The 140,534-nt window shown below is 54.8% G+C and overlaps 2 protein-coding genes across 2 annotated transcripts in view; one reads left to right on the forward strand and one right to left on the reverse strand.

The window, feature by feature from the left end:
* The first annotated feature begins 7,656 nt into the window (after positions 1–7,656).
* On the forward strand, positions 7,657–82,198 carry ANKRD33B (ankyrin repeat domain 33B). The gene is made up of 4 exons (XM_062212296.1): positions 7,657–8,022; positions 52,607–52,736; positions 72,258–72,398; positions 81,396–82,198. The coding sequence occupies exons 1-4, from the start codon at positions 7,657–7,659 to the stop codon at positions 82,196–82,198; spliced, it is 1,440 nt and encodes a 479-aa protein (XP_062068280.1).
* Positions 82,199–101,012: 18,814 nt separating this feature from the next.
* DAP (death associated protein) overlaps positions 101,013–140,534 on the reverse strand; it is a 55,809-nt gene continuing 16,287 nt past the window's right edge. The window contains exons 3-4 of the mRNA XM_062211823.1: positions 103,819–103,861; positions 101,013–102,616 (exon numbers count right to left, since the gene is read on the reverse strand). Coding sequence (XP_062067807.1) covers positions 102,503–102,616; positions 103,819–103,861 — 157 coding nt within the window. The 3' untranslated portion in view covers positions 101,013–102,502. The remainder of the gene's footprint in view (positions 102,617–103,818; positions 103,862–140,534) is intronic.

Here is a 140,534-nt window from a genome sequence, read left to right on the forward strand (position 1 = left end):
AAGCAGAGAGAATGGCTGGGCCCAAACTCGGCTTTTACAACAGCCATCAGGGGAGCTAGCTTCCAAAGCCATGACTGCTGTGACCTCTCTCTGAGCCCACCCGGCGTTTCCACTCTCTCCACCATTTCCTCCTGAGCTGGAGGCTTAACCCCCTGTACGAGCTCACATCCTAGCCACGGCAAAGAGCGCGTGCTTCCCCATCTGAATTCAGGGAGCTTATGGAGGCCCTGCTCTTCCTATCCCCCCTCTGCAGCCATGTCTGCCGACCCTTCCGATCAGCGTGCTGTGCAGGCACTGGCACACCCTGGGAGCCGGCTGCAACCACAGCACTCCTAGCACCGGGAGGCGTTGCAAGCGGCACCAGGGTAGGAGACTTTTGTGTCCTCTCCTGCCTCGGAGGGGGTATCTAGTGTAAGAATTTGACAAATCAATGCCAACTCAGGGAAGTGGGGATGGAGGCTGTGATAGTGAAGAAGCCAGAAGCCAGGTCTCAAAGTGGGAGCTGTCCCTGAGGCACCTGTACAGGCTGCTGAGGCCCGGGAACCAGTGCGCCACCCCCCACCCAGGTCAGAATCCCAACCCCCAGGACCATATTTGGAAATAGGGTCATTGAGATGGAATTAAAGATGAGGCCACTGGGGCAGGGGATCCCCAAACCCATCGGATTGGGGTCCTCATATAAGGGGAGGCGTGGGTGCCCACAGGGAGACGCCGTGTACAGACGAGGGAGCTGCTTCTGTATGCTAAGGAGCAGCAGGGGCCGCCAGCAAGCCGGGGTGGTGGGGGGGAGGGAAGCGGCCCCAGCCACGTCTTGATCTCGGATCGCAGCCCCCTAAGTGTGAGAGGGTGAGTTTGCTGTTTAAGGCCCTGGTCTGGTACCTTGCCATGGCAGCCTGGGCAAAGGAGCATGGCAGAGGCATGGGCAGGCCAGGGAGGCAGCCTGAATCCTGCATGCTCTGCCCGTGTCCTTTATCCGTGAGCTTTGTCCCGTGGGTTCACTGGGACCTGAAGCCGACTGAGAGAAGAAGTGGAGTGATAGGCAAAGCCCAACCGTGCCATTCACCAATGGCCATTTAAAAATTCTGAGTGAGTCTTTGCTTGATTACTGAATTGACGCTCGGTTATGGAAGGTCCTGGGCGCCAGCGTGCAGGCCCTGTGTTAAGCACATGCAGGTCCCAGCTCAGAGCCCAGCACGATGTCTCTGTCCCTCCTGGCTGCACACTGGCAACTCAAGGGGTGTGAGCTCCCCATGTCTCCCACAACTGTGAGGGCTGGGCCAGGCTGAAGCCAGGAGCTTCACTGGGGACTCCCATGTGGGTACAGAGGCCCAACTCTTGGACCATCTCCTGCTGCTTTCCCAGGCCATTAGCAGGGAGCTGGATGGGAAGTGGAGCAGCTGGGACATGAATTGGCCCCCATATGGGATGCCAGCATTGCAGGCGGTGGCTTTACCTGCTATACTACAACGCCGGCCCCTGCCTTTTCTTTCATTTAACAGGGGTTTGTTGACGCCGGCCCCTGCCTTTTCTTTCATTTAACAGGGGTTTGTTGAACATCAACCAAGATGCTTGGACACCCTTGAAGGTGTTTGTGATTAAAAAAAAAATGAGTGAGATCTGGTCCTGCCTTAGGGGAGCTCTTAGGTAGAGAGGAAGAGAGTCTTGCAAAGTGCTATTGAACAATGATAAGTTATTCTAGGGGTGCATACAAAGGGGCAGTGATGGGAAAAGCATGGCATTTCTCCTGTCCTTGGGGGAGGTCATGGAATAGCTTCTGCTGAGTGGGTCTTTAATAGCCTCTTACAGCACACGGGACTCCCTAAATTGGCCTTAAAAATCCAATCACCGGGGGCCAGCGCTGTGAAGCAGCGGGTTCAAGCCCTGGCCTGAAGCGCTGGCATCCCAAATGGGCACCAGTTTGAGTCCCAGCTGCTCCACTTCTGATCCAGCTCTCTGCTATGCCCTGGGAAAGCAGTGGAAGATGGCTCAAGTCCTTGGGCCCCTGCACCCATGTGGGAGACCAGGAAGAGGCTCCTGTCTTCGGATCAGCGCAGCTCTGGCCGCTGTGGCCATGTGGGGAGTAAACCAGTGGACGGAAGACCTCTCGTTCTGTATCTACCTCTCTCTGGAACTCTTTCAAATAAAAAATAAAATAAATCTTTTTTTTTTTTTTAAATAAAACAACAATCCCTTTTATTCACTTGAGGATCCAAGACCTTTTGTCGCTAGGGTAAACAGCGCTTATGCCCACTAGCGCTAACTGCCAGAAAGGGAGGAAGAGGTGGCAGAGGTGGCAGTTACGCCCATGCAGTCATCCCCTTCTCCAAAATATTTAACCACCAGGGCAGGAAGCTTTCCTCAAAGAAACGCAGGAGTTCAGATTACAACAGCAGGGATCTAGCAGCTGTCCACTGCACACTGACCTCTTCAACGGGGAGGTCCAGAAATACCCCAGCAGAGCCGGCCTCGTATTTCTAAGCGGGTGAGGGGGTCATCTGGCCCCCGCGATCCCGTAGGTTGACTCCAGCATGCTCTGGGGTGCACCCACTTAGTGCCATTCACTCAAGGGAACTTGCAAAACCTCCAGAACAACTCGTTCTGGTGGACTCGTCCGGTTTTAGAGAAGTGGACAGAAGGTGCCCTGTGCCCGGCTCCCACCGACTTTCTGTGGACAGAAAGCTGGAGTGGCTGGCGGCAGCCCTCACAAGGTCATGGGCATCTCTAGCTCCACCCTTTGAAGTCCTTATTCAGAGGATGGCAGCACCCAGAAAACAGCACCCAGCCCTGTGCCTTCGGCTTCTTCTCTGATGACTCCGAGAGCGAGCGGTCTCCCCTTCTTTGGACCAGGGCCAGCACTGTCCCCTCCCCTAAGGGCACAGTCCCCCACCATTGGCAAGACAATAGGGCTGTTTCATTTAAAGAGCTTTATTACTGCTCACCATGGGACAACAGGGGTTAATCAAACAACACGCTCAGATTTTCCTTCCTGAATTATAAGAAGCCATCATTGCATTATGGTTAAGAACCAATCACTTGGCTGGCGCTGTGGTTTGGCGAGTAAAGCCGTCGCCTGTAGTGCCAGCATCCCATACGGACACTGGACACTGGTTTGAGTCCTGGCTGCTCCACTTCTGATCCAGCTCTCTGCTGTGGTCTGGGAAAGCAGTAGAAGATGGCTCAAGGTCGTGGGTCCCTGCACTTGCATGGGAGACCTGGAAGAAGCTCCTGGCCCCTGGCTTCAGATCAGCACAGCTCCAGCTATTGCAGCCAATTGGAGAGTGAACCAGCAGATGGAGGACCTTTCTCTCTCTTTGCCTCTGCTTCTCTGTAACTCTGCCTTTCAAATAAATAAATACATTTTTTTTTTTGACAGGCAGAGTGGATAGTGAGAGAGAGAGAGACAGAGAGAAAGGTCTTCCTTTTTGCCGTTGGTTCATCCTCCAGTGGCCGCTGCGGCTGGCGCGTCTCACTGATCCGAAGCCAGGAGCCAGGTGCTTTTCCTAGTCTCCCATGCGGGTGCAGGGCCCAAGGACGTGGGCCATCCTCCACTGCCTTCCCGGGGCCACAGCAGAGAGCTGGCCTGGAAGAGGGGCAACCGGGATAGAATCCAGCGCCCCAACTGGGACTAGAACCCGGTGTACCGGCGCCGCAAAGCGGAGGATTAGCCTGTTAAGCCACGGCGCCGGCCAAATAAATACATCTTAAAAACAAAACAAAACAAAACAAAAACCCAATAGCTCGGAAGCCAGCACAATGAATGGTTTTCCTACAAGTGTTTTTCTCACATTTGGCTTTTTTTTTAAAATGTGCTTTTTGTTTATTTCTTTCAATTGCTATTAACAGAAACCAACTCTGGAGAGCTTGTCAACCGAAACAAAGCACTACCTTAGAAGAGTACTCTCTCACGAGATGGCTTTGAACTCGTGTTGCCTTGTTCTTCCCACAATCTCCACTGGCATTTTTCTAGAACAGTAGGACTGCCTAGCCCCGAGTCTTTCCATCCAAGATCCAGGTATGACCACCAGGTCTCTTCCTGAGAACTGTCTGCTTGATTTTAATCTCATTTGAAAGGCAGAGAGACAGAGATCTTCCATCTGTTGGTTCACTTCCCAAATGCCTGCAACAGCTAGGGCTGGGCTGGGCGGGAGCCAGGAGCCAGGAGCTCAGGCTAGGTCTATCACAGGGGTGGCAGGGGCCCAGCTACTTGAGCCATCATTTGCTGCTCCCCAGGGTGTGCATTAGCAGGCAGCTGGATGAGCCACTGAGTAGCTGGGACTGGGACCAGGCACTCATAGGCTGCAGGTGTCTCAAACAGTGACTGAAGAGCTGCACCAAATGCCAGCCACAGAGAATCGTTTTTACGGTCTCAAATGCTTCTTCCTTGATATTCTAGACTCTGGGTCATAATAGGTTTCAAGAAGGTGGGATGGGCTCCTAAGGACGTATCCTAAGATGCATTTGTGTGCACTAAGGAACACGATGCAAACACCCGACACACGAGGAGCGGGAGACGGGTCAAGCGCCGGCAAACACGCAGCTGCAGCCCTTAGGCCAGTCTGCCGTCACAGCCCGCTCCGCACCCCGAGCTACACGGCCTCCCCCACGGAAGCATCAGCGGCATTTCTCATTCACTCCACGTGGGCCTGTCCTCTTGGCAAACAAGGCGACACATTTGGAGAAGCAGCTCCAGCAGTTGACATTATCCAGGGGCATCGATCCTTTCGTTTCCACAATGAAAGTGAACTCTTGTGTGCTCAGCGTCCTACAGTGGCAGAGGGCTCGGGGCCGGGGGTAGTAGCTGGTTATTTTTTTATTTTTTATTTTTAACAGGCAGAGTGGACAGTGAGAGAGAGAGAGAGACAGAGAGAAAGGTCTTCCTTTGTCGTTGGTTCATCCTCCAATGGCTGCTGCGGCCGGCGCACCACACTGATCCGAAGCCAGGAGCCATGTGCTTCTCCTGGTCTCCCATGCGGGTGCAGGGCCCAAGCACTTGGGCCATCCTCCACTGCCTTCCCGGACCACAGCAGAGAGCTGGCCTGGAAGAGGGGCAACCGGGACAGAATCCGGCGCCCCGACCGGGACTAGAACCCAGTGTGCTGGTGCCGCAGGCGGAGGGTTAGCCTAGTGAGCCACAGTGCTGGCCAGTAGCTGGTTATTTTAGCAACCCTGCATGTGCTCTGTGCCCAGTTCACTCCCACCCTCCCCCCTGCCCACCTTGCTTTCCAAACAAAGGCGTGGAGGGCACTCAGTGCAGTCAGCTGTCATTAAACACCAATACACTGCTTGTAACTTTTAAAGGCCTGCGACCGCAATAGAATTGAGCTAGTGCTCAATTTTCTTCACAATCCAAATTACTCAATAGAATGAACAATTTGTGTAACAGACGTATGTCGCAATTTAAATAATTCACTGAACTCACTTCATTGAAACTCAAGTGTCTCAGATGTGACAGCTTCTCAAAGTGCAGCTTCAAAAGTTGGTTATCCAGAGTTGGCAGCTTCGGGAAACCTCTCTCACACAGCACAGAAATGTTGACTTTACTAAAGATGTCTGTGCCTGGTCTGAGGCTTGAGCCATCTTCCGGAAGGGTTGAGAATCTATTGTCTTGGTGGTGCAAGGGGGGAATGGTTAGCTGGGTGGGGAGTCTGATCACCCAGAAATGGCTCCCTCTCCTGCTTGCCTCTAGAGGGAAAGCCACCAGTTTTATTGGCACTCACATTTCTAAGAAAGGGAAGGAAGAAGTGGGGAGCCCTGAAGTACAGCCTCCCTTCCCATCCTTGGTGACTTGAGCAGGTGCAGGAGCTGGTGGCGGTCCCTGGGGAAAACCCAGACCCTTGCCCAAGAAGCAGCCACACCTGCTGGGTTTCTAACTTTACAGGGAGCTGGAGCTCTGAGGGGCTGGGCAGGGAGGGAGCAAAGCAACTCTGCCCTTGCCCTGGGGGGGGGGGGGCATTTCAATCGGGAACCCCTCCCCCACCCACGGCCTTAACAGGCTTCTGGAAACGCTAACCACCGTGCACAGCCTCGAAGCCGGGAATTCCCGGTGGGAATTTCTGCAACCCCGGCCAGTTAAAGAAAAAGTAAAAATGCCCCGTGCTCCGGGCCATTCTGGGCTTCAGAAAGCAAGCGCGGAGAGCAGAGGAAGCCAGCGAGCCGAAGCTCACCGCCAGCTCGGGTGCACTGGGGTGTGTACCATCTTCACCAGAAACCGGTGCGCAAGGGTCCCCCAGCCTTTCCGCCCGGGGCTGGGCCGGCCGGGTGACCACACGACCGTGGCTCCGGCTTGGCGCTGTGAGACCCCAGCGGCTCAAGAGGCCTCAAGTTCAAACCTCGCTGTGGCCCACATTGCCCCTTCGGTTGAGCTCGGTTCCCCCTCGATGCTCTCGGCTCGCCTGGCCGGCAAGTCTGGCCCACGGTGGCTATTGTCTGTCCAGTTTTGTTCACATGGACCTCCTGCGGTTTGGCTCCTGGTGGGCACACCGTCGAGACTGGTGGAAACAAGGACGGAAAGGAGGCGGCGGCTGGTGCGGGGGACAGAGGGAGGCGGTGGTCTCTGCATTGGCCCGCCTCGCTCGTCCCTGGAACAGCATCACCCACCGATGCGGGGGCGCGCCCTCGCACCTCACCTGCCCGCACCGTCTTCTCCCCCGGGATGGGACCCACTGCGCAGCCTCCTCATCAAGTCAGGTGGCCCCGCGGCGAACCCTCCCCTCTCCCTCCCCCAACCTCGCTCTGGGACCGACGCCGAGGGGCCAAGGCCCGGCCCGGGGGCGCTCCGAGCGCGCCGCGGTGGGGGCGGTGGCCCTGCCCCGCACTCTCTTCCGTCGCTAGGCTCGGGTGCCAGCTCCCGGTGCTGGGGGTGGGGACCTTGCCGCCGCGGCTAGGTGCCCCCCATCCCGGGACAGATGCCCCATACCCACCCCTCCCAGGATCTCCTTCCGGACCAAGCTGCGAGCCACAGCTGGCCCGGGTTCTGCGGACCCCTTCCCTCCGGGATTGGATCCCTCGGTGGCAGCCGCGAGCCCCCAGTTTGGAGGACACGGCCCTGGGGGGCACCGTGCGCGCCCAGGGGTGTCTCCGGTCTCAACTCGGCCGCAGTCCGGGTGGAGCCGGCTCCCGGGCAGTGAGGACCCGGGCCCCGTGGGTCTCGGAACCTGACGCCCGCGGCGGGGGCGCGCCTGCGGCGTCCCGCGACCCCCGCCCCCGCCCCCCGCCCCCAGCCCCGGCGGGCGGAGGGAGGGGCGCGCACTCGCCGCCGCCCGCGCCCCGGCTCGTTTTCGCGTCTTGGCTGCTCGTTTCGCTTCCCTTGCGCGTGCTTTCCCTGCTCCGGGCGCACCGTGCGCTCAGCGCTCGGGCCGGAGAGGCCTCCGCCGGCGGGGCCCGGGCCGGCGTCTCCCCCGCGCGGCCGCCCCGCCCGCCCGCGCACGCACGCCTGGAAAGCCCCCGCGGCTCCTCCCCGCCCCGGGGCTTTTCTCCCGCCGCCCGGGACTTCTCAGCGAGCGCAGCCGCCAGGCGCTCGTGTCCGCCGGGCTGCAGCGCGCGGGCCGCGGCTGCTCCCGGGACTCAGGGGGCGGAGAGCGGTGACCCCGGTGCGCGCCCCGCGCCCGCGCCTACCCACCCGCGCCCCGGCCCCCGGCCCGCGCCCCGGCCGCCAGCATGGTGCTGCTGGCCGGGCCCGGGCCGGAGGGCGGCGGGGCGCGCTGCGTGTCCCCGCAGCCGCTGACCCCACCTCGGGGCACGGAGGCCGACGAGGACCTAGGGGAGTATGAGGAGTACGAGGACTTCTCCAGCCTGCCGGACACCCGCAGCATCGCCTCGGACGACTCCTTCTACCCTCCGGGGGGCGAGGAGGAGTTCGGCGCCCCAAGCGCGGACAGCGTCCCGGAGGGCGTCCCGGAGGGCGTCCCGGAGACGGCGACCATCCTGCGCGCCGCCTGCGCCAACGACGTGGGGCTGCTGCGGGCGCTGGTGCGGCGGGGGCCGTGCGTGGACGAGGTGCAGGAGACGGACCGCAACGGCCGGGTGAGCTGGCGTTCCCAGGGCGTGGGGCCCGTCGGCTCCCTCTCTCCCTCCCCGCATCCCGAGCCGGCCGGCCGGTCGGAGGTTGCGCTGTCTCCGCTCGGAGCGCCTTTCCCTCGCGGTCTGGGCGCGCGGCTTGTAGGGAGCCGTTCCCCGGCCGGCGTGCGGGGCGCAGTTTACTCTGGGCGTGCGCTCGTCCCGCGTCCTCAGAGCATCCCCTTCTCGTTGACAGCCAGGGGGCTCCTCCTCTCTCCAATTTCCCCTGGGAGGGGGGCGTGTTGTGGCGCTGGCATGCAGGGTTGGTCCCTATGGTGGGGTCTCTCCAACGTGGCCCCTCTAACCGGTACCTCTCCCCGCGCCCCTGGCGGGCGACCCTTCCTCCTTCCGGCCCAGCGCACCTCGCACACCCTCTCGCTGCCCTCGCTGCCCTGTGCCCAGAGCGCGGGTGCGCTGACCCGCCGCGCGCGGATTCGGACCCCTGGGTCCCTGCGCCGGCACCGCGGTGAACCCGGGTGGGGTGCGGGAGACACGGGGGGTGCCCGTTAAAGACTCGGAGAAAGCGAGAAGGAAGGGAAAAAGTTGGCTCGAGGAGACTCCAGGAACGGCTTGTGGAACACAAACTACCCACCACGGTGCGGGGTAAATCGGCAGTGACCCCCGTGGCCAAGTCCCACCTAGGTTGTGCGGCGCCCTCTGCGCCCTCCTCTGAGCTTCGTGCTCCGCGGGGCGCGCGGCAGGTGCAGAGTCAGGGCTGAGCTGTTCGTGCTCAGAAGCCCACGGCTGACACAAAGTCATGGGCTTTGCCTTGGGGGCCCCGCTGACCCTATGCCTTCGGTTGGCCTTGGGGGCAGTGGTTTGTCCCCGAGTGTGGGCTGGGCTGGGCTGGTGAGGGTCGCTTTCTGCTAGCGGGAGCTTGGAGGCAGAGGCGGTGCTGGCTGGGAAGTGTCAGTCAAGGAGAGGGAAGGAGGTGAAGTGGGGCGAGCAGGTGGGCTGCAGCCGCGGTCTTTGCAGCCTGGCGGGGCCGGCAGTGAGGGCTGCAGCCTCTCCTGGGACTGCTCCTGCCGCCCTGCTTTCGGTTCCACTGAGTGTGCGAGTTTGCAGGCTCTGGGGTTTCTATGGGAACCTTGGCTACGTTCAGCAGGTGCTGGGAATCCCCCAAAGCTCAGGCACCCGTTTGGGGGGGGGGGGGTGTCTCTGCCCTGGGCAGCCCAGCCCCGCCCCCACCGTGAGGCACCCTTGGGCTTCCTCAGCTGCATTACCTCTCCGTGAGGAGCAGAAAACACAATCAAATCCAAGCTGAGGGCTTGGACCTGGCACCCCAGGGTTCCTGCCGGGGGCTGTGGGCGGGAATGGCGCAGGTGCCCCGTGTTCTGCTCTGTGAAGATGGTGCAGCAGCTCCTGGTTGGTTGCTTTCTCACCTGACAGCCCCTTGCTCAGAACAGAGCCGGCAGGTGTGGCTTGGTGTTCTCAGCCTGGCAAAGCTTTCCTTTCCCCTTTGTTTCGCTGCTTTGCGTCTCCGCCTCTCTGCTCCCCATCTAATAACGGTGGGGATGATGGGAGGAGGCCATGAGACCCCGACTCTGGTCTTCGGGCCAGAAGGAGCATAGTCTTGTGGAGGGGAAGGCCTCCTTCCCAGCGGCCCCTGCGTGGTATTGAGTGCACCTGCTGAAAGGATTCAGTGTGGCCATGGCCCAGTGCAGGAGCCCATGGGACGTGGGGTCTGAGCTCAAGTGTCTTCTGCATGCCTATTGTGTGCTGTTAGGTGCTTTAGGGGACTCGGTGCCTCCACCAGTGCCTGCCTTTGTGAGTCATCACCTTTGATGACAGGAGGACCGCTGATGCTTCCGCACAGAGACTGGGAGAGGGGACGGGAGAGAGATGGAGGCTTGGGATGCCAAGTGTGAAAACCCTCCGAGGGGAGACCCAAGGAGGAGGCTGTGGCCAAAAGCCCCGGCGACAGGGCGACATTCTAGCCAGGCAGCTGGAGTTGAGAGGAGGGTGGAGTGTGCAGTGGGGCCAAGGTGTGGCCTAGAGAGGAGGGACTGTGGGAACCAAGGCCAGAGGCACACCTGGGCCAGGTGAGGAGTGGCCAGCCTGGGCTAGCTGGGTGAGAAGTTGGAAATGGAACAGCAGACTGGTTTCAGCTTGGCAGGTGGTCACACAGGTTCCGTTTTAAGGGCACCTTGGCTGGAAGGCCTTTCTGCCTTCCCTTGGCGAAGCCAGCAGCAGCCACAGCTGGGGAGGGGCAGTCCAGGGGTCTTTCCAAGCCCTGTGGTCCTGGGCAGTCCAGGGGTCTCTCCCTGAGGGCTGAAATTGTGCCTGGGATGGCCAGCTGAGAGAGCAGAGGTACAGAGAAGGTGTCTGGGGGAAGAGCATTTAGGCAGCGGAATCAGCCAGTGCCAAGGCCCTGAGGCAGGGACCTCCCTCCAGGTCAGTCATCATACGGGAGCAGTGAAGAAGGCCCTAGAGCTTCGGTGGAGTAGGGGGTGGTTGCATTAATGACAGAATGGCAGCTCACAGGTGCCACCCACAGCCAGCTTTGCCTCTGTGTGCTGGTTGGGCTGCTCGTGTCTGGTCATTAAGGAGGGCAGCCAGGGGACGAGGCTCTCGTGTGTTTTGTTTAGGACAACAGGTTCCTCCTGAGACTGGTGGATATCGGATGTGGCTCGGCTTCTGTTTTCCTACTGGAATACCAGTCTTTACGGCTCTGGAAGGATTGCCTGGTTTAATTTGCAACATGTAAATGTTTGGCAAATCACTCGCCGGGACATTGAGAGCATGCCTGTTGGATTTGCGGTGTTGTGCCCCCTCTGGCGTGGGGACAGTGAAAGCTGCTGTCCTTAATCTTTCAATCCCACCCCTGGCTTCACCTTTTCCGCCATGGTGACCCTGGAGACAGAGGGAACAAAGGAGCTGGCTCTCCCAACTGCTGCCCGTGGGCAGTTTAACTCCGAGCCACACTGTACCCCACTCTCCGTGGACTTCTGCTCTTGCAGGTTGAAATCCCAGGGCCTCCCAGTGTACTTTTCCAGCCCTCCCCCCGGCCCGCCCCCCCGGGCTTACACCACACACCTGGTCTTGGGATGTCTCTATCTACTCTTGGCTGGGGGGGAGGGCTGTAAATTTCCTGGATTCGTGGCTGTGATCCGGACTTCATGTGGAACTCTACTTGAGAAATGTGTTGTTTGCTTGTTTCTCTGAATGCCACTGAGATTTATAAACTTGGGAATCACCTTTCCCCACAATGGAAATACATGATTGGAATTCAGCTCCAGCCTTCTGCCTTTACCAGGCCTCGTCTCATGGCCCGGGTGTGCATAGAAACAGGCTAATTAGTATAGACAGCGAACACTCCGGTCCCTGCCAGATCTGGCCTCTCGCCTGTCTGCACCGGGAGAGGTTTGCTTTGCTGTTTGGGAGTATCTCTTAGGGTTCGGGTTGTGCCCACAAATTCTGAAGTGTGGGAAGGGGGGAGGAGTGGGAGTGTGGAGCAGCAGGCAGACTGGGAGCCCACGGGGCAGGGACAGAAGGGAGTCCACTGAAGTGGACCAGGGCAGAGCTGGCCGGGCTCGGGGCAGGCAGGTTGATGGATGTCTCTGCCTCTTCCGCTGACCGTGGTAGGTCCCTGTGGGCCATCAGCAGTCAGAAGGCCCAGGTAGTATTGTTGTTAAAGATTTAGTTATGTATTCGAAAGGCAGAGTTAGATGGACAGACAGATCTTCCGTCCACTGGTTCGCTCCTCCAGTGGCTGCAACAGCCAAGGCTGGGCCAGGCCGAAGCCAGGAACCTGGAATTCCATCCAGGTCTCCCATGAGGTTGCAGGGCCCTGGGCACTCAGGTCATCTTCTGCTGCTTTCCCAGGCACATTAGCAGGGAGCTGGATCGGTGGTGGGGCAGCCAGGACTTGAACTGGCACTCATATGAAATGCTGGTGACACAGGCGGTGGCTTAACCCTCCGAGCCACAGTGCCGTCTGCATGTCTACGTGTAGATGTATCAGTCAGCTATGGCCATGGTGACGCTGTACAACACCCACCTGTGAAACCTCCCCGGTGCCTACAGCTGTGGCCACTTTCCTGAGGCTAGAGCTGCTCATTTATCGCATTCAGCTGGTGCGTTGGACTCACTGGGGATGTTCTTTAGAAATCCTAGTGCCCAGGCCACATCCCAGCCCACTTGAGTGAGAAGAAGGCCCGGGGATTGTGTGAAGCCGTCCTCTGTGGGGTGACTCAGCTCTGCTCCACGTGCGCGCTCGGCCTCCAGCAGGCTGGCCTGCGCTGGCTCTCCGCGGCGGGGCAGGGTTCCAGGAGAGCCAGCAGGACCTCGTGAGCTTCATCTTGGCCCGGGTTCAATGTCCTTCTGCTGACGCAACTGTCAAGGCCAAGCCTGGACTCCAGGGGGAGGAAATAGACACCCCAGCCCTCCAGGGGCAGAGCGAGGGGGAGGGTGGGGTTGTATGTGCAGTGGGTTACCACAGTAAGGGTGAAGCTGTGGGAGGGACACCCACCGAGCTGTCCCCGTGGGGGTCCCTCAGACGGAACCCCTGGCCCAAACAGCTGCTATACTGGCTGTGTGTGTGTGTGTGTGTGTAACTGGAGCCCCATGGTGTAGAACCCCCCCACACACACACACCCGAGTCTGCTCACCCAGCAGACCAGGCCCACACAGGGGTGGCAGAAGAAGGTAGGCGTGTATTGCACAGTGCTGAGTGTGGGGCCAACAGCTAGTGCTGAATTCCTGGCTCCTTGAGGGGCTTGGGTGAGCTTCCTGTGCAAGTCCCTGGGGGTGTGGGGGGGTGATGAGTGCTTGTGGCCTCCTCTGGTCGCACATGCCATGATCCCTGGGGAGCTGGCAGAGTGGGCTTCAGTCTGTCGGGCTGTTGCTTCCGGCTCAGGGACTGGGATTCCTGGAGAGAGGAGACGCAATGCAAGGATGTTATCTGTAGACACTAGAAAGCTCTCCTGAGTCTGGTGATCCAGGACCCCTGGGGCTGGCGGCCACGCCCTGCATTCAGTGAGTGAGTTGTAGAGCTGAGGGGAAGGGGGGAGGGAGGCCTGGGAGACCCAGTGGGTAGTGTCTGCGGTCAGCCTGGAGAGGCCAGCTGAGTGGTGAGGTCTCCTGGCTGCCTCCTGGCTCTTGGTCCTTTTAATGAGCCGCTTGGATGACTCGAATTCAGGCTGTCTGCCACTTCGCATTATTATTAAGAGAAAACAGCTCTTGAATTTTAAAAAAATCCCTTGGTGTAAACATATTTATGTTTATATTACTGTTGTTATTTTTAAGGATCAGCTGCTAGTTCTGCTCTGATCTCCGGAAACCAAGACGGGGCTGTGCTCACGGGGTGTGTGTGTGTGTGTGTGTGTGGGTGGTGGGGGTGGGGGTCTTGTGCGTTTGTCTGAGCCAACAGGTGCCCGTGCCTGGGGCTTCCGCACAAATCCCAGGGTGCACTTGGGCATCCCAATCCTGATCTCCTGATTGAGGGATTATCCCTTGTCTCAAGGGGAGTGAAGAATTTTCTGAAATGAATTAAGAAGCACAATTTGGATGCATTTAGCTGCAAGTGTTTGGGAAACGTTCCATCAGGATTTCCCCGGTGTCTTGTGTCACGGTGACTCCCGGAGAGCATGGTTGTCAGCTTTGGCTGGACATTGGCAACATCTAGAATGTTCCAAAAAATCCTAGTGCCCAGATCACATCCCACACACCACCTAAGTTAGAATGGGGGGGAGGGGAGAATGGTGAACGATATTTTTTTTAGAGCTCCTGGGTAATTGCACTGTGTGGCCAGCATTGAGCATTCCTGGTAGGGAGCCTTGAAATGCAAAGTGTGGTGCTCAGACCAGGAGCTTCTGAGGGATGCAGGCTCCCAGGCCCCTGCCCACACCTGTGAATCCAGCCTGCCTCCCAACCTGATCCCCCCATGTTTCTGAGGCACCGTGGCCTTGGAGAGGCCCTCGTACGTGGCACCTCATTGGTCCCCAGGAGCCCTGTGATGTGGGTGTGGTTGTCTAGGTTCCTGGGGCTGAGCCAGGAGGCAAATCCAAGGCTGTCTGGGTTTGGCACTCAGCATGCCTGCAGCAGCCTGGTTGGCCCCCACAGAGGATGCTGGGATACGGCAGGAGGAAGGGTGGGTTTGGGGGCTTGCATGGGAACGTGAGTGGGCTGGAGGTGGGAGTGGCCCGTGGAGACGGTGCTGTGTGTGCCCTGGGGACTCTGGGAAGATCCCCGGTGAAGTGTGGAGTTGCTGCCTGGTAGCCTTTTCCACTTGCTGTTGGATGGCCAGGCCCTCCTTACTCAGTCACCAAGGGAAGGCCCAGCGCCTTAGCAATTGAGCTATGGGAGGGTGAGCAGGCTGCAGAGCCAGAGAGCCTGTCACAGTGAGCAGGGCAGGCGGCGGGCTGGCCCCAGGCACCGACTGGTTTATTTTCGACTTGTTGCTACTGTGGAGAACCTTGGCTGGAGACCAAAGTGGAGGGGATGATTCTGCATGCCCTTGGTATCACCAACACCAGCCTCCCAAGGCCTGCTGTCACTTTGATAGGCAGAGTTCCATCTAATGGCACTGTGTGTGTGTCTGCGTGTGGGCACGTGTGTATGTGCTGGCATATATGTGTGTATTGTGCATGTATGTATAGATGCGTGTGCCTGCATGTACATGTGTGTATGCATGTGTGTGTGTGTGTGCGCGTGGAGGTTTCCGAAGCGCAGAAGGACTGTTGTCCCAGATTAGAGCCGGAAGGGATTTCAGGAGTCACGGAATCCCATCGTTTCCTAGATGAAGTAGCAGGGCACAGAGCGGACAGGACTAGGTGCGGCAGGAGAGCTGGGCTCGAACCCTGACTCCCAGGCTGCCCTGGTGGGGCCTCTCCGGAGGGCCTGAGTAATCCCTGTTTACCTCCGTGCTGTGCCCAGAGCAGTGGGAGCTTCAGAGGGTGGTGGGTGGAGTGATGTGGTCCGTGTGAGTTCTTTCCCACCCTGTCCTTGGTCAGGAAGACCAGGGAGGCGGTACTGGAGAAGTGCAGGGCAGTGGGGGGCACAGGTGCACCTTTGGGTGCAGTTGGCAGCGCAGCGCCCACGTCGGCACCCCGGGCAGCCGTAGTTCTCACCTGTGCGGGGTGACAACTCCAGCAGCCATGGCCCGGTTCCAGGAAGAGCTCTGGGTGTTGTGTAATCATGGTTACCGCAGTTCAGGGCCTCCCATCAGACCTCCAGCCGTGGCCTCACCTCTGGTGTGGCTGTTGCCAATTTTCTCTTTCTCAGGTTGTCATGACCACTTGTGTCTTTCTAGGAAACTGCCCCACTTGCTCTAAGCTTTACATTGTTTAAAAAAAGATTTTAAAAAGATTTTTATTTATTTGAAAGGCAGAGTTACAGAGAGGCAAAGGTAGACACAGAAAGATCTCAGTCGGTCTTCCACCTGCTGACTCGCTCCCCACGTGGCTGCAATGGCCAGAGCTGGGTCTATCAGGAGCCAGGAGCTTCTTCCAGGTCTCCCACGTGGGTGCTGGGGCCCAAGGACTGGCCATCTTCTACTGCTTTCCCAGGCCATAGCCGAGAGCTGGATTGGAAGTGGAGCAGCCGGGACTCAAACCCATTTGGGATGTCGGCACTGCAGGTGGCGGCTTTACCTGCTACGCCACAGCTCTGGCTCCTGTTTGCAGTTCTTACGTGGTCAGATTTTGAGATGAAGTTGGATGTTAAGGATCCCAATGCCACTGAGCGTGTGTGTGTACAGAAGAGAACGTGGAAGAGACTCTGCAGGTAGTGGTCCTGGATTTCAAGGCCAGCTGGGGGCAGGTTTGCTCGTTTCTCAGGAAGTCAGAGATGTAGAAGTGAAGGCGAGAGTGCGTGTCTGACAGGTGGCTCAATGGCAACACTGGCTTGGAATGGGGGATTCTGAGAGGGATTTTCAATAACGAGGAGGAAATGTTTGCTTCCGGAGGCATCTTCCTGTTGGGTCTGGACAAGCTCAGATCAAAATCGGGCATCGGGTGGGATACAGGAGCGAGAGTTTTTCTGGTTTCTTTCGCGGTTGCTTAACTGGCCCCTGGAGAGAGGGGTGTGGACCTGGATGTGGGAGGGAGACCTAGGAAGGCTGCAGGGATAATCAAGTGGGCTGTTTTCACAGGAGGGGCCCCGTGCAGGCTGCTAAGTGGATGTACAGCAGTACTTTTTATTTTCTTATCTGAGACAAGGATTTGAAAGTAAAGGGAGACCAGGGAATTATGCTAAGTGAGAAGAGTAATCTCAAAAGACTGTAGGCTGTGCCATTCCATTTTTGTCACATTCATGGACTAATGCAGTTATTAGTAGTAGAGAGGGAGACCTGATTAGAGATTCTGGGATTAGGTTTGGGGAGGGAAGGCACATTGCAGGTGACAGAAGATATACATGTCTTAAAATTGCCTAAATCCGGGGCCGGCGTTGTGGCATGGCAGGTAAAGTCGCTGAGTGTGACACCGGCAGCCCATATGGGTGCCAGTTCGTGACTGGCTGTTCCACTTCCCATCCTGCTCCCTGTTGTTGGCCTGGGAGAGCAGTGGAAGACCACCCAAGTGTTTGGGCCCCTGCTGTCCACATGGGAGACCCAGAGGAAGCTCCTGGCTTCAGCTTGGCCCAGCCCTGGCTGTCATGGCCACTGGGGAGTGACTCAGCAGATGGGAGACCTGTCTGTCCCTCTCTCCTTCTTTCTGTAACTCTGGCTTTCAGAATAAATAAATTTTCAAAAATTGCATAAAACCAAACACGGGCACCTAGCTGCACTTACTGCAGGTACAGTCTGAGCTGAGCTCTGTGGATTGTGGCCGTGTCACGTGCAGGGCCTTGCTACTGCACTCCAGTTGTGCAAGATGTGACCTCCTGTGGGGAAGTGCAAAAGGTGCAAATTCATGCGGGTCTGTAACTTTCCCCCAGTGAAGTCAGCGTACGTGCTTTTCCGCTCACCAGCAGCCTGACCAGTAGTTGGAATTCACCTTGGAAATGCAAACAAGGTTGGACCCGCAGGAACCCTTGGAGCCGCAGCAGCAGTGTCCCTGGGAGTGGTACCTGGGTGCAGGTACCTGAGCTGCAGTTTGCATTCTGAAACTGTCGAGCTGGGTTGCTTGGACATTGTCGCAGGAGGAGCTCTGGGACTTTGCTCAGAGCAGACGTAGGGCTTGGTGCACAAAGATAGGGGCTTGGCTACGTCACCGGATCCTGGACAGGCACCATGGTCCTTGGATCCTCCCTTCCCTCTGCACCCCGGTCTAGGAGGGAACCAGGGAGCAGCACCACCTCCGATGGGTTCTAGGCCGACCATGTCGGTCACAGAGAAACTGCCTGCCTCACAGCAGACGCGCAAGGAACGGAGCTGTCTCTCTGGGTGCATCTCTGTGGGTGCCGCGGTGGAGACGAAGGCACAGGGGAGAGGAGGAGGTGGCTGGACCTGGTGCATCTTGGGGCATCCCGGGGCATGTCGGGGCCCCTGTGGTCTACGGGTGCATGGAGACCAAGACGCTGCCCCAGGAAGCCGAACAGAAGCAGACGGGGCTTAGGGACAATCAGAGGGTCCCAGTCCCACGGAAGCCGAGAGGAGAGAATTTCAAGGAGGTGAAGGGTGGCCCCTTGGGCACACACTCCTGGAGCACAAGTCCTTCCAGGAGCCTAGGAGTCAGAGCCCTGGCCGCCCTGGGCCCGGGAGGGCCGGTCCCGTCTGGTGCCGGCACCCTGAGGTTTCCTTTGATGTTGTCCCGCCTGGCAGTATCATTTCCTCCTAGACCTTCTCTCTGTTGTATTTGAAAACTCAAGGGCCAACAGTCACCTGCTAAAAATAGTGACAGTGACACGGCTCCCGTCAGTTTTGCTGGCACTGGGGTTCGGCCTTCGCTCCGTCAGATAACGGGCAGGTTTCTAGGAAATGCGCTCTGTGTGCTGAGCCGGGCTCTGTCGGCCTCAGTGGGGACCTTGAACCCAGCCTGCAGCCCCAGGGGCTCCATCTGTTGCTGGAGCCGCGTCCCTGCTGTCACTTGTCAGGGGCATCTGTCCCGAAGCTCACAGCCTGTGATGGAGCCGCCCTGGTGTGTCCCCTGCGTGTCCTGGATTAGATCGTCTCTGAGGTCTGTGCACCCTCACCGTCTTAAGCTGTTTTTTATTGTAATGAAATGCCTGCGATTGGGAAATTCATAGTCGAGGTTGTTTTTGTGTGTGTGTGTTTTTTTAAAGATTTATTTGATTTACTTGAAAGGCAGAATTACAGAGACAGGGAGACAGGTCTTCCATCTGCTGGTTTGCTCACCAAAGGGCCTTAAGGGCTGGACCTGAACCTGCGTCACAAGCCGCGGCTTTACCCGCTGTGCCGCGTCTCCAGTCCCCACAGCGGAGGTTTTCTTAGCTCCCCACTCTGGAGCTGGGAAGTCCCCGAGCTGGGGCTTGGCCGCAGCTGAGGGCCGCCTTGTCCCCTCGGCCCTTCCTCTTCTTCCAAAGGAGCCCATGCTGTCGCACCGCCCCTCTTCCTGATCCTAATGACCTCACAAAGGCCCCACCTCCGAGTAACACAGGACTTTGGGAATTCAGTTTCCAACAGAGGAGCTTTGGGGGGCTGGTCCTCCGCGTGCTACACGGGATCCACGCAGGGGCTGCTCTCTGCCGCCGAGCGTTGGCCTTGTTGCGTGACCGGTGCATTCTGGTTTGCCTGGAAGTTTCCCTGGGCTGGCGCTGAAAGTCCCACATTCTGGGAAACCCCTGGACCGGCAAACCCACACGGTCGGTCGCCCGGTGAAGCCGCCCCGTGGGGGCTGCACACGCAGGGAAGCCCAGGGCCCTGCTGGCTGTAGTGGTCACATGATCCCACTTGGGAGGGAGGCCTGGGTTACCTGATGCTACCTGGCCCTGGGGAGGGAAGCGGGGCCTGGCCTTTGTCCCTGAGACTGGCTGCGTTTGTGAGATAGGACGGCTGTCACCCACCTTCGTGAGGGGCTTTTGGGAAACAGGAGAACCTTTGATCAGGGAGGGCCCCATGGGAGCACTGGAATTGGGGGTTCAGCAAAGAAGAAACATATCTCTGTAAAAATCAGTCACTTAGGCCACACAAGGGCAGCCGCGGTGAGTTTGATGTTCATTAGTTGATTGATCAGAGAGGCAGGGAGACAGCTCCCGTGGGCTGGTTCATTCCCCACGGGTCTGTAGTGGCTGAGGCTACACCAGGCCAGAGTCGGAACCAGGGACTTGATGCAGGCCTCCCATGTGGGTGGCCTGTGGTCGGGGGAGGTGGGAGGGGGCTTCAGCTGAGCCATTACTGCTCGCTCCCAGGGTCTGCCCTGGGGGGAAGCTGGAGCCCAGTTACTCCAGCGTGGGCTGCGGGCGTCAATGAATTTGCTTTTAATAGAAATGATCAGCTTTGAATTTCTTGGTGCAAACAAATCTGTATGCCTTGGGTTGGTTTGTAGTGAGGCACACGTGTACCCAGTTAATTAAAAACAAAACAAAAACAGCACGTGTCTTAGTTTTTAGACAGTGACTCCAGGAATATTCCCAGAAATTTAGGGTTCTCTTAACCGATTTTTAAAAATTTCCTGATTTTAGTTCATATTAAAATAATAAAAAGCTCCTTTCAACCTTCTGTGTGCATTGGATCCCAGCTTCCTGTTTGCAAATGGACTGTGGCGCTGTACCCTGGCTGTGTTTCCTGTTGAGTAATAACTTTTCCAAGGGAATGAATCCTCCCAAATTTTTGTTATCCAAACATGGTACTGAATGCTGAAGGAATAACATAGTCACTTATTTCTAATATCTTGTGGAAAAAAGTGTGTCATTTTACTGGAATAGAATCACGTGTGTAAAACTTTCAAAAAGTTACTTTCCCTCAAAAAAATCCTAGGTCTCTACCTTGAAAATCTCAAGTAGATGATATTCAGGCCTAACAATATGGAATCCTATTTTGTGTTTTTTTAAATGTTTCAATGAATAAAATTGATTTAATTAAGCAATCATAGACTGCCTCCAAACAGGAAAAAAAAAATAGCTCATTAAAGTTGTAAGTAATGGGAAATCCCCCAAGTGCAAAATAAGAAGTAATTTGAAAGGGAAAGTGAAGAGTCTTCTACACACCCAGCTATGGTGACGTAGCAGCGTTCACGCCACGTGGAGCCTGCAGATCCCTGGGTCTTGGCGTGTTTGCAAGCGTGTGCGGGCAGCAAGAATCTAGGGCCCTTCAGTGGGTGCCCCGTGCCCTCCGCCGGCCACGGGCAGCCGCTGCTCTATTTCATGTACCAGTCTCCGCCAGTCGTAGAGGGATTTTTAAACAAGGAGATGCAGAGCCTCGTGTCTTTGTGTCAGCACCTTTGACATTTCCATCAATAAGCGACTGTGGCATTCACCCCACCACGGGAAGTGCCTGCCTGGTGCCTCATGCGACATCTGTCCGTTCTACCTGCTCGCATCACACCCTCGATTCCTGTAAATCCCCGTGCGACGGCTGGAGTTCTCCCCAGACACGCTGTGCTGTTGGTGTGTGCGTGTGTGCGCGCGTGTGTGTAGGTTCTGTGCTTTCCCCAGGGTTCCTGCTCATGAGTCCCTCTGCAGGGCGGCTGTAGAAGTCAGATGAGAGGGCCTAAGACCCTCCTTGCTCCTGAGGGTCAGACTGAGGTCATGAGAACCTGCTCCCCGCCCTCTTCCCCACCCAGCCCACAGCCATGGTGCAGGTGCAGCAAAGCCTCCAGACAAACCCAGGACAGGGTGCAGGGAGCCTGGGGTGGCCAAACAAGTGGAGGTCCCTGGAGGGTGTGGGAGCCGTGTGCCCCTCCCCCCATGTCCCTTCATCTGTGTCCTTTTCGGCATCTTTAAAATCCATCCTGTGCCTCCCCGGGTTCTGAGAGCTGCTCAAGCGTATTAACTGGACCTGAGGTGGGCTGCTGGTGGGGACCCCATTTATAACTGGCCAGAAGCACGGGTATAACAACTTGGGGCTTCTGATGGGTGTCTGAAGTGGGGGCAGCCTTGGGGGCCGAGCCTTCAGCCTGTGGGTAGAAAGGGGCAGAGGGGAAGTGGAGCTGAGCCTGACCCCCCCGGGAGCTCTCGGCAAGGCCTGCGGCTGGGGTCCTGGCTGCCACAGCTTCCTCCTCCGACCCCAGCGCCCACTGGGGCTCCCCACGTGCCGACCCCTCCTGGCCGCCTCTGGACCGTCGGGTGTCCATGGCTGCCTCTTCCCCGAGGCTCTTGCCTTGGACTGAAACCCTCGTCCCCTGGGGTTTTCTGTGTCAGCGGGGCCAGGCCCTGGCACCCAGGGAGCTGCGCCTGTGGCTGCCATCTGCCGTCGGAGGACTTGGAAGTCAGAGAGGTCCCCTCCCTAGCGCAGGTGGGCCTCATCCCGTCGGCCGGGGTTGCCTGAGCTTCAGCTCCTGCCCTACAGGTTGCAGACTTGCTAACCTCTGTCATCGCACAAGCTGGTTCCTTAACGTAAATCTCTTCTTGGTTCCCTCTTCCATTGGCTGTGTCCCTAAGAGCCCCGGGTGGTGCACTCTCCTTAGCGGGGGTTCTGTGCCGGCAGCGCTTGCCCTGTCTCCGCAGCTGACGCCAGCTCTGCCCGGGACTGCTGACCCTTGGGGTGACCGGCAGGGTTCCTTCTCCCAGCCCCTCCTCCTCTCCCTGCCGCGTGGCCTCCAGGGCGGAACCTGTGCAGTCCACGGGCCCGTGCTTGTAAGGGGCCCGTGTTTGGTGTGCCACGCTGCTGCTGCTCTGAAGTTGAGTAGTTTGGAACCAGGACCTGCATTTTCCCTGTGCACTGGGGCTGCATATTGCATGGCCAGTCCTGGCTGCTCGTATTTGCAACCCTGGAGTCAAACCACCCTTCTCCCACTTTTCGTTGTTGTAAGGGGAGGGTCCCATTTCCATGCCATCTCTTCCTCCTGGAGTCTCCTTGCTCTGTGTCATGTGTGCTGCTCCCGCTTCTGGCTTTATCTTCGGCTGTGTGGCTTTTTATGATGGCAGCAGCGTCTCTGGAAACTCTGCTGTGGGGCCCGTCAGGATAGTGCTCCGAATGCTTCCCTGTTGTCACAGAAGCTGAGCGACTTGTGTGCCCTAGCACGCCTCCCCCCCCTTCCCCTGCGAGGCCACTCTCGCAGACTCTCCCCTTCTGTGAATTTCCCCCTGCACGGCTTCTCTCTGGCCCTGGACCATCTCATCTCAGTTTGCAGCGCGTCCAAGAGCCTTGTTCGTTCGGCTTTGCTTTGTAAGCGTTGCCCGAGGTTCTCTCTCGAAGCCTGCTCAGCTCCCGAGGGAGGTCCCTCCCCTTGCTCAGGTCTTGCAGAGTTTGCTGCGCGTGGTTGGTGTCTGTACCTGCGTGTCACACGGAGCTGGGGTACCGTGTTCTGCTTCCGCTTATGTGTCATTGGCTTCGAAAGCACCTAAAAACAGAACAGGACTGCTTGACGTGGGCACGGCTGACATTTGGGTCTGATGCCTTCCCTGGGGGTCGCAGGATGCCTGTTGCTCGTGGCCTCTCCCTAGCTGGACACCAGAGCAAAGAAGCGGCTCCAGTGTCAGAAGCCCCCAGGGCACAGTCCCCTGACCGCGCTGAAAATCCCTGGGTCAGGGAGTAAGAGGGCAGAACGGTGCGAGTTAGGAACGCGGGTGCTTTTGGACGCGGAAGAAATTCACGCGCCCTCAGCAAGGTCTGCAGTGTCGGCCGCACCTGCTTCTTCCTCCCCAGGAGCTTTGTGGATGTATGTACTTGTTGACGTGGCTGACGGTGCTGTTTATGGTCCTTTTTGCAGTTGGAGCATTGCCACAGTTTCCTAGGAAAGTTGTGTTAGCCAGCTGCTCCGCGATGCTCCTGTCGATGAGATGAGAAGCACCTGTCATTAGAGTTGCCCGCGCTGTCACCACTTCTGTGTCTCACTGGGGGTTTGCTGTTGCTCCAGTCTTGCCATTGGCCTGTATTTTCCTCTCTGAGTCGTCACAGGGCAGGTGAGCTGCTCAGTGCAGGAGGAGCAGCAGCTCGGCTGCCGTTGGCCTTTCCTGGCCACCCGCCTCGTTTGTCCAGTGCCCCAGTGAGTGGCACTGAGGACGGGCAGAGGCAGCTCCCTGTGCTCCGTGGGGATTTAGTGGACAGGAAGCTGATGAGTAGCAGGATGACAGTTTCGTATGTGGGGACTTGTGTGTCCCCAAGTGTATTTTTTTTAAAGATTTATTTATTTGAAAGAGTTACATAGAGAGAGGTCTTCAATCTGATGGTTCACTCCCCAATTGGCTGCAACGGTAGGAGCTGCACTGATCCAAAACCAGGAGCCAGGAGCTTCTTCCAGGGCCTCCCACGTGGGTGCAGGGGCCCAAGGACTTGGGCCATCTTCTACTGCTTTCCCCAGGCCATAACAGAGAGCTGGATCAGAAGTGGAGCAGTTGGGTCTCAAACTGCCGCCCATATGGGATACTGGCGCTTCAGGCTGGGGCCTTAACCCGCTGTGCCACAGCACGGGCCCCATCCATTTGGTTTTGACTCAAAGGGATTTCTGTTAACTGGTAAGTAAGCACTTCACACAGACACTGTGTTGTAGCTCTCCCTTTGGGAAGAACCCTCACAAGAAATGCCCTGCAGTCAATTGCTCCTCTTCTTCTTCCTCTTCCTCTTCTTCCTCCTCCTCCTCTTCTTCCTCCTCCTCCTCCTCTTCTTCCTCCTCCTCTTCTTCCTCCTCCTCTTCTTCCTCCTCCTCTTCTTCCTCCTCCTCTTCTTCCTCTTCCTCCTCCTCTTCTTCCTCCTCCTCTTCTTCCTCCTCCTCCTCTTCCTCCTCCTCTTCCTCCTCCTCTTCCTCCTCCTCTTCCTCCTCCTCTTCCTCCTCCTCTTCCTCCTCCTCTTCCTCCTCCTCTTCCTCCTCCTCCTCCTCTTCCCCCTCCTCTTCCCCCTCCTCTTCCTCCTCCTCTTCCTCCTCCTCCTCCTCTTCCTCCTCCTCTTCTTCCTCTTCCTCCTCCTCCTCTTCCTCCTCCTCTTCTTCCTCCTCCTCCTCTTCCTCCTCCTCCTCTTCCTCCTCCTCTTCCTCCTCCTCTTCCTCCTCTTCCTCCTCCTCTTCCTCCTCCTCTTCCTCCTCCTCTTCCTCCTCCTCCTCCTCCTCTTCCTCCTCCTCTTCTTCTTCTTCCTCTTCTTCTTCTTCTTCCTCTTTTTTTTTTTTTTGACAGAGTGGACAGAGAGAGACAGAGAGAAAGGTCTTCCTTTTTCCATTGGTTCACCCTCCAATGGCCGCTGCGGCCGGCGCACCGCGCTGATCCGAAGACAGGAGCCAGGTGCTTTTCCTGGTCTCCCATGGGGTGCAGGGCCCAAGCACTTGGGCCATCCTCCACTGCCTTCCCGGGGCCACAGCAGAGAGCTGGACTGGAAGAGGAGCAACTGGGACAGAACTGGTGCCCTGACCAGGACTAGAAAAATTAGTGGAGGGGCTGGCGCTGTGGCACAGTTGGTTAATCTTCTGCCTGCGGGGCTCACATCCTATATGTACGCCAGTTCTAGTCCAGGCTGCTCCTCTTCTGATCCAACTCTCTGCTATGGCCTGGGAAAGCAGTAGAAGATGGCCCAAGTCCTTGGGCCCCTGCACCCACGTGGGAGACCTGGAAGAAGTGCCTGGTTTCTGATCAGCTCAGCTCTGCCTGTTGTGGCCATTTAGGGAGTGAACCAGAGGGTGGAAGACCTTTCTATCTCTCCCTCTCACTGTCTGTAACTCTACCTCTCAAATAAAATCTTTAAGAAAAGATGAGTGGAGGGGTAAGTGTTCAGGAGGTGACATCGGGCAGGCAGAGGCCAGGTTCTGGAGTGTTGGGTTGATGCTGGAATCTTCCTCTGTCACTGAGAAGGAAGCTTTGAAGACCCAGAGGAGAGGTGGACATTTGGCTCAGCAGATGGGAGATTCCCCCTCTCTCTGTGCCTCTCAACTAAATAGATAAATAATAACTTAATCACAGACAGTTCCCAAAGAAATGGAGGTCTGATTGTCTGGAAGTCGGGGGAAAGGGCCTCCAAGTCAGATGGAGCTGGTGAGAGAGCCTGGAATGTTCCAGAAGGGCCAGGAGGCCAGAATGGGGAGGGGGACTAGAGACTCACTTCAGAGAGAGACGGGGGTAGAGGGAGGCCAGGAGGCCAGTGCCACTCATGGATGAGCAGTTGTGAAGTGTTCTCTCCCCAGTGGCCACAGCACTCCAGGCACGGTGAGCTTCTGTTCCGCTTGGATCAGCGCGTCCCCTCACGCTCACCCACCGCCCCCACAGGTGCTTCCTGGAGGCTGACGCTGACCCAGGTGGAAACCAGGGCCCCACGCGTGGGCTGGATGTCTCCCTCTGTGCTGGGGCCTCTCAGGTTGGACTTGAAGTCCCAGCGCTCGCTTCCACGAACGTGGGAGGTTTGTGAACGTGATTACTGGAGTGTGTGAAGAGTGTGTGTGCGTCCGCCCTGGGGAGAGCAAAGCCACTGAGAGTGCTGGGTGCTGCAGTTTCCTGCGGGCCCTGCCGCGCGTCCCTGCCGACCGGGAGACCCTGGTTGTGTGTCTGACAGGTGCCGCGTGGGGTGAAGGCCAGTGGGACCTGTGTGGATGTCCTGCTGCGGCCCCTGCCAACGGGGAGACCCTGGGCTGTGTGTCTGACAGGTGCCTCGTGGGGTGAGGGCCGGCGGGACCTGTGTGGACGCCCTGCCACATGTCCCTGCCGACTGGGAGACCCTGGGCTGTGTGTCTGACAGGTGCCGCATGGGGTGAGGGCCAGTGGGACCTGTGTGGACGCCCTGCCACGTGTCCCTGCCGACTGGGAGACCCTGGGCTGTGTGTCTGACAGGTGCCGCGTGGGGTGAGGGCCAGCGGGACCTGTGCGGACGCCCTGCCACGTGTCCCTGCCGACCGGGAGACCCTGGGCTGTGTGTCTGACAGGTGCCGCGTGGGGTGAAGGCCAGTGGGACCTGTGTGGATGTCCTGCTGCGGCCCCTGCTGATGGGGAGACCCTGGGCTGTGTGTCTGACTGGTGCCGCATGGGGTGAGGGCCAGTGGGACCTGTGTGGACACCCTGCTGTGGCCCCTGCCGACCGGGAGACCCTGGGCTGTGTGTATGACAGGTGCCTCGTGGGGTGAGGGTCAGCAGGACCTGTGTGGATGCCCTGCCATGCACCCCTACCCTCGCTCCTGGCTGGAGGCAGGTGCACCCGTCAGGCCTCCTCCCATCACACAGCTTTGCTGCTGGCTTCCCTGTGCCAGGCTCTCTGTGGGTGACCGGGGGCTGAGAGGAGCATAAGCCACGGGGCTGTGTCCTCGAGGACCTGACAGACGGCAACAGTCAGGTGGAGACTGAATCCTGCTAATGTAGGTCTCCCTTGTTAAATAAAATTTTCTTTTTTTTTTTTTTAAGATTTTTTATTTATTTATTTGACAGGTAGAGTTACAGAGAGAGAGAGAGAGAGAGAGAAAGGTCTTCCCTCTGTTGGTTCATCCCCCAAATGGCCGCTATGGCTGGTGTCATGCTGATCTGGAGCCAGGTGCTTCCTCCTGGTCTCCCATTTGGGTGCAGGGGCCCAAGCACCTGGGCCATTCTCCACTGCCTTCCTGGGCCACAGCAGAGAGCTGGACTAGAAGAGGAGCAACTGGGACTAGAACCCGGTGCCCATATGGGATGCCGGTGCCGCAGATGGAGTATTAGCCAAGTGAGCCACGGCGCTGGGCCCTGTTAAATAAAATTTTCATTTATTTGTTTGAAAGGCAGAGTGACAGATCTTCCAGCCCATGGCTAGCTCCCTTAATGTCTGCAGGGGCTGGGGCTGGGGCAGGCCGAGGCCAGGAGCTGGGAACTGAATCCAGGTCTCCCGCATGCGTAGCAGGGACCCGAGTACCTGAGCCGGCACCAGCTGCCTCCCGCGATGTACACTAGCAGGAATCTGGAGTCAGGAGCCGGGCAGGGACTTGGACCCCAGCACTCTGATGTGAGTGTCCCAAGTGGTTTCTATCCACTGCCTCAAATGCCCTGCCCTCTCGTGGGAATTGGGGGTTGCTCGCTCACCTATACACGTTGCCAGTTGTGAAATCTCTCTTTCTCTCTCTCTGTCTCTCTGTCTCTCTCTGTCTCTCTCTCGGACAGCAAGGCAGGCTAGGACTGGGCCAGCCCAAAACTGGGAGCCAGAAACTCAATCTGGCTCTCCCATGTGAGTGGCAGGACCTGCATAGCTGAGCCATTCCCTGCTGCCTCCCTGGCCTGCACTCACAGGATGCTGGGACCTGGAGCTGAGGGTGGCCATCAAACCCAGGCACTTCAGCGTAGGACGCAGGCGTCCTTAGTGGCGTCTTCCTGTGATGCCAGACGCCCACTCCTTTATGTCAGGTGGCGCGGACAGACAGGGCTGGGGCTGGGGCCTGGTCGCACGTGGCTGATCGTGTCTGCTGTGCTGTGGGCCTGCATTGTGCCTGGGGCTCCTGTACCCTGTCTGTGCGCATCTGTCTATGGCTTTATTTTCTGTTTCCCTCCTGTTCATAACAGAAGCCTAAACAACAGGTCTCATCGCCAGTCTCTGATTATAGAACAAGTTTTTCTGTGCCGTCTCTTTATGCATAATCATGCGAGTTGCTGTTGGTTTCCTGCGTTCAGAGCCAGACTCCCATGTGGCTCTCTGAGTGCCAATGTGGGCTTTTTCCGGTACATTTCCATGTCCCAGGATGTTCTTCCCTCGCTTCCTGGCCTTTTCCAGGGCACTTCCATGTCCCAGAACAGGAATCGTGTGCTTCCAAGCCTTTCAGTCAAGTGTGTGCCTGGCTGAGCAGCTGGGGAGTGTTTTGTTTGAATGTCACAATGTGTGTGCACAATGGTAGTGGTCAGAATGTGGTCATTGGCACATCCGTGACCTCCGACCTTTGCCGTTTGTTGGTGTTGGCCACCTTCACCGGAGGTGTTTTTTATTGTCTGGTTTTCTCTTAGTCCTGGCTCCTGATGGGTCTGGTAATTTTTTTTTGAGGGGTAGATGTCGTGTATGAAAATCAAAGGAGTTCTAGATGAAGTTTGCCCCTTGCAGGGAGTTTTAGCTTAGCTTCTGGTGGGCCAGCTTGTAGCCTTTGTCGGGTCTCTTCCTGGCGTACGCCCCTGGAGGGGCAGCCCTCTGGGTCTCCTGCAGGAGCGGGACGTGTGGCGTAGCCTGGCAGCCCGGAAAGGCCACGAACTCCGGTTTGCCTCCTTAACCCTTGAGACAGTGATGCTTGGCTAATGCTTCCCCCGTGGCTGCCCTGCCGCCCAGCCTCGTGAACCAGCACTTGCCAGGAGGTGGAACGCCACCAGCCCGGAGCTCCTGTGAGGGCTTTGCCCTTCTTCCTGGGTAGTGAGTGGTTGTAGAAGTCTGATACCTCCCCGTGAAATTTTATAGATATGTTCACGCCGACTGGACTGGCGGTTCTCTGTGAAAGACTAGGTCATTGAAATGAAACGTCCCTGGGGCCAGCACTCTGGTGCAGTGGGTTAAAGCCCCAGCCTGCAGTGCCGGCATCCCATATGGTTACCAGTTCAAGTCTCGGCTGCTCCACTTCCCATCCAGCTCTCTGTTATGGCCTGGGAAAGCAATAGAAGATGGCCAAGTGCTTAGGTCCCTGCACCCATGTGGGAGACCTGGAAGAATCTCCTGGCTTCAGATAGGATCAGCTTTGGCCATTGTGGTCATTTGAGGAGTGAACCAGCAGATGGAAGAACTCTCTCTCTCTCTCTGTCTCTACCTCTCTCTGTAACTCTGTCTTTCAAATAAATAAATCTTTAACAACAACAAAAAAGGGAACGTGCCTGTTGTTTGCCTTTTGTGCTTTGTTGTTTTGCTGAGAAGATGCAAATTTTTGAGTAGTCAGATTTATCTGTTTGTCTTTATGGCTTTTGGCACTGCCAGCCTGCTTCCAAGTGTGTTTTCCAAGCCAAGTTGTGCCAGGAGTCATCTAAATTTCCTCCCAGCGTGGTGATGGCTGCATCTTTAGTGAGTTGCTTTGGCGTAAGATGCAAGGTAAACCTCCAACCTTATTTCTTCCTGGAGGGTGAGGATGTTCATCCAGTGTTGTTAATTGAGCAATCTAGGTTTTGGTGAAATTATGAAATAAAAAATCTTTGTTAAATATCGTTAATATTTATCTCATATATTTCACATATTTGTTGGCTCTTTGCTGTTATTTATCTTAAGATTTGTTTATTTGAGAGGCAGAGTTACAGAGAAAGGCAGAGAAAGAAACATCTGTTTGTTCACTCCCGGAATAGCCACAATGGCTGGAGCTGAGCCAGTCTGAAACCAGGAGCCAGAAACTTCTTCTGGGTCTCTCATGTGGGTGCAGGGGCCCAAGCACCTGGGCCATCTTCCACTCTTTCCCAGGCCATCAGCAGGAAGCCGGGTTAGAAGTGGAACAGCCCAGACATGAACTGGTGCCATATGGGATGCTGGCACTGCAGGCGGAGGATTAACCTACCACACCACAGCGCCAGCCCCTGTTTTTTTTTTTTTTAACCTATTTAAAAAAATTCTCTTGGTATGTTTATGCCAATATTTAATGTAATATTTTGGTTTGTATTTAAATAATCATGTGTAGTTCATGAATTTTAATTGTTCTTTTTCAATTTTCTTTTAATTTTCCTTAAGATTTTTGATGACAATAAATATTTTTGTGTAAAGTACATTTATATATTCATATGTTACTTAAAAATTAAAAATTTATTAGATTGAAGGGGTATGGGGAGAGAGAAAAACTCCCAGTCACTGGTTGGTTCACGCCCCAAATGCCCACAGTGGTCCCAACTGAAGCCCAGAGCTGGGAATTCAGTCCAGGCCTGGTGGCAGGGTCCCCGGTACTCGAGCCCTCACCACTGCCGCCCAGGAGTCAGCAGTGGGAGCCGGGAGCTGAACCTGGGCACTCTGGTGTAGGGTGTGACGTCCTAAACTACATCTTAACCTTCAGGCCACGTGCCTGCCCCTATATAACTTTATACATATTTGTCATTTCATTTTTTTTTTAAGATTGATTTATTTATTTGAGAGGTAGAGTTTCAGAGAGGCAGAGAGAAAGAGAGAGAGGTCTTCCATCTGCTGGTTCACTCCCGAAGTGGCTGCGACGGCTGGAGCTGCGCCGATCCAAAGTCAAGAGCCAGGAGCTTCTTCCAAGTCTCCCACACGAGTGCAGGGGCCAAGCACTTGGGCCATCTTCTACTGCTTTCCCAGGCTGTAACAGAGAATTGGATTGGAAGTGGAGCAGCTGGGGCTTGAACCGGCGCCCATATGGGATGCTGGCACCGCAGGCAGTGGCTTTACCCGCTAGCCACAGCGCTGGCCTCATATTCTTGTTTTTATCCTTTCGAAACCCTTCCTGGTCTTGTGATCAGTAAGATATGTTAGGATATAAATGTACACGCACACGTTTATTTTGACCCTAACTTTTTGGCTCTTTTGCACATTGCATTTGATTTTTTTTTGACAGGCAGAGTGGACAGTGAGAGAGAGACAGAGAGAAAGGTCTTCCTTTGCCGTTGGTTCACCCTCCAATGGCTGCTGCGACCGGCACATGGCGCAGATCTGAAGGCAGCAGCCAGGTGCTTCTCCTGATCTCCCATGCGGGTGCAGGGCCCAAGCACCTGGGCCATCCTCCACTGCATTCCCGGGCCACAGCAGAGAGCTGAACAGGAAGAAGGGCAACCGGGACAGAATCCGGAGCCCCAACCGGGACTAGAACCCGGTGTGCCAGCGCCGCAGACGGAGGATTAGCCTGTTGAGCCGCGACGCCGGCCTGCATTTGATTGACGATGTGCTGTGTGTGGCTCTGCTGCTCAGTAGTAACAGTTTTCAGTGATAGAGGTTTAGTACTCTGCCTGCTGTCCTGGTTGGGCCGTTTGCTTTCTCTTCATCAATTTGTGCTGTAAAATTCTTGTTAGTATTCTGTTTTTTCTCTTCCTCATTTTTGTCCGAGTGGTACCTGTCTGTGCGGTGGAAACTTGAGTCCTGCAGGTGGCCTGCGGTGAACAGTGGCAGCTCCTCACCCAGAACTCTGCTTCTCAGAGCAGTCATTTTTTTTTTTTAAAGATATATTTATTTATTTGAAAGTTACACACAGAGAAAGAAGGAGAGGCAGAGAGAGAGGGAGGGAGGGAGGGAGGGAGGGAGGGTGGGAGGAAGAGGGAGAAAGAGAGGGAAAGAGGTCTTCCATTCACTGGTTCATTCCCTAACTGGGTGCAACAGCTGTAGCTGCACGGATCCGAAGCCAGGAGTCGGGAGCTTCTTCCGGGTCTCCCATGTGGGTGCCAGGGCCCAAGCACTTGGGCCATCTTCTACTGCTTTCCCAGGCCATAGCAGAGAGCTGGATTGGAAGTGGAGCAGCCAGGACTCGAACCGGTGTCCATATGGGATGCTGGTGCCACAGGCTGAGGCTTCGCCCACTGCACCGCAGCGCTGGGCTCTGCCTCTGATTCTGGAACCGCTTAGGAAATGGTGCTGAAGCGGAGTGCTTCGCAGGAGCCATGGTAGCTCTTTGTCAACGCTCTGGGGGCATAGCAGGACCGGGGCCATCTTCTTGTGAGTGCAGTCTTCTCTTCACTGGGGAGTGTGGAGCAGCAGAGTGGATGGGCAGTTGGAGAGCGTGAATCCCAGAGACCCGTGAGCCCAGGCGACAGTGGCCCGTCCGGGACACGCACGAGGGGGCTCTTGGGCGATGGGAGTTGCCCGGATGGTTCTTCCTTGTGTTGGGGTTCCATCACTCTGAAGGCACAGTGTTTACATCATAGGGATTCATTCGCAAGCTTTTTGCTCTGTCCATTTCCCTGGCCAGCCACAGTTCCCTGCAGATGCACAGTTGAGCTCACAGGTGCCTGGGGGAGTGACCGCAGGTAAATTGCGAGGTGCGTTGAGCACAGCACGGTTGCATCTCAGTTTCTGCAAATGCAGGGAACAAGTTCAAAGCAGTGGCATTGACTGGAGCCCCCTGAGGCGGGGAGCAGAGTTAGCCACCACTGGGAGAGGATTGGCTAGATTAAGTGGGGGAGTGGCCGGCCGTCATCTCTTCTCTATATGTGGGGAGTAAATTGCTACTTCCTCCCACCCCCTCCTTTAGCTGCTTTTTGGTTTTTCTTTAAATGTACTTGTATCTTTCTATATTTTTAATTTGATTTTTTTAAAGTAAAATCAGAATAGTGGATTTACGGGGTGGGGGTAAGGTAGAAGTTAGACTGTGATTTTGAATGGACCTCAGTGGGAAATGAGGCCCTTTTTTTTTTTTTTTTTTTTTAAGGTTTGTGTATTTATTTAATAAAAGAGGGGGAGAGATCTCTTTGTGCTGGTGCACTCCCCAGATAGCCACAATGTCTGGGACTGGGCCGGGCCAAAGGCAGGAGCCCGGAGCTCCGTCTGGGCCTCTCCCGTGGGTAGCAGGGGCCTGAGTGCATTGGCCATCACCTGCTTTCCCAGGCTCACTAGCAGGGAGCTGGTTAGGGAGCAGCGCAGCCCGGACTGAAGTGGTTCCTGTGACATAGGGGCCAGCATCTCGTGCGGCGGCTCCGTCGCTGCCGCACCACAGTGGCCCTCGTCTGCCATCTTGTATGAAGCACTTGGGCATCCGTGGGTTCCGCTGTCTGGGGTGGGTTCTGGGAACCCTAAGATATTGAGGGGTGACTTTAACGAACCTGTCTGCCGCCGTGCCTGGAGATGGGGAAAGTCTGAATCCCTCACTCCTGACCGTGTGGAAAGCTGCTCTTCAGTCTAGTCTGGGAGACAGCCAGGCCACTTACGTGGGAAGGGCAAAGAGTCAGGGAGGGAGGGAGAGAGGGAGGGCAGGAGACTGAGATCTCCCATCTGCGGGCTCACTCACCAAGTGAGCCAAGGCAGGGCCAGGCTGGAAGCAGGAGCTGGGAGCACAGTCCTCGTCCCCCATGTGGGCGGCAGGGACCCAACTACTTGAGCCATCACCTGCTGCCTCTCAGGACGCACATTAGCAGGACGGAGTGGAGCTGGGACTTGAACCCGTGCCGACAGAATTCTGCTTGCAGACACTACATCTGTATACTGCCTTGGAGACTATAGAAGCGTAAGAGCTTATAGTCTGAGCTCTGTGAGTGGACTGTGAGTGAAGATCTGTGTGGACTGTGAGTGATGATCTGTGTACACAGTTCACTCCACAGTGACGTTGACCTTTGCACTTGGTGCCTGTGTGCTGCCTGGGCTGGGCACCCAGAAGCAGCTGCAGAGGTCTTGGGGCTCAGAAAGAGCAGCTGGTCAGGCCTGCGGCTGGACGGCTTGCACTGGGTTAAGGGTGCTGAGCGAGAACTGCTGCAGTGCCCTGGCTGTGAGGGGGTCACCTGCAGGGTGGGAGGGAGGGAGGGAGGGAGGGTAGTGGCTGAGGCCAGGCCGAATTCCCAGCCAGCGGGCAGCGTGGGCCAGGGGCCAGCCCTAGGCTTTTCCTGTCCAGGGTGGCCCAGGAGTTGCAGGGAGGAAGCACTGAAGGTCATTCCCTGTAAGGAGGGGGGGAGCAGGGGTCTGATGGGGCCAGTGCGGGCAGGAGCCGAGGGCAGGGGAGCGGGCCAGCCTGGGCAGCGTTGGCGGGGATTCGGTCCCCAGGGCTGCTGCGGTGAATTCTCTTCTCGCCCAGAAGTGAGTCTGAAGTCCAGGAGGGCTCTTGGGGGCCCTCTCCTCCCCTCTGCTCGCTCCTGGCAGGGCCCTGTGTTCTTTGGCCTGTGGCAGCCTCGGCCATCCTGTGGTCTGTCCATCCGAGTGTCTGCTGTCTCTGGTCCTGGTCAGCCAGGACCCTGTTGCCAACGGAAGGCTACTCGGGACAGATTGTGGGGAGCAGTGGGCACAGTTCAGCCTGCTCTAGATAGCCAGTGGGTGATGGAGTGGGTGGGGCAAAGCCCATCTCCGGGAGGCCTGGCCACTGGCTGGGATGTGGCCTCTCTGGCCTCTGTTCCCCTCCGTGCCCTGGGTGTTTGGTGCTGCCTCTTCTCGTAGCCGCCATGCATACAAGCAGGACCCTGGAAGCCGCTGTCCGTTCCTCCAGTTCTTGCGTTCTGGGAGCAGGTGGGATGGCCTGCACTTGCAGAGCGGGGTCCAGCGCAAACCTGAAGCTGCGTTCGCCGGCGTGGAAGTTGGAAGAGGTCCTGTCTTCGTGTGCGCCTGGGGGATCTGTTGTTCTTGGCATAAGCTGGACAGGATGTTCTGGGCCAGGAAAAACAAAACAAACGGAAACAACAGAATGGCTTCACTATGTCCCAGCATAACATTATCGAGAAGTTAATTCTGCCCTCTAGTATGGACCTGGAATCTGAACGGGATGGGTCTTGTGTGGGGTTTTCCTTCCCTTCGGTTTGGGTGTCTGGACCTTGGTGTGTTTGCCAGGAGGGCCAGGTTTGCTGTTCTGTCCTGGGCAGAGGCCTCCCGGGCGCCCAGTGGCTACTGACTACCCCCGTTCTCCGTCTCAGTCGCTTCTAATTTGCGTCCTGTGAGCCCCGTGATGCCAGTGCCTCATCCAGGGGTCCTCTCCGCTCCAGTGCCTGCTGGGAGCCTTCCCTTCCAGCTGGATTGCTCCTCCTCACTCTGCCCTTCCCAGCACTCAGGGCCTTGTTTGTTTTTTTCAGCATTATTTAATGTTAACGACAGCTGGTGCTTTACAGAGGTAGACCCTGAAGTGCCCAGATCCTGAATGAGCAGCTGGGTGATTCTGATGGACGTGTGCACCTGTGCAGGCTCCGGCCTCAGCTGAGGGACACCTCCACACCCACGCGAGCCCCCTCTTGCCCCTCCCTAGCCGGTGCCCACCCTGCAGTGCCGCTGCCGTGCAGACACCTGTCGCCGTGTTCTGGTGTAGCCGGCTCGGAACCTGGTGGCATCCCAGCAGGTGCTCTGGTGCTGGCTTCTTCCCCTCAGGGCTGTGTCGGGAGATTTCCCCCTTGTTGATTGCTGCTTCCATCTTGGGCAGCTTTATTGAGGTATAATTCATATACCATACAATTCATCCATTTAAAGCATACACCTCAATGGTTTTTGAATAATTATTTTAAGTTTTTATATATATATATATATATATATATATATATATGTCTCCCACAAAATTAGTCCTTGTAAGCAGTGTAGAATTCAGTGGCATTAATTACGTCACCATATTGTGTTGCCATCGCCACTCTTTCATCACCCCGGACAGAAACTCTGCAACCATTAAGCAACAGCTAATTGCCCGTCTCCTCGTCCGAGCCCCTGGTGACTTGTGACCTAGATTCTGTCTTTGTGACTATTCTAGGCATTGCACATAAATCCTGCAGTGTGTCCTCTTACGTCAGGCTTGTGTCACTCAGCATGGCGCTTTCAAGGCTCATCCGGCTGTGGCAGGTGTCAGAATGTCCTTCCTTTTCAAGGCTGGACAGTGGTCTGTGGCGTGCGTGTACACATCATGCTAACTCTGCCGCCTGTTGATGGATATTGGGTGTGTTTGCAGCAGCTCTTGGGACCGATACTGCTGTGAGCGTGGTGTCCTCACACCTGTTTGAGTCCCTGCTTCCAATCCTTGAATACCTAGGAGCAGAGCTGCTTGATTGTGTGGTAGTTCTCTGTTAAGTTTCCACAGCGACACCCACACTGGTTTCCACCGTGGCTGCACCAGTTTAGATTCTGAGCAGCACTGTGCACGTGTTCCAGTTTCTCCATGCTGTGGCTGTCACTGGTCAGTTTGTGTGTGTGTGTGTGTGTGGGGGGGGGTTAAGTGGTAGCCATCCTAATGGGTGTGAAGTGTGTCTCACTGTGGCTTAGGTTTGTATCCCCTCATGACTAATGATGCTGACGCCCTTGGCTAAGTCCTTGGAGGCTCTCATTGCGTCTTTGAGATGTAACTGACAAGCAATGAAGTGTCTAACTGGTCAGTGGATTTTTTAAGATTTATTTATTTGAAAGTCAGAGTTATACAGAGAGAGAAGGAGAGGCAGAGAGAGAGAGAGAGAGATCTTCCATCCGCTGGTTCACTCCCCGATTGGCCACAACAGCTGGAGCTGTGCAGATCTGGAGCCAGGAGCTTCTTCCAGGTCTCCCACGCGGGTACAGGGGCCCAAGGACTTGGGCCATCCTCTGTTGCTTTCCCAGGCCACAGCAGAGAGCTGGATTGGAAGTGGAGCAGCCGGGACTCAAACTGGCGCCCCTATGGGATGCTGGCACTGCAGGTGTCGGCTTTTCCCACTAACGCCACAGTGCCGGCCCCATGGTCAGTGGATTTGGACAAGAGATTATGCACATCTCAACAGCACTAGGATCGATGCACGATGAATCTGTGACCCCAGAAAGTTCTCTGCCAACACTTCCCGATCGTCCCCTCACCGCGTTTCTCATCATGTCCTTGGATTTCACAAAATGGGATCAAGCAGCGTGCTGTCGGACCTGGGGCTGCTTCGCTCAGTGTGACGTGTTTGAGGTCTGTTGGTGCTCTGCACGTACCAGAACTCCGTTCTTCGGTTGCTAAGCGATATTCCTCAGTTTGAGCGGAGTTTGCTTACTCAGTCTCTTGATGCTGAGTGTTTGGGCTGATTGCAGTTTTTCACTGTTATAAATAAAGCTGCCGTGAGCATCCTGTGCGCTGCGTTCTGTGGACAGTGGCTTTCTGTTTTCCTTCCGTGAATGTGTCTGGGAGTGGCATTGCCGGTTGTAAGGTAGGCACGTGTTGACTAGAGACTGCCCATTTTCCAGGCTGGTTCTTCTCATTCCACTCCTCCCTCACCTTGCTGGGAACATGAGCCTTCCCCTCGCTCGCCAACATTTGGTATTGTCAGTCTTTTTAATTTTAGCCATGCTGGTGGGTGTATGGTGCTATTGCATTGTGGGTTTAATTTTGCATATCCCCGATGACTAATGATATCAAGCACCTTCGCATTTGGAAAAGGTTATAATTTAAATTTTTTTACATTGAAAAAAAAAGGCGAAGTGAGAAGACATTCATGAACACCTGCGGAACAGCCGTCCGCGAGCCCGGGATGTCACGGCGCAGCCATCGCCCTGACAGCCGTGAGTCAGCCAGGCAGATGTCAGTTTCAGTTGCATCCTTAATCACTAGCGAGTTGCCAGCTCAGATTAAAAACGGGAAGGGGCATGTATTTAAAGAATGTTTTGAAAATAGAAGACTGTGGCGAGGCTCCGCCCTCCCACCCGAGAGCCAGGCTGTGAGGAAGAAAACCTGACCACGCTGCATCCTGCCGAGACCCCGCAGCGTTCTCTGCTTGCTTTGGATACGGTTCCTGCTCCCAAAGGCCGTCCTGGTCTGATTTCCGTTCGTTGTCAGCTCCGAGCCTGTGCTCTGTACTGCAGCCTGGTCCCCTCCTGCTCGCACCCTGTGAGGCCTCCGGCCGGGGCGTGGCTAGAGGCCCTGCCTGGCTCCGTGCCAGCCCCTCCCCAATGTGGTCCCCTCAGTCCCCTGGGCCCAGCCCAGCGACATCACTGTTTACTTGCTGGTCTCTTTCCCCAGACGGCGGGCCTCAGGGGAAGCACTCTGGCCAGCCGGCGGTGGAGTTCGGATTCTCAGCACCTGCGTGTGGGGTGGCGAAGTGGTGCCCGTGGGGGGCTGACGGGATGTCCTCTTCCTGGAGGGGCTCGGATCCTGCGTTTCCTTCTTTTATAAATTTAATTAATTTGGGAGGCAGAGAAACGGGCCGAGAGTTCCCATCGTCTGGGTCACTCCGCAGATTCCCCACAATTGCTTGTGGGGGAGGCCAGAACAAGAGCCAGAACTCAGTCAAGATCCCCCAGGGAGGCAGACTCAGCTACTTGAACCATCGCTTGCTGCCTTCAGGGGTCTGCGCCGTGGAGTTACTGAACCCAGGCTGTCCGATAGGGGATGTATTTGTTGGAGACCTGAATTCCTAATGAGCTTCCAGGAGATGTTGATGCTGCTGGTCCAGGGCCCACACTTTGTTTCTATTGGCAAAGCACAGAGACAGATCTCTCTACTGGCTCACTCCCCAAATGCTCACAGAAGACTCCAAGTCAAAGCCAGGAGCCTGGGACTCAACCTGGGTCTCCCACATTGGTGGCAGGGAACCAAGTACTCGAGCCGTCACTTTCTGCCTCCCAGGGCGCACATTAGCGGGGAGCTGGAATCAGGAGTGGAGCTGGGGCTTGAACCCAGGCTCTCGGATGGGATCTGGATGCCCCAAGCAGCCTCTTCACCTGCTGCACCGATTGCGGCACTTGGAGTGGCAGGAGTTGACCCAGAACCCAAGAGAAAGCAGCGGCTAGGTTGTTGTTTCTGCTTCTGTTGGGCTGGATTGTACGAAATGATGGCTCCCTTTATGTGCTATAAACCGTGTTTGTGCCTTTTGGGACCCTGTTTGTGAAAATGTTCCTTGAAAAGAGCGGAGGGTTGCATTTCTCCTGAGTGAAATATTTGGACATCTGAGTGTCTAGCAGACCGTGTAGGGGAGAGCTTTGGAAGTGAGATGTGTTTGGCAGAGCAGCCGGTATATCGAAAATGCAGAGTAATTCTCTGACTCTCACAGAGGGGAAATTACAGATTCCCTTGCTTGGAATTTCATGGAGCATTTCTGCAAAGAAATTGACAAAGCTGCTCATAATCTGTAGATCCTGGAAGGTCTGATTGGCTTTTGTTTACTGATTAACCGCCTGGTTGTAGCTCTAGCTGTGCCCTCCCCAGTCTTCCCAGAAGTGACGATGGGGAGGCTTCGTCTTTTCTGTACTATTGCCCACAGCCTGTGAACTTGGTTCGCAATTTGCAGGCAAGTAGTGTCCAAATTGTTTATTCCATAAAAGTTTTATATTTTCTGATTATTAAAAGTAAATGATCCTTGTAGGAAAAAATGAGATGTTTTACTACAGAAAAGAATAAAGAAAATGAAGTTACTATAACTGCAGCATTCATATCACTCACTACTGAAATTTTGATGGATTGCTCATTTTTTCATGTAGTCTTTATAAGCCGTTTTGTGGCACAGCAGGTTAAGCCGCCTCCTGCAGCGCCTACATCCCATGTGGGTTCCAATTCTGACCAAGTTCCCTGCTAATGTCCTGAGAAAGCAGTAGAAGATGACCCAAATTCTTGGGCCCCTGCACCTGTGTAGGAGACCCAGCAGAAGCTCGTGGCTTCGGCCTGGCCCACTCTGGCTGTTGAGGCTATTTGGGAAGTGAACCAGTGGATTTAAGATCTCTCTCTCTCTCTCTCCTCTCTCTGTAACTCTGACTTTCAAATAAATAAATAAATCTTTTTTTTTTTGAAAAGTTAAACCTTTCCACATGACCAAAATTCTTCCTCTGTCTCATTTTTAAAAAATTCAGTGGCCCACAAAATTAGACCATGAAAAATGTTCTCTAACTTTTTCTCCAGTTTCAAAAGAATGTTTTTGAGAGAAAAATGGAAAAATTCATATTATTCTTACATCTTCTGGGGACATAATAGGTCTTGTTTGAAGCCCAGAGGGGAAATCTTAGCTGATTTGTGGCCTTAACTATTCTTAATGGGGCTTGGCATAGTGTGTGGTACATCTCAATGGTTCTTAATAAAATACTAATGCATTTTATTTACTACTGCATTTCCCTGTGTTCAGCCTTAATTCGGTGAACCAGACAGAAACATCAGGTGATCTCTGACTGTGTGTTCAGGTGGTGAATGGACTCTGCCGAGTCTGTGTTTACGACTGATGGATGTTTGTGTTACTAACCTAATTCTGTGTAAAATCACCCCAAAACCAGTGGCTTAGCAGAACGATGAGCATTTTTTTCCTTGGGCACAGCTGGGTCCACGGGTTTTGACCCCATGTGGTCCCAGTGGTGGGCTGAGTGGCTGTAGTGGTCTAGACGCTGGCCTGGGGCTAGGGGGCCCCCTTCCTGTGCGACTCACTCCCAGGGCTGAAGAGGGCGCTGGTGCTGCCTCGGGCTCCGTTTCTCCCCTGGTGGGCACAGAGAGGAACTTGTTGTGTCCACAGAGCACAGCTGCTGGCTTCTTCCAGAGTCTGCAGTCCACGAGACCACGGTGAGAGCCACTGGTCTGCAGCCCCGGGCCCCACCAGGCACACACTGTTGCCTCCACCGTATTCCATGGGCCACATGGGGCCAGCCCAGGTTCTGCATGGGAGGTGCCTTTGGGGACAAGCTCACCAGGAGGAGCAGAGCCACAGGTGCGGTCGTAAGTTTTAGCAGCACAGGGTGTGGGCCAGTAGGAAGGCGTGTGTGGTGTTGGACAGGGTCAAGCCGTGGGTGTCCAGCAGGGCGGCTTCTGTCCCAGCCAGGTTTCTGCACTTGCTCTTATTCTATTTCCCTGAAGTTCTCTGTTGAGCCTTGTGCGTGCGTTGTGAAGCTCCCAGGCTTGGATTCAGAAAGAGCAAGTGGGTAGAAGGTCAGAGTGTGTGTAGGTGAGGCTTCGGTCATCACCGGATGCCCCGAGACAGCTGTGTGAAACCAGGGCCGGTGAGAGGACAGTGGTGGAGGTCAGTGTTGTGTGCTTGTGAGCTCGAAATTGCATGCATTGTGCACTGCTGCACCTGCAGAGAGAATGCGGGTGAGAACAGTAGCTTCCTGAACTCACTAGCAATCTAAAATCATACATACAAGCAGGGGTTGCTGTGACAATCAAGTTTACATTTCATGCCAAATTGTTTCTAAATGGAAGTTGTTTTCAAACACTGGCGGACTCAACTTTGTCAAATCCTAATTGCAGGGCTTCCAAATGAGCCTTGCCTTGGGAAGAATTTCCTTGATACATTTTACTTACTGAGTTTGTTGCGTATTTATATTATGTTTGTCTTGATTTAAAACAGTATACTTGACATCTCTTTATTTGATGCATAAAGGCGTGAATAACAATATCAGTAGTGCCTACAGCAACAGTGCCAAGGTAACTTTTTTTTTTTAAAGATTTATTTCTTTGAAAGTCAGAGTTAGAGAACAGCAGAGAGAGAGGTCTTCCATCTGCTGGCCCACTCCCCAAGTGGCCACAATGGCCAGAGCTGCACCGATCCGAAGCCAGGAGCCAGGAACTTCCTCCGGGTCTCCCACATGAGTGCAGGGGCCCAAGCACTTGGGCCATCTTCTACTGCTCTCCCAGGTCACAGCAGAGAGCTGGATTGGAAGTGGAGCAGCCAGGTCTTGAACCGGCGCCCATATGGGATGCTGGCATTGCAGGCGGTGGCTTTACCCGCTACGTCACATCACCGGCCCCTCCAAGGTAACTGCAAATATAAGTTAAAAATGTGTGCACCTTGAAAGGAGCTGAAACAAATCCAAAATATACAACAAAAACCTCCTCTCTCACACTATGTGCCTTGAAGGTGCTCAATTTCTTGTATCTTCTTGCAGAAACATAAAAGAGTTCTTATGAACATAACCATGCAAGGACCAAGCACACAGTTAAATTTTTTAAAAATTTGAAAAGCAGAGAGAAAGAGGGGAAGAGAGAGAGATAGATATCTTTAATTGCTGGTTCATTCTCTAGCCTGTAACAGCTGAAGTCAAGAGCTCAGTTTGAGGGCTGGCACTGTGGCGCAGTAGGTTAATCCTCTGCCTGCAGTGCCGGCATCCCATATGAGCACTGGTTTGAGTTCCGGCTGCTCCTCTTCCAATCCAGCTCTCTGCTATGGCCTGGGAAAGCAGTGGAAGATGGCCCAAGTCCTTGGCCCTCTGCACCCACATGGGAGACCTGGAAGAAGCTCCTGGCCACATACAGATTGGCACAGCTGCAACCATTGTGGCCATTTGGGGAGTGAACCAGCAGATGGAAGACCTTTCTCTCTGCCTCTCCCTCTCACTGTCTGTAACTTTACCTCTCAAATAAATTCACTGCTGTCTCCCATGGTGTATATTGGCAGGGAGCTGGAATTAGAAGTGGAGCTGGGATTTGAACCCACATGCTCTGATTTGGGATGCAGGTGTCCCGATTGGCATCTTATCCTTTTTGAAGATTTAATTTGTTTGAAAGGCAGAGTTTTAGAGAGATCAAGCAAGGGACAGAGGTCTTGCATCCATTGGTTCACTCCCCAAATGGCTGTAACAGCCAGAACTGGGCCATGCCAAAGCCAGGAGCCCAGAGCTGCTTCTGGGTCTCCCATGTGGGTGCAGGGACCCAAGCACTTGGGCTGACTTCTGCTGCTTTCCTAGCACGTTAGCAGGGAGCTGGACTGGAAGTGGAGCAGCCGGGACTTGCACTGGTGCCCATATGGGATGCCGGCACTGCAGGCGGCGGCTCTACCTACTGTGCCACAGCTGGCATCTTAACTGCTGGACCCATGCCCGCCCCAGACACACTTCCGAAGTTCACACAGAAGGAGCCATCGTGTGGTCGTTCTGACCGCTGGCTCGTCTTACGTTTTTTCACCGTCCATGCAGCTCTTGGCAGGTCAGCACCATGGCCTCCATGCTGTCTTGGTGACGTAGTGTTTTGTGGGTGAGCGGTCAGCTCTGCTGTGGGTGGGGGTCATCTCCAGGCTGTGTGGTGGACGGCTCTGGCCGCTTTCCCCTGAGGTGAGGTCCTCCGGCCAAGGTCTCGGACTCGGTTTCACTTCCCTTGGGTTGGTTATTGCTCTTGGGTTTCCTTTAACCCACCCCAGACTGGGGGCTGCCCAGCCCGAGAGCCACCGCAGGGAGCTGCAAGGCAGTGGTTTCTTGGGGCCTCAGGCCATTTCCTTTCTGCAGTGTGGATCAAAAGCACAGAGCCCCATCACCATGGCTCGGCCCTCAGTTTATTGTAGGTCGGGTATTGATTGAGGCAGGTAGGGCTGGCACTGCAGGGGACCTGGCACTGCTGCAGCGGCCTGCGGAGTGTCCGGTAGATGTCAGATCCTGCGGGAACCGAGTTAAACATGCGTGATCCTTCTCCCCTTGGAGCCCAGTGAGGACCCGTGTGTCTGCGGCGAGAGTGGTAGAAACGGGGCACACCAGAGAGGCGTACCCGGAGGGGGCCACCCGTGTGCAGGCTGAGTCGTGGCAGGGTCTTCATTTTCTTTATGTGCTGTTGTCTGCCTTCCTTAGCTCCTGCCCGGAACATCGCACGTGCCGGGTCCCAGTCCCATCCATGCTAATGCTCAGGATTAGGTGGAAGAGAACGGAGAGTGTGGCTGGCCACACGTCCGAGGAGCACGGTGCTCAGGGTCACGCAGGACAGCAAAACACGTTGCATGGCGAGTTTCCAACCGTTGTTTCTCTGCAAGGCTCCCTGTGGGTGTGTCTTTGTTTCCAGCTGCAGCCTGTGCCTGGCAGCTGAGTGGGTGGTCTCTGCCACCCACCCCACCCCCCTCGTCTGGTGTTGTGTGCAGTCTTAGTTTTCTACCACTTCTAGGAGGATTGATGGCTGAGTTTTGTTTTTGTAAAAGAAGCTTGGTAACCACCTTAGTGTGTGTGTGTGTGTGTGTGTATATATATATATATTTAAGATTTACTTATTTATTTGAGAGGTAGAATTACAGAGAGAGGGTAAGACAGAGAGAGAGGTCTTCCATCCCCTGGTTCTCTCCCCAAATGGCCACAAGTCCATATGCTTGGCTGATCTGAAGCCAGGAGCTTCTTCCAGGTCTCCCACGTGGGTGCAGGGGCCCAAGCACTTGGGCCATCTTCCACTGCTTTTCCCAGGCCAATAGCAGAGAGCTGGATTGGAAGTGGAGCAGCTGGGACTCCAACTGGTGCCCATGTGGGATGCCACAGCACTGGCTCCCCGTTTTAGTATGTTCTGTGCAGCTACAACAGAATACCATGGGTTGGGTCATTTATAAACAACAGGAGTTCACTGGACTCACGGGGCTGGAGGCTGGGCAGTCTGAGATCCAGGGGCCGTGTATGGGGAGGGCCTTCTTACTGCACCATTCTGTGGTGGAAGGAGGAAGGACAGAATGGCACATGCACTGGAGAGAGCAAGAGCCTTGATGTATTCGGCATTAATCCATCCAAACACCTCCCGGTAGGCTCTGTCTCCCAGCACCGCTGCGTTGGGGATTAAGTTTCGAACACATGCCTTTGGGGAATACATTCAAACCATGGCACTGAGCAGGAGCAGCCAAGCAAGGGAAGGAGCGAGCATGCATAGCAGCAAGACCAGAGTGAAGTCCGGGCCCTGCGATGGAACCGGGCTGCAAAACGCACTCATGCACTTGTAGAAACCCGGGACATGCCTGGGCATGGTGCTCTTATTCAGTGGGAAAAGAACAGATTTGTCCATAGTTGCTCTAGGAAGGTTGGCTCACCATGTAGAAAAAAAGTACAGTTAGATTTCTATACTTTATCTGCATAAAAATGACCCTAACTATAATACCTAACTATAAAAAGATAAACTTTGAAACTGTTTGAATCAAACATAGAGGAATGAGATCTTCATGGTCATGGACTACGAAGGGCTTTATAAATAAATCACCAAAAACATTATCATGAAGAAAAGATGACTCATTTGATTGCATTGAAATGGAAAGTTGTGGTGTAGGGGGTAAAGCCGCCGCTTGCAGCGCTGGCATCCCATATGGGTGCAAGTTTGCGTCTGAGCTGCTCCACTTCCGATCCAGCTCTCTGCCATGGCCTGGGAAAGCAGCAGAGGATGGCCCAAGTGCTTGGGCTCCTGCACCTGCATGGGAGACCTGGAAGAAGCTCCTGGCTTTGGATCGGCGCAGCTCTGGCCGTTGGTGGCCATCTGGGGAGTGAACTCATGGATGGAAGACCCCCGATGCCCTGCCTCTCCTCCTCTGTCTGTATCTGTGACTTTCAAAACAAATAAATCTTAAAAAAGATGAAATGGAAAGTCGGCTTGCAAACCGAAAAGCAAGCGGCAGCTGCAGAGAAAGCAATTTCAGATGCCCTCACAGTGTTAGGGTCTGGGCACAGCGTTGAAACAGACACCTGTTGCTGACGGTACCTGAGAGAAGGTGCCTCCTTCGACTTGGGGTCGCAGGCGTCTCCTTTGCCACATCCTCATTCCAGCCCCACAAGGTTTAGTACTGGAGTTGCCTTTCCCAGTAAGGTGGACTTGAGTCCCCAGTGGCCGTTCAGCCCTGGAAATGCCGCCAGTGCAACCTGTGATGCTGATGTAAAATACACACTGGATGATGAAGACTTGGGCCAAGAAAAGGGGAAAATTTATCCTTATTTTTTTTATATTGAGTACATGTTGAAATAGTAATATTTTGAGGCCTGCGCTGTGGCTCACTTGACTAATCCTGTGCCTGCGGCACTGGCATCCTGGGTTCTAGTCTTGGTTGGGGCGCTGGATTCTGTCCCAGTTGCTCCTCTTCCAGTCCAGCTCTCTGCTGTGGCCTGGGAGTGCAGTGGAGGATGGCCCAAGTGCTTGGGCCCTGCACCCGCATGTGAGACCAGGAGAAGCACCTGGCTCCTGGCTTTGGATCGGCTCAGCGTGCCGGCTGTAGTGGCCATTTAGGGGGTGAACCAATGGAAGGAAGACCTTTCTCTCTCTCTCTCTCTCACTGTCTAACTCTGCCTGTTTAAAAAAAAAAAAAGAAATATTTTGAATGTTTGGGTTAAGTGAAACACCTTACTAGAAATAATTTTTACTTTATTCAGTGCTGGACTAGAAAACATGAAATTACTTTTGGGGCTGTCGTTCTATTTCTGTTGGGCTGTGCTGACTTTGAATATATAGAGATCTCAGACTGGTTGATCAGGAGAAGGCAAATAAACCAGCAGAAAATGGGTGAGGGGTCATTCAGCCCAGAGGAACTCCAGCAGCCAGCAGACACTGAGATGTTTGCTCAGACTGGCAATCGAGGGAACGCATGGGAAAACACAGTAACGATTGCCGCACCTCATCAGTGACAGCCATGTGGTGTCGGTGAGAATGACGAGAGGTTGGTCTTACACATCAGCGTGGAGTGCTCCGGTGGAGAGCATTTTGGTGCACATTCTGCCCCGGCTAGTCCACGCAGAGCCGTGATTTTTCTCTGGGGAGAGGTTTTGCTTCCCTAGGGAACACTTGAGGATGTTTTTGATGCTGGTGGCATTGAGGGAGTAGAAGCCAGGCACACAGCTCTTCATAGGACAGCCCCCCAGAATAAAGAACCGTCCCCCATGAAGGCCCACAGTGCCCTGGTCGAAATATTGACCCAGGTGAGGGTGTCGAGCAGTTTCTGGCCCGGGCTCGCCGGGAGCTGCAGATCCAGGTCTCGTTTCCGTGCTGTGTGTGTGCTTCTGTGGGACTTGGGGACAACGTGGTGTCGTCAGTTTGGGGGAGTGGGTGAAGCCAGCAGGGGACCCACCTGCTGAGGCGCTGTGGCTGGCGGAACCCATTTGCTGGGTATTTGGAGACATCCGGCTCCTTCGCCGAATGAATTATGCCAAATTTCAGACTCACAGAAATATATTTTGTGTAAATATTTAAAATGCAAGATAGTGCTTTATGTTGATGCTTTATGGATGCGCACATATGTAATTAAAACTCAAAATCAGAGAGGCACCTAATAGTGGCTGCCACTGGAAAGGTGGGGGAGGGAGGGAGCAGGAGGGATTTTGAGTCCCCTGGATGTTGGTTTCTTTAAAAAGTGGGAAGTGGCGATGGCAAAATAGCCTCCTTGGTTGCTGTAGCCAGCGACAACACGCACCTGCTGCGTCCCTGATTTCCCACTTTTCTCTGTGTCGGGAAGTGCTCATCACCAATGCTCTCACGTGCAGCCCCCAGGTGTTGGCTGCGGTTCTGTTGGGTTCTTCTGCTTTTCCCCCCAGGGTCAGTGTTTGTTCCGTGGAAAGTTCCGTGGGACTCTTTGCTGTGGGCCGCTGAGGGAGGCAGCATCTGATCTGTGGCCCTGAAGCCTCCTTCCAGGTGGTCACCTCCCTCTGCCCTAGACCAGGACTTGACCTTTGCCCTCCCGACTTCTAGTAACACCCAGTGTGCTCAAAGCCATACCTGGGGCACAGATGTGTTTAACGGGAGATAGCTGTCACATGCCGTGAGTTGTCCCCAGTCTAGATTCCTGGGGAGACCCCTCAGAGCAAGGCGTGCTGCTTAGCTGTGGGCAGCAGCCCTTAGGCTTGACAGGAAGGGTTCGCCTTCTGCTATGGTAGAGACCTGGGTATTTTGGTTTTTGTTCCTGGTTCCTGGTGTGTAGTTCCCTCCCCCAGGGCAGGCCATGGAAGCTCAGTAGGAGGTCACCAGAGCACGCTCGTCCCAGGGGGGCTGGGAAGAAGGGGCACCCACGCACCTGCACACACTGGCCTTGTGGGGTGTCCCTACCTGTGGTGCAGGGAGGTCTCTGTGCCAACCCGGAAAGACGGGGTTCTGGGTTCAGATAGTTCCTTCGTTCCATGACGGAGGGGTTCCTGCCTGTGGGATTACCGTTTTTCATAATGTGTTGATGAACTGTGTGAGGGATCTTGGGATGTTTAAGATTTCCATTTCATATTTCATTTTTTATTTTATTTCCTTGGGCTCCTTGTTTGCAGCACAGCTTAATGAGAGGGTCTCAGTCCTTCGGGGCTGCTGTGATGGGGTCCCCTAAATCGGGCACTCATACAGACACTCACCGCTCATGTTCTGGAGGCTGGGAGGTCGGGACAAGCGCCTGCTGAAGGCAGCAGCCTGGAACGCCATCCAGGAGTCCCAAGGTGGCAGGGCCCACAGACGTGGGCCATCTTCTGTAGCTTTCCCAGGTGCAATAGCAGGGAGCTGGATCAGAAGTGGAGCAGCTGGGGGCTTGAACGGGTTCCTGTATGGGATGCCAGGGTCACAGGTGGCGGCTTAACCTGTTACACCACAGCGCCGGCCCTGGCTTAGGAATTTTGTGGGCTTCGTGGGGTAGAGCACTGGGTCCCTCGTAGATGTTGAGGATGTGTCTTCAGATACTCTGGCCCGGCTTCCCTCCTCGTGGTGCACCTGCCTCACACCTGGGTGAGGTGACCCGGGGGCCAGTCTCTACGGGGACTCGCCCCTCCACGCCGGTGCTAGGAGAGGTTTTTAGCCTGGAGCCTACCTTCATCCCCAGGGGTATTCGTTCCTTAGACCGTGAGGACTTTAGTTCGTATTGTCTTAAACCATCCTGGCACACCATTCCCCATCAGAAACGGCGCACCTGGGACGACCCGAGTTCTTCCTTCGTCAGCGTCTCCCTGTCCAGTTGGAGATGTTATCAGGATGATTTATGGAGATGGATTTTTAAGATTACTCTGTGGTTCTGAACTTTAAAATACGTGTACTGTGACTAACGGGATTTTTCTTCTCCCATCTGAGCTTGGATAATTGTTCTTTCCCCATGATAAGGCTTGTGAGACTGTTACGGTCCGCTGCAGGCCAGATGGCTGTGGGTTCCACGGGCTCAGGGCCCAGGGCCTCGGTCTGCCTTGGCCTTGTCGGCCCTCGGTTCTTCTGCCAGGCCCGGTGCCGCATCTGTACCCGCCTTTTTCACAGACGGCTGTTATCTTGGTTGTTTGTAGGGGCTGTAATGAGAACCCTCTGTGTGCTTGCTTGTTTTCCGTTGTCCATTAAAATAGTGCAAGTGCCTTGTGGGTATGGCTTGGCCTGAAGAATTCTAACTGGGCTGAAACGGGTACAAGGTGAACGTAATGTTTCCTAAGTGGTCCTTCCCCACCTCCTTGTTAGTTGGGGTCTCCAGAGAAATGGGAGTGTGTGCACAGAAAGATTTTTAAAAAAATTATTTGAAAAGCGGAGAGAGAGACACATACAACAGAAGGAGAAAGGTTCCTCTCCACTGGTTTGGCCTGGGTTTGAGCTGGGACCTCAAACCACATTTCCCACATGGGTGGCAGGGACCCAGCTCCGTGAGCCAGTCCCTGCTGCCTCCCAGGGTGCACATTAGAAGGAAGCTGGAGTCCGGGGCGGAGCTGGGTCTCAGACCCAGACACTCATGTCTGGGGATTACTGAGCTTTGAGGAGGGCACCCAGCAGCCTGCTGAGCTTAGCAGGCGGGCTTGTCCATGTCTTCCCCGTGTTCGATGCGAAGGTACTTTATTGCTGATAGCTGACAGTCTCCACAGAGCTGGGCTGCCGAGGGTTTGCCCTGAACTTCAACTTTGCCCCCGCACACAGCGGCATGATCCTTAGCACTGGGTCCCAGTTCTCGCCTGAGGTTGGACTTGAGCGTCCACCAGAGTGAGGAGGAGCACCTGGGGCTGGGGCTCCTGAGCTTTGGTGACGAGGTGTCTGAGTCAGCCTGGGATGCTGGCCCGCGATGAGCCGTGGCTTGTGTCGCACAGTTTGGGAGGCCGCAAGTCTGGGTTCCGAGTGCTGGCCTGGCTGGGTTCTCTCCTCCGGGTTGCCCTCTGTGTTGTGTCCTCACCGGATGGGGACAGGGCAGAGGAGCCAGCTGGGGTCTTTATTATAAGGGCACTAAGCCCATTCATGAAGACTGACTCCCAGGGGCCCCACCGCCTAATGCCATCACGGTGAGGGTTGGGTTTACATCTGGGCAGACGTAAACATTCCACCCGCAACACAAGGGGATGTTTGCAGGCCCTCCGTGCTGGGGACAGAGGGGTGCCTGCATCTGTTGAGGCAGTGTTTGTGCCTTCTTGGTCTTCCACTGCCCACCTGAAACAATGCCCAGAAGTGTGCACGTGGCTGGGGGATGTCTTCTCTCTTGTCTGGCCTGTGCAGTGCCAGCAGACAGCCTGGGCCGCCACTCCCCTCACCACTGGCTTCTCCAAAACGAAGCGTGGTCCTGTCATCTCAGACCCAGTTGTACTGCAGGACTGTGGGGCAGGGTCCTTTCCTTGGGAGGCTCAGGGAGAAAGACCTACCAGTGCCCAGCACAGGCAGAGCAGCGGGCCTGCCCGGGACGCTGCCATCCAGGGCATTTGTAAAGACATCCAGTTAATATGGCTGGTGAATGGCTTTGGGGTCTTTACGTTGAAGCTGACACAAAACTCAAATCACATGAGCTCAAGCTAGTAGAAAAAGGGGAAGAGAAAAAGACACAACAACTTTAGAAATAAAATTAGCAGGGTGGCGGTAGGTGGGAGCATTGGCTCACGTAATTGATAAGCCCAGGGCCGCACGTCAGGTGAGGCTTGATCCAGCTGCTCACACAGCCCCGGGCAGTTTCAGGGTCTCCCAGTGTGCCCTCCTTTCAGGAGCGCCATCCGCAGGTTCAGCATCTCCACCCTTTCCTCCTGAGAGCAGCATGACCCACAGGGCGCAGTGCCTCGCTCCCTCCCATCCCCAGCACCTGCGCTCCTCCTCTCTCATTGGCCCGGTCACGTCACATGCCTCTCCCTGAACCAATCACAGTGCCCATGGGGAGGGCAAGGGGTTGGCTCAGAGCCCACTGCCGCTGGCGCTGTGTGGCTGAGTTGAGGAGGGGAGGAGGGATTAACTCCTGCCAGGGTGATCGAGCTGCAGCCTTGAGGAGAGAATGAGTGTTGGAGGCCACGAACACCTTCGCACAAGTTGTTGGCATTTGTCCTGCGATTGACAGGGGCACAGTCGGTTAGGAAGAGAGGAGTGTGTGGTGCATCGCTGTGAAAGGAACCCAAGCTTGTCTGTGTAGGGGTTGGGCCTCTTGTCTCTCCCAGCTCCACGAGAAGCCCTGGCAACTTCGAGCAACAGAAATGCAAAGTCGCGCAGCTCTGCAGACCCCACGTCCGAAACCAGATGGTTACGGGCAGGCCCGTGCTCTTGCTGAAGCACCCAGAGGAGACGCCTTCCCTGCTCCTCGGCTCTGTGGTTCCCGGAAGCCTGGGCGTTCCTGGCCTCGCAGGGCCGTGGTCCCGGTCTCCGCCTTCTCCCCGTGTGCGGCTCTTCTCCGTGTGAGGACACCAGCCAGGTTGGGTTAGGGGCCTGCTCTATGCCAGTGTGACCTCACTCCATCTGCAATGACCCGATTTCCAACCAATATCAGGTTCTCGGGAACTAGGGGCCAGTGCTCAGATGTGACTGTTTCTGGGGTGTGTGTTGTGGGGGGGACTCTCACAGTCCGATCCGTAAGGCTCCGTCAGGAAGCCTGGGGGTGAAGCACAGGCTCCCCGTGTATTTTGACGGACAGACCAGGTGGGCAGTAGGCCCAGGCCCTGCCAGTTTTATGCTGGAGCTGCTTTGTGTCACCCAAAGCTTCTGGTGCCACCGTGTAGAGTGCGCTGTGGCTTCGGGCCTGATGGGAGCTGAGGGCTGCCATGTGGTGGGGATGGATTTGTTCCCACCCACACAGCGTGGGGCTGCCCTGTCCCTCATTGCTAATGTGGGGTGCCAGGGTGAGTGCAGAGAGAGAGAGTCACTAATTTGGAAGGCAGAGAGAGAGAAGAGAGGGAGAGAGAGACCTCCTATTTGCTGGTTCCCTCTCCAGGTGCCTGCAACAGCCAAAGCCAGGAGCTGGAACTCAGTGCAGGTCTCCCTCGTGGCTGACAGGGACCCGTGTACCAGAGCCCTCACCTGGTACCACCCAGCAGGAAGCTGGACTAGAGAGCAGAGCAGGGGCGTGAACCCAGGCAGTCTAACGTGGCACATGAGTGTCGCAGGGCGGCCCCACTGCTGCGCCACACACCAAGTGCAGGGTCCCGGAGGCCAGGGCCCAGCTGCCCGGCTGCCCACAGACCTTGTCCAGTGGCCCCAGGCAAGTTCGTTAGCTGCAAGCTGCAGCTTGCATCCTGTGGAAGTGGGGACACGAGTGTGTGCTCCCAGGTGCACAGGGGTGGGGTGTCCGTGCCTGGCAGCCAGGGGGATCCCATGCAGGAGGGTGGATCCCAGGTGTCCCCCTGCTCTCTCGCCTGCCCTCTGGGCACAGCACGGGGCCTCCTCCTCTCACTAGAGGCCGTGGACGTGGGCTTTGCCCTCAGCAGAGGCCCTGGGCACTTGTGGTGCGGTTGCTTGGCCTGGCCTAGAGCTTCCAGGAGAATCCTGCCGCCTCTGCCCTGACGTTTGCTGGAGATGCAGAAGTTAGCACTGTGTTTGCCGAATGCTTTGGTAAATACTCCGCTAACAGATCTCCGAAATCAGCTTGTGTAGCCAGCTCCGGTCTCTATTCCTCACTGCACCTGCCGCCTGCACCTGGCTGTACCATGCTGGAGTCCTCCCCCAGCACCCAGTGCACCCAGCCTCTGCCCAGTCGCTCAGGCTAACGTTTGGGGGTCATCCCGGAGTCCTCACCTCCTCTCATCCCCTGCCTTGCCCTGCCCATCATCTGCCGGCTTCTGCCGTAGCCTCCTCGCTGAGCTCCCGAAGCCTTTGCCAGCCCGCAGCGGAGCTGGCTCAGAGAATCGACAGCCACCTGCCCAGAGCTCCCCCGTCTCACTCAGTGAGGCCTCGGAGGCTCACTGGGGCCGGTGGACTGGGCTCCCTCCTCCCCTCACTCCCACTGGTCCCTGCACCACGTAGGCACAGGCATGGCCCTGGCTTGGGGCCGCCACTCTTGCTGTGTTCTCAGCCTGGGTCGTCCCCCAGCCCCAGCAACTTGCACGCCCCCTGGGCTTGTTCCCTCACCTTCTACCTGAACCCTTGCATCACCTCCTTCCTCCCTTTACCCGCCCCCCCATAGAAGGTGCACTCCATGGGGGCGGGGTCACCCTCACCGATGCTTCCCCTGCATTGGGCGCCCCGCAGTGCTCACTAAACAGGTGCTGGCTTGCTCACAGCTGTCACTGAAGGCCAAGACGTGGGGTCCCTGTCACCACTCGTGCAGCCCCCGGAAGGCCTCAGGTGCCCCCAGTCCCTGGCACCTGCTGCTGGTGCCCACGCCCTGCCCTCTGATGTGCTGTCCTCTTCATTTCTAGACCGGCCTTATTGTCGCCTGCTATCACGGCTTTGTGGACGCCGTGGTGGCCTTCGCCGAGTGCCCCCACGTTGACGTCAACTGGCAGGACAATGAGGGGAACACGGCGCTGATCACGGCCGCCCAGGCAGGTAAGAGCCGCACCCCCTGCCCCGGCCATCGCCAGAGTGGGCTCCGGGCAAGAGCCTCGCTCGGGACGTGGCGTCGCGGGCTTGGAAACGAATCAGAAAGCCTGCTTAGGGTGGGTGTTTGGCACTGTGGCCTAGACAGTGCTCGGGATACCTGTGTCCCGTGTCAGAGTGCCCGAGTCTGCGTTCTTTGGCTCTGCTTCTGATTCAGCTTCCTGCTGTTGCACACCCGGGAGGCGACACGTGATGGCTTGTCTCCTGTCTGGGAGAGCTGGATTTAGTACCTGGCTCCTGGCTTTTGCCTGGCCTAGCCCTGGCTATCGGGGGAATCTGGGGAAGTGAACCAGCAAATAATAGAAAAGTGATGGTGCAGGGCACAGAGGGCTGAGGGGTGTGGGCATAACGTTGTCGTTGTGCACTGGGGACAGGTCAGAGCTATACATTGGTGTAGAATTCATTGTGGGGCAGTCATGCTCTGAGCTGGCAGGAGTCTTGGATTGAGGCTGTAGTAGAAATCTACAGGCCGGCGCCGCAGCTCACTAGGCTAATTCTCCGCCTTGCGGTGCTGGCACCCCGGGTTCTAGTCCCGGTCGGGGCGCCGCATTCTGTCCAGTTGCCCCTCTTCCAGGCCAGCTCTCTGCTATGGCCCGGGAAGGCAGTGGAGGATGGCCCAAGTGCTTGGGCCCTGCACCCCATGGGAGACCAGGAGAAGCACCTGGCTCCTGCCATCGGATCAGCGCGGTGCACCGGCTGCAGCGCGCCAGCTGCGGCGGCCATTGGAGGGTGAACCAACGGCAAAGGAAGACCTTTCTGTCTGTCTGTCTCTCTCACTGTCCACTCTGCCTGTCAAAAAGAAATCTACAGCACACTCCACCTGGCTCTCCACGATGGGATGGTGCAACGCTAGTTTTAAAAGGCTTTTTTTTTTCTTTTTGGCAGGGGATGGGGAGGTTGTCATTATTCCCTAAATAATCGTGAATAGCTATCCACGCAGTGTTTATGTTGTGGTTGTTACGCTCAGTGACCTAGGGAGTTGACAGCACGTGGGCAGGTGTGCACAGGTTCTGGTAAACACCCAGCTATTTTGTGTAAGGGACCTGAGCAGCCTCGGGAGCCCGGGATCCAGGCCCACGGGTCCCCAGGGATGATGTGGAGCTGTTGCGTCAGTCGGCTTCTTGGTTGAGAGCAAAGCTGCTGTCTCTGGCAGAGGCAGGAAGGGAAGGCGATTGTGGTCGGGGGCTGCGGGGCTGGGGGAAGAGGGGCTCATGTGACAGACTCAGGGCCGGGAAGCTGCAGGAAGTGCCCACCCGGTACTCTCTGTTGATTCTGGTAAGGAGATGTCTGCAAGCCGCCACCAGCGAGACTCTGTCCCTGTTGTGTCACAGGCACCTGTGTCAATGCCAGCCTGGCAGATCTGACCAGGGGAGGGTCTGGGATGGTGGTCTGTGTACCTGCTGGTTGGGGCGGGGTGGGGGATGCAGGGTGGGGAGTGTACTGCTGGTGGCGCTGGTGAGTGCTCATCTCTGGACTACAGAGCCTGGAGTTCTCACTGGAAGCAGGGTGGGGGTGAGGTGGAGGGGAGCTTGCTGCTTCCTGAGTGCTGGGAGTGGAGGACAGTGGGAGAGGCAGCGGCCATTGGGGCTCATCGTGTGGTGCCTCCAGGGGGCTGAGCCCTGCATCAGGGCCTGGCTTGCGGCAGGGAGGGGCAGCTCTGTCCTGGGGTGATTTTCCGGCTCAAGGATAGAGAAATAGGCACGGAGCCGTGATAACAAGGGGTCCCCTACCAAGTGCCGCAGGATGGGGACACTGTGGAGCTCAGCCACTCAGGATGAGATCTGGGAAAGACAGGGCCTCGAGCTGAAGCCAGGGAAACGCTCTCAGGCCTGGAGAAGCCCTGCGCTCAGGGAGGGCGGGGGTCGGAGAGGCTGTAGGACTGTGTGTACGTAGGAGGGATGAGGGGGCCCCCCAGGAGGGTTCTGGGAGCAGGAGATGTTGGCTGCTGTGATGGGGGTGTGGGAGGGAGTCGTGGGGGTCTGGGCTCCTGGACAAGGCGTGGCCCTGACGTCAAAGGGGATGGAGTAGGAACTCGGGGAGTGGGAGAAGCGTGGATTCTGTGCTGAGCCCCCCCGCACCTTTGAGTTGCTGTGTGGCAGCTAAGTCGGGAGGTCTCCGTGGCAGCCGCAGAGAACGCAGCTCCCAAACCCGGTCCCTGCTGGAGCTCACGTGAGTTCCCGGACAGCGAGCGCTGCCACGGCTGTGCACCATACCAGGAGCCGTGGCGTGAGGATGTGCACTTGGGAGAACTTGGTTTCCTTACTGATGTGTGAGAGCTCTTTGTGTGCGAGGGATATTAGCTGTGGTTTAATTTCACTTGGGGCACTTTCTGACTTTTCATCTATTTGAACATGTTCTTTTGTGTTTTATTTATTTGACAGGTAGAGTTATAGACAGAGAGAGAGAGAGAGAAAGGTCTTCTTTCCATTGGTTCACTCCCCACATGGCCGCTATGGCCGGAGCTGCGCCAGTCTGAAGCCAGGAGCCAGGTGCTTCTTCCTGGTCTCCCCTGCAGGTGCAGGGGCCCAAGCATTTGGGCCATCCTCCACTGCCCTCCCGGGCCACAGCAGAGAGCTGGACTGGAAGAGGAGCAACCAGGGCTGGAACCCGGCACTCATATGGGATGCCGGTGCCGCAGGCAGAGGATTAACCAAGTGAGCCACAGCGTCGGCCCCGGGACATGTTCTTTTAAAAAGAGAGAGACGGAGAGGGAGGACACTCCCCCCACCCCCCCACCCCCGCAGATTCACTCCCCAAATGCCTGCAGTGGGCTGTGGCTGGGGCCAAAACCAAGAGCTGGAACAGAGACTTGAACCTGGGCACTCTGATATGGCACATTTTTTTTTTTAAAGATTTATTTATTTGAAAGAGTTAGAGAGGTAGAGATAGAGAGATCTTCCATCCGTTGATCCACTCCCCAACTGGCTGCAACGGCTGGAGCTGTGCTGATCCTGAGCCAGGAGCTTCTTCTGGATCTCCCATGTGGGTGCAGGGGCCCATCCTCCACTGCTTTCCCAGGCCATTAGCAGGGAGATGGATCAGAAGTGGTGCAGTCAGGACTTGAACTGGCATCTGTATGGGCTGTCGGCACTGCAGGCCAGGGCTCGAACCCACTGTACCACAGCGCCGGCCCCGACACGTGGGCATCTTAAACACCAGGCCGAACACCCAGCCTTGAACTTGCTTTTGTTTGGTGTTTAGACATGAGTCACAACTTCTCTGAATGTAATAACCCTGGGTCCTGGTTTTGCCTGCCCACGGCGCGTCCTTTGCCCTCCGTCCCTCCCATATCACCATTGCAAAGGAATGAGCTGAGTCCAGCTTGCTTTTTTTTGCATCTTTGTTGATCCTTGTACAAACCCCACTCTCCCTACCTTTGACTTTGAGAAAAGGAAAAAAAAATCCAAACCCCTCACTATCTCAGTTCCTTCTCTTTCTGTTGGCTTAGAGCAGTATTAGGTCTGTTTTGCCTTTGGAGGAGGTATTTCTCTGTTACCTGCTTGGGTCCGTGTCCTGTCTTCCAGTTTTTTCCATCATTCCTGCCCCCCCATCCCTTTACTCCAGGCTCTGGGAGAAGCCTCATAGTAACTCATTCACTGTTTTTATGTCGCCGCTGATTGCTTTCATGAGAGATTTCAAGTTGGCAAGCGCATTTCCCCCATAGCTGTGTTTTGAGAAATTCAGAAAAGTTGGACGAGTTGGCCAGTTTGCTTTCTCTCTGCTGCCTTTGAGAGTGAAGTTGGGATGCGGCCCCTGAATGCGTCAGCAGGTCTCTTCGTAGTGAGTGTTCTCTTCTGTAGCACCTGCTGTCATGATACCCAAGAAACTGAACCCCGGCGCGATAACATTGTTCACTCTCTCTGAAGCCTGTGTTCAAATCCCTCTCCTACTCTCCCCCAAAATATTCTTTGTGGTTTTTGCTGTTGCTGGTTGAACCTGGGATAAAAGCGGGTATCAGATTGCGGCCAGTCGGCCCTCCTGTCTTCCAGCTGTGAGCCGGCCCAACCTCTTGGTGTGCGTATGTGGGGCCAGCTCTGTGGCCTGTGAGCACCAGGTTCACCATGCTCTTCCTTGGCTTCTTTTTCTTTTTTTCCCCCAGAAACCTTTTATTTAAGGAATACAAACTTCATGCCTATCATAAATGCAACTTTAGGAGCATAGTGATTCTCCCCACCCTCCCACCCACACTCCCATCCTTCTTCCCCCACCTCCTATTCCCATTCTTATTTTTTTACTAAGATCTATTTTTCAATTAACTTTATACAATTAAGATTAACTCTCTGCTAAGTAAAGAGTTCAGCAGTCTAAGCAACAGTCAAAACAAGTCATCGCATCTTAAAGTGTTAATTTCACTTCTGTAGACTGCCTTTTAGGCACTCTGTTATCACAGGTCAGGGAGTACATATGGTATTTGACCTTTTGGGACTGGCTTATTTCACTAAGTATGATATCTTCCAGTTTCATCCATTTTATTGAAAATGACAAGATTTCATTCTGTATAGTATTCCATGGTGCGTATATCCCATGATTTCTTTTTAAAGTGGATTTTTTTTTAAATTTACTTATTTGGAAGTCAGAGTTACACAGAGAAGGAGAGGCAGAGAGAGAGAGAGAGAGAGAGAGAGAGAGAGAGAGATCTTCCATCCACTGGTTCACTCTCTCCAGTTGGCTGCAATAGCCAGAGCTGTGCCAGTCTGAAGCCAGGAGCCAGGAGCTTCTTCCAGGTCTCCCGTGTAGGTGCAGGGACTCAAGGGCTTGGACCATCTTCTACTGCTTTCCCAGGCCATAGCAGAGAGGTGGATTGGAAGTGGAGCATCCGGGACTCAAATCGGCGCCCATATGGGATGCCGGCACTGCAGGCCGTGGCTTTATCCGCTATGCCACAGAGTTGTTCCCTCCCTGCCCCCCATAATTTCTTTGTCTAGTCTTCAGTTGAGGGACATTTGGGTTGGTTTCATATCTTAGCTATTGTGAATTGAGCTGCAATAAACATGGAATAAACATATGCTGATTTCATCTCCTTGGGTAAATTCCCAGGAGTGGAATGGCTGGGCCATATATTAGGTCTATATTCATATTTCTGAGGTATCTCTTAACTGTTTTCCATAGTGGCTTTATCAGTTTCCATCCCACCAACAGTGGATTAGGGTACTTTTTCCCCCACATCCTCACCAGCATCTGTTGTTTGTTGATTTCTGTATGAAAGTCATTCTAATGGGGTGAGGTGAAACCTCATTGTGGTTTTGATTTGCATTTCCCTGACGGCTAGTGATCCTGAGCATTTTTTCAAATGTCTGTTGGCCATTTGGATTTCCTCTTGTGGAAAATGTTAAGTCCTTTGCCTGTGTCTTAACTGGGTTGGTTGTTGTGTTGTGGTGGAGTTTCTTGATCTCTTTGTAGATTCTGGTTAGTAATCCTTTATCAGTTGCATAGCTTGCAAATAATTTCTCCCACTCTGTCGGTTGCCTCTTCTTTCCATGGTGTCTTGTGGTCAGTCTGTTTCAGTTGAAGGCACTGCCCTCATCCTGCACCCTGGCCACTTCCTCTCGACCTTGCTGTCTTCACACAGATCTGGGTTTGCTTGGCGTGGTGGTGGGGTTGCTCATCTCCACACAGGGACCGTGCTGGCCCGGCGTGGGTTATTTGAGGTCTAGAATGACACAGGTCCTCTTGGAGACTGGAGGGACTGACTGAGGGAAGGGCCCCAGCTGTTCTCAGGCCCCAGGTCTGTGGCCTGGGGTCAGGGGAAGAGTTCAGGGCCAGATGCAGGCCCCACGGCTGCTCCTTCCCAGTGCTGCTGTCTCACTGCTGAGCTGACTGCTGGGACACTGGTGATAGGCAAGGCTGGGCCCATGCTTTGATAGTTGTCACCTCTGGGAGAAGGTGGCATGGGATGTGGTGGTGGTGGGGTCTCCGTGCATCCCTGAAGACCGCTGCGCTCCTGACCCAGCCCTTCTAGGTCTGTTTATGGAGGTGAAGACTCCCACCCCACCTGGGCCTGCCCGTGCTGCCTGCGGCCCGGGTCTGTCCCTGGCTCCTGGAGGCACCACTGGCTCTCCTGTTCCTTGGGTGACAGGTGACAGGCTGCTGTAACAAAGGCCAGCCACTGGGTGGCCTAGAAACAGCAATTTCTTCCTCACTGTTCCAGAGGTTGCTCTATCCAGGACCAGGTGCCGGCAGAGTCCACGGGTGGTCCGAGCCCACTCCCCCATAGACGGGCGCTCACATGATCCCCCGTGGCGACAGGGAGCCCTCAGGGCTGGATATGAGGGCGCCAATCCCATCTGTGTCCTGATCCCCTCCCAGAGGCCTTGTGTCTCAGTGCCACCAGCTCGGGTACACGTGGCTGCTGAGGGGGCGGGAGGGGCACGAGACCCCCGCATGTGGCCTAGCTCGAGGGAGCTGGTGGGCCTGGGTCTGCAGCTGCCTCTCCCCACAGAGCTCAGCTTTATGTCAGGTGCAGGGTCCGGATAGCTGGGATATAGTTAAGGATCCAGCAGGCAGAGGCATCGCCCACGAGGCCCCGCTGATGTGCTTGTGGGATGACAGTAAGCTACGGTCCGCCCACGGCGTTCGGGAAGAAGACACTAGCGGTTACGTTCAGGGTGAGGATCTCCCAGCTGCCCTGCCCCAGCCCTCTGCAGGGGTGGCCATTGGTGCTGAGTTGAGGCCTAGACAGGTTATCTTATTTTCCTTTTAAAAAATCATTATTATGGGGCTGGTGCTGTGGTGCAGCAGGTTAAAGCCCCAGCCTGCAGCGCCAGCATTCCATATGGGCGCCGGTTCGAGTCCTGGCTGTTCCTTTTCCAACCCAGCTCTTTGCTGTGGCCTGGGAAAGCAGTAGAAGATGGCCCAAGGTGTTGGACCTCTGCACCGCCATGGGAGACGCGGAAGGGGCTCCTGGCTTCAGATCAGCTCAGCTCTGGCCGTTGTGGTCATTTGGAGAGTGAACCAGCAGAATGGAAGACCTCTCTCTCTGGCTCTACCTCCCTCTGTAACTGTCTTTCAAATAAATAAATTGTTTTAAAAAATCATTACTGTGGGGGTAGGTGTTTGGCACAGAAGTTAACTTGCCAGCTGGGACTCTGGTGTCCTGTGTTGGAGTGCCTTGGCTCTACTTCCTGTCCAGCTCCCTGCTGATGTGCACCCTGGACAATAGCAGGTGAGGGCTCGAGTCCTTGGGTTCCTGCCACCCACGTGGGACACTTAGATGGAGTTTTGGGCTGCTGACTTTTGGCTGGCTCAGCCCTGCTTATTGATCTTAAAAAAAAAAAATCAGCACTAGAATTTATTTTTCCTTTGTAAACCTGCTCCCATGATCCTCTGCCCTGCCCATTGATTCAGTCCAACTCCTTGTGTGGCACCTCCCTCCCCGCCCACCCTCTGCCCTGCACACCCGCTGGGCCTGCCCACTCCCACAGGGGAGGCTGCCTTGCTCCGCCTGGTCTCAGCACTGTACTGTTCAGGACGTGGTGGGAAGGTGGAGGTGCGGCCCGCTTTACTTAATTAACGAGGCAGATGAGAAGCTGGCCTTGCGGTGCTGTGGCTCTGCTGTGTTTCAGGACCTACAGGAGCTGTCCCTTTTCCCAGGGGTGTGCCGACTTTGGAGCTGCTGCCTGGGCTGGCTCTGCTGTTGGCTGAAACCCAGACCGGGGTCCCTGGGGATCCCGAGGCTGCCGGGCTGGGGGACTCGAGGGCTGAGGCCACAGAGGTTCTCCTGCCAGGGGTGGCTGGGGACCCGCGAGCCTGCGGAGCCACGACTCTGAGTGAGAGGCGGTCAGAGGGACAGGAGGGTGCCTGGCCTGAGACGGAGGAGAAAGGCGCTGCGGCCAGAGAAGGGCTGTTCGGGCTCAGCCGGGCGATGCCCGCTGCCACCCAGGCCCACGGCCAGTTTGCGTATTTGATGGCATCTGTACTCTGAAGGCTGCTGGTAGTGGCTACTTACAGTAAAAAATCACGTTGGAGGGGCCGGCATTGTGGCGCAGCGGGTTAAAGCCCCGGCATCTCATATGGGCACCAGTTCGAGTCCCGGCTGCTCCACTGCCAATCCAGCTCTCTGCTATGGCCTGGGAGAGCAGTAGGAAATGGCCCAAGTCTTTGGGCCCCTGCACCCTCGTGGGAGACCCAGAAGAAGCTCCTGGCTTTGGATCAGCTCAGCTCAGGCCTTTGGGGTCATTTGGGGAGTGAACCAGCGGATGGTAGACATCTCTCTCTCTCTCTGGCTCTACCTCTCTCTGTAACTCTGTTTTTCAAATAAATATTTTTTTTTTTTTAAATCACGTTGGAAGTATGGTTAGGAAGGCAGGCAGGAAGACACATGTTGGGATCCTTCTGGAGAGTTCTAGGAGCTCCCAGCCCCACCTTCCTGAGTGTAGACCCCACCCTGCCCCTCCCCTGTGGGGGGCGGGATTAACTGCGCCCTCGATCACTGCAGTGGGCTCTTGGCGAGACCTTGGACATGAAGGAGCTGCTGAGTCAGTATTTGTCTAAAAGAAGATCGTGTATCGAGTGCATGGACCACAGTTCACTTAACCGCCTGCAGTTGTGGACTTAACCGGCTACGTACAAGGCTGTAGTGAAGTCGTTCGTGCTGGGGGTGCTTTTTTGAGACAGCGCCGGGGCAGGGTCCCGGGCGGAGGCAGGTGGAGCAGCAGGTGCACTCGGGCTGAACGGAGGCATCAGTGAAGGGACTGGCAGTGTGTGTGTGTGTGTGTGCGTGCAGGGACAGAGTCAAGGGGACCAGGGTGTAAGGGACTAAGGGGAGGGCCCCTGCAGAGTGACCCTGCCTGGGTGGGCGGTCAGCAGGGCTGAGTATCCTTCTCTTTTCTCTCTTCCCATTACCTGCTTAGCCAAACCAGGAAATTCTGGGGACAGGAAGCTGGGCAGGTGCAGCGGGTGGAGGGCAGCCTCCCAGGACAGAAGTGGCATGGAGAAGAAACGCTCCGGTAGGTTGGTTAAGGCGGACTTGCCCCTCCACGGCCATGCACGTTGCACATTTACGTAGCTGCCAAGGGGCATCTGTGAAGAGCCCAGAAATCAGCTTCCCGCTGAGGGCCCCCGAATGTTCTTGCTCCCCCCGGCTGGCTGGGAGCTGGCATCCCAGTGCAGCCAACTCAGAGTCGCAGCTCCTGTCCTCAGCGGTGTTTTTCTGCCTCTGGTTTGTATCTGCTCTGATGCTTCTGGCTGCACCAGTCTTGGCCACACAGCACACCTGCAGGAGACAGGTGGGGAGTGGCTGGGTGATGTCAGGACCTGGCCCAGCTTCTCCGCTCTACTTGGGGCTCTCGTGGTCCCCGGGAGACCCTGGCAGCTCCAGGCAGCATGGTCTCATGTTGCAACACTGGAGGGCTCCAGGGAGGAGGAGTGGATCCCTGGCCATGTCCCCTTTTGTACAACAAGAAAGCACTTCTAGAAGCCTCCAGCAGTTTCGTGGTATCACAAGCCTGTGGCCAAACAGGCCTCTGGAGGGGGCAGTGGTTTGCCCGTGGTTGGCGTGGTTCAGTGGTTGCAGTCCACGTTCAGCCCCAGCCGACTCAGAGCTTGGGCACCGGCTGCGTGCTCGCTCTTTGATGTGGCAGCGAGGTTGGTGGTCTGGGAGTCGGGGTTCTGGCTTTCTGTGCCATGTAGCCTGTGTGAGTGTAAATTAGGATGCGATGCCTTGCTCCGGCTTTTTCGTATCCTCTAAACAGTCTAACCTCCTTGGCTGTTTAATGCGTCATAAAAATGCAGCCAAATGCGTATTAGGCCTTCACAATGGGGAGATGTGTGCAAAGAAATCCTCGTGTAATCCTTAAATCCCATTTAGCCAGTGATTCCAATGCCCTCCACGCCTCCCCTAATCATAATAAAACACGAGGGTGCCCTCCACACCTCCCCTAACCATAATAAAACACGAGGGTGCCCTCCACACCTCCCCTAATCATAATAAAACACGAGGGTGCCCTCCACGCCTCCCCTAATCATAATAAAACACGAGGGGGAAAAATACGCCGGGCAGTGACTGCTCAGTCCCAGAGCCGGCGTTCTGTGTGTGCTGGTGCTGTCTCTGCTCTTTCCTTTGGAACAACATGGCAGCCATCCGGTGAGGCGAGAGCGCGCCAGGAGCTTCCTGAGTGGCGGAGCTTGCTATGGGCGCCAGTAACCTCTTGTGTGTTTATTAAGATTTATTTCTTTGAAAGGCAGAATGACGGAGAGGCAGAAACAGCTCTTCCATCCGCTGGTTCATGCCCCAAATGGCCACAACGCCTGAGGCTGGGCCAGGCCAAAGCCAGGAGCCAGAAAGCCCATTGGGGTCTCTGATTTGCACCCAAAGGACTTGGGCCATCTGTTGCTTTCCCAGGCGCATTAGCAGGGAGCTGGATCAGAAGTTGGAACAGCCAGGACAGTGCTCCAGTATGGGATGCCTGCATTGCAAGTAGTGGTTTAACCCACTGCGCCACAACGCCAGCTCCCTCCTTGGGTTTCTTTTGAAATTTCCAAGTACAAGCACTGGGCGCCTGTGAGCATTTTCCCCCAGTGTGCGCCGCCTGGGGCAGGGTGGCAGCCACACCCTGCAGGTGGCCGTGGCCCAGGCTGCCTGTGCCGGGTGGCTCCTGAGCTTGAATGGAGCAGGGTCCCCTTTCAGAGGAGAATCTTTATTTGTTTGTTTGTTTATTTATTTAATTTTTGACAGGCAGAGTGGACAGTGAGAGAGAGAGAGAGAGAGAGAGAGAAAGGTCTTCGTTTGCTGTTGGTTCACCCTCCAATGGCCGCTGCGGCTGGCGCGCTGTGGTCGGCGCACCACACTGATCCGAAGCCAGAAGCCAGGTGCTTCTCCTGGTCTCCCATGGGGTGCAGGGTCCAAGTACTTGGGCCATCCTCCACTGCACTCCCAGGCCATAGCAGAGAGCTGGCCTGGAAGAGGGGCAACCGGGACAGAATCCGGCGCCCCGACCGGGACTAGAACCTGGTGTGCCAGTGCCGCTAGGCAGAGGATTAGCCTGTTGAGCCATGGCGCTGGCAGGAGAATCTTAAGACACAGCCAGTTGCAGCTTCCCTGCCTGTCCCAGGACACACCAGCAGCCTTTGCACGCAGCGGAAGAACATGACGCAGTCTACAAGGAGAGCAACTGTGTAGATTCAACACCAGCAGGGGGCGCCCACCCTGTCTGCACAGTGGCTTCCTGTAGTAACCAGCCAGAAGGGGTGGATTTCAGTATCCCTGACCTGGCCCCGGGGACCCACGTGGGATAAACAAAGCCAGCCGGAGACTGTGAGGGTGCTAGGGTGCCGCTCCCTTGTAACAGAGATGCTTGGCCGGGTGCATCACGTGGCCACCATGAGGGAGGGTTTAGGCTGGAAACATTGAACGGAAGCGAAAATGATCCCAGAAGGAGAAGGAAAGGGGCCCAGCATAGATCTCCAAAGCTTTGTGCCAGGGCAGTGAGGGCTGCCCCAGCGATGCTCTTGGCTTTGACCCTGCGGGGCGTCCTGAGCCAGCCCCTTCTGCAGAGGAAGCCGGACTGGCAGCTCCGCAGACATCAGGAAGGGAGGCTGTGGGTTTTCTCGGAACCCAGGTCTTGGTGGGTGCTTCTTCAGCGGCCACACTTGTGCTTGGGGAAGGTTGGATGGTGGTGGTGGAGCCGTGGTTACCAGGCGTATCGTACGAGGCTGACCTGTCTCCTGGCATCTGCTCCGTGGGTCTGCATGTGCGTCAGTTGCCGATGACCAGAAACATAGGGTTGGAGCACTCTTTGGAACCGGGCTCTCAGAAACAGCCCCGCCTTGGTGCTCCTGCTGCTGGCGCAGACCGCCTCGCTTCAGCCCTTGTGGCCGGTTCCTCCTTCCCCCGCATCGGCTGCCGAGAGGGTGCCCCAGGCTGGTGGGGGCCGAGGAATCCAAAACTGCGGTTGCTTTGAGTCAAAGGATGGACTGGTCCAGCCCCAGCCTCACGGTGAGACCGGATTGGCTTCCAGTGGCACCGATTGCAGACTAGACGTGTGGTCCCCAGAAGATGGGATTTATCCGTGGCGCTCGTGCGTGTTCGCTGGCATCTCCGTGGAGCTTGGCGATTATTTGTTCTGTACCGGACGTCACTCTCGTGCCAGTGGGGCCCATGGTGGAGAACATCACAGTGATGGCGTCGGGAAGGGGAAGGGCGGGAACACGAGGTGTGTCTGCCTGTCTGTGGAGGCTCTGCTTTCTTCCTCTCTTCCTGGGGTCCACTAGTTGATTGGATGCTTTGAGATGCGCAGCCCACCTGTTCCTAGCCCAGGGGGCAGCATCTGCATATCGCCTGGGGCACACAGCCTGGGAAAGCTGCAGACCCGGATTCCTGTCCTAGGAACCGGCCCAGGGTTGGAGCAGCCACAGCAGGGCAATATCATGGATGGTGGTTTTTCTTCTGCTCTGGCCCCAGGTTTTTCGGACTTGGGTCAGTGATAGGTCACGTGGGCGGGAGCCCTGTGAGGAGGGGGGTGTCTGAGTGTGACGTGTGAGAGTGCCCAGATGCCATCTGCATCCGGGAAGCGGGAGAGGACAGCCACAGGCATGTGTGCTGCCTGGCTCCACGCCTGTCCCGTGCAGACCCCACCCTCCTGATTTCCGGTGTCTGCTCCTTCCTGCTGTTTCCGTTTGCTGTCCTTACTTTGGGCCAGGTGGGTTTGTGCGAAGCTTGAGAGCACCCAGCTGTGAAAGTGTTGCAGGTGTGCCGCCGGGTGGGGGAGAGGGACTGCAGAGCTTGTGTTTCATTTATTTAAAAAAAGGATTTATTTATTTGACTTATTTGGAAGGCAGAGAGACAGAGAGAGATTGATCTTGCATCTACTGGTTCACTCCCCAAATGGCCACAATGGCCAGGGCTGGGCTGGCCTGGCCTCCCTTCAGTCCTTGTAATGAGCCCATCCTTCCCCGGCATCGTCTGCCGAGATGGGCTGGCAGGCTGCTGGGCTGAGAAATCTGAAGTTGCGTTTGCTTTCTCAGTGTGGGTGACAGGGGCCCGAGGGCTTGGGCCATCTTCTGCTGGTTTCCCAGGCCGTAAGCAAGAGAGCTGGATCGGAAGCGGAGCAGCCGGGACTTGAACCTGTGCTCTGATAAGGGAGGCCAGCGTCGCGAGTGGTGGCTGAACCTGCTGCAGCGTGATGCCGGCCCCTTGCACTTGTCTGTAAAATTAAACTGATCCCCGATGAGGGAGGCTTTCCTGGAGTCCGTCCTCGACTGCTGGTTTGGAGCCATGGCCGTTCTGGCTTCACCAGCAGCCCTCCCCTCCTCCCTGTGTTCTGCTTACAGTGGAAAACGTGGCTTTGCCACATGACCAAGAAAAGTGCCATGGCCAGAATCCAGGAGTGAACGCCCCTTCATTTTATGCAGCTTATTTTATTATTACCCCAGGCTTTTGATTGTAGAGGACCTCGTTGTGGTTTTCATTTTAGTGCTTGCTGCTCCAAATAAGAAATTAGAACTTAGTCGTATTGATATTGACATTCTGAGATCCAAACGCCAGCCCCTGGCCGCTGGTGCCCACAGCGTCCTGCCCCGCAGTCAGACACCTGCCCCGGGGCCACAGCCCGGAAGAGGGACTCCGCCTGCTGCTCGCCTGCTTCTCCTGGCTTCTAAGCGGCTCTCCCATGCAGCACCGGCGTTTCCAAAGTCGACAGCGCCCTCTGCTGGCCGTTCCGGGGAACTACATTTTGAGGACCTGGAGGGAAGCCAGTCACCTTCGTTGGCAGAATTCTGTAACATTTTCTGTTTGCTTGTGTTTGTTGCCCGTTTTCCTGTCCCTGAATACACACTTCCCTTGCTCCTGTGCCCTTCATCTGGGCAAGGCGCTTAGCCCACGACTGATGCCCCAGCACATGTTTGAGGAGTCGGTCGTTAATAATGGTCCTGTCCATTTCGTCTTGGGTGGGGTGGGCTGTGGCCACTTTTCATAAATGAACCTTTCCCAAGGGAGGAGTAGGCATCTTCCAGCCTTTTCACTTCATGAATATTTATTGGGCACCTGGAGCTCTGGGCTTGTGCACCGGGTGGTGATGGTGTGGGCCATGGATCTGTTACTTTTCCGTCCAGGCTCTTGTTTTCCCAGAGAGAAGTATGTGGAGACCGGCGTTGTGTGCAGATGGGAACAGAGTTTATGTAGTGTTGGGGGGATGAAGCACCTGTTCACGTGCGAGGGTGAGCCGTCCCCACACCCGAGTGGGCCAAAGACTTGGGCCAAAGAACCCGGAACCGGTACCTCCGTGTCTCAGAACCAGGAGGTGGGGAGAGTGAGCACTGAGCAGACGGGCGCGGTACCTTCCAGCGTGCTCCATGGCGGACCGGAAACAGGAATGCCACTTCCAGGCAGAAAGAGAGAAAAGAGAGCAAGAGCGAGCGAGCAAGAGAGAGCTCTCCCGCCTCTCAACTCCTGCCTCCTTTGATCTGCCTTGCGAATGTTTTTGATTGACAAGTGGGGGGGGGGTGGCAGCAGCTTGTGACTCTGAGCTCGGCAGACCTAACTAAATGCCTGCCTATTTATCCCACACTGGTGAGAGCTGCGAGGGGACAGCGCAGGCAGGCCAGGGGTCTAATCCAGGTGTGAGGACCAGGGAAACGCTTGCATTGAAGGGTTGGCTGGGAAAGAGGGGAGACGAGCCTTCCAGGTGGGGGGCCTGGTGTGTGCGGGGAGGGGGGCCGGACTGGAGAAGGCACGGTGTGTTTGTGGGGTCACGGGATCAAGGAGATGGCGTTGGTGGTGAGGTCGCAGAGGATCGGTGGGAGTTGAGACCTCATTGGAGAGCAGAAACCATGGGGATTGAAGGGGTCGTGCCGGCCCTGTGGGGAGCGGACGGGGGTGGGGCAGGGGTGCAACCATGCTTGGCTCAGCTTGGAGGGAGGTGAGGAGGGAGGGACAGGAAGCAGGGGTGGGCGGGGCTGGCAGGGTGGGATGCTCTCTGCTGCATGAAGGGGCACTGGGGGCGGGGGAGGAAGCTAGAGTGATTGACGGCAGGTAGCTGGCCTGTGACGACCGATCTACAGGGATTACTGTCGCTCAGATGTGTTTTGGAGCATGCGTGGCAGCTAGCTGTTGCTGATCTCATGTCCCTGTGGATAGGCTGGGACCAGTGGATCTAGGTGACCCCTGCTTGAGTCTGTAGCTGAGCTGGGGACCCTGGTCCTGGGCCCTTGAGCCCGGGGAAACTGGGCTCCATCATTTCGCTGGAACAGCGAATGTGTAGGGCACAGGTGTGAAGTGGGGGGTGGGGAGGGGGCTAACTGGATCAGAGCTCTCAGGCTTCTGCTCCTGTCACACCTACAAACTTGCTTCTTGTCAGAGGAGCCACTGAGTCACATGGCCATTAGTGAGGGGAGTGAGCTGTAAACAAGAGGAGAGGGTCTTGTGCTTTCACTAGGGGAGCAGGAGGAGAGACTGCTGGGCGGGGCCAGAGCCAGGAGCCAGGAGCTTCCTCTGGGTCTCCCATGTGGGTGCAGGGGCCCGAGGACTTAGGCCATCTGCTGCCGCTTTCGCAGACACATTAGCAGGGAGCTGATTGGAAGTGGAGCAGCTGGGACTTGAACTGGCAACTGTGTTGGATGCTGGCACTGCAGGTGGCGGCTTAATCTGCAGCCCCTGTCCCCTCACTTCTTTGGGAACCCCTGGGTCAGCCACTTCTGTCGCTGCTCTGCCCTCCCAGGGTCTGGTCTCCGTCTTCTGTCGGTTGTGTGCCCAGGGAGGTTGCCGCTACCTCCGGGTGCCTCTGGGTGTGGCATGGAGAGGGTCCACACCAGGGAGTTGGCTGCGAATCCCGTCCCTGCCTGTGTGCTTCCCCAGTGGCCCTGTGCTCGGTCTTTTCTGAAATCAGGTGTTTCGTTTCGGAATCGGGGATTGCGAGAATTCCGGTGCACCTAGCACCGGTCTGTGCTGCGGTTGGGGTCATACAATGAAGGAACTGAGGCCAGAGCCCCACTCTGTACCCAGCTCCCCGTCCTGTCCGCCTCCTGCTCCAGGGTCCCACATCACGCTCAGTGCTGACTTCCTCACGTCCCCTTAGGCTCCTCTGGGCTGTGTTGGTTTCTTAGACTTCTCTTGCTGTTGGTGACCTTGGTGGTTCTGTGGCGCGTGCCGTGACCTGGACGCGTCTGCCGCTTTCCTCATGATTGGTCGGGAGCGTGGGTTTTGGGGGAGGGCTATTCCCCTGCCCCCGCCACCCTCATCCTGGGCACCTGCCGCCGACAGGGCTTGTGCCTGGCGATGTCTGCTCTGACACCCTGTCTGAGGCCGCACTCCATTGCTCCTCTGCGAGGTCACCCCCGTTTCTCACGCCCTGGGGAAGTCACTGTGCACCGCCCACTGGTCCTGGGGGGTGGGTGCTGCCCCTTTGAGACCAGCTGCCTGCTTAGCTGAAGTCGATCTCTGTGGTGGGGTGCTTCTCATGTGTTGTGACTTCCACGTGCCAAGGTGCTGTTACCTCCCCGTCCACAGATGTGGAAAGCGCGGTGGCTCTGTGGCCTCGGGACGTGGCCTGGAGTGTTCTCGGAGCCGGATCCCCAGTGCGCAGCTCTTTGTCTCCGTTGGCCCCCCTTAAAGCAGGTCTGTCCAAGTTCATGTTCTCCCTGGGTCCCTTGTGCTCTTGTCTTAGGAAGGGTAAGGTGCAGTGAGGAAGTGGGTGTGGGGGGTCTTTGTGGTCAGCCCATCCTTTCTAAGGGCTTCTCTGAGACTCTCAGGAGCCACATCCTATTCCCTGATGTCTTAAATTGAGTAGATTCCAACTAGATTCCGATATGGGCTGTGTTTAGATTCGCTTGTCCAAGAAAGGCTCTGTGTGTGTGTGTGTGTGTGTAGGTCACACACACAGAAGGTGAGGAAGTCTCCCTTTGCTTAGTTGTCCTGGTTTTGAAGAAGCAAAGTTGGGGCTGGCACTGTGGCATAGTGGGTAAAGCCACCACCTGCGATGCCAGTACCCCATACAGGTGCTTGTTTGAGTCCCAGCTGCTCCACTTCCTATTCCACTTTCTGCGGGAATGTTCCTGGGAAAGCAATGGAAGATGGCCCAAGTGCTTGGCCCCTGTACCCATCTTGGCCATTTGGAGAGCGAACCAGCAGCTCTCTGTCTTGCTCTCTCTCTGTAACTCTGCCTTTCAAATAAATAGGATCATCAATCTTTTTTAAAAAGAAGAAAGTTGACAGTCACATGTTCTTAGGAGCATCGGCCCACCAGATTGTCGTCCGTGTGGGGAGTGGGTTTCTGCTGTCCTGGCAAAGCCAAAAGCCAGCACACCGGGCAGAAGAGATTGCACAGTGGCGGTTTGCTCTGGGGGTTCTCGGGTTTCCCTCTGCGCCCCCGTTCCAGGAGGTGTGAGATACATCCATGGGGAGAGCATCCTGCTGAAGCTTAGGTGGTCTCGCGCTCCTAGGGAAGTGGCTCTAAACAGATTGTGGATTGCAGATCTCGCCACCGCCTGGCTGGCTCTCAGTGACTGGTGCAGAGGCAGGCTGAGCGGAGAGAGCAGGAGTCCCTCCCGCGTGGTGTGGGGACCCCGTGAGTCTCAGGGCCTGGAGGTTGCAGCCGTTTGTGTCACTGTCATGTTTGTCAGGGGTTCTGTGGCTGGGGAAGGGCCCGGCTCCTACTTGGGGTCAGCACTGGGTCGAGGAGACAGTGGGCAGATGGGGTCACGTGGCAGGCAGCCCTCTTCTGGGAAGAATTCTCACTGGGTTGCTTGTTTGTTTCTAGTGTGGCAGCTGGAGAGACACTAATCCCCGGATTTACTGTCGAGGGAGGCAGCAGTCTGTCCCCAAGGGGGACACGGGGCGTGGATGGGGAGACGGGAGTCGCTCGGGAACAAGGAGGATTTAACACTGGGTCTGCTGGACACTGAAAGGGCTGGGGCATGAAGGCCAAGGGCGCCGGCCCCTCCCCCAGGAGGTCTCAGCCTCAGCAGGAGGCGGGGCTCTGGGAAGCTGCCGCAGGCTCCCACTCGTATGGGTGCACAGGGGAAGTGTGCGGGTCGGACTGGCGGCCTCACCTCCTCTCCCTGCCCCTCGTCTCACCAAGTGCAGCCCCTGGGAAGCCTCGGCTGGAGGTGGTATGGGTCGGCCTTCTCCACGGCGTGATTCACTGGGAGGAAGTGGGGATGCAGAGAGAACGGAGAGCACCTGGGGACCTCCGGGGGCCTGGGCACCTGCAGGCCGGCACGAGCCAGGGAGCTGCGGGAGAACCAGCATGGAGAGGGTTGGAGCTGGGGACTAGCGATGCTGCCAGCATCCTGCAGTGCACAGGATAACCCCACAAACTCACGGCCCTGCCCTCAGAGTGTCAGGTGCGGAGGGTGGGTGTGCTCACACAGGACAGGGCGGCGTCGGTGGCACAGGTGGCTGACGCCAGAGCCGCTTCTTGGGGCGCAGGGAGTTCTGCATGAGGCTACTCCCCTGCTCTGTTTGTTCTTTTTAAACCGCAGTGTTTGGATTTTTTTTTTTTTAAGATTGATTTATTTATTTGAAAATCAGGTGCACAGAGAGAGAGAGTCTTCCCTTCTCTGGTTCACTCCCCAGGTGGCTGCTACGGTCAGAGCTGTGCTAATCCGAAGCCAGGAGCCTCCTGCGGGTCTCCTAAGTGGGTGCAGGCCCCAAGGACTCAGGCCATCTTCCACTGCTTTCCCAGGCCATTAGCAGAGAGCTGCACCGGAAGTGGAGCAGCTGGGACTAGAACCGGTGCCCATTTGGGATGCCGGCACTGCAGGCGGTGGCTTTACCCACTACGCCACAGCGCCGGCCCCCGTTTGGGTTCTGGGTGGGAGAATCCTGGGATGCTGAGTGTTAGACCGGGCTCTCCTGTGTGCCCCTCGATGAGAGCATCTGGAGATGCCCTCTGGGAACGAGCAGGAACAGATCCTTGCTGGGAGGTGCGAGGGAGAAATCTGGGTTCCCCAGTGTTCCCGCCTGCTTAGCTCTATGGCAGGGGCCGCTGGTTGTAACAGGTTGTGTGTGAGATGCGGGTGCCTGCTGCAGAGGGGTCGCGGGTGTGAACAGGGTGCACCCTGTTGCTGGGCTGACCGGGTTCCTCGCCCAGCTGCCGAGCACTCAGGGATGGTCGAGAAGCTCCTTTGCGACTTGCGTCTGTTTGCACCAAGGCTCCTGCTGGGAGCTGCCAGCGCCTGCCCTGCTGGCCGTGTCTACACCAGCCTGCCCCCTACATGCCCACATCGCTGGCTCCAGCCCCCTGCTCAGCAGCATGATGGGACAGCACCTCTCCCTGTGGCCAGGGGCTGCTGACGGGTGTGGGCGTGGGGCCAGGCTGTGTCCTGTGCCTTCTCTGCTTCCTGGGCTCTGGGAGAATTGTCTCTTGAGATTCGACACACGTATGTGCACATGCACACTGTACATACAGTGCACATGCCTGCGTGCATCTACATGCCAGCCCAGGGCGGGGATGGAGCATCACCCTCTCTCTCTCTCTCTCTCTTCCCAAGAGCCTTGTGGGCTCAAGCGCCTCTACACGTGTGCACCTCTCTTTACAGGGCACGCCACCATCACCAGCTACCTGCTGAACTACTTCCCGGGCCTCGACCTGGAGAGGAGGAACGTGTTCGGCTTCACGGCCCTGATGAAAGCTGCCATGCAGGGCCGCACAGACTGCATCCGCGCCCTGATGCTCGCAGGTACGTCCCGCCTGCCCCGCAGCGTCCAGCCCCCGGGCGCCGGGCTGCCCCTTCGCCCTGGGAGCCACACAGTCTGGGAGTCAGACAAAGGGCCCTGCCTTTGTTGAGGACTTGGCGGTCATCTGAGCAGTCGCCTCCCGGCCTGCAGGGGGCGCTCTCTGTGGCGCTCTGGGGAGGGGTGAGAGCTGCCCTCGCCCCTTACCCAGCCTGCTCCCCAAGTGTGTTCTTCAGAAATGTGTGTTCTGGTTTTGGCTGTGGATGCCAGGAATGCCCAGCCGAAGGTGGGCACAGGACGGTGGAGGAGGCCAGGCCACCGTCGCTCCCCGCGTGCCGGGGTTGGCGTTGTGTGGGGGCTGCAGCCGGGGTTGGCGTTGTGTGGGGGGCTGCAGCCGGGGTTGGCGTTGTGTGGGGGCTGCAGCCGGGGTTGGCGTTGTGTGGGGGCTGCAGCCGGGGTTGGCGTTGTGTGGGGGCTGCGGCCGGGGTTGGCGTTGTGTGGGGGCTGCAGCCGGGGTTGGCGTTGTGTGGGGGCTGCGGCCGGGGTTGGCGTTGTGTGGGGGCTGCGGCCGGGGTTGGCGTTGTGTGGGGGCTGCGGCCGGGGTTGGTGTTGTGTGGGGGGCTGCGGCCGGGGTTGGTGTTGTGTGGGGGGCTGCAGCCGGGGTTGGTGTTGTGTGGGGAGCTGCAGTTTCTTCCTCTTGCTGTGACGCGTCTTGGCGTGGGAAGAACTCGGGCGGAAGCTTTGGGTCCACAGGGCAGCCGTCCTGGGCCACTTCCTCCTTGCCATCTTGGAGAAGGCCCTTCCCGGTCCCACCCGCCTGGGGATACGCTGTCACAGCTCTTTGTAACCCGGGCCAGGATCGCACAGATGTGCCAGCTGCTCAGCTGGATCCCGCCCGACCACAGATTGGAGCCAAAGGTCGCATTTAGCAAGCTGCGTCAGGCCGTGTTGAGAACTGAATGAGAGCGGGTGTGCAGGGAGCAGCTGAGGGCTGGTCGGTGAGGGGTGCCACTGCTGGGTAGTTCATTTTGTCTTTGTTTTTGCATTGGGTTAGGAGTTCCCCCGGAGGTGGCCCCGCCCTTCTGTCTGTGGCTGCTGCTGTAACAGAATAGCTTGGACTGGATACTTTGTAGGTCGCGGTCCTGGGAGCAGGAGAGTCCAAGACCAGGGCCTGGGTCTGGCGCAGGCCCGTTTCTTCTGGAGGTATCTCCACGTGGTGGAGGGGGCAAAGAGCCCCCCACAAGCGTCTTTCCTAAGGGCGCTGCACCCTCAGGACATGGTCACCTCCCACCACCATCACCGAGGGTCTCAAGTTGGAACATGGGAACTTGGGTGGGCACCAACCTTCTGACCGTAGCACCCTCCTGCGGTTGGCATCAGAGTTCTTCCGGCCATTACTACTGTTGTTGTTATTAATTATCTTAAAGATTTATTTGTTTGAAAGGGAGGTGGGGGAGAGAGAGGTAGATCTTCTTCCATTGGCCACAGTGGCCGGGTCTGAGCCAGGCCAAAGCCAGGAGCCAGGAACTCCATCTCGGTCTCCCACACAGGTGGCAGGAGCCCAAATGCTTGGGCCGTTCTCCACTGTTTTCCCAGGTGCATCAGCAGGGAGCTGGGTCGGAAGTGGAGCAACAGGGACCCACACCAGCCCACATATGGGATCCTGGCATTGCAGGTGGGGGCCCAACATAACTGTACCAGAGCAGCGGACCCTAAAGTCCACTTTTAATTCCAGGACCCCAGTCAGCCCCTGAATCTAGTATCCCATGTCCCCAGTCCCGTCTGGTCTGGGAGTGTCACCTCCTCAGGCTTACCCTGTTGTTGGTGGCTTAACAGTGTTGATACCGGGCTGTGCACAGTGTCTGCCCGCCGGGGTCCCATGTTATTTTCTTGTGACTAGGCTGGGGCTGTAGGATTCACAGCTTGCTTTTGGCTTTTACTCACCCTGCTTTAACCCGTCTTAGGGAATGCATTAAGAAAAGCAAACTCAGTGATCGAGGAGAGAGACTTTGAAGATCGAAATCTTGGCAATAAGAGGTCCTAATTAAAACTAATCTCATTGCCTGTGCTTTTGATTGCATGATAATTTCATTAGAGAAAAACCAGATCCTAGTGTCAGTGGCGTTCCGGCTCTGCCTGTCCTGCCCGGGGGAAATGGCGCCTCCTAACTGAATGGCGATTATGCGGTGTGTTTGTGTTGGGCAGAAGCCGTATCCACTTTGGGCTGGCTGCATGTGCCGCTGAGTGCAGGACATTTATGGTGTCCGTCACATCAGTGCTTCTTCCCCAGAGCATTAGTGTGCAGTGCAAACTCTTGTTCAAGTCCATTTCCTTCCCATCACTGCTGTCTCGCTGTTGTACTTTCCTTCCTGGGTCTGCTAGAAGCTTCAGGCACTTGTGAGGGCAGGTGCAGGGTTATGGAAACACCTGCCTGAGGGCAGTGCCTTTGTGTTAACAGGTTCCCCTACCCCACCCCCGACCTGGTATTTGGAGACGTGTTTAGCGTTAGGTTCCCTGCCCCCTTCCTTGCCTGTGAGCCGCTTCCCATCCTGGTCCAGAATGGTCCTTATTGGTGTAGGTCCTTGTGTGTCGTGTCTCGCGCACTGTGTGTTGGGACACGGAGCAGAGATCGACCCAATCCACAAAGCCAGGACCCGGGCTTCAAGTCCAGCCCCTCTGTAAAGCTGGAGCTGACTGCTCGTCTCCCTGGGCCTCAGTTTCCCCTTCTGTAAAATGCGGCTTTTGACAACACCCACTTCAGGAAGTCATGATGGGGAGCGAGTGGGTCCACACGGGACGGCCCTTGGACGCTGCCTGGAGGTTCCACTCGCTTACGATCATCAGTGTGACGATCGCTGCTGGTACATTTATGTATTTAGTAGTTGTTTGCTGCATGAATGAGAAAATGTGGCTCACTGTCCCTTTGAAAGTATCCTTGTAGTGAGATGCTTCCGCTCTCCCATGGAGGGTCGGAGACTGTACTCGCAGAGATTCTCCATCCTGTCACTACTGACGGATTCTTCCTTGTCGGGTTTTGAGCAGCATCTCCGGCCTCCTCTGCTAGCTGACTGTAGCACCCCCAGGCTGGGGCAGCCCAGAGGGTCTCCAGGCTTTGCAGCTGTCCCGGGGGCGGGATTAACTCTAGTTTAGAACCACTGCTGAAAATAACTTTAGTGGGAAAGGATGCAAAAGGGAGAAGAGAATCTTTGGCGTGGTGGAAGTTTCTCCTTTGCAGCTTACTCTGTATTCCTGCCTGAAATTAAAATGTGACACCTCCTGGAGGAAGCTTTTCATCTACTACCACTGCAGTTCTTCCTGGAAAAGTGGGTTCATTTTCCCTTGCACTTCGTGTGTAAGTTTGGCTGAAAGACGCGTCCGTGGTTGGGTGGCGTACGGGGTTGGTGAACAGTGGTAAGGATCCTTGCTGAGCTGCCTACAGAATTCGCACAGATGTTTTTATTTCTTCTCGTTTCCTTTTCGGTTCATGTCAGTGTTGACAGAATGAAAGCGTTGCAAGACAGCAGCAGCCTGAGAATTCCTCTGAGGTTGCTGCTTCCGCACAGGGTGCGCTTGCGTTTCCACGAGGAAGCTGACTCGAAGCTCTTTGCAGGGATCCTGGGATCACTTTGTTTATTTTATTATTATTTTTAAAAAGATACATTTGTTTCTTTTGAAAGAGTTACAGAGAGGGAGAGACAGAGAGATTTTCCATCCACTGGTTCACTCCCCAAATGGCAGTAATGGCCAGAACTGAACCAATACAAAGCCAGGAGCCAGGAGCTTCTTCCGGGTCTCCCACGTGGGTGGCAGAGGCCTAAACACTTGGGCCATCTCCTGCTGCTCTCCCAGGCCATTAGCAGGGAGCTGGATTGGAAGTGGTGCAGCTGGGGCTCGAACAGGTGCCCGAATGGGACAGCAGTGTCCCCAGCGGCAGCTTTTGCATATGCCTCAGTGCCAGCCACCCGTGGTCACTTTAAAAGCAAAAGGAAAGCACTACGACAGATTCCTGGTAAAAATGTGTATCTCATGCTGATTTTGTCAAGTGCAGTATTCTTCTGAAAATGAGTGTTTTTCTCATCCAATTTCAATTTCTTTTTTTTTTAAGGATTTATTTATTTGCAAGGCAGAGTTACAGATATGGGCGGGGGCGGGGGGGAGAGGGAGAGAGCTCTTCCATTCACTGGTTCACCCTCCAAATGGCTGCAAAGGCTGCAGCCAGGCTGATCTGAAGCCAGGAGCTCCTGGGTCTCCCATGTGAGTACAGGGGCCCAAGCACTTGGGCCGTCCTTTCCAGCTTTCCCAGGCGCATTAGCAGGGAGCTGGAGCAGAAGTGGAATAGCCGGAGTTTGAACTGGTGCCCTTATGGGATGCTGGTGCTGCAGGCGGCAGCGCTGGACTCCCCCCCCCCCCCCCAAGTTCAGTTTCTAAGCTATGATTTCATGATGCTCAAAAGGAACCGTTGCCACTTAGAAGTGACAAATTATTGAATTCTTTAGATTTTCTGATAGTTCATAGCATAGGAGCTCATGCTAGTTCTTATTTGCCTTGTCAGGTTGAACAAAAATAATATTAGGATGTTTAAAACTTTGGGTTTTTAAAATTTTTTTATTTTTATTTATTTATTTATTTTTGACAGGCAGAGTGGATAGTGAGAGAGAGAGAGAAAGGTCTTCCTTTTGCCGTTGGTTCACCCTCCAATGGCCACTGCGGCCGGCGCATCTCGCTGATCTGAAGCCAGGAGCCAGGTGCTTCTCCTGGTCTCCCATGGGGTGCAGGGCCCAAGCACTTGGGCCATCCTCCACTGCCTTCCCGGGCCATAGCAGAGAGCTGGCCTGGAAGAGGGGCAACTGGACAGAATTCAGCGCCCCAACTGGGACTAGAACCCGGTGTACCGGCGCCACAAAGTGGAGGATTAGCCTGTTAAGCCACGGCGCTGGCCAAAACTTTGGGTTTTAATACAAATTATGGCTGGGTTCTGAAAAGCTATTTGTTCCTCTCCCTCCCTCCCTCCCCCTCCCTCCCTCCCTCCCTCCCTCCCTCCCTCCCTCTCTCTCTCTCTCTCTCTCTCTCTCTCTTCCTCTCGCTCGCTCTCTTTTTCCCTCTGGATCTTTGGTTTTGGCTTCCTAAGGAATAATTCCAGCTCTGCTCGTGAGAACCTCAAGCAGGGTGTGGAGCCTCGTTAACTCCCTGGAATATTAACGCCCCAGAGTGACAGGTCTGTTTAAATAACTGGCTCTGAGAAGCCACCCGAGGATGTGATTTTTGGCTGGAGAGAGAGGCAGAACTGGCAGAGGGTGGCGGGTCCCACACCTGTCTAGAGCATTCGCTTTTATACCCGAGGGGTGGCGACATCGCTGCCCGTGGGAGGCAGAAGCAACCTACAGAAGCCTGGAACTTCCTGAGCTCGCAAGGAGCAAAGCAGATAGGAAGCGAGTCAAGGAAGGGACCACAGAGATGCTCCTCCCCCTGCTGGTCACACTTCTGCTGGAAGCCAGGTGATTGATGTCACCGGAACAGTTGCTTCCTGTTTGTAAGGACAACAGGAGCTTCCTGGGAGCTGAGTTTGTCACAGCGGAGCTATTACAGGTTCTTAGAGAAAGGACTGAAAACCGGGTCTGCCCCGTCATGCCTGAGGCAGACCACGGGCCGAGCAGCTTTTCTGCAGTGTGACCTCAGGGGGCCTAGGGAGGCTGGAGGAAGTGAGGCTGGGAGGGGATGGACGCCAATCAGTGGGGCTTGTGAGTTGGGTACGCACTCTTAGGGGCAAGTGGAACTCAGCCCCCAGACCCTCCGAGAGGTGACGGGATGACTCACAAATGCTCTGCTGAGCGGCAAGGAAGCTGGTGGGGGTGGGAGCGTCCGTCTTCCAGTCCCAGCTGCCCTGCTGTGCAGGAGACTGGACTGGAACTGGGCGCCCATCCTGGTCTGTCCCGGGAGGAGGCTGGTGAGGGCTGGTGGGTCCACAGCGGTCCCCTGGAGCAGCAGGAGGGAGGCCTGAGCTGGGCTTTGCAGGGTGGGTATCATGGGGACTGGAGGGGGGAGAGGGGAGGGAGTGATGCATTTGGGCTCCCCCACGCCTCCGCCCCCTCCCATACATCTGGCCTGACTCTCGGGGAGGGGGGGGGAAGCTGAGAATGAGGGGTGGAAGGCAGATGTTATTCCTCTTAGCAGCTGTTTGGAGCACGTGCTGCTGGAACAGACATCCCCACCCCCCAAGCTGTTGCTTTCCTCACCTCCCCGGCAGTCCAGAGCTTGGGGGTCACTGTGCAGGGCTGGCCCTGGGCTCTGTGAACGCATCTCGGACCCCAGTTTTTTCCTCCAGAGCTTGTTGCCTCATTACCTCCCGGCTCCAGCGCAGCCACGAGACCCTCGGGCCTCCCATCTGTGTCTCACATTCCCCTGGTGCTTCGGCCCCTTTGGGCTTAGGGCAACAGCACTTTAGGGCCGGCACAGGGTCATGGGGCAGCGGGGCTAGGACCGCAGTCCTGAGGTTACATCCGTGCTTCTCCGTGAGGGTGACATTGGACGATGGCTGGGGACATTTTTAGTTGTCGTGAACTGATGGGGTGATACTGGCACCTGGTGAGCAGAGACTCAGCGTGCTGTTAACGCCTGCAGGACCCAGAGCAGCTCCCCGGTCACTGGTTTTCCGGCCCTGAGTGTCAAGAGTGCTGATGTTGACAAGTGCTGGGTTAGAGCAGTTGTGATGCAGCCTAGGGCTGAGCCTGTGCTGCCTTGAATAACAGAGCTCAGAGCATTCAACATGGCAGCAGGTGCACCACAGGCAGGAGCCCTCCCCTTGTTGACACAGTTGGGCCCTGGGTGAAACGAGTGAGGATGCAAGTGGCCTCCTGCAGAGGAGATGGGCACCGTGGCATTTAAGGAGTCTCTGTATTCCTGAAAGGTTTTTCCTTTAAGATGTTAGTCACCATTGCTTGTCTTTCATGATTGAGTTACTTTGTGATATTGCTGTTACCAGTAGCTGCTTTGGGCAGCAAGTCCCTAATTTACGGCAGGCCTGAGATGTTAGGGCCATACCGCAGTCTCATCGCTTTTGTTCTTTAGAGTGTTTGTGTTTTCTGAGCTCATCTTGAAAAGACTGGGGAACAGGAACTCTGGACAGCTGTTCCTTTAGTTTGCCATTAGCATTTGAAAAATGTGTCTTTCAAGCAGTGTTCATTAAGATTTTAATTTTGTAGTTTGTTCCTTTCCAGAGTGACATGCAATTAATTAAGGTTTAATGTGTCATCTATTTTTGCAGTGACATTTTTACTGCCCCCTTTTCGTTTTAGTCACTTTATAAATTGTGCTCTAGCTAATGAGTTCCATCCTGATTTCCACTTCCAAATAATCACCCCTCTTCCAGTGTGGCTGTTTTTTTTTTTTTTTTTTTAAGATTTATTTATTTTACTTGAAAGTCAGAGTTATAGAGAGAGAGGAGAGGCAGAGAGAGAGAGGTCTTCTATCCGATGGTTCACTCCCCAATTGGCCGCAACGGCCGGAGCTGCGCTGATCCAAAGTCAGGAGCCGGTAGCGTCTTCCAGGTCTCCCACATGGGTGCAGGGGCCCAAGGACTTGGGCCATCTTCCACTGCTTTCCCAGGCCAGAGCAGAGAATGGGATGTGAAGTGGAGCAGCTGGGACTTGAACCGGTGCCCATATGGGATGCCGGTGCTTCAGGCCAGCGCGTTAACCTGCTGCGCCATGGCGTCGGCCCTGTCAGCACTGTTGATGAGCCACTGTGTGCCAGACACCTGGGTCTATGTGAGATATAAATGAAGATGCCTCGGCCGGTCCTGGTTTCCAGGGGAGCTTGCAGACTAGAAAATTGCACTGGTTCTTCACACCGCTTTGCTGGTGGACATGTGGCCAATGAGACTTGCATCCCGTATGCTTGTTGACTGTGTGTGGGGCTGAGATTGGACTAAGAGGAACTGAACAGCAGTTGCATATTAGCTTCTATGGTATCAAGCTGAAATGTGTGTGATTTCACCATTTTGAGCTGAAGCTTAATTTTGCAGTGGGTAAGTGGGACAGTGGGTGCTATGGGAGGATTTAAGGAAATGACTAGTGTGAGGGAGACTGGGGTGTGTCAGTCAAAGTTCTGCAGAGAAATAGAGCCAGTAGGATGTGTACATTACGAGATTTATTGTTAAGAGTTGTGGTTCATGCGGTCGTGGTGGTTGGTGGGTTCTGGGTCTGTAGGGCAGGCTCGCAGGCAGGAGCTGAAGCTGCTGAGCCCAGGCGAGACGTCTAGCTGATTGGCTGAGCTCACCACACTGGGGAGGGTCCTCTCCTCGACTTACAGACAACTAACTGTAAGATGCAAGACCCCTGCCCAGTAAGTCCTGGGGGTGCTCTAGCCTGCAGGAAACGCGTCATCCCCCTGCCCTGCTGGGGGCAGGATGGGCACTGGGCTGGGGTCAGGAGGCCCAAGCCTGAGACCTGCTCCCTGCTCTCCGGTGCCGGCTTTGCCAGCCCAGGCAGTGACTGGGGTTCGTTGGGTGAGGAGCCCTGGGTGAATGGGAAGAAACCAAAGCGAGTAGAGCGTGACCTCTGTCCCGGGGAAGCCCCACCCCCTCCAACCAGCCAGCGGGTGTGACAGGCGAAGGGTGGGCTGCTTCCTCCAGGCAGGACCCCTGGCAGCCCTCCAAGTGAGAGGACATCGGGTGGACACTGGGTGCAGGCAGGCAACTTCGCCGGGTGGGATTTTCACAACACTTTGGTCATAGCCTGCAAATGTGGGGAGATGGCTTTGTTGCCCCTTCTTCGTGGAGTCACAGGATCTGAATTCAGGTGGTTTTACTTAGGAAAGACGCCATGGAGGGCAGCGCTTGGGAGGCGGTTGTGTGATCACAGTAGAGGTGGCGGGGGGAGGGCTCTTTCCATACAGTGGCAGGGCAGAGCCTGCTCTGAGGCCCTGGGCTTGGCTCACCTCTGCTGGTGCGAGGGAAGCGCTTCTGTCGCCCAAACCCACTCCCGTTTCTGTTTTCCGTGTTTCAGGAGCGGATGTGCACGCGAAGGACCCCCGCCGCGGGATGTCGCCCCAGGAGTGGGCCGCTTACACAGGCCGGGCCGAGGCCGTGCGTCTCATGCGTAGGCTGCTGGAGCGCCCCTGCCCGGAGCAGTTTGGGGAATCCTACAAGCCCGAGCTGCCGCTGCCACCCCTGGGAGCCCCGAAGCCGGCGGGCTCCAAAAGCTGCTTGCAGAGGCTCGCCGAGTGCCTGCGGTTCTCGCTGACTTCCCGCTCTGCCCCGGGCCTGGAGGACGGAGGGGTCCTCGACCACATGGTGAGGATGACCACGAGCCTCTACAGCCCCGCTGTGGCCATCGTCTGCCAGACCGTGTGCCCCGAGGACCCCCCGTGCGTGGGGAAACGGCGGCTGGCCGTGCAGGAAATCCTGGCGGCACAGGGGGCCCAGGCCACCGATGGCCCCGAGAGGAGCCCACAGCCGCCGCTCCAGACCTCACAGGCCACGGGCGACTCGCAGGAAGGGGCCAGCCTGCGGCGAGCCAGCCACGCCGTCCCCCGCAAGGCCAGCCTGCTGCAGCTCCTGCGGCGTAGCAGCGTGCGGCCCGGCGTCGTGGTGCCCCGGGTGCGCATCAGCAAGGCGCCCGCGCCCACCTTCCAGCCCGAGCGGGCAGCGGGCAAGGGCAGCACCAAGGACAGCGCCCACCTGCAGATCCCCAAGTGGCGGTACAAGGAGGCCAAGGAGGAGAGGAAGAGGGCGGAGGAGGCGGAGAAGCAGCGCCAGGCAGAGGCACAGAAGGAGAGGCGGGCGCCGCGCTGGAGGAAAAGGACGTGAGGGCACCGGCTGCGTGCGGGCGGCTTGCGGAGGGGTGCACCTGTGCCTGCCAGGGCGCGTGCGCGGGAGCCGCGCCCCTCCCGGGACCCATGGAGCTGTCCGTGTTTCTATGCTGTGTGCTCAGGCTGCTCCCAGGAGGGAATCACATTTGCTCAGGGCTGGTTCCGCTAGCAATCCAGACACCTCGTGGGCCATCTGCCTGGAGGTCTCCCGTTGGAGCACCCCAAGGAACGATTTTCAAGAGCAGTTTATCAAAGGGCATTCTTTTTTTTGGCAGAAGTTTTGTATTTTTTAATCAGAATCAAATTCAGAGCATTATACAGACAATGGGGCTCTTTGTACTGCAGGCAGTGTTACTACGTTTGTTTGTCTGAAGGTTTTAAGATAACTGTTACCAGAGTGAGGCCTGTGACAGTGTGAGTTCACGTGGATCTGTGGGATCCCCGTCCCCTTTTGCTGTTGGTTTCTTGTTGGTGCAGGAGGGCACTGGGGTATTCTGATTTCTTTATGTGAACATTTGTTTCTCTCTGAGGGAGTTGTTGACTTTTATAGCAAAATGATAGAGTGAGACCGAGGGATCAGATTTCATTGTATCTAATTTTTAAACTCTCTTACCCATAGAGTAATAATAATGAAGAAAGTTGCCAAATTATGAAACTGTGTGTAGATCCACAGGTATTTATTGCTAGAACTATATGCACTTTAAGCAAGGGATTTTAGATAAACTGCATACAAGCTCTTTAACATTTAAAACCACAGACGCAAGAGAAAAAAACCACCTAATCAATTGAGGGCCTATCTGATAAGCGATGACCAGAAAGGCGAAATTTAGTTATGTGATACAGATGCAGAGACAGCTAGGATCCCCCACAGCACACACTGCTGAAGAGGGGCGGGTGGTTAGGATTGGGAGGGAGGCAGATGTGTTGCAGGCCGAGTCTCCCCAAGCGACTGGGTGCCCCTTTTCTCGAGATGCAAGTCCAGAGACTGCCTCCTGTGGGGACTGCTTCGAGTTTTCCTTTGGTGGTTGCCCCAGTTTCCCGTTCATCTACAAGACAGCTTTATAGAATTCCCCAGGTGTGGGTTTGGCTGTGATTTTCCCGGGCCCCCAGCTCTCAGTGGGAGTTTTCTGTCTACACTTCTGTCTCCAAAGGGTTGAGAGCTGCTAATGATACTCTGGCCATCTGGATTTGACATGATCTGCCACATAGGCACTTTATTTAACTATTTAGTTTAAGGACTTGGAAGCCATAGGTTTAGAATATCGCGGACTGATCTGGAAGTGCGCCACTGTAACCCTAGCCATGTTGTAATATGTGCCCGTCTGTCTCACACGGGCGGGGGGTGGGGGTGCTGGCTTCTCCTGGTTTCCCCCCTTGAGCAGTTATCAGGCACTGAGCAGTCAGGGGTTTCACACCAGCCTCTCCCCACACTCCATTCAGCTGGGTGTCAGCCTGTACCCAGATGGGTGTGACGAAGAGACAGGGTTTAAAATCGGTTTCCAGGAAGCGCCTTCTCAACTCTGCAGAGGTCTGGATGCATCTGCTTTTAGAACCCCTGACAGTAGTTGGGTCGCCCTTGGAGGGCGTGAGGGCTGTGACTGTCCCTGGCCGTTTTTGGAGGGGGGCTTTCTGTGTCCCCCAGAATCGTGGCATCTTCCTGCCTGTGTACACAATCCCCAGGCTGGCCCTGAGCCCCACACTCACTTCTGTGGGCTGAGGACCCAGCAGGGCAGCGCCAGTGGTCTGGAATCTGTGGTTCTCCATGCTGGCTGCCCTTGAGAGCAGCGAGAGCCCCTGCCCTATTGTGCAAGGTCTCAGGGTGCTGGGGGAGCCATGCCCTGGGGTTTTCCTGAAGCCCTCAGGCCCCTACACACTGCAGCCTGCATTGAGACTGTGACTTTTCCACATCAGGTGGTGAGAGGCTCTTGTTGCTGTTATGGTGGTCTTTCCAGGGTGCCCATCTTCAGCTCCCGCAAAGGGTTACTGGTTGGAGCAACCAGTGTCAGGTCATCGGCATGGGCTGACTGGATGTTGGAACTCCCATCCATTTCCACCATGGAAGTTTGCGCTGGGAGTGGTACGGAGCCCTCCGCCCCTACCGAGACCTTGGATCTCTGCTGCCTACTGCTGGGAAGTATGCATTTCTGGCCCCACCCATCCCTCTACCTCCTCACAACCCATTTGAGAGTTGGAGACTGTGCACACATGGGGTCTCACTGGAGTGACAGCCAGTCTCCTTTTGGGCAGCAGCCTTGCTGGCAGAGGAATGTTGGGAGGCAAGGAGAGCGTTGGCAGCCGCTCTGTTCTCTCCTGTTGCCTTTGGAATGGGCAGGAGGAGGCGAAAGCAGGTCAGGAGAGGAGCTCAGGAGTCAGGAGAGGGGTCAGCAGGGCGGCCTCTGGAGTTAGCCCCCCCTCACCCTGGGGATTTGCAGGAGCTCCAGGACACAGGCCCCAGGAGGGGAGGGGGCTGTGGGCCTTTTCTGGGTGCCCCTTGCAGAAGAGTGAACAGATGAGCCACCTGGAGGGCTCATGGGGTTAGCGCCAGGTCTGCTTTGAGGCTCAAGATCATGGTCATTTCGTTTCGGAGAGAAGATTTCCCAGAGCAGATGAGGTGGTCTGGTCCCCAGGATGGAGTCGTGCACCTGCCACGCTCTAAGGTTGTTTTTCAGCTTCGGGCTTTTCCGTTGCTTTGTGCAGCCGCATTTACCCACTGTGAAGGGTGGCGCTTGCTGCGCACACCCCTTGCTGTGTCCTTCGGGGGCCACTGCCTCAGTGTTGCCTCCAACTTCGTCGTGTTTGCTCCCTGCCATCTGCTTCAGCATCTCTCTGCTCCTCATTGGCCTTTTTTTTGCCTGTGCCCTTCTTTGGGTTGGGCTGAATTTCTTGATCATCCGTGGCTCTGAGTCACTGCCGTGTCACCCAGTCATGACCTCCAAGTCCCCAAGAGCAGGTGAATGGCCGACCTCATGACGCAGTCCGCCCCGCCCCCAGCCCCTTTTCCAGGAGGCTCCTGACCTGCGATCGAGGGGTCTCTGCTTGCTCCCCTGATGTTCATTAACTGTAAATAGCGAATTTCAAGTTGACAGGTACTTCTCAGGGATTTATACATAAACATAGTTAGGGGAGAAGGTGAGGTATAGCCTAGTGCACCTTAGCGTTTGCGTACATGAGGATGGACCGGGGCAGAAGGGCGATGTCACAGCTGCTGACCGGAAGTGATATGCCTGCTGACCCCTCGGATGTCCTGGGTGATGGAGCTGGGGCCCTGGCAGCTGAGGGGTGTTTAGGGGGACATGCAGGTGCCCAGGGTCTTCAGCTGCCTCTGGTGGATGCATGCTTTGTCTCAACAGCTACAAACCCCATTTTGTGGGCGGGGTGACTGGTAATGCAGGTGGCCGCTTATGGCTTTGGCCTGCGGGGCTGTGGCCCCTGGTCTGACACTGGGATATGTGGGATGCCTGCGGCCATCTTCTCTGCTGGCCTCTGTGAACAGTGTCCCACCGTCAGCCCAGTGCTGTACCTGCCAGGCCGGAGCAGGGCAAGGCTCTGCACCTTTTTCATCTCCAGCTCCCCCACAGCTCCTGCAGCCCTGGACGCCTCAGCCTCGCACGGTCTCAGCTGCCCTCCCTGACCCTCCTGACACGCGAGCCTCATTCTGTGGGATGAGGTGGAGTCCTGGCACTGGCTGCAGATGGGGTCTGTGCGTGCGGAAGGCTCTGCTCTGCCATCTCTTCCCTGGTCGCTGCAGGAGGGGCGCACCTGTTGTGGACGTGACAGAAGCTCTCGACGGGGACAGACCCCAGGCCCGCAACAGTGCCCAGGCGGTTGGGAAGCCACAGGGATACCCGTTACGGAGAAACACGTGGCCGAGAGTAAAGAAAGGAGCCTGCACTGAGAGTGGCCGTGGTGCTGCTGGCTGGCAGGAGCACTGTGACTCTGGCCCACGCTGCCCGGAGCGGGGAGGCAGCGCTCTTGCTGACCCTGGACCCCGCCTTGGCTCTGTGCAGGGAGGTGTGGCTCTGCTCTCCGGGGTGCACCTGCTCCACAGTGGTCGGAGCTCCTCACCGCTTGCCTTTTCCGGGACAAAACGCCAGTCTTTCTCTCTCTCACAGTATCTGGGAGACTCCAGCGTGCTCCCCACCTGTGTGCTCTGCACCTGGCCTCCACTGTGGGCCGCTTGCTGAATTCTGCCCCGGAGGTGGGTGCTCGTCTTTTGGAAGACCTCCCGGGGTCTGTCGCTGCCGCCCGCCCCTAGGTGTCCACCCCAGAAGGCTCGAGTTAGCTCCTTTCCACCGGGCAGCATCCTGGAGGGCAGGTGGAACCTTGGTCACGAGAACGCCTGATGGAAACAAGTTCCCGTTTGTGACAGCAGCTGGGACCTGGTGAATGACCACCGCGGGGCGGGGGGGGTGCTGTCATCTCCAAACTTGCTGAAAGGCAGGTCCGGCCACTCCAAGGCGCTCTCCTCAAGCCTGCACCTCTTCCCGGTGCGTTCGCAATTTGTTTTATGCGCCTTTCAGACTGAGTCAGCCGCTCAGCGTCTGTGCCCGTGACGTTTCACGTTTGTTCGTTAACATTTTAAATAAGTGATTAGAGAAATTCCTCTGGAGGGGTTTTTGGAAGGAGGCAGAAAGGAAACCTACCTGAATGCAATTGACTAGTTTTTTGAGCCACTCAGTTGAATGCAAGAGCTACGGACACAATGTCTGCACTCTGACCCAGCCTGAAAGGAGACTGACGCAAGGCACAGCCCCTGCCGTGTTCGGACAGTCCTCGGCAGCGGGCTGCACCAGCGTGGACGGTGTTTTATAAGGTGGCAGTGTATGCACACGCATGTGTGCTGAAGGGAGACCAGCCTTGTGCTTTGCTGTGGCCCTGGGAAATTCTAGGTGTGAGCTGCTCCGATGCTGTGTGTTCAGTTGGACTGCACAGCTGGAGGACCCACTGGGAGCTTCCCAGCCAGTGTGCCAGTAACGTGGCTAGAGCTGACACAGCCCAAGCCGTGATGCCCCAAGCACCTCGTGTGGACCTTGGCCGGCAGGTCTGGGCCATGGCTGCCTTTGACAAGCATCGGCCACGCGGAGGGGCCCAGACCCATGGGGATGTCCCCTGTGGAGACCTCCACCAGGCGTCCAGCCCACAGCCCCAGGTAAGCCCAGAATCAACGTCGTACCCTGAAGAAACCCAGATTTCTCAAGTCTGCCCGAGGGTTAGCTCCTCTAATCAACGCTAGCGCAGTCTGATGCTTGAGAGACACCATTGCATTGCACTGTGGCCCGTGTTGAGCGCTGGGTTTGTCTGGTGGGAGATGTCATGGAGTCTCCCTCATGCCAACGTTTAGCAGAAGTTCTGGAAGCTACTGTGGAACTGTGCGACTATGCGTGCTTGCTGGCAGCCATGAAAGGGTACCCCAGACCCTGCCATGTGACCGGCAGCCCCAAGAGGCCCTGAGCATCCTAAGGACTTGGAATGCTGTGTCCTGTCCCAGCGAGCATGGAAAGCTAACCTTACTGGAGTTCTCATTGGTCAAAAGCCAGTTCTGCCTGCCACGTGCTGGGTGGCCGAGGACCCATGCTTTGAGCAGCGGTGACTCTGTGACAGCAGCAGAACGGACCGGGGTCAGCTCTGGGCTCCGAGTGTAACGCTGTTCTCGTTGTCCTGTCTCTCACATCATGCCGTGAAGGTGCTGACTACGGCTGTGACTGTATACGCTTCAGAGAGCTTTATTTTGAGTGAGCATTTTGTTAGGGTTTATAGAAGATCTTCTCCTATTTAGACCTCAGGGCTATTTTGGGATCCGCGATGAAACGTCACCCCAGCAGCTTCAATTCTCAAAAGGGCGATCGCCTTTCCGTGAAATACGATGTCATTTCCAGGAAAGAATGGGTTTTTCCTTTTTAACTTCTAACCAGTTCTGTGTCTGATGTTTTAAAAGGATGTAAGAGAGATGTCCTAATGTAAAGAACTGGGAAAATTATGGCTAAAGAATTAAAAACCACTTGCAAAATAAACATGGTACGAAGTGTGATAATGGAGTAAACTTAAGCCTCTATAAATTAGGAAATGATAACTGAAATAAACCAGTATTTTTCATGTCATGGATTTTAATGGGAACAAATGAGTGCTTCCTTCAACACCACTTCCTCTGTGTGTTCAAAGATTGAATTCGTGAGTCCCTGGGAAGCACTGTCTCCTCTGTGGCCTTGACCTCTGACAATCGGCCCCTTTCCAGAAGCCCCCGGGCAGGCAGCTCCCTCCCAAGCGTTGCCGTGTGTGGCAGACAGAAACCATCGCAGAGTTTTGTGTGTGTGCTTCTCCCTCAGTGATACACTGCAGGTGTTGGCCTTCAGTTTCCCTCGGGGGACTTTAAGAGGATTTAGAAATTCTTTTCTCTTAACAGCTAAAGACATGGTATACGAAGTTAGAGGAGAAAACTTCTCAGAAGCAAAGTCACTGTACCTTTCCCCCGCAGGGTCTCTCAGAACAGTTACCTGTATGTTTGCCTTAGCTTCTTGCCGCTGTAACAAAATACCCGATGCAGGCAGTTTAGGAAGAAGTTGGTCCTTTTAGCTCACGGTTTTGGAGGTTGGGCAGCGTGGCACAAGCTCTGGCGAGGGGTTGCGCAGAGTAAGGCTCACATGATGAGCTGGGTGGGGTCTCACATCACTTTGGAGGGCAAGCCCGGGCTGACCCCAGCACTTCCTAAAGTGACGCCCTGGGGACCATGCCTTCAGTCACAATGGGGGCTTGGGTGACGCTCAAACCACACGCAGACCATAGCAAACCCCTCTGGAACTGTACTTGCATCCACGCAGGTGCCCGTGGTACGGTTTTGCTCCCTCTGCGTTGGGGAGAGCCTGTTTAAATCCCCTGCGTCTGAATTACTGCTTAGTGTGTCTCTGTGGGTGTGTTCCATGGTGCGTGTCACCGTGTCGTCCGTGATGGACCATTACACGGACAAGCAAAGGGAGCCTTGTACCTTCCTATTTGTACCCACACGCGGATGCTCTTAGAAGATGAGTGTAGCTTTGGGGTTTGCCACGTTGCAGCCCTGGGTGACTGAGCCGCCAGCAGGGGTCAGGAGAGGGCATTGCTCACCAGCAGCCCTGCTGGCTACTCAGAGCTTCCGGATGTTTGCAGCTAAATAGGTAAACAACAACAACAACAACAACTTGTTTTACTTTTCATTTCCCCAATTACTGATGAGATTTTTTGTGTGTTTTCCAGCCATTTTGATTTCCTGTTTTATAAGTGGTTTATTTGTTTCTTATTTATGTTTTTCTAATTTTTTGCTGGTGTTTTTTGCTGATTTATATAGGAGTTTGCTGTGCATTTTGGATCATGGGTGTTTCTTGCACCTTGAGTATATTTTCTCTTCATTTTGTCACTTATTCGTAGGACAGTTGTGTGAATGATTTAAATTATGATTTAGTTGACTTGTCAAACTTTGTTTTTTGGTGGTTGCTTTTTCTGTTTAAGATCTGTTGACCCCAAATGGACTTTTTTTTCTTATAGTTATTTATAGCTACTTTGTCTTTTTAGTTCAAAAACATTTACGTTCAGACAAAAGTGTGCAGGTGATTTTTGATGGGATCAAAGCCACTAGCTCCTGCTTATTTCGAAAGTTCTGTTGTGAACTTAGGAAAGCTGAAATCAGCCTATAAAAATCATAATTTGACATTATTAAGGAGGGACCTAGACAGGGAATACAATTGTAAGTAAGACTTTGTTCCAGAGTAGGATCGCAATCAGAGGTTATTTGTACTCATTTGAGAATTAGCGAGTGAGGTATGTGTTGGGGGTGGAAATGCTGTCACCAGGAGGTGAACACACAAGGGGTGGTCCTTGTAAGAGCTTGAACCGGGCGGTGAGGTGTGTGGGAGGTGGCAGGGGAGAAGGGTGGTCTCAGCTCCTGCCTGGGTGTGGCTGGGCGCAGGAGGCACCGAGCTCCCTCCGTGGAGGGCAGGAGTGTGGTGGGACGGACGCACGGCCAGTGTATCTCCTGGTGGTCTTGGGAGCAGTGTCCGTGTGTGGGAGGCAGCAGGCTGCTCAGGAACGCTGCCTGAGGGTAGACACGCAGCTTCCATTGCTGCCTGCTCCCCAAGGCCCTTCTTGTGGTTGTTGGCCTGTGGCAGGGCAGGTCATACCTGCTGTCTCCTTTTTGCAGCCGGGGACACGTAGGTGACCCCGCAGGTCTCTCTGGACAACCGAGAGAGAGAGAGAGAGAGAGAGAGTGATTGATTGATTCTCCATCTGCTGGTTCACTCCCCAGATGGCTGCAACAGCTGGAGCAGGGTGTGTTCTGCACAGGACCGGCTGCCCTTTCACACCCTGTCCCACAGCCCTGACCTGCGCACAGGCCCGAGTGATCCTCGGAGGTGCAGATGAGGGATCCTGATCACATCCCACTGAATGGGCCCCATGGTGCGTGCTGCAGCCCCCTCTCTTGAAGTGCATGATGCCCTCTGTGGGGTGAGAGGTCATAGGTCAGGGGTGAGGAAAGCCATGCCTCCCCTCCCTTCCCTCCACTGCTTTGCAGGTGCCGAGGCCCGGTGTCTCCAAACCTCCGTCCCCATGTTGGTTCCTCTAACCCCCTGAGTGTCTCCATCCCTCCATCCCCACGCTGGTTCCTCTAACCCCCGGGTGTCTCCATCCCTCCATCCCCACGCTGGTTCCTCTAACCCCCGGGTGTCTCCAAACCTCCATCCCCACGCTGGTTCCTCTAACCCCCGGGTGTCTCCATCCCTCCATCCCCACGCTGGTTCCTCTAACCCCCGGGTGTCTCCATCCCTCCATCCCCACGCTGGTTCCTCTAACCCCCAGGTGTCTCCAAACCTCCGTCCCCATGTTGGTTCCTCTAACCCCCTGAGTGTCTCCATCCCTCCATCCCCACGCTGGTTCCTCTAACCCTACCTGCTTGTCCTTGGGACCGTGCGACAACTTAGCGCTCCTGATCACCCCCAGTTGCGCAGCCTGTGGTGGTCCTGGGCCCTCAGCAGCCGTCTCCCGGGGCTGCCTTAGCAGTGTCCACGCTTGGGAGGCTTTCAGCAGCCGAATGTCCTTGAGGCCCCACGTCTGAAACCACGGCATGGGCGGGGCGGGGCGTGTTCCCTCCGCAGGCTCCAGGGGGGCTCCTTCCTTGCCTCCCCCGGCTTCTGGTGGCTTCAGACCTGGCCTGGCTGTGGTGAGCTCCCTGCAGGCTTTGTCTCTGTCACCACATGGCCGTCCTCTGTGTGTGTGTCCGAATTCTCCTTTATAAAGCCACCATGCTGTTGGGTTAGCACCCCGTAATCCAGTGCAGCCTAATGGTCACCTGCTTGTCTTGGCAAAGATCCTATTTCCAAATAAGATCATGATCATAGGAAGTGGGGGATAGGACTCGAATATGTCTGTTTGGGCGACATGGTCCAAGCCACAGCCCCACTCTAGCTGCTGGGAGCCGGGGCAAGCGCCCTTCCCACGCCCCAGCTGGCTCGATCCGCCTTGGTGATGAGGGATTATGGGGATGGCCAGACACCAACACCTGACCCTGGGCAGATGACAGAGACACCCCTGGGGAGGAGGACCCTGTAGGCCACACGGGGCCACACCGAGGAGATGCGTGAGCAGCATGGGAGGGGAGGCAGGCTTTGGAGTATCACGGTCACTGCCCCTTGTGTTCCACAGGGGAATGCCATTGGCTTGTCTGAAACACAGCTGGAAACGCGGGGACAAGCAGGCGCTGTTCCTGGTCCCGTGCCAGGAGGGCTGGTGGCGATGGGGGGAGGAAGGGGACTCACCTGTGAGAGTTGAGCTTGCAGTGAGAGAATTCTCTCCCGGTTTTCCTGGCCGCCAAGGCAGCACGGAATGTACGTTGGATTTTAATTCCAGACCTTAATGCTGTGTTTGTCAAATGTGCTGCAAATCCTGCAGCTGTCCTCTGGCATCAGCCCAGGCTGAGCCCGCTCGGTAACACCGTGCACCTCCCACGGTAACAACCACGGCCCCTCCTGCTGCAGGCCCCCTGGAATCTGCTTGCTCTCAGAGACGTGGGTCACATCGGACCGCATTTCTGCCCAGAGCCTTCCACAGGTCTGTGTTACTGCCAGAAATAAAATCCAGACTCCTTCTGGCAGCCTGGAGGCATGTGGGGTCCGGCCATGGATGTCCCCGAGGTCCTGGGCCTCAGATGCGCCAGCTCTCGGCTGAGTCGTGGCAGCCTCGGCCACCTGCCTGCTGCGCTCACACCCCAGGCTCTGCTGAGGGCTCTCACGCAGTGTCGGGCCCTGCCTGTCCCGTTTGCACTGCCGCACCTGCCTGTTTCCTTTGTGGCATTTTCCATGTGGTCCTGCCTGTGTCTTCCCCTGTCCTGGTGTAGCCCCGTGAGGCAGTGGCTTTGTCCTTGTAGATCACAAACAGGGCTGAGCCACGGTGGCTAAAGCCCCTACCACGTGCGCCACCTGCAGGCTGTGTGATTCCTGAGACTAAAACAGTGACCCCAGATGGGGCTTGCGCAGGACACGCTCAGGGTCCCCGTGGAGAGGCACAGCGAGAGGAGGGGCCTTAGGTCCCTGAGCTCCAGGGCCTGGGACAACCTTGAGGCCCAAGCCTTGGGTGGGCAGCACCCCCACCTCTGGGCCGTGCTGGGCTGCAGGAAAGTCCTTCCTCCCCAAGCACTTGGCCCCTGCAGCTGGGGCCGTGCAGATGAGGCACTGATGTGTGGCCAGGAGGTGTGAAGTGGCGACTGGGAGCCAGCTCCACCAGCTCAGGGGGAGGCAGAAACGTGGAAGACACGTGGCTGGCTCTTCTCCCAGAGAAGCAGACGGGAGGAAGCTGCTTGGCTCGCTTAATTAAACCCCATGACAAGATGCATGCGCCCAGCTGCCTGGGGAAGGGTCTTGGAGCAGACCGGCGGGCCCGTGCTGGCTGCACGCTTGCCTCGGGCTCCTGGTGCTGTTAGGGAGTCTCTGAGTGAACGCGCCACACTCCACCTGCTGCCAGTCCTGACCCATTGCTGCGGGGCTCACTCTGAACACCCTCTCTGTCCCTTACCTGGATTGCCAGTGCTCGGGGGCTGTCCACCTCTTGTCTGCTTCCACGCCCTCCGGGCAACCGAAGCTTCTTTGAGAGCTGCTAGTTTTACCGACGGCTGCTCGTTCTCTGTCGCTGTTCATCCCTGTGTCGAGTGCTGCAGTCGCTGAGAAAGGGGCTTCTAGACTTTTCTTAGAGGATATTTAATGGGCGGAGCCAAAAGCCCGCGGCGGAGTCCTGCCGGCCCTTGGTGAGTATTGGGAAAACCAGCGAGGACGTCCCCTCAGCTCCCCTCTGGTGACGAAGGAAGCGACTGTTCTGCAGAGCCCTGCACTCTGTGCATGGACAGATCTGCCCCACCTGAGGCTGTCCACCGTGTCCAGGGGCAAATCTGCACCCCGGCGCCTTGCTGCTCTCTGCTCCAGGGACTGAAAACTCACCAGGACGAGAGCCACCGTAGCTGCTCCACCAAGCCTGCCCTCGCCCCCGAGAAACGTGCATTGCTTGTTTTCAGGATTCTGTGTGAGGGAGATTTGCTTGGGGTGACTTCCTTGCATCCCCACCCCACCCCCCAAGCTGGAGACCACCATCCTTGGGCTAATGAAGAACATCGCTCATTCTCCGAACACGCCCCACACTCCCACAATAGCCCAAGTGGGTTTCTGCTGTTCCCACAGGAATCTGAGCACTTACATTACAAACTGTGGGGCTGCTTCTATTTAATTATTCTTTTTAAGATTTATTTATTTATTTGAAAGAGTTACAAAGAGAGAAAAGGAGAGGTCTTCCATCCACTGGTTCATTCCCAGGATGGCTGCAACAGCTGGGGCTTGGCCAGGCGGAAGACAGGAGCCAGGAGCTTCATCCAACTCTCCCATGTGGGTATCAGGGCCCCAGACTCTTGGGCCATCCCGTGCTGCTTTTCCCAGGTGCATTAGCAGTGAGCTGGATCGAGAGTGGGGCAGCTGGGACTTGAACCGGCACCCAAGGTGGTCATGCAGCGGCGTTACCTGCTGTGCCACCATGCTGGCCCCCGGGATGGCTATGTTAAAAGCTCATTCAGAGCTGGGGGGTTGAGTCCCCAGTCGTCCAGATCGTTAGGTCTTTACGTGAGATCACACTGGGTGTCTTCCGCTTGACAAACTGGATATTTCAGAGCATGGCAATGGATTTATAATAATATTTAGGATTGCAGGAAACATTTTCTCTCATTATGAATGTCCATAATTATGTAGTGTGCTTGGAGGAGCAAGTTACATGCTAGACAGCTGCTACCAAGATGGCAGGTGCTTCAACAGGGTCCAAGTGGAAACAGACCCAGGATGCCGAGGGCCTGGAGGACAGTGAGCTGCCGTGAACTCTTTTTTTTTTTTTAAATTATTTTATTTATTTGAAAGAGTTACAGAGAGAGGTAGAGACAGAGAGAGAGAGGTCCTCCATCCACTGGTTCGCTCCTCAGATGGCTGCAATGGCCGGAGCTGTGCTGATCTGAAGCCAGGAGCCGCCTCTGGGTCTCCCACATGGATGCAGGGGCACAAGGACTCGGGCCATCCTTCACTGCTATCCCAGGCCATAGCAGAGAGCTGCATTGGAAGAGGAACAGCTGGGACCAGGACCGGTGCACACACGAGATGCCAGCACTTCAGGCCAGGGCTCCAACTCACTGCGCCACAGTGCCGGCCCCAGCTGTGAACGCACGTTGGTTAATTTCATGTGTCACCCTGGCTGGGCTACAGTGCCCAGATATTTGGTTTGATGTTATCCTGCATGTTTCTGTGAGGGTATTTTTGGGTGGTCTTTATATCGGACTTAAAAATTATTTACTTGAGAGGGAGAGAGAGTGAGTAGGCAAGTGCCTACCCACAGGTTCATCCCCTAGATTCTTGCAATGGCTCACGCAGGCTGAAGCTAGGAGCTGAGAACCCATTCTGGGTCTCCCACGGGGTGGCAGGGACCTGTGTACTTCACCCATCACTGCTGCCTGCCAGGGTCTGCCTCAGCAGGAAGCTGGAGTCGGGAGCCAGAGCCAGGAGTTGATCCAGGTACCGCCGTGTGGGAGAGGCACATCGTCACTGCTATGACCAACACCCGCCCTAAATCATTGCACTTTGGGCGATGGAGACGCCGTCCACTTCAGGCCCGACCGGAAGGAACGACTGACCTCTCACTGCAGGAGGGGACCCTGCCAGCCAGCGGCCTTGGACTTGAGTGACAACAGCAGCCTTTCCCAGCCTGCAGTCTGCTGGGCCACCCTGCAGATACCGAAGGTGCCAGGCTCAGTCTGTGAGCCAATGCCTTGAAATGTGTTTCTCTCTCTCTCTCCGTGTGTGTGTGTGTGTGCGCGCACACACACACATGCCCACATGTGCGTCCATATATCCATGTGCTGCTTACCCACAGGGATGCAGCCTGAAAACACATCGTTGGTATTGCCAATGTGTAGCAGTCCCCTCCCCCCCACCCCCTGCACCCACACCAGGGCAGCCGAGGTGCCCCAGGTGATGCGATTGTATGGGACCTCCCTCGTGTAGGAGGCTGTCCTGAGCAGCTGTACCCTCCTGCGACACGGGACTGCCCCACCACGGAGAAGCGTGGCTGGTGACACCATCACGAGGACGTCTCATCACCCGAGGTTTGTGCCTGCCCCGGCCCCCACCGCGCACCCTTGCTGTGTTCTTCCGGACCACTTGGTTGTGGACGACTCCTGGACGTGTTGTGGGATGCCTGGGTTTTGTTCTCATACGATCTTTTTTTATACTGCAGAGGCCAGCAGGATGCTGGTTCTTGGGGGAAAAAAGTTTACATTTGGATTTATGAAAAGAAGTTTGAACCAATACAGCAGCTGGGAAGGCAGCAAAAGCTGCAGAAGGGCCGGGCACCTCGGGCTGGCGAGGCAGGAGGCAGCTGTGTCCAAAGTGACTAATTAATGAAACACCTGCTGGGCCTGAGGTTCTGTGTCCACACCTGGCCCCCGTCCTGCCAGGCTCCCCGCCCTTTCTTGGGCTATGCAAGCAGGGCGGAGCCTGTACATGGCTGGCTGTCACCCCCTGTCTCATGGGCACATCACTCACTGGGGCTTCCGTTCCCTGCACACATGTGGCACCAGGACCCAGGCTGGTGGGAGAGCAGGGCTAAGTCTGTGGCGCAGGGTTGCTCCACAGGGTATGTATTTGTGGGTGCACGCCGGTACCCCTAAGCCCATCTCAGAACCTGTTTTTCTGTTTACCATCCCTCAGCCTGCTCTCAGCTCTGGCCCTGCCTGGGGAGCCTTGCACGGCATCTCCAGTGCCCTGCGTCACAGAGGAATTGCACCAATGATAACAGAATGTTAAATACGGACGGAGCACTCACTGCTTTCATACACAGGTAACTGGGAGGTTCTGGAAACTTCCCTACATTGGGAGGATGGAAGAAGAACAGCCAGCCACCCACAGTCTCACAGCAAGTGAACAGAGGAGGTGGGACGGGGTCCCAGGCCTGCGCTGGGCTTCTGGTCGGGGCTGCCTTAGCTCGCAGAATGCAGCCGAGGGGTCCATCCTGTGGGCGTCCAGGCAGATATCAGGATGGATGGTCACGTGGCCCCTGGGCCAGGGAGGCAATGCCTCCTGCAGGAGGGCCCGCTGAGGGAGGGGGCGGTCCTTGGGGCAGGGCAGCAGGAGGCTCTCCGAGGGCTAGCCAGACAGCAGCACTGGGAGAGGAGGTGCCTACGAGCCGTGAATCCAGTCGCGATGAAGGGGTTTCCTGGTGCACATTCCAGGGGCTGTGCTTTGAGCTGGGGCCACGGGAGCCCCAACAGACTACAGTGCAGGATGCAGCAGTGGGAAGCACGCGGTCCCTCCAGGGACCTCAGGATGGTCCCGCCCACCCTGCCCCGCCCATCACTAACCTGGGCCTCCTGGCCCTCCTCCCCCTTGCTCCCTCTCCCCCACTGCTGATGGGTAAGCCTCCGCCCACCTCCTCTGGAATCTTCCTTCCTTGCCAACCAGAGACCTCTGCCCCCGCCAGCGCCACGTGTCCCTGCCGGGAGCCTGGTCTGCATATCCCTGTCAGGCCTCGTTCCCCGAGCACCTGCACTAACTGGCAGGTTTGTGTTTAGTTTTCATCCGAGCAAAGCGCATTGAGGACATCACGGTCTGATCTGATGCCGACCCGGGAACTTCCCCAAATCCCCTCCCGCCACTTGCTTGGGATCCTGCCCCTGGAGGGGTGGCCCCGGCACTTCTGTGTCTGTACCTCCCTGTTCTGGACATTGCCCGAGAATGGCATCCTGGAACACGTGCTCTGCTGGGACTGGTAGATTTCCACGGTTCACTCGCACTGCACTGTGGCTCAGTACTGACTCCTTTTTAATTTTTTTAAAAAATAATTGAAAGTATTTTTAAAATATTTTTAAAAAATATTTGAAAGCATTTTTTAAATACTTGAAAGGCAGAGTTCCAGAGAGGCAGAGGCAGGGGGAGGGGGTCTTCCATCTGCTGGTTCACTCTCCAAATGGCTGCATCGGCCGGAGCTGAGCTGATCTGAAGCCAGGAGTCAGGAGCTTCTTCCAGGTCTCCCATGCAGGTGCAGCAGCCCAAGCACTTGGGCCATCTTCTACTGCTTTCCCAGGCCACAGCAGAGAGCTGGATGGGAAGTGGAGCAGCCGGGACTCAAACCAGTGCCAATATGGGATGCCAGCACTGCAGGCAGAGGCCTTACCCACTACACCACAGGGCCAGTCCTAGTGGACTCGTTTTCACGGCTGAATAGAATTCCATTTTGTGGATGGATCACACTGTTTGTCCTTTGCTGTTCTTCAGCTGATGGTCTTGTGGGCTGTTTCCTGAGCAGCGCTGCTGTGAACATTGGTGTGGAGGTTTTTGTGCAGATATACTCCCACTTCTCAGGTATGTACCTAGGAGTGAGCTGCTGGGTCCCTTAGTAATTCTGTGTTTCATCATCCTACGAACTGCCAGACAGTTCCTGGGGATGGTGGCAACAGTTTATTCTCAAAGGCCCTGCTGGAGAGTTCCACCTTCTCCGGTCCTGGTCCACACTCACCATTATCTGCTACTGATTCCAGCATCCGGGTGAAGTGCTATCTCACGGTGGTTTGATTGGCATTTCCCTGGCGATTAAGGATGCCAAGCATCTTTTTTATAAAAAAGTATTTTTAAAATTTTATTTATTTGAGAATCAGAGTTACAGAGAGAGGGAGAGAAAGAGAGGTCTTCTATCCACTGGTTTACTCCGCAGATGGCCGCAACAGCCAGGGCGGAGTCAGGCTGAAGCCAGGAGCTTCTTCTGGGTCTCCCACATGAATGCAGGGGCCCAAACACTTAGGCCATCTTCTGCTGCTTTCCCAGGCCACTAGCAAGGAGCTGAATGGGAAGTGGAGCAGCCGGGACATGAAACAGCACCCATATGGGATACTGTTGTCACACACAGTGGTGTTACCTGCTATACCACACCAGCTCCTGCCCCTCAAATGTTAAAAGAGAGACACAGAGACACAGAGTGAGAGACAGAGACAGAGAGAGAGAGATATTTTCCAACCACTGGCTCTCTCTCCAAATTCCCACAACAGCAGGGCTGGACCAGGCTGAAGCTGGGAGCCAGGAACTGAGTCTGGGACTCCCACCTTGATGGCAGGGGCCCAAGGACTTGAGCCATCATTTTGTGACTTCCAGGGCACATGTTAGCAGGGAGCTGGAATGGAGAGCAGGACGGGGATCTGAACCCAGGCACTCTGATACGGGATACGGGATACAGGATACCCAGGCACTCTGATACAGGATACAGGATACCCAGGCACTCTGATACGGGATACAGGATACCCAGGCACTCTGATACGGGATACGGGATACAGGATACCCAGGCACTCTGATACGGGATACAGGATACAGGATACCCAGGCACTCTGATACAGGATACAGGATACCCAGGCACTCTGATACGGGATACGGGATACAGGATACCCAGGCACTCTGATACGGGATACAGGATACAGGATACCCAGGCACTCTGATACGGGATACAGGATACCCAGGCACTCTGATACAGGATACGGGATACAGGATACCCAGGCACTCTGATACGGGATACGGGATACAGGATACCCAGGCACTCTGATACGGGATACGGGATACAGGATACCCAGGCACTCTGATACGGGATACGGGATACAGGATACCCAGGCACTCGGATACGGGATACAGGATACCCAGGCACTCTGATATGGGATACAGGATACCCAGGCACTCTGATACGGGATACAGGATACCCAGGCACTCTGATACAGGATACGGGATACAGGATACCCAGGCACTCTGATACGGGATACAGGATACCCAGGCACTCTGATACGGGATACAGGATACCCAGGCACTCTGATACGGGATACGGGATACAGGATACAGGATACCCAGGCACTCTGATACGGGATACGGGATACCCAGGCACTCTGATACGGGATACGGGATACAGGATACCCAGGCACTCTGATACGGGATACAGGATACAGGATACCCAGGCACTCTGATATGGGATCCCGGGTAGAGGCTTCACCGCCGTGCCCAGTGCCTGCCTCCATAGAGCATCTTCTCACATGCTAACTTCCATTTGTATTTCTTCCCTGGGGAGATGTTTCCCAACAGAGACTTTGGGCCCGGGGCACTCAACTTCAGTATTTTCTTTTTAATTTTACTTTTTCAGCTTCAGTCTTTGCATCTGTAAAATGGGACCATCAGTACCAGCAGACACCTGACAGAAAAACAGGAAGTGGGAGTCGGAAGCACTGTGGGTGTCTGGACTGGGGACAGGGGCCGCTGGGAGCCATGAGCGCTGAACCAGGGGGCGGACAGCCCTGCAGTCGGGGCCACTTCTCATCTCCACTTCCAGGCTTCTGTGCCTGCCGCAGACAGGCCTCCAGGGCTCTGCGGCCGGTGCTGCTGGGTTTTGGGATCCGCAGCAGGGGAATTACTCTTCCAGCGACGCTTTTTCAGGAGGGCAGTTCGCTAAAGGGACAGCTAGCAGATGACGTGAACAGTCCGGGCACAGACGCATGCAGAGGGAGATGCCCTGTGGCCAGTGCCAGAGGCTGGGTCAGCTGTCAAAGGGCAGCCCCTGGAAGCTGGGAGAGGTGAGGAGGGTCCTTCCCTGCCGCCTCCGTGGGAAGCATGGCCCTGGAGACCCTGACGTCAACATCTCGACCCCAGAACTGAGAGCAACGCTCCTGCTGTCGTCAGCCTCTCAGTGTGAGCCACGTGGCCACGGCAGCCACAGGAAGCCACAGTGATGCTGATCAGGAGGTGGGAAGCCCTGGGGGGTGTTCCAGGTCTGCTGTGTGCAGTCTTGCCAGAACTACCCCGCCAAGCTGGGGGCCGGGCGACAGCTGCCCCCCGCCCCCAGGATGAAGAGCTGTAATTGTTTTCTCATCTTCCTCACATGGCTCCAGCGGGCCTTTTTTGATCAAGGTCAACGTCTCACACATCAAAAGCTGCTCGCGCCACAACCCGGGGCGTACTATACTGATAATTCTCTTTTAAATCTGTTCCCGAAGACCCCACGGCGCTCAGAGCCGGCTGCTGGGCCCAGGTGGTGTGCCGTGCTCAACTGTATTAAGCCTTCCCGGCTTAGGCAGTTTCAGTCGATGGCTGTGCTCCGGTGGCCGGGTGTCCAGCAGTTCGCCTTTGCATCTGGAAATAACCTTTGAGGGCACCCATTGCGCACACAGCCTGTTTCTAGGGAACCATCTGGCAACCCTCGTGAGATGTGAACAGGAAAGCCCTGGGATATCAGAAAGAAAAGCACAATGGGAAGGCAGGAATGCAGATTTATTACCATGATCATTAATTCTTCAAGTTAACGATTGAGAAATTCATCCAGGAAAACGTTTTGTATTTGGTGGTCGCGAACCCACACGCACCCCAGGTCTGGGTGAAAAAACACGAAGATTGCACCGGGGGAGATAAAGGCACGCCCTCTGGCCGCAGAGTCACAGGGGCCCAAGGCTGCATCTGGGGGTCTGTGGCAGATGGACAGAGCGATGGTCTGCCCAGGCCGCCCGGGGGCGCCTGCTCGGAGCCCGGTCCTGGACGCTGGCTTCAGAGGACTGCGCGGCCGAGGCGGCTTGTGTGGTAGGTTCTCTGGCTGCGCTGCTGGTGATGTCCAGCTCTCCGGAAGCCACGCCTGGTTCTCGCCGCCATATACAGGTGGGGACACGAGGCCTGGAGGGGTGCACACTGGGAGGGGGCGCTGAGCTGCACCCTCAGGGAAGGGGCAGTGCTGGGCCTCTCCACGTCTGCTCTACTTCCGGCTGGCGGACAGGGTCTGGAGAAGGCACCAGAAAGGCTGGTGGGGAGTGCAAGGTAGGGGGACGTGGCTACAACTCCACTGCAGGTGAGTGGCACAGGTGGCTGCACCCCCTTTCTGAGCGCTGTTGGAGGGTATTCATGTCGACCTAAAGGAGCCCTCTTGGTGTTTCCAAGCACGCCGTGAGCCAGGGGTCGTGTGCGGCATCTCGGGCCAGTGAGCGTGGCCCCCCGCAGGTGTGCATTCGGGGCAGGGGCAGTCTGGGCGACTGGCAGACCAGCAGGGTCTCCCTGCTCTAATGGCCAGTACACAGGGGGCAGCTCTCCAGGAGGCCTGTCCTGTTCCCCCCTCCACCCTGGCCAGGGGTCACTTCCAGAACCCCACAGCAGCGCCAGGAGCAGTGGCTGAGCAGCACAGGTTGGCCTCGATGTCCCTGGGGGGGCCCCCACGCTGAGCTCTCCTGCCCCCCGTGGCCAAAGGTGCTGCTGTTCCCTCTGGTGTAGGGTCTCCCACCACACAGGGGAGGGGAACTCAGTGTGGCCACTGCCCGTTTCTAGGGTCTTCCCTACGCTGACTTTCGGAGACCCGCCCTGTGAGCTGGGGCTGCTCGCTTGCCCGTAGGTGCTGAGGCTCTGTCGCCCACCTACTGAAAGGAGGACTGCGTTGGTCCCTCCTTGATCTAATCCTCCCTGGTCTCCACCCTCTCTGTGGCTTTGCTGACCACTGGTGGGGGCTCCAGGTGACTGCTGCAGCAGAACGAGGGGTGCAGCCTGAACAACTGCATGTGGGTCCTGGCCACGTCTGCTCACTCCAGGGGCAACAGCCCTGGTGACCTCTCACCAGGAGTCTCTAAACGGGGTTTGGGGCTTGAACCATTTTTGGTTTTAAATATGGAAAGTTAAGGCAAAGGCGGGAATGCCTGGCTCTGTCTTACATCTCCCGCTGTGGCAGGTGGGGAGCCGGGGCATTGGGGGGGGGGGGCTGGGGGCTGGGGGCAGGTTCACTTGCGCGGCTGCTGGATATGCGGGGTGCGTGGTGACGGGTGCTTGTCCATGGAGGCGTGGGGCTTCTGGTGAGCCACCTGCGCGGCCGCCGGGGGGAAGTCTTTGTCACCCTGTGGGAGGCACGGAGTGTATGGCTGGTTAGTATGTGTGTAAGCCCAGAGCCCTGCTCCCACCCAGCACCTGACCAGCACCCTGCAGGGGGAGCGGGGACCAGGAGTGAGTGACGGAATGATGCCCGGTGGCAGGGGCCTGTTGCCTGTGGGCTGCTGAGGTTCTCAGGGGCTGTGGCCATCAGAACTGAGGGGCTGGAGGTATAGGAGCTCACCAACCAGCAGGCTGGGGAGAAGGTTTGCTGGCTCTGCCATGGGACATGGGACACAGGTCCCCCACCATTCAGCTGGCATCTGTGTTTGTGATCATTTGAATCAGGGGCAAGGCAGGGCCACATCCAGGCTCATTTGGATTTGCTGCCTCCACTGTGAGCTGGGCCCGGGGCCCTGAAGGGAAGGAAACAAGCCAGGGCTGAAAGCTGGATCCAACCCAACACTTCCCAGGGAAGGGCCGCACGTTTCCTAGGGAGGGACCCACTGGCTTCTGTGCCAGCAGTAGGGGTGTGGTGGGGATGGGTCTGGCCCTCTGTGGACAATCTAGAGCCACAGCATGCTCTCACAGAGCTCCCTGGCCAAGGGGTGATCTCAGACTGGCAATGGCATTTGATTTGCTCATGTGTGGCAGCCTTGCCAACTATCTGTCCCAGAGTCTCTGCATGGCTGTGGCCACAGTCCCAATAGGGAGCTGTCCCCATAATGCCATCTTCTTCGGACACCTGGTGCTGGGGACTTGACTCTCCCAAGAGCAGCAGCACCACGGTGGGTGGTGCTGTGGGGTCTGCTTGTGACAGGGCTGTGGTTAATATCAGAAGGGGGCTCGTGAGAGGTAAAGTGACAAGGTCTAGGATATAAATGGCTGGTAGTAGCTTGGGCGACATCCGGGCTTTAGTCACAGGCACTAACCTTGCACTTTCCCCCATGTCACAACATTCTGATTGTTTTCAATCATTTTAAAAGAGTAAAGATATCCTCAGCTCACAGGTCACTTACAAACCCCTGGGCCATGGGCTGCAGAGGAGGAAGGGCTGTAACCACCGCCCTAGCTGTGCTCCAAGGGAGTGTGACGATGGAGAGCCAGGGGCCCCAGACCCTGTGACAGGTGGGGCTGGTTCCTCCAGGCCGCTGCCCAAGAGCTGGAGAAACGGAGAGGTCAAGCGCTGTTGCACCTGCAGGTGCTCAGAGAGAGAATGGCGAGCTCTTACCCGGGCGATAACACCGGAGATGAACACGGTTGGCTTAGGTGGGCTGCAAAACAAGAGGAGAAAGGCGCATTGAGCGGCAAAGGTCACAGAGGTGGCACGGCACCAGGGCCTGGGACCGGTTTGCGATGGAACCGGCGATGGTTTTGGCGGCTGCGAGGCGGCATCAGCGAGCACCTCCTTCCTCCGTCTTATTTGATTACAGCGAGCAGACTGTGGGGCTCAGAAGCGGCCGTCTCCGGAGGTTAGTTCTGGCACCAGGAGTGAGAGCAGACATTGCACTGCAGCAAACAGCAGGCAAGTTGCTGAAAAGCCCTTTCTTTCTGTTTTCTGTTTAATTCTGGGATGTTAACGATGGCCAAGCCGACTTTTGGTTTAACGAGATTTTGGAAGTGAGTGCGTCCCTGCAGCAGGGGGCAGCAGCCTCCCTCTGGGGTGAACCCCCTGCCTTCAGCCACGGGTTCCCATCTGGAGTGCCCACACGTCTGAGGCTTCGGGCGGCTTCTGACTGGTGAGATCCCAGAGACAGGGCAAACTCTCGGCCTCTGTGGCTCTCCACACACACAGAAGTCCCTGCGAAGGTACTGTCACTTCTCACCCCCTGAATTCACACTGTCAACAGTTGTTGACAAGCAGACTGGCCCAAACATGTGAAGTTCAAGTGCATGGAGTTAATCACTCTTAACACACCAAACATCCTTCCAGTCTGTCTTTGGTGCATGTATATACTGTTTCCTTCCTCATGTCTTATCTTACAGTCACATTGTTGTGTAATTGGCTTTTTGAACTAAGAACGCTTCTGTGTTCTGATAGATTTTCTATGCTTTTTTTTTGGGGGGGGGGTGGCTGCTATGTGTTGTAGTTCCAACAGTGGAGGCAGTGGACCAGGTGTGTGGACCTCTGCAGGGCCTCGCTAGGGTTGTGGAGACCCAGGAGCAGGCAGCAGACACGAGGTCAGCCCAGCCGGGGCAGCGAGGCTGGGGCACTGCCTGGAGGAGGGGACAGGGGAGGTCCCTCGATCACAGCAGTTTTGTTTAAGGCCAGTCCCGCCGGGCAGGGAAGCAGAGTGCGTCCCGTGGCCTCTCAGCCCATCTCCCTCTGCTCTGCTTCCCCCGGCTCTGCCCTCTGCCCCGCAGCTGGGGTCCTGTCGAGGAACCCACTTGACTTTCACAAGAAAGTCCCAGGGTTCAGAAAGTTCACTGGCTGTTTACAACTCAAAGGCTTTAGCCAAAAACACTGAAATTCCCCCAAGTCATCTCTGCTACTCTTGGGATGAAGCAGCTTCACGTCTTACTAAGCACACAGACTCCCTCGGTGTTGCCTTGGCTTTATTTGGTGTTTGGTGTGTGGTTAACTGGGCAGGAATTTTTTTTCTTCCTTTATGTTTATGGTTTAATGAAAGGGCTCATAGCCAGCCAGAGGTGAGTGAGCTGAGCTCGGTTTAAGCACCTGGTGTAGTCTGTGTGGATTCATTTGGATTCTGACAGCACACTCTACTATGCCAGCTTGATCCCATCCACGGGTGAGGCTTGCCCGGTTTGCTTTCAGGGATCTGGGGCTAGGCGGTTTGCATCTAAAGCTGGGGAGCTGTGGTCCAGACTCTGAGTGCTCAGGAAACAGCAGTGGTGGCAGTACGTCTCCAGGAGTCACTGGGATGCTCCTGTAACCCCCAGGGACAGCTGGTGCCGTCAGGCCCCTCTGATAAGAGGAATGCTAGCCTCCCTGTAAACTAGGTGCTTTGTGGTGTATTCTGTACAAAGTGGCTCTTAGGGTTTGCAGTGGGAGTTTTCTGGAACATTCTATATGACTTTGATGAATCATTTCTTGGTTAGGGGTGCCCCCGCAGTGGGGTGCAGACACCGCTGAGAACCCCTTTGGAAAAGGAATCTAGGAACAGTGAATACTAAAAACTGCATAAGTAAAGGGCAGGCATTAGTGCAGTGGTTAGGATGTCTAACTTGGGATGTGCGCCTCGCACTGGTGTGCCTAGGTTTCATTCTCAGCTCTGCATCTGACTCCAGCATCCCACCAGCGCCTGGGAGGAGGCAGTGATGGCTCAAATAACTGCCACCCACATTGTGTTCCCAGCCTTGGCCTGGCCCACCCTGGCCATTTAGGGCACCTAGGGAGTGAACAAGTGAATGGGAGATCTCCCTGTCTCTCTGATCCTCAAAGAAATAAAAAGAAAATAAAAAACCTGCAGAATTGAACATTATTTTTTATATTAAATTAGCATTAAATATTTAAAAGTAAGTAAATATTAAAAACCAGAGAAGTGAAAAGTTCAAGTGCCATCTTTCCCAAACCTCTGTTTTGGGAGGCCTTAAACGGACACCCTGTGTTACTGGCGCACACCCAGGAAACATAGCTGCTGAGGGGATGGGACTGTGGGGCAGGAGGAGGCCACGTTGTTCCTGCCACAGTGCCTTGGCCAGGAAGTGGCTGTGGCCACACCAACCCCATGTATTGGCCACGCAGCCAGGTCTGAGTCCCGTTCATCCTGCTGGGTGTGCTGCCTGGGATGTGGTATGATCGAGGATCTGCTGGCCCTGGTCAAAAGGGCTCGGATACAAAGGCATGAACTTGCTTCATCCTGCGCTGAACAACAGGAACAGGGCACCTGACTCAGCAGGGAGCTCAGGTCAGAGCCGACCTCTGGGGCACAGCCTACACCATGTGCATTCCGTCCTGTTAACCTGGTGCAGGGAAGGGCGATGCCGAGACCTCAGACTGCACCCTGCACTGCGGTTTCCCAACGCCCTGTTTGGCATCTGTGGGCGGCAAAGTCCTGGAAGACTTGGCACAGCCAGCACGTTTGCAGGTGGGGCCCTGGCTTTAAGACTGTACTTTGACATTCGAGGACTGGGCTGCAGGTGCAACATCTTAGCTGCCCGAGAGAGGAGACCCGGGGACTTGACCGTGACCTGGCGGGGTGTCTGCTGCAGCTCTGGTGAGCTCCAGGACAACGCTCCTCCTAAAGACATAGTTTAAGCCCTCTCCTGCCCTCCAAATTTGCTTCAAAACCCCAATAGCTAATTAAGTTTTTAAAACCATCCTAGCCATTTTTAAGCACACAGTCAGTGGCATTAGGCACATCCAAAACATTATGCAGCCATCACTGCTATTTCCCATCTATCCCAAATACCTTCTGTATCCACTAAACAATAACCTCCCCACCCCCATCTCCCAGAGACCCCTGGCCACCACGCTTCCACTCCCCACCCCTGTGAGTGTGACTCTTCTGAGGACCTTGTACAAGTGAAATTAGCCATACTGGTCTTTATTTTGTCTGGCTTATTTCCCTCAGCCTAATGACTTCCGGACTAATCCCTGCTCTAGTGTGGTCAGAATTCCATTCCTTTTGGAGGCTGAAAACTGTGGACAGACTGTATTCTGTTCCTCTCTCGGTGGGCCTGTATACCTTCCAGCTATTGGGAATATGCAGCCATGAGCCAGGTGCACGACACCTGTTCCAGTGCCCACGTTGAGTGTTCCGTGCAGGTACTCGGCACAGATCGTCTGGTCAGTGTATGTTTAACTTTGGAGGAACTGACCCACTGTTCACACAGTTGCTACATGGAATCAGACCATCAATAAACGGGGTTCTGATTTCTCCACTTTCTCACCAATACTTGCTATTTCCTGTTTTGTTTTGTTTTTTTTTAGTACCTTTTATTTTTAAGATTGATTGATTTATTTGAGAGGCAGAGTTAGAGAGAGAGAGAGAGAGATCTTCCATCCACTGGTTCACTCCCCAAATGGCCGCAATGGCGGGAGAAAGGCTGATCCCAAAGCCAGGAGCCAGGAGCTTCTTCCAGGTCTCCCACGTGGGTACAGGGGTTTATATACTTGGGCCATCTTCTGCTGCTTTCCCAGGCCATTAGCAGGGAGCTGGATAGGAAGTGGATTAGCTGGGAATCGAACCAATATCCGTAAGGGATGCTGGCGCCTCAGGCGGAGGCTTAGCCTGCTGTGTTACAGAGCTGGCCCTGAGAAAGGCACGTTAATAGGTGTAAAGTCATCTCACTGTGGTGTGGATGGAGCAGCTGATTTTAAGGATCAGCTTCCTTGCAGTACGGGATCATAAACACCAGCCTGCACTCTTAGGAACCACTCGCTCAAGGTCTTTGTGAACAGGAAGCTTCCCCTCAAATTCCTCCTCTCTCCTCAAATACTGACCAGGCCCCCATCTGGCCATCAGGAGATCTGGCTTGTGACAAGATGGTCAAGGGCCGGTCTTTCCCATAATACCTCACAGGTACATCCATTTCTCAGAGCTCTGCCTTAGACCGGGCACGAGTGTCCTTGCAGGTTTTCATCAAGCTTGGCTACAAGGTCCCTGGCTCAAAGCCTTTTTCCATCCTAGTTCCTAGCATTTCGGGGCCCATGCGATGGTGCAGGGATAAACCATCGCTTGTGACACTGGTACCCCACATCAGAGTGCTGCTTGGAGTCATGATGGCTCTGCTTCTGATCCACCTTCCTGCCAGTGCTCTTGGGAAGTCTGCAGAGGATGGCCCAAGTACTTGGGCACCTGCTACCCATGTGGGAGACCTGGATGGAGCTCCTGGCTCCTGGCTTCAGCTTGGCTCTGCCCTGGCTGTTGTGGCCATTTGGGGAGTGAACCAGAGGATGGATGATGTCTTTCTCACTTGCTGTCACTCTGCCTTTCATAAAAATAATAAATAAATCTCTACAAACATTGATAAGGAATCATTTACTGTAATTACGTAGTAAAGACACTTTCTATACTGTTTGAGATATGGGAGCTGAGACACAAATTCACAAATGAGGAGGCCGGGCAGAGGCTGGGCGCTAAGCTGTGCTTGCACAGGACAGGTGTTTCATATTTCCTCAGGTTGCCTGCAAAGGGTAACCTACATTTCCGAGCTTCTCTAAACTGGGATAGCTGCTTTGAGGATTGATTTAATCTGATGGAAATTGTTCTGACAGATGCCGTTTTCAAGATGCAACATTATTTTCTCTCGGGAAGCAAAGACGGTGAAAACTGTCATCCCTGGCCCCCTCCATCTCCTGTCTCCTCAGGCCTTTCCCGTCTTTAGATACCACACTTATTTAAATGTAAAGGCACTGCAAGCCTGGCCTAGAGTCCCAGAAACACTTCCTGTATCAGCAGAAACCCAGTGTTGATGCACTTGGGACTGTTCGAAGGGATGGACATCCTTTATTGGCCACCTGCTAAGGACCACACCAATCCTCACGCCACCATTTGTCCTTACGAAGAGTTCCCTTTCATTTCCTTGCTAAATTCCCTTAGAGGAAAGGTCCCTTCCTTGTGGTATTTTGTGGCAGACTTGCAGGACAAATGGCTGGGGATGCTTAAGGGACAGGAAACCCTGTGAGGGACAGAGGTCATCAATACCAGGCTTGACCTTCACCATCTCAACTTGAACTGAAGTCCCGGGGCTGAGAAACCTGAGTTCATATTTTTAAAACTGCTCTGAAATCCAAAGCGGCTATTATTGAACTACGTCTCAACATACTTAATTTCATTCAGCATTTCTGAAACCCTACTATTCTGATTTGTAATTGATGTAAAAATTATCAATGAGCTGACATGGTATTCTTTTCTGATGTGTTGTCAGCACAGGTCCCAGGTGATGTGACGTCTCTGCCCCAGCTCGGGTGAGGGTGACCTGACCCGGCTTCTGCCACCGTGGCATGCTGCCTGTCTATGCCTTCTGACTGCAACAGACAAGGAGCCCAGGGGACCCTGGAGCAGCCATGGTGGCTCCCAGGCAACATGGATGCTGGCCCCTCCAGCATCTACCGCCCCGTACTTCCATGTTTGCAGATGGCTACTGGGGGTCTCTGGGGACCTCCCCTCCCCATACTTAAGGGCACTGTCTCCAGTGCCTTCATTCTCTGCAGCCTTCACAACAGTTGCCCCACATGCACCTACCTGTCCCTACACGCATCCACATCCCAGTGGGACTCCCAGGGGGCTGCAGAGAGCAGGCCAGCCTGGGGAAACGACCCTGGGCTCCCCTGAAGGACTCAGGACTGCGCCGATGGGCTACTTCATCTTGCAGGTGGAGTCCTTTGTGCCCGGCTCCCGCTGGCTGTGTGGGGTCCTGGCTTTCCTCCCAGTAGCCCTGAAGCTCCCCCTAGAGAAATGCAGGGTCCTTTTTCAGCCAACAACAGGGTCGTGTGCAGCAGGAAGGGAATCAGTGGCTGTGTGAGTGGCTGGCCTGTCCCTTCCCGGGCATCCTGGCAGGGACTGGGGTTGCTTAGTTACATGGAGGGACACTTGGGATGGGACTCGCACGCCTGCCCATGTGCACAGAGAAGTTGTTAGCACTGGGGACGCAGTCCAGTCCTTGGTCCACTGAAAATCAAATGGAGCATTTCCGGAAGGTTCCATTTAGCAGGATCTTTCCCAAATCAGTAGTTTTGATCTGGGTTCAAGGAAGTCCATTTTCTATGAATGCTTTCTCCTCTTCGTGGAAATGCACTCTAAAAACCCCAGGGGAGGAGTCTGACATGGACAACAGAGGCACCCAGCCTTTGACGTGCTGTTTGTTCTTGTTTCCACAAAGGTCAGGAATGAGTGGAGGTGATAACGGCTACGATTTATTGACCACTTCCTCCAGGCCAGCTGCCTGGTTAGGTCTTCATGCGGAATTGTTGTGTCCAATCCTGTAAACCCTGCGAGGGAGGCATCGTTATCTACAGTTGTAGATATCAGAGAGGGCCAGGAATTTGCCTCAGGTTGCACAGTAAAGTGCTGGGAGCCAGGCTTCGGACACGGGGACTGTCCAGGCCATGTGATGCTGGCCACGAGCTCAACCTTCTCCTTGCAGGGGGCCGAGCGGCCTCAATTTTAAGTGTGTGATTTAGAGATGCAGATTTTAAGGCAAGAAACTAAAGTAATCTGAGAGTGTCTTACTCCACCAGACAAGCCGACGGTATTCAAATCTATGCAAGCATTTACTTTCTGACCCGATCATGGATTTGTTCTTAAAAACTACTCTTTATGTTAATAGCACCCAGTGACAGCACATTCCACGAAAACTGTGAACTCTGATTTCTTCAGCAGATGTCATCGCTACTTATGGAGGAAGGAATGGTGACTCAGAGGCTGCAAACCTGCCTGCGGTCCCAGAGGCCGAGCCTGGGGGGCAGTGCTGTGCCTGGTGATCCGCCCCTGTGTCTCCAGTGCTACGGTTCCTGAGGCTTGCAGTGGAAGCTGCAAACCACTCAGCCCATCAGGGGGCCGCCCTCAGGCCCAAGAGCAGAAGGACAGCAGCGAGTGTGCAGGCGGATGCCAGGTGGTCTGTGCTCCGTGCCGAGGCTGCCAGGGCCTGGCTGGTGGGCTGCTGTTTGACCTTCCATAGTTTCCTCATCTGTAACATGGGCTAGCAACAAAGCCTGCTCCACTAGGTGACTTTATAAACATACAACACACGCACGCACACACACACACACACACACTGCTCAAGCACACAGAACTCAGAGTTAGGACCACGACAGAGACAATGACAATGACAGGGACCACACACCCCAGCCCCATCCACGCACAACTGCCTCATGTCTCCACTGCTGTTTCACAACAGGTTGAGCTGTAGCCAGGGACAGTGACACCGCTGATCGGGGACAGTCAGCAACAAGAGGGTCTCAAATCAAACACAAGTCATAAAGCCCTGGCTCATTGGGACACCCTAGCCTCACTCTACTTGATTTCTATTTTGATGTGTAGGAATGGCTTGAGTGTTCAGATTCTCAGTCCACTGCAGGTGAGAAGAAATTGACCAAAGGGACCTGGTGGCCAGGACGGTGAGAGGTGGCAGCCCGGCCGTGGCTCCAGCCTTCCTGGGCCTGCGGTGGGAACTGCTGTGCTCTGGGGTTGAGGTGGCGGGAGCTGTCGGTGCTGAGACCTTCAGCAGCTCCTTCACCTGCAGGCGCTGGTTACAGCCCAGGGAGCAGGGATGGTGGGGACATGGCGGGACACTGACAGTGGTCAGCAGCACAGCACTGCCCGGGAAAGGGGCCAGCAGGCCTGGGAGAGGCTTTCCTTCCCAGGAAGAATGCACGTGAGTGGTCAGAGGGGGAGTTCGCCTAAAATCTCCCGGAAAGTCGGTGCTCCCTGGAGAGTCAGTGGCTGAGCTCAGAGGGCTGCATGTCAGGGTCTCGGCTTCTTTTTCTACAGATTCATTTTACTGATTTATTTGAAAGGTAGAGTGAGAGAGATCTATCCACTGGTTCACTTCCCAAATGGTTACAATGGCTGGGGCTAGGCCAGGCCAAAGCCGGGAGCCCAGAGCTCCATCTGGGTGTCCCATGTGCGTGGCAGGGAGCAAGAACTTGGGCCGCCATCTGCTGCTTTCCCAGGTACAGTAGGGAGCTGGCTTGGGGCAGAGGAGCCGAGACTCAGACTGGTGCTCCTATATGGGATGCTGGTCCCAGCCGGTGACTTAGCCCACCGAGCCACAAAGCTGGCCTCTCGGTTTCATTTTCTAGGATCCTAACAGCACCTGAGAAGGCTTCCCTCAGGCTGCACCCATGACTTGAGTACCAGGAGTGCCGTGCCGCTGTGAGACCGCCAGGGGCATCTGGGCACTGCGGGGGAGGCAGGGCCAGCGCATGCTCTCATGTCTGGTCCCGCCGTGAGAACCCCCAGCGCAGCCTCTGTGGCAGGCGGGTGGATGCGGTGGGCACTGACTGGGAAGGACCTCGCCATCACTCACTGGCAACTGCAGTCACTGCTGCCCAATGCCCCAAGTGCCCAGGACAGCGGCTGCTCACAGGAATCTCGAGTCCAAAGGAGGTAGGACTGGCGGGCACTGCCCAGCATGCTGGGTACTTCAGAAGGCGGTCAGCACAGACCCCAAGGGGTGACACTCCAGCTGAGCTGCACGCGGGAGTCTGCAGCAGAGACACAGAGCAAAGGCAAGGGGCCCCTGCTGGGCTGGGTTTACAAATACTTCCTAACAAGTAGATGGAAGGCAAATCCTTCCCGGACATTCTTGACTCTTAAGAATCTTCTTGACTTGGTCTTCATTTACTTGGGTTGTTAACTTTCTGGACATCAAAATAATAATTAGCACGCTGCGAGCAGAGGGAGCCGTCTCACTCGACTGCACGCGGGCACTTCTGGGCAATGTCATTCTTCAGAGCGTGACAGCTGATGACTGCCGGAACTCAGAGCATCCCCACTAGATGGCGCTGCTGTTCCTCGCAGCGGCTGGAGGCGTGCAGGGCCCGGCTGGACCACCCTGAGGATGACCGGAAGCCAGGCGTCCGCGGCTACTACCTTGGGACAACGGGTCATCTGTGTCGGATGGTCGAGTGAGGCTGACTGCAGGCACGGGGAGCAGCTCAAGTGCTTTCAACCTAGTTCTAAGCTGGACAGAACACAGCCCGGATCCGGTTCTGTCTGGGATTGGTGCCTGGGATCTGGAGTGTTTTCCAAAGGGAGAGGAGGCAGGCGCTCTGTTCAGGGAGAGGTCAGCAGTTCCATGGAGCTGGACTCTGAGTCCTCCAGTCCTTCAGGGAAGAGCCGGCGACACACAGACCAGCCACCCTCTTGGCCATCCATGCCTGCATTCGGGCTGACTGGTTCCGGAGGAACCTCATGCCGGGCTGCTCTGTAGGTCTGTGCTTAGAGGGGCGGGGGCATGGGCTCCACGGTAGGAGGGGCTCTAGAGGCTTCTAAGCATCCTGCTAGATGACAATGCACTTGTGGACACCTGGGGCGGTAAACACCTGACAGGAAACTGCATCCACAGATAACTGGCTGATTGTTGGCCCAGACATCGAAACATCACTCACCCACTTTAAAGGGGGCTAAACTGCCAAGTGTGGGGGTGAACGGCTCCATGGGCACCTGGACAGAGTGAGAGCTGCTGACTATTCTGAAGGGACTGGGCACCTCCATTTTACCCTGGACTCAGATCCAGAAGCTGCCGTCTGCTCAGTGCCCCGCGTACCAGAAGACCTCATCGTCTGAGTCATGGCTCTTCCCTGCTCCTCACTCCCTCTGAGGATCCTCAATGCAGTGCACCTCCTGGGGCGGGGCTAGAGGGTGGCCATCCTGGGCCTCCGAGCATCTCCTCACTCATCACAGAACACAGGGTGATCCGTCTGATGACAGAGGCCTGGCCACACTGCCTCCGCCTGATGTGGAGAACCCTGGCCTTTCAGCTGCTGTGCCTACAGAGCCCAGAGGAGGAGGCTGGGAGCACAGCAGGAAGCTATGTGACGGCACGGCCTTGGGAGACAGCTGGCGTGGGTTCAGAGCCTCAGTGTCCGTCTGCGAAATGGGAACAATGCCTGTTGTATAGGACAGTGGGGTTTTGGGTGAAATGATGGAGTCCCTGCTTGGCACATGCCCCCGTCTGCAAGCTCATATTTAGGGGCAGTAACTGAATCGACTTCCTGTATAAGGCAGTCCGGAAGTTGCCGTTTTGCTTCCTAAATTGTAATTTAAGAATTAATTTCCTGCCTCCCTCCCCCCCGAGACCAGAGAATTTCAGAGTCTCTTCGAGCTTCTTGGAAGAATGCAAGAGTACCCATTTCAAGTTTTCTCAAAACGTCTTTGTTCTAAGCACCAGGGGCTACCAGGGGGGCATGCCATGAGGGCACTATGAGAAATGGTTCCCCCTCGGGGTAGAATCAGAGTATATGGTTTGTATCTTGAAATGAGTTCAGGTTCAAGGGTCATGTTTTACAGTGGGCTGAATTTTGGGAGGAGGGCATCCGTGGTACAAAGTATAGGTTTTATATGCGACAGCTGTTACAGCCTTAAAAAGCAGAATGGTCACATACGCTCCAGAAAACCGAACAGGACAATGGCTAGTGAAGTTCCTGTTTGATAGGGGGGCATGTTAATCGAATACAACCGTGGAAGTCTGCATCTGGTCTGAGTCGGCTTCCACCTCCGGAAGCACAGGTGCCTGGGCCTAAGTGGACCTGGCCGCCACTGGGTGTTCCCTGGAGAATCCAGCAGTAAAAGGAGCAATGTGGGACTTGATCTCTCAGGATTCCTTCAGCCCGAGTCATGTGGTTAACAGCTGGCCAGGGAGGACCCAGCTCAGCCCAGCTAATGTCAAGTCCACGGGACGATGGACAGGAGCTTTCTGGCCCCTCTGCTGCGAAGCTCCCCAGTGAGGACAGGCACAACCCAATGGTCCCACGCACGGCGGCAGGGTTTACGGCACTGAGGCCAGCAGCCGCTCCAGCCAGCCAGGTCCACACGGCAGCTGCCATCCTCAGTGGTCTCTGGATTTGCAAGTGCAGTTGCTGTCTGGAACCTTCATACCACAGCCAGCGCTCAGGCCTTTCCCACAATTAGCAGGACAAGGGAAGCAGTCAAGTACACGGGAGCTAACCCCACTACGTCAGCCCACTATTGAAAACCAGCCGTGGGTTAGAATTCTTCCACTCCGTCCAAGAGCACCCTCTGGCCCCCGCTGTTTAGAGCAAGCAGAGGACTCGTGCAGCATGGGAGCACAGTGAGTCCATTGCAGTGTAGACCAGTGCCACGGCCGTGTGAAGAGGGGCTGAGTGCACTGTGAGCTGATGAGGTCTCCAATCACCTCTGACCCTGGCCCGTTCCAACACTGGTCACTCCTCAATTAGTATTCAAGGTCCTAAGGTCGTCTTGTGGCTTCAGAATTAGGATGTATTTGCATGATCTTTGGGGTACCTCCTGTGGGTTTCTTGCCTGTTTGGTAACTGGGGGGACACAGAGTTTGTCCTGATTTCTCACCCTCATCGTCTTCTCCCTCCTCTGCACTCATGAACATTCGGTGTGCACCCACCGTGCACGGTGCTGGGTTAGGGCCCAGGTGGAGACCAGGGGCCCGCCCGGGACAGCTGCCTGAGGCTCAAGTGGGAAGCAGTCATCACAGTGTTCCGGAACCTGGCACTGTGGTCAGTCTCTCTGATGACCACACGGCAGCAGGGCATGTCCTCATCGGGGGAAGAATTCCACGAGATGGGTCCTCTCTCAGGGATGCAAACAGAGCACTTCCTGAGGACACGCGGGAACCCAGTGTCTCTGAGCTCAGCACGTCAGGATTTCAAGCGAAGAATGAAAGAGCAGAGTACAGAGTGGAGCAGACACCGCCATGTTGCCCTGGCCCCGCGGCTGGCAGCTCCCACCAGCACCCCTGAGCCCTCTCCTCTGCTTCCCATGGGACAGCCAGGTTAATCTGGTCTGTCATCAGCAGAGTGGAGCGTGCCTTATTTACATCAGGAGCGGGGAGGGTGGGCAGGCCGGAGCTGGTAGACACAGGATCCACCCACGAGCCAGCTGGCATTGGCAGTGGAGTCAGCCTCCTTCAGTCTCAGCCTCCTTGTCTGAAATAATGAACCATGCATCCTCTGGAGCTCACAGGAAGCTGAGAAAGATCCAGCGAGCGCCCATGTCCCAGGCAGCAGCATACATCAGGGGTGGCTCCGGAGAGAACTGTGAGCAGGTGAGTGTGGACACTGAGGTGTGTCTACACAGGACATGGGCAGGGGTGACTGGGTTATACTTGTGGGAATTACTGAAGGGAAACGTGGCCTGTGCATGGAGGCCAGCTCCAAATCCGTGGCAGTCCAACGTGGCCCTTTCCAGTGCCAGGAGAGGTCTTCTGACAAGCACAGGGGCAGCCATGGCCACAGCGAGAGAGGGAGACCCTGGGCTGACCCCTCTGCAGGCTGGATGTGACCTGCTTCCTGGGAACACTAGGGCTGAATTGCCAAATTTAAACTCGCCATGGAGGAAAGCATCGGAGTTTACATTTTATGATCCTCACTTTGAGGTGATAGTAGTAGCCTTGCACCGTGGGTGGTCCTGCTTCCCCCATAGCTGAGCCAACAGGCCCACCCATCTTCCTTCCAAGGCAACCGGAAGTTTGGCAAGGACAGCAGGTCTGCACTTCAGAGTGTGAGCCTGTGACAGCCTGCACTTGATGTGACTTGGAATGCAAAGTAAGGCTGGGGCAAAGGGAGGAGTTGGAGGCAGAGTGGGCACAGTTGTGAAGGTGGGTTCTGGTGGGAACCCCAGGTGGCACCGTGGGGCTCCAGGGGCAGCCGGCGCACAGGGCATGGCAGTTGATGTGTGTGGATCTGCACTCGCCACCACTGGTGCATGCTCTCGCCCATCCTGTGGGTAGTCAATATTCAGTGACCAACACTGATGGGCCTGCCCTGTGTGGTGTGGACTCAAGGCAGCCATGACCTGCTCTGCAAATGGACCCAGGGCCTTTGTTTCTCTGGGTCATGTGCTACAGGCAAGGAAGCCCCACTATTTCACATTTTGCTATCCCAAACCTAAAACACATATGCCTGACAGATCCAAGTCCTTGTGTGGACAATGGGAGAGGGTGTCTGATCCCAGAATTATCCCAGAAAACCCAGGCCATGTGGCCCCTGCTCTGCAGTGGCAGGGTGTGTACTGCCCATGTTTGCACTGTCCCCTGCATCGGGTGAGTGTGTCACCTTGGAAACCAGAGGGAAGGACCCCAGGGAGAGGCGACACCCAGGAGGAAGGCCATGGAGTCTGCCTTGGTCGAGGGGTACATGGTCAGGACCAGTGCCTGTTTCCCTGAGGGAACTGATTCCCCGGGGAAGCAGAGGGTGCAGTGTGCACCCGGATGAAAGTCATGTGCGTCTACACTGCTTGTCCATGCAGGTCGGCGGAGATGGGACAGCAGCACTCCCTGGGATCGCAGCTTTAAAGGACAACGCGGGTCAAGGAGAAGTTCCCTACAAGGTCCAGATGCAAGTAGTTGCTTTTCCTCAGTGTTTGCCTCACTAAGGTACCAATTTGAATATAATGAAAAACCAGCGTCTTTATGGTTCAATAGCAGGGCTGAGACAAAGCCCAAATCTGGCACATAAGCCCAGACGTTTTCTGCACTGTAGTTTGCAAAAACCATGGAGGTGGCAGATGGCATAGTATTTGTCTTCTATCGTCTTCTGTAAAAAGAGAGGAGGGCCAGCCGGTGCCCTGCTGTCTCCTGTCTGACCAGGGCAGGACGAGTGCACCTGATTCAGGGAGAGAGAATCCGGCTCAGGTTAACATTCCCGACTCCCCAGGACAGTCTGGGTGTAGGCGTCTGTCCTAGTGTAATTACTAATGATACCTTCTTTGATTCTCCAAAGCATTCCACACTAAACACATTGTATGGTCACTCCATGCTGAGACACAGAATTCTAGAATGATACCCAACTCTGGGGGCTCTCAAGAGCCTTTTCCATTTTTCAAAATTTTTTTGTAAGCTCCTATTCTTCCTGCCTGGTATGACTTGATGCTGAGTCAGCTGGTAGACCCGCCTTCAGAGGTGGTGACTCACGCGTTATCTCTTCATCGATTTCTGGGCACAACATGCGCTTCCCCAGCTGCACTCCCACAGGAGCTTCCTGGTTATCACAAGGTGGCTCATGCTGCTGCACACCTGGCTCCCCCTCACCCGGTCCCCCTTCATGATCAAGGCCAAGTGGCGATTTGCTGTGTCCCTAGCATCTAGCACATTGCCTGATGCACACAGATGCGTGGTCAGTGCTGGGCACACAGGTGAACATTGCTGGCCACGCCTGCAGCAGTGGCCTGGAAGGGGGGCACTGAGCAAGCTGGTGAACTGCAGCTGTGTGCTGCTCACGTCCTGGAATGCACGCCGCTCCTCACACTCAGCAAACCTGAGTGGCGAAGAGTGATCAGAGAGCTGCGGATTTTGTTGTTGTTATCTAACATTTTGGCTGGGTGGGATCCATTGGTCACACCCAGGAGCTCCCAAGCAGGCTCCAGTGTGTGCAGCACTGACCTTGAAGATTAGCAGTTTTTCTCCCACTTAAGCGGGAGCTCAGGCTGAGAGGCACTTGCTTGGATTGTCTGAGCTGAACTTGGGAACAGTGAGAGAAGCATCGTTAGCTGCACACCGGGAGACAAGGATGGGGCACTGGCCTCTTCCAAGACCACTTTGAAGAGTCTGAGTTTTATTTTCAGCAAAAACCCCATCCACCTCCCACAGGGCAGCTCCTGGCAGCTGCTAACAAGGATTTCTTCACAGAACTCTTGCTGTATCTCCCTGGAAGTATGGAATGGTCCAGAAACTGCAGGCCATGAGAGAGATCCAGGCTCAAAGACAGCTCAACTTGTAAAGAAGTCGACGTCTTTGTAAATGTGCAATCTGCTCACAAAACCCCCAATGCAGAGGGGACGCTCTCACCAATGGCCTCGCTCAGGCACCAGGGAGACCAGGACAAGCAGCCCCGCTCTCATCCTCGGTGCGGGACTCACACACTTGGCCTGTTCGAGACGTTCACCCTGGAAGCAGCCGAGTCCTGACTGCGTAGCTCCCCTTACCTAGGCCTCCCTTGATGACCAGGCTCAATGGCCTGCAAGTGCTTACTAGGAAACACAGCCAGTTTCTGCAGATTTCCGTCAGTCAGCGAGCTCCCGAGAGCACGACTCATTGGAGAGGAAAGGCCGGACCCTGCAAAGGGCGGGTGCTACAGGGCTCTGCGAGGAACATCCCACTGGAGGGTGCAGGCCACCCCCTCCTTTGCAGGGTGCACCCCAATAGGGAGCTTGCTTGTGGGGACACAGAAGGATGTTTCCCCTCAGAGCCACGGGTAGGGGAAGTATGGCAGCTCCTGTCTGGGCATCTGTATTTGATGTGGGAGAGACTGTGTGGGGTTCTCTCTCAGAATCCTGGAAGCACCAAGGGAGTAGCCCAGTGAAGTTAGTTCTAAAAAGACTCTTTTCCCTAACAATTAAAAGAAATAGACCAAAGGACCCACAAGGGATGAATAAATTATTAAACTATTAAGAAGTTGCCATAAATACGCAGTGCTAATTCAATAATTCATAATGGACTGGCACAACAAGATCTTTAAGGCTCATAAAATACTGCTGGCTCTTGGCAGTAGCTGGCATCATGAGATGTGTGCCAAGTGCTTCTTCACACAGCAGCCTGGGTGTGGACACCAGGAAGCCTTCTCCCTGGCTGGGCCCCCAGGGCCGCTGGAGGAAGACAGGGCAGAACCCTGCTGTGTCACAGATGGGTTTGCTCGATGCTACAGGCCTGGCTGGAGGCCAGGAGTCGGGGGAAGGAGCCCCGCAGGACTCCTGCTCATCAGTGAGGAGGACCCATGAGGATTGGATGGGCTGTTGGCTAGAACCAGGGATAAGCACCACGCTCAGGCCAGTGGGTGGACACTCATCTTCATTGGAGTGTTCATGATGGCCCCTATTCTCTTCTACCTGGAACCCATGCAGCTTCCAGAATTCAAATATTTCCCAACTTTATAATGGTAACATGCTCCATAAACCATATGGGAAGGCACCCCAGGAGGCATCTGGGCCAGTGCCCCATATCCCAGCCCAGTGATCTTCCTAGAGTGAAATGTGTGGCTAGCACATTTCAGAAACATGGACTTCTCGGCCTGGTGGGGGTGCTAGAGCGGTGTGCTTGTGACCTCACCACCCGTGAGAGCCCAGAAACCAAACATTTCTTCAGCTTCCATCGCCAGGGGGAAGGGAAAGTGCCACAGGTCTCTGCAAGCCCCGGACCAAGGGGAGCAGCGCTCTTGCACAGAAAACTGGAATTTAGTTGATTTCACTGACGTGAGGCTTACGTGCACTGGGTAGAAGATTATGGGCACAAGATGGTAGGAAGAATATGAAAACTGCTTTAGAAAATAAGGTTTGGGAAAGAAACCCCAAGCAGCCTACACTGAAAATGTAAACACACCTAACTGATGGGTTCATGAAAACCATTCCTCCTTGTGCATGAAGTTGTCTCGTGCAAACCTACAGCTGACATCGAGCATTGCTGCTGTCTCCTGACAAATCCAGGCAACAAGTCACAGCAGTATCAGCCGCACCTGTAACTTTTCCCTCAATAAAAATCACTGATATTTTTGTATCACATTACTGCTGTTGCAGATATAGCAAAAAAAATCATTTAATCTGCCACTACTTCCAAGCGATAGCAGTGATGAGACCTATCTTAAGGACTGGTTATTACACCTCTAAAGAAACATGTATGCTAGAATTTAAAGCAGTATTTGATTATTTATTTAATTATTAACATTAATTGCATCTTATACTTTTTATAGCAAGAAACCTGTGGGGCTGGTGCTACGGTGTAGTGGGTTAAGCCACAGCCTGTGACACTGCCATCTCATAAGGGTACCGGTTCATGTCCTGGCTGCTCTGCTTCTGATCCAGCTGCTTGATAATGTGCCTGGGAAAGCAGCAGAGGATGGCCCAAGTGCTTGGGCCCCTGCACCCATGTGAGAGACCCGGATGAAATTCCTGGCTGTTGGCTTTGGCCTAGCCCAACCCTGGCCATTGCAGACACTTGGAGAGTGACCCAATGGGTGTAAGATCACTCTCTGTCTGTCCTTCTCTCTCTGTAACTCTTTCAAATAAATAAATTTTTTTAAAAAATTATTTTATTTTATTTATTTATTTGAAAGGCAGAGCTACAGAGAGGCAGAGGCAGAGAGAGAGAGAGAGAGAGAGAGAGAGAGAGAGAGAGAGGTCTTCCATCTGCTGGTTCTCTCCCCAGATGGCTACAACAGCTGGAGTTGAGCCAATCTGAAGCCAGAAGCCAGGAGCTTCTTCCAGGTCTCCCACGTGGGTGGAGGGGCCCAAGGGACTTGGGCCATCCTCTGCTGCTTTCCCAGGCCATAGCTGAGAGCTGAATCAGAAGTGGAGCAGCCAGGACTCGAATTAGCGCCCATATGGGATGCTCACACTGCAGGCAGTGACTTTACCTGCTATGCCACAGTGCCAGCCCCAATAAATAAATCTTAAGGAAAAAAAAAAAAAGAAAACCTGTAATATAAGTAAACAAAAACAAAATCAGGGAAGTTCTAAAGGGTTTGAGGAAGGAGCAAACACAGACCACAGGCCACGAGGAGCTCTGCGCTCTCCAGAGTCGAGTCTCCAGGGTGACTGGAACTTGTGCCAAAGTGCGGGAGAAACACAGACCGCGCTGAGTTTTAGGGGAGAGGGGAGGGATGCCCCATACATAAATGCTGGAGAGGCTGAAGACCAGCCCATGCCCCTTGCCAAGATGCAGCTCCACCTCGTGCTAGCGTATTCCTGAAGGAACACAAGGGGCTCAGGAGAGCAATGGGAGTGACTTCCAGCCCACCCCTGTGACTGTAATAGTGCCTGTCCACACCCAGCTGTACTCCACCTAAGGGGACGTGGCGGAGAGGCCTCATACAGTTCCCAAGGACCCAGCATGTGTTCTTCCCGAAGAGGTACTGGGTCCCCTCCCGGTCAGGAGCACCCCTGGAGAGTAAACTGCCAAGAACACACAGCTGTCGGGCGGTGATGGGTTAAGTGAGAGTCGGGACACCCTGGGAGGAGCGGGGGCATGCTGTCAGCCCGCTCGTCACCCGTGCCCCGGGCCACCATGCGATTTCACGAGGGAAACCGCACTGAGCTTTTTATCACTTTCTTTGCATGTCAGCTTGTCATATGTAACAGTTCATGTGATGATCCCAAATTGGACCTGACAGGAGGCCTGCATTTAGCAGAGATCAACAGCGCTGTTAATTTCTCCAGCGGGGGTGTGAGAATCAAGCTGGCTGCTCTCCTTAATGTCCACTCCTCCCATCGTGGCCCCCCCTCCTGCTGACATGGCCCCTTCTGGGGCTGCCCATGGGAAGTGTGGCCTCCCACCCTTGCCTGCTGACGATTCACTGCTGCAGAGGTGAGGGGAAGGTGAGTGAGAAGAGAACTGAGTGCCTGCAATGGGAAGCAGTGGGGGGTGCGGGGTGGAGCAGAGCCAGGCTGAATAACGATATTTAAACAACCACGTTAACCCCCTTTGTCTTTGAGACATCTAGGGCAGCAGAAAAAAGTCTCCTTGCTTCCCTTCCTCCCATGCCTACTGTAAACTTACTCACTGTTGTGTATGGTCAGCTGCCGTCTCCTTCCTCCTGCCTTCAGGATCTCCCCCAAAAAGAGTGAGCATTTAAGGAAATGCTAAGGGGCTGGTGATGTGGTGGGGTGGGTTAAAATGCTGCCTGTGACACCAGCATCCCATATGAGTGCTGGCTGTTATGTTTTTTTTTTTTTTTTGTTAAGTATTTATTTGAGAGGCAGAGTTACAACAGAGAGAGGGAGAGATAGAAAGGTCTTCCATCCACCAGTTCACTTCCCAAATGGCTGCAAAAGCCAGAGCTGGGCTGATCTAAAGCTAGCAGCTAGGAGCTTCTTCTGGTTCTCCCACAGGGGCCCAAGGACTTGGACCATCTTCTGCTGCTTTCCCAGGACATCAGCTGCTCCACTTCTGATCCAGCTACCTGATAATGTGCCTGGGAAGGAAACAGGATGGCCCAGGTGTTTGGAACTCTGCACCCATGTGGGGGACCCAGATGCTCCCAGTTCCTGGTTTCCAACCTGCCCAGCTCCAGTCATTGTGGCCATTTGGGGAGTGAACCAGTGGATGGAAGACCTTTCTTTCTGTCTCTCCCTCTCTCTTACACTGATAGAAGATAGAAGAAACTGTACTGACAGCCCACCACGTTAAAAGAAATTAGAAGACAGGGGCTGACTTGGTGGTACAGTGGGTAAAGCCACCACCTGTTGATGCTGGCAATTCCTTATGAGCACCAGTTCAAGTCCTGTTTGTTGCACTTCCAATCCAGTTCTCTGCTATGGCCTGAGAAAGGCAGCAGGTGATGGCTCAAGTACTTGGGTCCCTGTACCCACATGGGAGACTCAGAAGAAGCTCCTGTCTCCTGGCTTTGGCCTGGCCCTGCCCTGGCCGTGTGGCCATTTGGGGAATGAACCAGTGGATGGAGGATCTCTCTCTCTGTCTCTCCCCCTCTCTGTCACTCTCAAATAAACATGAAGTCTTAAAGTTAGAAGAAAACCACAGAAACAAATTCAACTCCCACATACGTTAGATAGCCCCTGATTTTCAGTGTTTTGACAATGATTTTCCAGCTCTATGATGGGACACAAGTGGTATGCATTCAGCAGAAACTGAACTGCACAGTTTGTTTTGATCTTTTCCTGGGCTAGTGATAATGACTGTGACACTGTGGTGGGCTGCAGCTCCCAGCAGCCCCGGGACTGTGAGGGGCCAATGTATCCCCCAAGGTGCTGTGCTGCTGACCTAGGATGCCCACGGGCTCGGTGTATTAGGTGCACTTTCCTCTGATGGTAGTCGGAGCTTAGGATGGTGCAGCCAGACCTGACCCCACTATCGGTCAGGAGCACCTGTCAACCACAACTGCTGGGCCAAACAGAACCTGCCCTGCACGAGGTCAGTTGGGTCTTCCAGGTGGGTCCTTGCATGTCACGATTCCTTGCAAGGATACCTTAGGAACTGTGCCTGGCTCCTCTGAGTCACCCTGGCAAGACAACCACTGTGAAGACTGAAGGGGGCGGGGGTAGCAGATACAACAGATGAGTGACACACGCAGATACTGGAACAATCAAGAAGGCCCAGGCAGGAGCCGAAACAACAGCGTTTTTGTAAAGAAAAAGCCAGCATGCCACAGCCACTAATTAACACATAGCACTTTCCAGGGAGAGATTGTATCAGCAGCTCTGGGCCAAAGACGGAAGCAAAAGAACAAATGTGTGAAGCTGAGTCCCGCCTCATTAACTGGTCCGTTCTGCCTCCACCTTGTATCACCTGTCACTCTCCTTCCTCAGCCTCCCTGTGCTGCTGAGTAGTGACACGTGTGGCACTGACGGAGCTCCTACGGATACAGAGAGGAGGCTCGTCCATCTTGCTCTGCCTCCCGGAGGGCTGCTTGTTACGTGAGTGCGTTGGCCAGGCATCTCCCTGGCAGGTTACTGATGCAAAACACATGGTGCATTGTTTGGGTGCAGGAAGAAACACACAACGCATGAGTCAGCCTGCGAGATTCGCCCAACCCACCATAGAGCCCAGGCATTCCATCCCCTGTGCCATCCAAAAAATGTGACGCAACCCTTTCCTGTCGAGCCTTTAATACGGTTTTAAAGCGACGCCCTACCAGTCCTCTTTCAGCCTAAAAATGATTTGTAAACAGGACCTGGGATGCAGACGGCATCACTGAACACAGACCAGTCCAAGAAGTTTCCCGAAGACTGGATTCTCCGCTCATTCCCTCCAGTGCCTAGCGAGGCCCTCGCTGTCTAATGGGAACTCTGTAAATCCAGGACTGGTGCTCGTGCGTGCCGTGCCGCCTGCTTTTTCTCAGAGCTCAGATCCTCATCCTCTTTCCTGCTGTGTTTCCACTGAAAGTGCCGCGGCACAGACAGTGTACACAGCTTGTGCTACAAATGAGGAAACCAGCACCAAAGGTTAGCGATTCGCCTGGAGCCAAGCAGGGGACAAGGGCGAGGATCCCAGGCACCCTCCTGTAGCTCAGGATGCTTCCAGGCAGAGACGCTTTTGTTCACATTTTGGGCAGATGAGGGCCAGATACCAAAGAAACAGGCTCTTGGGAGCTCTGTGATTTAGAAGGCATCAGTGTGGGGGCTGGCATTGTGGCATAGCAGGTTAAGCCTCACCTGAGACACCAGCATCCCTTATAGCTGCTGGCTTGCGACCCGACTGCTCCACTGCTGGTCCAGCAGCCGGCTCTGCATCCCAGCGGAAGCCAACTCCGATGACTCCGAGGGAGGGACCCTGTGCTGCCCCACTGTGCTGAGTTTCCGGTGCCTTTTGGGACACAAAGGCAAGCTCTGAAGGAATTCAAGATTTCAAGATACCGGGGGGGGGGGGGGGGGGGCTGAGGTTCCTTCCCTCCCCCCAGCCAGGAGAAGGTAGGGGGCTCTGTTGTGCCTGCTGACCAGACCAGTGCCGCAGCAACCTGCAGCTTGCCACGGCTGGCACAGGTCTGCATTTGCTTCTATCTATAGAGGCTTTAGGAACCTCGACTGAAAGGAAAACAAAGTTTTCCATTTCCCAGCAGTGTGTGTTTGGGGTCTATTTGGCACCACCCTACCCAATGAGGGCATATATATTTTCCACCCAAAGTCCTACGGATTTAGTAGCAGTGAGTCACCGGTTTTCTCGCTGACGCCTACGTCCCCTCATTTGTACTTTTCCTGTCTGATTCTCTGTCTTTACAGAGGCCCCTGGGAATCTCTCACTTCTGGCCTTTGAAATGGAGTTATACCCAGTCCTGTGCACTGTGTCTCGTCTGTGAGCTGGGGCTGCCATGTGCTGAGGTTGGTGGCTCCTGCATGGTCATCTTCCTGGCCCCGAGGCTGGTGCCACGGAGATCTGAAGTCTTACCAGAGCAGCGGCTGGCACTGAGACTGAGGTGGAAGAGCTGCCACCACTGAGCCTCCATGACTTTGTCCCGGTACCTTATAGAACCACCAGGCTTGAGATAATAGCTGGGGTAGATGGGAGATCACAGAGACTCCTCCTACTTAAATGAGGGTGGACAGAAACCCATACCTAGGATCACAGTCCTACTCTGAACTTAGAAATTCCTTGCAGAATTTTAGGCTTTCTTTATGCCCTCAGCTCTGGGAAGCCAAGAACAGAGATGGTGGGCAGACAGTGCAAGGGTCTTTGGAATGGACCACATTTGGATCTGCTACCTCCCTTGCTGGACACAAGGACAGAATAAGACTGAGCATATAAAATGCCTAGTCTGGAGATAGCTTTTGTTTGCAGATTTCTGGTGATCAGACTTTCTGACTGATGCTGAGTTGCTTGTGTGATATCAGGGATGATCTTGTAAACTTCTCATTCCCCAGGGCCCAATGAGGAGGAAACACAATCATCAACTCAACAGGCTGGATGACAGATACTTCCAAAATAGACTAAAGCCCATGGAAAATGTACAACTCCACCCTCTAGATGGTGGTTATTTATCCTGTGTCCCTTCTCCCCTCTGGACTGTCCGGACAAACATGGTGGTCACTTAGGAAGTGAACTGAAGGGGACCCTTTCCTGGGACAAGCGTGAGTTATTCACACATGGTCTCTTCCTTTCCCCAGCAGTGGCGCACTCCTGAGAAGCCTGCAGACCCACAGGCAGTGAGGAGTCTGGGCTGTTTTAGCCTCATTGGTCCAGGTGAGGTGGGGAGCCCACGGCACCACATACCCCACAGTGGGTGAGAAACGCAGCCTCAATAAGCAGTCTAGAACTCTGACATCCCCTGCTGATGGCAGGTGGTAAGGGGAGCAGAAACCAGGTGTTGGGGGGCTGTGGGCAGCGACCAGGAGCACTCAGGTTAAGGTGAGAGACCCTGGATAACCTGAGTTGGGAAAGGAACAATGAAGTTCTTTTGTAAGAGCTGAACTGGCGATCCACTGGAGCCAAGAGCAGAGTGCAGGGTGGGGGTGAGGCTACTGAGGAGGGCCGAGCACAGGAAAGGGCAGCTTGCGGCATTCCTGGCCTTTTGGAGCCACTGGCCTTGTAGCTACACTGTGTCCTCCCCGGGCCCCCGACATGTAGGCCACTCGGATGTCCCCTTGTAGCACCTGACACCGCTTGAGAGCTTCCCCTGGCCTCAGGAGGACAGCAGGCCAGAATCATGGCCCTGGGCTTTGGGGGCTGCTGTTTGGCACAGTGGTTACGTTGTTGCTTTTGACGCCTCTATTCCACATTAGGATGCCCGAGTTCCAGTCCCAGCTCCACTCCCGATTCCAGCTTCCCGCTAACGCACGCCCTGGGAGACAGCCGATGATAGCTCAAGTACCGGGCTCGCTGCCACTCACGTGGGAGACCCAGATGCAGTTCCCAGTTCCCAGCCCTCAGCCATTCTAGGCATCTGGAGGAGTGAAGCAAGTGATGAGTCCTGCCCCAGACCTGCTGGTGGAGAATCTGCACAGTGATCACACCCCAGGCCTCCTACAATTGCAGCAAAGTGCGAGAGCCTCTGCCCACTGCTGGGTCACACAGAGGAGGTGGCTGTGGGACATGTCGTGGACAAGGTGCTGGCCCAGCTCTCAGGACACCAGGATTCTGCCTGCTGCTCAGCCTCTGCCCCCTCAGCTTAGCAGAGAGCCCCTGGGCAGTCACACCCCCACCCTCCAGGCCCCCACCTCCATTACATCAGATCTGCGAAGGGGCTAATTCTTTCCCCCGGCCATCCAACAAGTCAGCCGGCCACAGTAAGTGTGTGTGAGCGTGTGTGTACACAGACACAAGACCTCTGGTTCAGAGTAAAACAGCAGTTGTCACTCAGCAAAAGAAGCCAGCTGGAGAGAGATCTCTGCGCTGGTTCCCCTCAGTGCCAGTGGTGTTGTGAGGGCATCTGCAGTGGAATCAGCACAGCACAGGGACCCTGGGATTAAGAACCTCGACCTGGCTGGCGCCACGGCTCACTTGGCTAGTCCTCTGCCTGTGGCGCCGGCACCCCAGGTTCTAGTCCCGGTTGGGGCACCGGATTCTGTCCCGGTTGCTCCTCTTCCAGTCCAGCTCTCTGCTGTGGCCTGGGAGTGCAGTGGAGGATGGCCCAGGTGCTTGGGTCCTGCACCCGCATGGGAGACCAGGAGAAGCACCTGGCTCCTGGCTTCGGATTGGCGCAGTGCACCGGCTGCAGCAGCCATTTGGGGAGTGAATCAACAGAAGGAAGACCTTTCCCTCTGTCTCTCTCCCTCTGTCTAACTCTGCCTGTCAAAAAACAAACAAAAAACCCAAACAACCCGACCTGACATAGGGCGGCTCTCCCTACCCTCAGAGGGACAGTGCAGTGGAATGTGGGGACGGAAGCCTTCTCCAAGCTCCTATACAAACTGCAAAGGCCTTTGCCGGGAGGACCTGGGCCATGCAGAGCAGGAGGTGTGCGTGGATGTGTCCACGTGCCAGGATGAAAGGTGAATGGAACACAGAAGGAAGCATGTCTTGCTACATGTCCTCGGTAGCTTGGAGTCTGAGAAGAGCCCCAGGCAAGTCGGTGGTAGAAGAAGGTAAGTCCCAGGTACCCCTGCCCTGAACTCTAGCTCCTCTGGCCCCACCCAGGGAGGAGGGAAGAAAAGGCTTCTGGGAAGGTTCCCAGGACTGCTCACTGCCAGCTGAGAACTGCTGTTCGGGATGGAGGTCCCTGCATGCATGGTGGGGATGTTGCCAGAGGCAGGTGTGTGGGGGTGGGGACCACACCTTGTTCCTGGGGCTGACAACCCAGCTTTATTCTGAGGGGTGTGGGGGGCTGGGGGACTGTTGATCCCCTGGTTCTGGCTTAGAGGCAGGAAAGCCAGCAGGACAGCACAATGTGAAAGAGAACATGGTAGGCTCGGTGTGTAAGCCACCTGCCACCTTCCCAGAAGTGCCTACTGATGTCCCCCATCTACACGTAATTCAGAGACAAAGAAATAGACAAAGGCAGCTGTAGTCACTTTTTTTTGGTTTGGATACCAGAAGGTGGATTTTTAAAAAATCATTGTTTACTAATATTTACTTACAAATATTTACTCTCTTGTGAATTGTTTGTTCACGTTCTTTTTAATCCTTTGGGAATTTGATGTTTGCATTATTGATTTGTCTGGGCGTCCCTTGATTTTGACCAGTCTGTATTGAGATTTTAACTATAACTGCTACTTCTCTTAAGAAACCTAAGTGTGGAGTTACTCAGCATGCTGGGTGCAGAGGGTCAGCTGCTGGTTGTGACACCAGCGCCCCACATCAGAGTGCTGGATGGAGTCCCAGCTGCTCCACTTTGATGTCAGTTCCCTGCTAATGCTCCTGGAAAGGCAGCAGAGGATGGTCCGTGTGCTTGGGTTCCTGCCACCCTCATGGGAGCCCAGGAGGGAGCCATGGCTATTACAGCCATCTGGGGAGTGAACCATGGACGGAAGATCTTGCTCGCTTGCTTGCTCTTTCTCTCTAGTTCTGCCTTTCAAATAAATAAATCTTAAAAAAAAAAAAAAAAAGTGCTGGGGGAAAGACTTAGACCCTGCCCTGGGGGCTGATAAGAGAAGACCTCTGAGAGCCCAGGGCTATGTCCTTTGTGCCCTAGTTTTCCAAGATCCGGGGATATGAGATACAAACAGATGTAGAGAGAGGCAGAGTCTGGCCTACTGCCTTATCATCTTACTGATTTCTGACCTGTCGGCCAGTCCAGGTAAATGGATACAGTCACCCCCACCCCCACCCCCAGGTTCGCATGAATGGCAAGTGGGCAAAAAAAAATCTTGCCTGAAAATCTGAATTTTTGGCCATGACCCACAGCACCGGACAAGGGGCCTGGGCCAGGTCTTGAAGCTTTGGAGAGACCTTCCCCACATCCCGCATGAGCCCTTCTGGCCGACGAGAGAGGGGAGGAGGCAGGGAGAGGGGCCGGCACGCTCTTCTCTCCCACGTCAGCAACACCACCCATTTTGCTTTTTCCCAAATGGCTGCAGGCACTGTTCCCATCCCCGGCACAAACACCTGTATTTCTGCCTCTCCAGACTCTCCTTTGCTCCTGGTTCCAACAGTATCAAAGCCCGCATGTTAATTAAGCAGCACGTTAATTAGCCACGTTCATGTTGTTCATTGTCTTGGCTTTTCTCTCAACCCACACAACTCATTTACTGTTTCAGCGTCTCAGAGGCCTTTCCCCACAGTGTTATCAGTTTCAAAATCGTCCACGATTCCCTCCGGCCTGCTATCCACCGATGCCAGGTGTAGCCGGAAGGTAACCGTTGCTACAGAGGCCAGCTTCATACTCAACCGGCGCCTTGAAAACAGGTACCTCCATCTGAATCTGTAACTCTGCTCTGCCATCCCAGCTCCCTTCCCTTCCCACATCCCCCACTGTGCTCCCGAAGAGCAAACACCAACTGCTTCGTTCAGCTTACTCCGACTGGCCGGAGTTGCCCCAAATTTCACATTCATGGCACTGCGAGACACTGCTACAAAGGAGTCCTTGGCAGGCGTCATTTATAATCTTCTTTATTCCTGACTTATAGCAGGGTACTTAAAAAAGTTGGTAGAAAAGTGGAATTAAAAGACGAGCTTATTTTGGTGCAAAGCTTTTTGAAATCCATGCACTGTTCCTGGTTGGACACAGTTTCCTGCGTGCTCTTTACAGACACTGTGCATGAATCCCAAGTTCCAAGTCAGTGGCGGCAGGCCAACTTTTTGGGCAAATTCCTTGGCGTGCTCATGCCCCCAGGGGTATGTGGTTTTCCTGTGCAGGGCTCTGCTCTGCCCAATGCCACGTGGGCCGCTGCCAACCATAGTTCGTCCAGCACAGGGATCAGGTCTTAGGTGCAAACTCCTCAGCCTTGGGCTTGCACGTGAATCTTGACACTCACAAGCTCTTATTCTGGCTTCCCCTTAGCACAAGCCCCATCTTTCCAGGATCCTAAGTCCACAGAGGGGCAGAGGTGCTCGGTCCTCCTGGCTCTCAGCCGGACTGTGGTCCTGTGAGCCCCACTATACTCATGGGAACTCAAGTGAGTCAGCACCCGCCCTCATTTCTGTCTTCCCATGCATACTCCGCAGAGGCCCTGGCTGCCTTAATGTGGCTAAGACCCTCCGCTGGGCCTGACTTCAAGGTCTAATCCACTGTCGTAACACGAATCAGTGCTCACTCCTCTTTGTGGCTCACTCCTCTTGGTGGCTGCGTGGACATACCACCTTGTCTATACACATTCCTTAGTGATGGATATTTGAACTGTTTCCACTTTTTGGCTATTGTTCAGTGACAACGGGATGCAGAGCCAAGTGTACCACTTTGCTGGAACATCAGTTTTCAGTTGTCTACACTCGCTGCCTTGCGGCAGCACTGTTTGGCTTGTTGTGGAGCCATCTACCTGCTCACAGCAGCAGCAAGGGCTCCTTTGTTCTTTGTTTAAAAGAGACTTTTAAGATGGTAACAAGCACACATAAAATCTATCATCTTAGCCATGTTTGTACAATTCAGCAGTGTTAAGTATATTCACAATGTCGAAACTTTTCACGTTGTAGACCCCAAACTCTGTATCCTTTCAACATGAGCTCTCCTTGCCCCTCTGCCCTCCGCCCTGGTAAGCATGCCCTACTTTCTACACCTGTGAATGTGACTGCTTTAGATATTCCTATCAGGAGCATCACACAGCAGTCACTTCTGGTGACTGGCTCCTTCTACTTAACGTGACATCCTCAAGGCTCCCTCAAAGCTGCAGCATGCAACAAGATTGCCTTCCTTTTCAAGACTGAATAATATTCCATTATACGTTTAGATGCTGTTTGACTTATAGTAGGATTATGTCTGATAAACCTACCATAAGTTTAAAACCTCTTAAGTTGAAGATGTATTTGTAAGCACACTGAGTGACACAGTACTGGAGGGTATTGGGTGATCATGTGGCTGAATGGGAGTTGTGGCACCTGCCCTGGCCCATAACTGTGACAAAGTAATGTGTCACACCATGAGTAGCCTGGGGAGAGATCAAAGTTCCAAATTTAAAGCAGTTTCTATTTAATTATTTTCACACCATCATCAAGTCAATTAATTGGAAGTCAGGAGCGGCCATCTAGCCCAGGGGTTAAGGTGCCCGTGTCCCACATCGGAGTGCCTGCATCTGACATCTGGCTCTGGACTCCAGCTGCTTGCAGACCTCTGCCCGGCTGCGGCTTCCAGTCTCCTACTCCTACAGCCCCGAGGAGGAAGCGGTGACCACTCAATTGGGTTCCCACCATCCATTTGGGAGAGTCAGCTCCTGGCTCTGGCCCTAGCCCTAGCCCAGCCTGGGCCATTGTGGGCTCCTGGGGAGTCAGAAACGAACGTGGGTCCTCTCTCCCTGTTTCTTCCCGCTCCCCCTCCCTCTCTCTCTTCCCCTGCCTCCCTAGCTCCCTCCCTGCTTCTTAAATAAATCAAAAATAAATCTTAGGTGAAAGCAATCTAAGCCAGGGACCTTGTGTATAGACTTTGCTTATCCGTTCATCTGTCTGCGGGCTTCTGGATTACTTCACTTCCTAGACGTTGTGATACTGTTCTAGTGATAGTGCTGCTATGAACATGGGGGAACAAACATCTCTTGGAGACCCTGCTTTCTCGGGAACATGAACTCAGAAGTAGGCGGTGGCTGCTTTTTTGGGTATTAGTTTTATTAGTCTAATACATCTAACTCTCATTTATTTCAGAGGTAGAGTTACAGACAGATAAGAGACAAAGGTCTTCCACCTGCTGGTTCACTCCCCAAATGGCCAGAGCTGGGCAGATCTGAAGCCAGGAGCCAGGAGCTTCTTCTGGGTCTCCCATGTGGGTGCAGGGGCCCAAATACTTGGGCCATCTTCCACTGCTTTCCCAGGGATGGCTGCTTTTTAAACTAAAACTTGGTGGGTCACTACTCAAGAGATAATCTGCTTTTGGTATCTGGATCTTGGGAGCACCTGAATTAGGTGACCTCTGAGGTTGTGCCCAGCTCTAAATCTGATGCTCCTAAGAATTTCTTGAGTATGACATCACCCTCAGTACTCCAGTCCATATGAATTCTCCTTTAACGAGTACAGCCCTGCCTTGCGGGATGTGTGCAATCCAAACTAAAGGTAAATATTCTTCTTAGAGAGAGAGCTGAGGGCCCCCAGAACACGGCTACATGGATAAGGAGCTCTCTTCCCCAGCGCTGACACTAACCATCCACAATTTTTTCCACCAGGTAGAAAATAAGAGGTATCAAGTTAATAAGGTAATCAAGTTAAAATAATTAACTATTTAACTCTAAAGAACCAAAGTCTAAGCTAATTATTACTGATTCACCAAGTATTTTCTGAGTGCTATGCAATCTTAGACAGTTGAAATCAATGGGACTTATTTAGATAGAGGGTTTAAGAATTCCAGGCACAGTAATTTTTATGTAATAAATTCAATAATGGTTCTTGTTTCTATGTAGTTATTATTACATATTTCATTCTATAAAACCCAACCACTGGAGAGTTGATTTAAATTCAGTTCCTATGTTTATGCATCAGGGAAACACTCCTGACAAACAGTGCAACCCTTCGAGTCACACCATAAAAACAAAAGAGTCATCCGTTCCAAGAGGCTGGCTCTGGTGCAGATGCACGGAGCAGTGTCTGGAAGAGAAATTGATGGCTCCACTGTCTTCCCTCCCTCCGTCCGTCTGATAAAAAGAGTGCTCCTGGCGTGGACGGGAGTGTGGAAGCCTTGAAAGGAGGCCAGAGGCCTGCAGAGGGAGAGGAGCGGGCAGGGGGCTGCTCAGGAGCACATCAGTCACACCTGGTTTCCATGTCCACCATGGAGCCAGCTGTCGTACAAGCAGTGTCTCAAAGCCCATTCTCAACAGCCATGGGGCTGGAAGGAGGCAGGGCCTTCCGCAACTCCAGACCCAGAGAGTCCATGTGCTCTGGCCTTGCTCGGCCAGGCTTTGATCACGCCCTGCCAGCCTCCAGCCCTCGCCTGATGCCCACCTGCTTGAGAGGAAACGTTGGACTGCATGCAGTAGAAATCACCTGAGTTCCTGCCCATGCTACTGCCTGTGCCTGCCAGGGGGCAATGTGTCCAAGTCACCAACACACACTCCGTGTTCGTGGGTTGATTCTGGGAAAAACTGCTTCTGGAAAAAAATGCTCATAGCTGCATTCATACTGATCATCCGAAAGCACACACATTCACAGGTGTTGGAAGAAATATTTAATTTCTACATGTCACGACGTTGGTGCTGGGGCCGCCACAAATCAATGACAAAAGCAGCTCCTTCAGCTGGAGAAGGCTACAAATTAGGACAAACGAGACAAACAAGGACATCTATTCCATTTCCATTTATTTTTAGCTAAAGAAGCAAAACAAAATGAATTATGCTTTGCCACTATTTCCTTCATGGGCTATTTCACCTGTGGTCAGGAGGAGTGGACTTCTCTGAGCTGGCCTCATGATCCTGAAGGGTCTTGAGAAAGTGGTGGAGGCACCACCCACGGGCCCCTGGGCCCCTTCCTCACATGCAGGGTCTTACAATACGTGTGTGACTCCATGTGGCTAATTGGGAAGGACTCAATCCTTGATATGTCTCCAGCATCTAGAAGTGTGCCCAAATGGATGATAAAGGAACAAGCTTGAATTCATTGTGAAGTTTTACAAAATGGACAAGTAGCTAAAAACATGCACGCGGTGCCAGTGTTGTGGCGTAGCAGGTACAGCTGCCACCCAGCTCCTTCACTTCCCATCCAGCCCTCTCATAATGGCCTGGGAAAAGCAGTGGAAGATGGTCCAAGTGCTTGGGCTCCTGACACCCATGTAGGAGACCTGGATGAAGCTTCTGGCTCTGCCTTTGGCCTGGCCCAGACCCAGCTGTTGTAATCATCTGCGCAGTGAACCAGCAGATGGAAGATGTCTCTCTCTCTCTCTCTCTCTCTCTCTGTGTGTGTGTGTGTCCTGTCCCTTCTCTGTAACTCTGACTTTCAAATAAATAAATAAGTCTTTACACACACACACACACACACGGAGGCTATTAATCTGGATAAAGCACAAATGAATAAGAGAAGAGCTCACAATCTACTCATTAGTAACCACACTGAGAACTTAATCATAACTGTCTCCTCCCCAACCTGAAACTACAAAGACGACCATCAGATATTTAGATTTGCATCTTGAATCATTAATGAGAAACCTCACTTCAAGGATATTTGGACCTTGAGATACTAGCTGATGATAGTTGGAAGTCAACAATCTGCACGACATTTAAAATACTGCTTATTTCAACTTCATCTAATATGTTATCATCTATTCTGTGTGCATTTTACAATTTAGATAATGGAAGTGTATAATTATACATGTACATGTATAATTTAAAAATGAACATAATAATTGGGGGTGAATGCATAAAACACTTCTAATCGGTGGAGTGCATGGGCAAGGTTTGGGGACACGCCCCCTTACAGGGTATCTGGCTGGCAGTGCTCCACATGGGCAAGAGCTCAGTGCTGGCCCAGGAGGAGAGGCTATTCGCACGGAAGCCCCACAGTTAGTAAGTCATTGTGCTGCCACTGTTGTCAGTGGAACTGCGCTGTGCCAACTCCTGCCCAATGGCATGAGGTGTTATTTGCTTATCATGTGTTGAACTGGATCCTCCCATGAAACATGTTGAAATCGTAACTCTGAGTACCTCAGGGTATGTTTGGAAACAGGGTTGGCGCAGATGAAGAAGGTCACCCTGGACCAGGTAGGTCCCAATTCAAATGAACAGTGCCCTGTAAAGAGGGGAACGTGGGCAGAGGTGCACGTGGGGAGGGAAGAGTAATGCTGGACCAGCTGAGGAACCGCTGGAGCCAGGAGGCGCCAGAACAGCCCCTTCCCTGGCACCTGCAAGGGGAACCTGGACCTGCAGATGCTGGGAGCTTGACCTCCTGGCCTCCAGAACAGTGAGCCTGTCAGTGTCAAACATTTCTGACACTTCCCATGCCAGCCCTAGCGTACCAGCAGCCAGCTTCCCAGAGGGGAGACCGCCAGCCAGCCTGCCGGGTCACTCTGCCCACTCTAGTGCTCAAATTGCCAAAAGCAAAATGACCACAATCAGCACTGTAACACTTCATCAATGCCCCACTGTCCTCCAGACATTCAATGCTGATCCACGACCTCCCCTGGGCAACCTCAACAGGAAGCACAGCCTGAGAGCGAGGAGAGCCCGCCCCACTGTCCTCACCAGGGCAGCCAGGGCACTTGTGACTGTCCTACACTGCCACGGAATTATGGCTCGACTGCTTTTTACTCTGAGGCTCTCGCTGTGCCTGCTGTCTGGCTTCTGCATGGCAGAGGCGTCTCCGTCCACAAGAAAGTAACAACCAGTCGGCGCCTGTGCAAGGAAATTTCACATCACTCAAGGCCCCAGCGACACCAGGGCTCTGCCCTTGGCGTAGCCGTTGCTGTGGTGTCGTGGGCCCTGCCTTTCAGCAGTGGGGACACAGCAGCACGAATCAGCAGGCAGGGGGCATCTCCTGCACGTCAGGAAGAAGGGTGCACATGTTTTTAAAGGGCAGCTGACAAGCGGGCTGGACACAAAAGATGACATGGAACTTAGGGGCGACATTGGCGTTGGCTCCCCACATGCGGTAATGAAAGTTCAAACACACCGACCATAGCTCAGAGAGAACAATTCCCAGGCCTGTAGGCCATGGGATCTCAGCTGGCATACGGCTGTGCCATCTTATAACTTCAAGGCTTTGGATGTTCTATCTCTTGTCTTCCTACTTAGCCTTACTAAGAGAACCATTACAAGCTGGCGTAGGAGCCGGTGTTCTGCTTATTGATTAAAATGCTGGTTTGGACAGCCACATCGGGTATTGATGTGCCTGGCTCCCAGTCCTGGCCCTGCTCTCAATCCCAGCTTTCTGGTAACGTTCACCCAGGAAGCAGCACTGATGGCTCAACTGGCTGGGTCTCTGCCTCCGATATGGAAGACATGGATTAAGTTCCTGGCTGGCTGCTTTGGCCTGGCTCAGCCCTGGCTGTTGTGGCTAACTGGGGAGTGAACCAGCAGATGGAAGATTCATAGTCTCTCTCTCTCTCTTCCCCTCCATACCATGTCTCTCCCTTCCTCCCTCCCTCCCTCTCTTTCTGCAATTATGTCTTTCAAATAAATAAATAAATTTTTTTAAAAAGGAAAGAAAAAGAAGCAGAAGAAACTTTTGAAAATATTATAGCTGACAATTTTTCTAAATTGATGATACCAAATCACAGATCTAAGAATCTCAGTGAAACCCATGTAAGAAATACCAAGAGGGGCTGGCACTGTGGTGTAATGGGTTAAGCCACCGCCTGCAGTGCTGGCATCCCTTATGGGTGCCAGTTCGAGACCTGGCTGCTCCACTTCCGATCCAGCTCTCTGCTATGGCCTGGGAAAGCAGTGGAGGATCAAATTCTCAGGCATGGGAGACCCAGAAGAAGCTCCTGGCTTTTGGCTTCGGATTGGCACAGCTCCGGCCATTGCAGCCAACTGGGGAGTGAACCAGCGAATAGAAGACCTCTCTCTCTCTCTCCCTCTCTCCCTCCCTCTCTCCTTCTCTCCCTCTCTCTCTGTCTCTCCTTCTCTTTCTGTGTAACTCTGACTTTCAAATAAATAAATAAATCTTAAAAAAAAAAAGAAATATAAAGAAAACCACACCTGGCAGGCATGTCACAGACGGATGGCTGAAAGGAAAAAATTAAGAGAGAGTCTTAAAAGCAACCATACATCAAGGGAATCCTAACATCCATGGAACCGCGACACAAGGATTACACTGACTCCTCACTGTGACGATGGAGGCCAGAAGACAATGGAATGCTGTGCTTAGTGTCCCAAAAGAAAAGTTTCACCAAAAAATCAAGCTACAGTGAAAACACCTTTAAAAAAAGAAAGCAAAACAAAGAAATACAAACAAAGACACACAAAAGCTGGAAGACTATTTACCTTCCCTGTAAGAAACTTGAAGAGGGGAAAACAACAGAAATGCTGCTCTGCAGGAAGACATAAGGCCCACCAGTCAGATCAACATGAGGGTATAAAGGGTATCAGAAAATGCTCATCTCTGTACTTGCCTAAGCCCCTGTAAAAGCGCACTAATTTAAAAATAGAAAACAACAGCAACGCTTGTGGGGGCTGCAGCCAGTGGAGTGCTCAGTCAACTCTCTCCGACAGCTGATGGTTAGCGCCTCTTCGCGGGTTTGTGTTCATGTTGCCACCTTAAAGTTGGCTGTGGTAGGGGTGTTTACACCATAAAAATGGCAAACACTACAAATCAGGGCTTTTTCTCCTGGAGATCCAGTAGTTATGCTGTTACCAGCAAGTATACTTTGTATTCTGCATACAAGTAACGTATATGACACAGAGCAAAGTGGGGAGAGAGGTAACTGGATGCATACTGTTGTAAGGTTCTTCACTTGTTTATAAAGTCACAGGGCAGTTTTCAAAAGTAGGCTAGGCTACAGTGGGGTTGGCAAGGCTTTTTTATCAAGGGTCAGATTGAAAAGTACCATCAATCTGCACATATTCCAGTTTTATGAACTTGCTAAAATTTGTGCTCTAAAATCAGTATATGTGGTGCTTTTGAGATCATTCAGACATGTGCAGAGCTGCAAAAACTTAGGGTCACCCTACATGGTCTCAAACAAGGTGACTTTCTCTTGTTTCAGTTTTCATACTGTAAACAAGTGTTCCCACTAAAAAAGATTTCCTTTGTGTTTTGTTTTGGGATTCACAAATATACTGGAGGAGATATTTTGTGGCTGCAAATATTGTGGTTCCTCCTCAACCTTTTACCCATCATCCCTAACACCCATCTATGGATCTCGCCTGCTTGTTACAGTGTATTTCCCTCCTTTCTTATACATTTATTAATGGGAGTTCTGCTATCAAAGCAGAGCTGCCTCTTGTTCCCGGTTTATTTATTCAATTATTTATATAACCATGGACTCAAGATGTTTGTCTTACTGTACAGGTTATAGTGTAATACCATCATTATTTATTTTGTTGCCTTGGCCACTAGGAGGCCCTTCAGGTGGGCTTCTGTGTCATCCTGCCAGGCTTCCGTCCCTCTTAAGAGCACTTCTCATGTGCCAGCACTAAAGGTGTTCCAGGACCCTCTAATATTTTTCTTGTCCTGGTTCTGGAATCAACCATTTCTGCACGGGACCTGGATCCCCAGGCTGGGGAATGAAGTTTCAAAAACAAAATCTTGGGCCTTAGGGATGCTCCTGGCTACACGGGTGTCAGCTCTTTTAGGACCTCTCAGTGAACAAAGCTAGGAAAACAGGCACGTATACTCCCCTCAACCCCTATTTCTATAGGTAAGTATATGTATGCATTATCCATAATCCATCCACCCACCATCCATCCATCCATCCATCCTCCAATGAGCCAGGCACTTAGCCATCTATCCAAAACTATGCATTCACATGGATTTTTCCAATTAGCACCCAACAGCACAAAGTTCATTTCAGTCTTTCCTTTTTCTGACTTGCAGCCTCTGTCACTGACAATGAGAAACTCTGATATTATTATCAACAAAATAGCTGGGCATACACAAAAGGCACTTTTAGAATTGCTAACTTATAAGAAACAGATTCACTAGCTCAAACACAGCATTCACTTGTAGTTTTTTTTGTTTGTTTGTTTTGTTTTTTTTTGCTTTTAGCTTGATGGTAAAAAGTCAAAATTTTGTTTTCCAGTTACTTGGGTAACCCTCTACTCTTTTTAATGAGGTGTTATTAATCCACTGTAGTGCCATTAGGCCCTTCTGTTTCTGTGTCACTTTGGGTCCCTCCGGAATCCTGGTTTGTGAATTATGTGCTTCCTTTAGGGGTGTGTGAAACAGTTCTGACATGGTCCTAAGTCAGAGCCCTATGGAAAGTCGAGCTCAGATAAGGGCAGCTCTCTTCTCACCCTTTCTCCTATTTCTTCTTTCCTTGCACCCATTTCCTGCCCTTCCCTGTTGGTGCCCAAACCCCTTTGCCTGTGGCTTACCGTTTCTGTCACTCCTTTTTAATTCATTGTACTGAGCAGGGGGCATGGTGGGTCCTCAGTAAATGTTCAAAATTAAACAAATTTCTTCCATAAATTCTAGCTCTGGAAGTCCATGCTCTGCCTAAAATTTCTCTGTCATATCATGGAGCTGGGTACTTCAACTCACTGCACTCAACAAAAGGCTCAGAGGACCATCACTGCCTTCCTTAATTGGGCCCGTTCAGGAAAGAATCCAGCAGCCACTTGGGAAAGAATTAGCTAACAGTAATGAAGCCATCATTCTTCTCAGATATGAAGAGTCAGAGAGATCAAGAACTTGGCTTGATGGAAATTCTTAGGCAACATTTTTACATTTCTGCTATATATTTTTTTCTTTTTAACATAGCATCTTGAAACAATTTGTCAGCATAAG

The sequence above is a fragment of the Lepus europaeus genome, chromosome 15 (assembly GCF_033115175.1).
Source record: "Lepus europaeus isolate LE1 chromosome 15, mLepTim1.pri, whole genome shotgun sequence".
Classification (NCBI taxonomy): domain Eukaryota; kingdom Metazoa; phylum Chordata; class Mammalia; order Lagomorpha; family Leporidae; genus Lepus; species Lepus europaeus.

Coding starts and splice junctions, on each gene's coding strand:
- ANKRD33B (XM_062212296.1), top strand. CDS start 7,657: ATGGTGCTGCTGGCCGGGCCCGGGCCGGAGGGCGGCGGGGCGCGCTGC. Junction 8,023..52,606: donor AGACGGACCGCAACGGCCGG/GTGAGCTGGCGT, acceptor CTTCATTTCTAG/ACCGGCCTTATTGTCGCCTG. Junction 72,399..81,395: donor CCGCGCCCTGATGCTCGCAG/GTACGTCCCGCC, acceptor TCCGTGTTTCAG/GAGCGGATGTGCACGCGAAG.